Genomic DNA, 123810 nt, shown 5'->3' on the forward strand with positions numbered 1-123810 from the left:
AATGCATCTCTCCCCACACCTGCCCCCAGTCCTTGCTGAGCACCTTGGCTCTTATATCAGGATCTAGTCTGTTCTCCACCAGGAGAGTCTTAGAGGAAATAAGTATAAGTGAGGTCTGCGGGCTTCACTGCTGAGTTCCGAGGACCCCCTCGGCTCCTCCCTGTTTCAGGGCTGCCTGAGGGAACTCCTCAGGGTCCACCCCTCAGGCCTTTTTTGTCCACAGGGGAGGCTGGGTTCCCACTGGCTGGGAGCTACTACCCCCTGATATGAGCTGTATCACTTTGTTTTAGAGTTCAGTTTCCTCACTTGTAAAATCAGGGTGATAAAACCTGCCTTTCAGTTGCTGCTGGGGATTCAGGGCAATGTAGGTAAAGCTCCTGGCACCCAAGAGGCCCTCAATATGTAAGCTTTGTTATTGTTGCTTATTAATGTAATTATAGCAAACTTTTCCGTCAAGGGCTTCCTCTGTCTGGCCTAAATGTTTTCCAAGCATTCAAGCCCAAAGTAGATGCCATTTTTCAGGTGGAGTTCTGTGTTTCAGGGAAGTTATGACCTGCCTAAGGCCACAGCAATGAAGGGCAGGACCAGCGTTTGCAGGGTTCTGTACTCTCGTAGCACTTAGCCCAGGTGATGGCAACTGCTGGTGAAACAGGGAAAGTAAGGCACAGGGGTAGGGAGGATTGCTGAGGTCCCTGAAATGCCAGGCCCCCTGCCTGCCTCCCGGACAAGCTGGTACTCTCCTTGCCCAAGGTGGCAGGACAGGTTGTAAGAACCAGCCCTTTGCTCAGGCCAAGCTGCTCCTCCCAAGTCGGCCGGCTGCCCAAACCCTCTACCAGCCACTGTTCCCTGTCCGCCTGCCAAGCTGTGGAGCAGTCCAGGACATTGTGTCCAGAGAGAGGGCCAAGTGGGCCCCTCGCCCGTGGCTGATGACCTCCTACCCCGCCTTTCTGGGCCTCAGGCCAGCCTGGCCTGTCCCTGGCCCTGGCATAAGCGGGAGGCCAGAGCTGCCCTTTCAAAGGCCAGGACAGCACCTCAGCTCCTCTTGGCTCACTGCGACCCTTGCTTAAGAGGGGTGCTCACTGCTCCATACCAGGCCCTCTTTCCAAAAAACCCCAAGTCCCAACAGACAGGCTCCCTGGGGTGCCTTTCAGAGGAAGCCAGCTGGTTTCTTGAGAAGCCTGTTTTCCTGCCCTTGGCATTTTTGCTGTCCTCAAATCCAGCCAGGCCAAGGCGAGAGGACCCCGTGGGCAGAGAACTGACTGTATGTAGCCCTGTGCCCACGTGAGCTGGACACAACCTCATCTCCCCACTGTACGGCTAAGAAAGTGAGCGGCAGAGAGAGGCCAGGATTTGTGCAAAGCCGCACAGAGGCTGAGAGTCACCACTTGGAGCAGGAAGGGGGCTGTCTCAGGGGGCGGGGACGCTTGGAGACCAGAAGGACCTCTGTGGTCTTAGTTGTACTGCCACCTACTCAGAGGTGCGGTTCCCCACTCCCACCCACCGTGTTCTTACCATGTTGCCCTGTTTTGTTTCCCTGACAGTATTTTTCTGCGTGGCTTTTCTCTTTTGTTTCCGAGGTTTACTGTTTTTCTTACCCACTAGAACCTGAGCCTGGTGAGGGCAGGGACATCTTGTCCAACAGCCTTAGTGAGGAATAACTGATACACAATAAGCTGCACTTAAGGTTTATAATTTGATAAGTTTTGACATATTATATACAATGAAACTATCACCACAATCAAGATAATGAATATATCCATCACCCCCCAAAATTTCCTTGTTCCCCTTTTTAATCCCTCCCCCTCTCCAGTCCCCAAGCAACCACTAGTCTGCTTTCTGTTGCTACATGATTAGTTTGCACTTTCTAGAATTTTCTATAAATGGATTCAAACAGTATGTATTCTTTTTTTGTTCTGGATTTCATTCAGCATTAATACTTTGAAACTCATTCATATTGTTGCCTGTATCAGTAGTTCATTTTTTATTGCTACATAGTATTCCATAGTGTGGGTGTACTGGAGTTTGTTCAACCATTCACCTCTTGAAGAACATTTGTGTTGTTTACAGTTTGGGGCTAACAAATTAAGCTGCTATGAACATTTGTGTACAAGTCTTTGTATAGATATTTGTGTCATTTTCTTATGAGTGAACAGGAATGGAATGGCTGGATCATTGTAGATATATGTTTAACTTTTGGGGGGGTAATTAGGTTTGTTTGTTTGTTTGTTTGTTTGTTTGTTTATTTATTTATTTATTTATTTATTTATTTATTTATTTAAAGGGCGGTACTGGGGATTGAACCCAGGACCTCGTGCTTGCTAAGCAGGTGCTCTACCACTGAGCTATACCCTCCCCCACAATGTTTAACTTTTAAAGCTTCTAAATTATTTTCCAAAGTGGTGGTACCATTTTACATTCCCACCAGCAGTGTATGAAATTTACTAATTCCTCCACATCTTTGGTAACGCTTGGTATGGTCAATCTTTTTCTTTTAGCTTTTTAATAAGCGTGTTCATTGTGGCTTTAATTTGCATTTTCCTAATGACTTGTGGTGGTAAGTGTGTTTTCATGTGCTTACTTGCCATTCATATATCTTCTTTGAGAAGTGTCTATTGAAGTCTTGCCCAGTTTTGTATTGGGTTGTTTTTTCTTTAGAATTGAGTTTTTTTGAAGTGAGATATACCTAATGTATAACATTATATTAGTTTCAGGTGTTTGACATAATGATTTGATATTTATATATATCAGATATATTTCATACTGTGAAATGGTATAGTTGAGTTTTGAAAGTTCTTCATAGATCCTGTATATAAGCTCTTTTACCAGATACATAATTTGAAAATATTTTCTCCCAGTCTGGAACATCTTAACAGTGTCTAGGGAAAGTTTTTTTATTTTGATAAAGTCCAATTTATCAGTCTTTTATGGATCATTCTTTCAAAGTCATCTCTAAGAAATCTTTGCATAACTTAAGATCACAAAGATTTTCCCCCCTGTTTTCTTGTTAGACGTGTTGTAGTTTTAGTTCTACATGTCTGCCGTCTGGATGTCTCTGCGGCTTCTTGAAGGGGTCATTGACGCTTGCTGTGCCCATGGCTTCACCCCCTTGTTCCTCCGTTCCTGAGTCTTGCTCCTCCTTTCCTGAGTCTTGTTCGTCCCCCGCCCCTGCCACTTCCTGGAGCCCCTCCATGCTGAGTCCAGGTGTCACCGTACGAGCCCACACCAGAGTACTTTCATGTGTGCTGGGCCACAGCTCCTCACCCACTGGCTTCTATCCACCCTCATAAGAGCCTTCCTGGGCAGGGGAGGAGCCTCCTCTTGGTCCTTATGGCTCCCTTGTCTTCCTTCTGCTGTAGATCTGATCTGGGTGCCGAAGTCACGGTGACATGGGTCTCTCTTCTACCACTAGAAGTACCCTCCGTCCTCCAGCCGGCCTGTGCCCAGGGCCCAGCTCAGGACCTGGCACAAAGTAGGGACTCTGGGAAGGTTTGTTGATTGAATTTGTGAGTACATTCCTCACTTCGCTCTGCTCCTAGCCACAGATGCGGCGCCCTGGAGGTGAGAGACTTAACTCTCACATTGAAGATTGAATCCCAGCTCCTCAGCTATGCTAGAGGGCCCATGCTGTGGCCCTGAGGACTTCTTCCACCTCATCTTGTGCTGCTTGCCCCTTGTTTGCTGCTGGACTTTTCATTCCCTGAGCACACACACCATGCTTGTTCCTACCTTGCCCTGGAAGTGGCTGACCCCTCTGCTGCTCTCTCTGCTAATTCTCTTGTAATGCAGATTAAAAGCTCCCTCTTTGGGACGGTTCCCTTTCCCCTGACCGCCCAGTCTAAAGGGGCCACTTGGTTGCCAGTTTCAGTTGTCTTAGTGGAACAGCCTCACCATCTGACATATTCCTCACTTACTTGTTTGTGGTTAATAGACCATCATCTTCAGGAAGATGCCTGGAACAGTGTCCAGCTCTTATGGGGGCTCCATGTTGAACAGTAAATGTTGAATGTTGAGATGTTTAATGCAGTAAATCAGGGCAGAGCCAGGTGAAGGACCCAGATGTCCAGGTGGCTGGGCCAGGCCTCTTCTCCTGCCTGGATTTACCCAGCCCTGCCACAAGCCAGCATTATTCTGAGCAAGTCCTCATGCCTGCAGGGCTCTCAGCTGCTAGCCACGTGGTTCCACCCAGGGATCAGCCCATCACTCTTTTCTCCACTCCGTGGGAAACGTACCACAGCACAGGGTCCTTTAGGGCCCTCACCAGGGCTCGGGAGCCAGTGGAGCAGGAAGAGGTGCTGGCCTAGGGGCCAGCCCAAAGGGCCTAGCTGGGCTGGGGCCTGGTCTCACTGTCTCTTGTTGTACACATGGGATGGATGTCAGGAGGGGAAAGAGATATTTGACATTACACAGAGTTGGCAGCCGTGAGAACCCACTTCTCTTGCTGGCAGTGAAATTCCCCAAATTAAAACCCAGCAAATCAGCAGGTTTCTGTTGCCCAGGGGCTTGTAGACTTCCTGGCTGGTCCCAGCCTGTCCTTAGGCCCTGCCCACTCAGGACTTGGCTGAACTGGCTGGCCAGACCCAGGGAGAGGAGGGAGGGCAAGAGTGTGCCCCTCCACCCCATGACTCACTCAGGGGGAGGTGGCAGCGAGGAGACCAGACAGTGGCATCCCCTTGGCCTAAGGGTGGACACTGACTCAGGCAGGCAGTGACGAATGGAGCAGGGTTCTCCTGCCTCCATGACTCACCCCCACCCGCCCAACTGTTCTCTAGGGATAAACTCCCAGGAGGTTTCGGGACACACATCGAGAGTGATGAGTACAGTTTTCAGGACGCTGTTTTGCTGAGGGACAGGCAGCCTCCCATCTGGGCAGAGGGCAAACTGGGGGCCAGCTTAGTGTCTGCTCTGAGAATGGAGTTTCCTTTTCCGCCCCAGCCTGGTCCTGCTGCTGGTGGGGTTGGGTTTCGGCCTGTTTGCTGATGCAAGGCAGCATCCTGGACTGGGTTGGCTGGTGGTGTTTGAGGATGGATGATAATAGCTCTGATGAGGAAATGATCCTTGTCATTTACTCTGGGTTAGCCACCCTGCTCAGCATTTTCCACTCACTGTTTCATTTAGTTTTCACACATAGGTGTCATTTTTATGCCCATTTAAGAGGTAAGAGAACTGAAGTGCCTGAGTAGGCAGAGTGGTTGCTTGAGGTTACCCAGCTAGGGAGCCACAGGGGCAGGAATGGAATCCATGTCTTCTCAGGGAGCAGAGTCCAGACTCTTTCTGATGGGCACCTTCCTGACACGTTCCCTGGGGAGGGACCTTGGCCTTGCTTTTTTCCTTCCTGGTTTTTCTCTGCCTCCTGATCCCTGGGCTCCCAGGCTCCCTGTGTACACCTGTCCTGTAACTGCAGTCCCACCTGTGCTCCCAGGGTAGACAGTGGGTGCTCATGGGATGTTTGTGAATGAATGAGCACTTTTTCCCCAAAGAATTGAGTCTACCAGAATGTTCTTTCTTTCTTTACCTCCAGGTCTACCACTGCACTGCTTCAGAGCCAGTGTTCGGTGAATAAATGGAGGCATGAACGTATGAATGAATCACTTCTGTGCCTGAGTCCTGGAGAATTTGGAGGTTTGTTCAAATCTGGAGTCTCCATTCTTTCGGCTGGAGGGGCTGCCCAGGAAGGTAATCCCGGCACCTGAGCTGGGCCTCCCCGGGCCTGTCAGCTCTCTGGCATGTGCACAGGGAGTGGGAACAGGTGGCTATGGGCCCTCTCATAGCAGGAGCTTTGCTAGGCATTTTATTTATACTAAGAAATAGGAGTGACTATGTGAGGGGCCCTGGGGCCCACAGATGGGACACCGAGAGAGGCTGGGCTTCTCCTCAACAGGCTCTGTTGGGGGGAAGCAGCTCATGAAGGGGCCAGACATCAAAGGCTCCTGGGACCTTGTGCAGAGGTGGGATGTTTGGCCTGAAAGCTTCTAGGCCCAGTTTACACACTTGGATGGGGAGGGAATGGGTGTGGACCTGTCTGGGGGAGAGATGTGAGGAAATCCCCATCCCGCTGATGCCCCAGCCTGGATGGAGGTGGTGCGATCAGTCGTCTTACCCCTACCACCAGTGTCACTCTTCCATAGCAATGACCAGTTTTATACATGAAAAAGTCACACATGGGTTAAAATCTAAGTTTCCCCACTTATTGGCTTTATGAATTTAGCAGGTAATCTAACTTGGAGCCCTTCTCATTGTACCATGGAGATAACACCTGTATCACCAGGTTGCTGTGAGGGTGAAATAAGATTCAACAAATACCTGTCCGCCCCTTCCACCCAGGGGCCTTGCGGCGCTGATGTGCATCACTGCTTGGGAGGTGGCTGAACTCCTACGGAGATCAGGGCTGGCTTCTCCCCAGCCCGGGCTCAGGCAGGCTATCTCACCCCTGAAGCAGATTCAGAATTGCCCAGAGAAGGGCCGAGTCTCAGCATCAGGTTTTTGGAACCTGACCTAGGGGGTGGTCTTCTCATCCTTGCCCACTTCTAGGAGTCTAGTGGTCTGGGTGGGCAAATAGTAGATGGAGGACAGGCTGGAGGTTGAGCTCTTGCTTGGTCTGCCAGTCCCCAAGGAGGGGTGTCCTGATTTCACCACCTGTCAGCAGAGAGCTGGGGCCGTTCCTGGCCTCGTGGAACCTGTTTCCAATGTGGACAAGGACCCGTGGGAGTGGGCACCCTGAGGTGTCCTGTGTTGATGGGAGAGGTGGCAAAAAGGGGCCTGTGACACTGTGCCTACCCAGGGGTCGGGTGAGGATGACCAGTCATTTCTTGACGCCAACAGGGGCTGGGTCACTCCCACTCTCTCCATACTAAAAGGGACCCCAGAAACAAAACAAGCAGGGAGCATGCAGAAGGCTATTATGTATCATGCTTTTAATACAAACTTAAAAAAATCTGGAACAATATAAACTGTACAGATTTGATCAATCTTTTTGTTTTGTTTTTAAACTAAATCTCTAAACACACCAATGTCCCATTCCAAAATATTGCACAACATTCTGAATACAAAACGCTTGATTGTATTCCTCCTTCACTAAAGAAAACAAGTTCATTACCCTGCTCCCCCAAGCTCCTCTCCACGTTGCCTCAATGCCCCCCCCTCCCATCCCTAGGGGTCAAACTAGAGAATCTAAGCTTACTGCATTGAGAAAAATACATCATTCTGGACTAAAAGTTTACATTCTTTACAAGACAATCCACCTTTTGATTTGTTCCTGGGAAAGAGGGGTAGATAGAGGATGGGGAAAGGGGAGAAATAGGCTGTATTCTCCTTTTTTTTATTTTAAAGTTTGTTTTTCCTGAAAAAATATCTGTTTCTCTCCTCTTAAGAAAAAATCTTGAAAAGAAAAAAATTACATTTTTTACGTTAGAAATATACATATATTATATATACCTCTTACATCTTACAAATGTAGCAAATTATTCAATACAAACGGACACCAAAAAATGTAAAAAATAAAAAAAAAAGTTTTCCTACGAAACCAGGTAAATTAGTGCAGATTTTTGTTTTTTTCTTAAAAAAAATAAAATTGAAGCAAAAATGCCTAGGTTTGAGACAGACAGACTGAAGTGGGCCCAAGAGCCCAGCACAGGAGTCATGCTCCTGAACACATACTTTACCTCATATTTCAAAAGACACTAAAGGGGTTGGTCTCCCACTCTCCCTCCATGTGGTGAGAAACAAGCTGGCCAGGGTGTGGTGGGTGCCTGTGTGTATGTGAGAGGAGGAGTGGGAAGAGGGATAAGGCAGCATCCAACCTTTCCCAGAGAGCAGCCTGGGCCTGTCACCTGTGTGGGAGCTGAGGGCTAGGGAGAGGGTGGCCCAAACTGGGCTGGCCCCTGAGAAGTCTAGGGGGACAGATGGTGCTGGGCCAAGGAGCCAGAGCATAGCCTGGCTCGGGGAGGTAGAGCTGGCACCCACTGCAGGGAGAGGAGGCTGGCAGTGTCTGTCGGGGAAGGACACACTGCCACAGCAGTTGCCCACTTGGGGACTGGGGAGGAGGGAGTGGGGTTTCGAGGGCTTTGGTACTTTCTGGTGATGGGGGCTCTGATGCCGTGTGCGCCACTTGCCGAAGCGTCATAGCATGGAAGCTAGTCCACTGGGGTCTGGTCAAACAACTTCTCTCCAGCAGAGGTGGGGAGTGAGCCTCTTCAACAGTCCAAACATACCACCTGTGATGACCAAGCGCCTGTCTAGCTCAGCCTGCCCGGAACTCTCCTCACAGCATCAGGGCCCAGGGGGCTGGGCTGGGCAGTGAGGGGGGATGGCAAGAGGTACCAAGAGGTTCTCAAGCAGGCAGGGGAAGAAATGTACTAAAACAACATCTGTAACTGAAAGACCAAAGTCTCAATTCAAGGCTTAGGACTGCCCACTACAGGCACTGACCCAAACTCCCACCCTGGGCTAAGGTAACATAATAGGAGGGTCTCAGTCCAGGGACTTCTCTGAAGTTTCAGAGGCTGGGTACTCCCTCAGCCCCTCACAGCTAACCCCCCCCCCCCCTTTTTTGGTCAAAACAGAAGTGCAGATCCCTCCGCAGTCTGGAAACCAGTTCCTTCTGCAGTGCTTTCCCCTGGGAGTGTCTTAGGCTCTGCCAGTCTCGCCCCGCCACGTGAACCATCCTACAAAAGGACTGACAACCCACCCCCGCCCATTCCCCAACCTCATACGTAAATAAGCACTTGCTGCAACCCGGAATCATACCCAGAAGGGAAGTTTCACATGCCTCGGAATCCTTTAAAGCAGGACAGCAAGCCATGTGCACACACACACATACACACCTGCACCTGCCCCACCTCCCTCTCCACCTCAGGCCCAGGGGAGGGGATGCATGGGAGGCGTCACATGTGCCAACCACTGGGTCTTCAGGGCCTCAGTGACAGTCTGGGCCAGGTGGGGAAGGTGGTGTGGGGCCACAGGGCAGAAATGGAAGGAATTACACTAGACAGAGTGCTGACCTCCCTGGAGTCACGGACATCAGCTCCAGGGGGAGGGTGTCAAGTGGCCAGCAGCTGCCTAGGGCCCAGGCCTGAGAGGGGGTAGGGGCTGGAGTCAGACCTATTTGGGCGGCAGGGCCCGAGGCCTGCTGAGGTTGGATGGCTCTGAGTGAGAGGACAGCTGGATGACGGAGGCAGTGACATGGGGCAGCCTCTCCCTGTTCTGAGGAGGGCCAGACCTCGCTGTGGTTCTCCCTTCCCTATGAGCTTGGACACACCAACCCTAAACCAGGCTGTGGAGGGAGGGCGGACGGGAGGGAGCAGGGAAGGAAGGAGCAGGGAGCAGCAATTCACATCTGGACCATTCTTAGCACAGGAAGCCACTAATTAAAGATGTTATATAGAAAACTACATGTAAAAAAAAGAAAAAAGAAAAAAAAAAAAAAGAAATATAAAACCCAAACCAAATAAATCAGAGGCAGGCAGGAAAATAGCAGGGGGTTGAGTTAAACACGATTCGGTGCTTCGGGAGCCCCCTCCCTCTCCATGCCTGGGCTGGATCTTTTTTCTAGAAGTTAGAGTGAGAAGATTGGAAATCTTTTTGTATATTTTTCTTTTCCTCTTTTTTTGGCCTTTCCTTTCCTTTCTCTTTTCTGTGGTCTTGGGTGCTCCTGGCCCTGCGGGCAGGTGGGCGGTCAGTTGGCCAGCACGACCGGCTGGAACGGCTGGCTGGGGTACTGCATGGTGTTCAGGTTGTAGCTGAGGCCTTCCACGAAGGGTGTCTTCTCCAGGAAGAGGCTATTGGTGCCACCTCCAAATACCTGGGCCATGTCGAAGCTGCTGCTGTTGCAGGTGCCAGCCCCACTGCCCCCAAAGGGGGCCGGGGTGCCACTGCCCTGGCCATCGGCCCCATCAAAGAAGAGGCTGGGAGAGGCACCGCCGTTGTACACGAACTCCTTGGCATTGGGTGAGAGCTGGGACTGAGGGGCCGGGTTGGCGGTGATGAAGTTCAGTGAATGCAGAGACAGAGAGAGGTTCTTCTGTTTCAGCAGGTTGTTAGTGGGAGAGCGGGCCATGCGAGGCTGCTGCTGTGGGGGCTGCTGGCTGCTTGCCCCACTGCTGGCCACACCACCCCCACCCGCTGCCCCGCCACCCTTCTTCATCTTGGTGGAGCCAAACTTGGTGGCTGCGAAGGAGGCTGTGGTAAAAGTGATGGGCTGGGCAGAGCGGGGAATGAAGGTGGGGCTGGGCGACTGGCCAAAGGATGGTGATGGGGAGTTGGACAGGGAGCTGTCCTGGCTGCCGATGGGCACAAACACCTGGGCATCAGGGTTGAAGCTGCTCTTGATCTCCTTGTCCAGCTCTGGGGCAACACAGCCCTCGCTGTCATCCAGATACAGCACCTTCACAGCTCCCTTCTCGCCGATCTGGTAGGACACCTCGTAAGGGTCAATCCAGACGCTCAGCTCCTCAGGAACATTGGCCCGCACATCCTCCACCGCGAGGCCACTCCGCTTGGCGGCCAGCTCCACCACGGGGTCCACGATCTCCCCAATGTGGACACAGCGGAAGCCAGAGCCCTTCAGTGGCTTGTCAGGGTACCAGTGGCCTTCATATTTCTTTTTCAAGAGCCGCTCTAGCTCCTCACCAAACAGGTCTGCCCGGCGCCGGGGCAGCTTGTTGTACAGGTAGGAGATGATGAAGTTCAGGGCCACTTTGATCTCCAGCTGCATGGTCCTTTCCTAGGCAGAGAATCAGCACAGGCAGGTGCACAAACCACTGGCAGTGTCAGGAAATGTAAGGGGGGCAGCCTTGGGCTCCAGACGACTCTGGGAAATGAGAAGGAAAGGCTTCATGAGTAGATATACAGAAAGCCAGGGGGATCAGTAGCACATGACAGAGAGAGCAGCACCAGCTTTGAATCACATAGACTCAGGGTCCTATTTCTGCTCCGCTAGTGACAGGCTTATTTGTGTGACTGTGGGCAAGTCACTTTTTTTTGAGCCTTAGTTTCATCAGTAACATGAGGCTATCATGAAGATTAAATTAGTTCAAGAAAGTAAGGTGCCTCACGCTGTACCTGGTGTATTTTAGTAGGCATCTGATAAAATTAGCTATTATTTTAAAGTAATTCTAAAGAAACAGGTGTGCTGTGGTTTTCACTATTTTGAGAATTCAGGTCACTTAACGAGTGACACCAAAAAAAAAAAAACAACTGAGCTCCTAATTCAGCTGTAAGAGGGAAGGTTCTTGCTAACTTGTCTGTGCTATAGCTTGGTGAAGTCATGCTTCCAAACTGTCACAGGCTAACACAGAAGTTAAAAATGTTTAGTTTTCCTCATTAATGGAAAGGGATACAGGTCACTGAACAGGAAGTTGTGCTGCCCGCTTTTCATCGGGCTGGGATTCCAGTCATGTCCAATTTGTGACCCGAGGCTCCCCTGGTGTGTGTGCACTCTGGTTCAGAGTTTGCAGAACTGATTTTTTGCATAACAGTGTAACCAAGGCATGCATATCCATCCAGACAGCCTTCAAGAATCCAGACAGGAGCATGATCCCCAGGAAAAAGTCAAGACCTGTCATAGTCAGAGGTGTGGATCAATAAGGAACTGCTGACTGGGGGCTGCCCCAGGGAAGCAGAGGAAAGGAGATGGAAGCAGGGCCCTGTAGGCCAACAAAGCGTTAAGAGCAGTACTGGCGTGGCCTGAGGGAATTTCTGTAGTTTCTGGCTAGAGTGTAGGTGATGAGGGGTTAGAGAAAAGAAATTTTCCATCACCCTACAGGTTCCAGCTGGGGACCATCATCACTCAGTCTCCCAGGGACTGTCTGACCACCTGTCCTAGGCACCGGACCAGATTTATCAAGTGTTTGGAGATCCCTGGAGAGAGCTAAACACTCAGATTGTTATTTTGGGATTCTCTCACAGCCAGATCCCACAGAGGTCAAAAAGGTTTATTCCTGAGGTCTGGGCCAGCTTCATGTCTCAGGAAGATGATCTGTGAGGTCCTGAGAGCCAGTGATCCTAATCTCCTCACTTTCTCCAAAAGGGCAGCTCTAGGCTCATGCTGTGGGAGATCTGAACTGAAAAGAGCCATCTTTGAGGGCTGACAGAGACTCTGGGTGAGACTATGCTGCTAAGCCAGCACAGACACAAGACTGATCCATGGTCCGTCAAGGGCATCTTCTGTCTTGTGATAGATCTGGGGCTGGATTTTAATTAAAATCCCTCTGGGTCCAGCACAGAGTATCCAGTGCTAATTCTAGACTTGAGGATCTTGAGCTTTCTGAACATTTGCTCCAACTCCCTATAATTCTCAGGCCTGGGGCCATGGATCCTAGGGGCATTTGAAGGACTGACTCCTCAGGCAAAGCTCTCTGGGGTATCAGAAAAAATGCACTGGGTCAATACGGAGTATCTGATGACAGTGGCTAGCTCTAGTCCCACCCTCATTTCAGGTCTGAGTAGACAGAGAGTCACGTAGGGCATCAACAAAAGTGCCACAAGGCATGTCCTCTCCCAAGCCCTCCACAGGGAGGCATAGGATTCAGGAGACCCTAGCCTTCCCTCCATCTCAGCCTCCAAGACTTAATCTCCATGTGTCTTCAAAAGTCTATTCATGGTCACTACACATCAATTCCAGGGTCCTTCTAGGTTTAAAGAGAACAGTAAAGATAATGGGCTTTCTGTTTCTGAGAATTGGGTCCACACAGTCCTACACCTTTCAAGGCCTTTAAAACTTTGCTGCATATCTGCCTTCCAAGTTCACCTCCCCTGAACAGCTGAGCCTCAAAATGGGAACATTTTAAATGCAGGCCAAAGTCATTGGGAAATAAGCCTCCCACCCCAAAATACAATAGAATCACTGTCATCAGCCCTGCCTAGCTAATCATTTTCTGCAGCATAAGCAACTAAAGCTGCACACCAATTTATACCTCAGTGATGCTGCTACACATAATAAGGAAGTATATAATGCCATCTTTGCTTCTTTAATTGGAGAACAGGCCAGGCCAGATGGCTGTGGGGTGGAACCTTACAAAAATGCCGGACAACCAGAATGAGATTTTCTGCTCTATCAGCTCAGGCTCTAATTTTGACTTCAAGAAGCTTATGGAACAGAGGATTAAAGCATTGGTGCTGCCTTGTCTTTACTAAGGATACTCAGATCAGTTTGTTCATTTTTTTTTTAAGGGTATGGACAATTCTAGGGCTTATATATTAAATATTCATAGAATGTGGTGAAATTAGAAAGCTTAGAAATAACCACCTTTCAACTTAAAGGAACAAAAGAGGACTCTTAAGGTCTTTCGCAACCCTGACTCAGGTGCAAAAGGCCAGAAAGGTAGCAAAAAAGGGGGGGGGGGCGGGGAGGTTAAGTGTTTAACAACAGCAAAATCTACGTTTTGTCAATATATTTAAAAAGTTGCAAATATAAGAGTAAAATTCTGTCCGCTTTTATTTAAAATCTTATCCTTCTTCACTTGTTTACTTCAAGAAACAAAGTTAAACCTGGATTCAGATCCCGTGTTGACTTGTGTTTTAAAGAGTAAGTGCTTAAAAGAACGTCTTGGGGGAGAAAGAAGCTGGAAGCCGGCTGCAAGTCAATGATATTGTAATAGTGATTCCAAAGAATTTCTGACAAAAATACAAAGGAAGGTTTCTGAAGAAGAAAAAACTTAGGTACCTGTAAGATATTCAGACACCTCAAGCCTTAACATCCAAATCGTCTTACAATCAAGAACTACTAGATTCAAAAGAGTTTTGGAAAGAGGAGTCAGGGTCCTAAATTTTGACGAGGCCAGTAGGTGTCACAAACCGGGTGCTGGGATGTGAGAGCCGGTCTCAGATGGGACAGGGGATTAGCCCCACCCGACTCGTCCCGGAGGCAGAGGCCCAGACAGGCGGGTGTGGTTGAAAGGCTTCCAGGACTTGTGCCAACTGACCGAACCACTTCGCTCAGTGTCTCACATCGTCTCCCCCAAACATAGACTGTGCAAGCCCAAGTGTGACTACAAGGTCCCTTCCAAGTAAAAAAACGGCCCTTACTAAATCACTCCAGGTTTCTCCGAGGGCAAGAAGACTAAACTGAGCCCCAACGTTGATACGGAGGCCAGCGGCAAAGCTGCACTCTGCATTCTGGGAATCGTAGTCTTCAGAAACCTCACGCTCAGGTTGGAGGCAGTGACCTACTTTCTCCGCACACTACACTTCCCAGCGTACTTCGCGAAGACTCAGCCGGCGAACTACGCATGCCTGGTAAAGGGAGCTGGCCGAGGGTCGGAGAACGAAGGAAAAGTTTCCGATGCACATGCGCGCTGTGGCCGACGGGCGCCCCCCGCCCCCCAGCCTAATACATTTTATATAAATTCTACCCATAAGGCCTACTCCCCTTATTGTATCGCCCCACTGTATCTGTGTCTCGGCTTCTCGAGAAACTGAACTTTTTTCCCCCTCCCTTTTCACCGCCTCCCATGACTGCTGAATTAAGGATCAGCTTCTAATAGTTTTTTCTGGGTGAAGTCGGTAGGCTGGGATAGATAGGGTCACATCACGCCCCCGCCCCCGCCCCCTGCCACTTAATCTGTATTCCTTGGGCTGGGTGGTTTCCCTCTGGAGTTGCTGTAGGGACGGTGGATTCAAAGAGAAAAGAGCGTTTTCACTTAATGCCCAGTGGGCTCGTCTCCCTCACAGCCAGGAAAGAAAAGGCAGGAATTAAACCGAGTTCTCCCGTTCTCTCCCCTAAGGAAATTCCGAGTTTTAAGCTGCGGGGAGGCGCCGAGCGCGGACAATCAGAAGGCCCGACGCCAGCAGGGCCCTAGCCTCACCCCTCTTCTAATCCAAGTCCAAGTAACCAGACCCAGCTAAGGAAATGGAAAAGGTTCCTGGGCAGAGAAGGAAAAACTACATCTGACACCTGAACAACATCTTCTAATACTTAAAATTGTTTGTGAGTCTCCTCCCACTGCAAGGCCTGCTCTACGACCAGACTTACCAGATCCTCAGCAAAGCTCCCCTGCAGGGTGTTAAACCTCCCTAATCCTTCCTCCCACACAAGCTTATTTTCCCCTCCGCTTAAGAGGAGGGATGGGGGCAGGCACCCAAGAAAGCAATAGGGGTGTTTTTCTCCTGGAAAATCAAAGATGAGGGACCCATTTCCAGGGTGCAGTAGGTAGGAAAGAAGAAAGGTTAGATACTGAGCAGACAACTGGGACCCCTCGGCTAGGCCCCAAGTTTAAGCCTGCTGTGTGGGGTTCTAGTTCCTCTAGGGGTGGGAAAGGGCAGCCAACTGCCCCTCCTCTCTGCTCCCTCCTTCCCCTCCCTTTATAGTCAAGGGCACAGTCTATCCTTTGGAGGGGAAGGAGCTAGGAGTAGGGTGTTTCCTAGGCACCTCACCGGGATGAACCAGAATCCATTGATACTGCTGTAAGGGTACATTTTTCCGTCCAGTTTTCCCTTAAAACACTAAAGAGGATAAAAAGCTGAAGCCAAAATGGTGAATTCTGGCTCAGCGGCCAGAGGAGAGTCACCACTGACCGGTCCAAAAGAGGGGTGTCCATCCCTCAGGCTCCAGAAGGCCAGAAATAAACCCTATTAATTATTATCACCCCCTTCCCCAGACACGGAAAAAGAGGCAGAAAAACAAGGCCTGGATCCCTTTCCTTCCTCTGATTTATTTAATGGTTGTGGGAATTATGTTTTCGGGGAGAACAAGGAAAATCTAGCGACTCTCTAGAATATGAAGAACTGAGGAAGGCGGAGAAAGGAGGAAATGCACCCCACCCAGGAGGAGGCCACACTTGGAACAGGGAGAGTAGGGAGCTCCGGGATACCCCAGGATGAGAGCGAACGTGAAGGAAAGTGGGGCACAGGGGAAAAGAGGGGTTCCAGTGGGGAAGTGGAAAGGGAAATGTTGGCCAGGTGTAAGGGAGGAGGGTGCGACACCAACGTGGAGCGTCCAGTAAAGCGAAGAGCGGGAGTGGGGCAGGGGTGGAGGGAGGCGTCCGGCCTATCGGGTCTCGGGGGCCCCCGCCCGCACTCCCCCCACTCACTCACTCGGGTCTCTGCCGCGGCGGGGCGATGTGCGGGCTGCGGGGCGGCTTCTCCCTCCAGGGTGGTCCTGCGCGCGGGGCCGAGGTCGCTCTCCCTTCCTGGGCGCCGCCGGGCCGGGGGCCGATGTGTTCTTTTCTTCTTTGAGGGTTGGGAAGCGAGTGAGGGGACTATAGTCTGTGACTCTCAATAACAATTCTTTCAGCTTTCTGGAGGTCGGCCTCGGCCTTGGGGCGGAAGGCGGGCGGGCAAGCGGGCCGGCCGGCCGGCCGGCGGGCGGCGACGGCGCGGGGATGGCGAACCGGAGGGTGGCTCGTATCGCAGGGCGGAGGACGGTCCGGGCTGTGGCCGGCGGAAGGTCTTGCCCTTCTGGCGCCGCGTCGCCCGAGCCACTCGCTTCTTTCCGCCGACGACCTGCACCTTCCCGTGCCCCGGCCCGAAGTGAGCAAAGTCAATGAAAAGTTTCACCCTTAGCAACCCTGCGCACGGATCCAGCTTCCCCACCCCTGCGTGATGCGTCCCTCCGCCCTGCAGGGGCGGGGCCGGGCGCCGGGCCGGGACTACTTCCCAGCTGGCAGGCGGCTTAACCCCTCGAGGCGTGTGGACCGCTGCTCCGACTGGAACCCTGGGGCGTCCGGCGACCCCCTCGCCCCACCCTCCGATGCGTGGCCCTTTTCTTCATTCATATCTCGACTCAAACGTCAGCAAGGCTGCCTTCGGCCTGTGTAACGCGGTTTGCCTCCCCTCCCCATCATGACGCCGCACTGTAGTTATTTTCTTCATGCCTCAAACCACTCAAATCGTGCTTGTCGTGTGAGGTGTTTCCCTAGCTAGACAGCAAGCTCGGGAGGGCAGGGGGCCGGCCTGGAACCAGGTTGCTCACTTTAGATGTGTTGAATGAATGGGGGTCGCGGGGAAGGGATCTTCCCCGCTGTATCTTCGGCCCTGCACCAGCCCGGGCGCCGACGGTTCGTACGTTCGCCTGAACCGTCCCCTCAGGCCACCACGGCGAGTCCCTCCAGCTCTGGGCGGCTGCCCGTCTGACCTTCCCCGCGGCGCTCGCACCACCCCAGTTAAGGTCTCTTTGCGGTTTGGGGAGCTGAAGGGGACGGCTGGAGCTCTAGAAAGATTTCGGGTTGGCCCGAATCTTCTGAGCGCCTCGTGCCTCGACGGGGGACGCTTAACGGTGAAGGGAAGGCGAGTGGGAAACCAGGGCCTGGGCATGCAGAGCAGGAGGAAGAGGGGGCGAAGGGAGGCAAGACGGCCAGGAAAAGGAGCTGAGTGGCACATTAACCTTCCACTTGCCGCCTCTGGCGCCCGTTGACCTTAGCAGGGAGAAGGGCTAGCGCCGGCTCTGCGCAGGCGCGCGAGAGCGTTCCGCCCCCCGCTGCCGGGCGGGGCTCACCGCCTCAGCCCTTCAGCAACGTTCTCCCCAGTGGGCGACCCCCGTCAGGGGGCCTGGAGAGCCACAATTCTTCTAGTGTAATAGCCCCCACCAGCGGTGGTGGCGCCTGCCCGTGCCAGAGGCGCCGGGCTCGCCCATCCGAAGGTCCCTGGGGCGTCGGACTCAGTTTCGCCGAACCCAGGACTCAGCGGGCCAGACCCGCGTGCTCGGGCCCCCTGCCTGGGCTCTGGCTACGCGGGCTACTCGGCCACTTTGTGACCGTGCGGGGCGCGGAGTTGGGAGCAGGGAGGCCTGTGGGCAGTGAGGTAGTGAAGCCCGAGGCCGCTGGGAGCTGGCACCTGACGTGTTCTTCCCATCCCTCCTTTAATCGCTCATTCCCCAGCTCTCTCCCAGCCCCCGACCTTTATTCTCATTCCAGACACTTCCAGCCCAACGGCAGGCGACGAACCCACGTGGGGTGGCGAGATCCGAAAGTTTCCAGCTATGAACGGTTTGCAGTTTTTTTTTTTTCCTTGATTACTTTTTTTGGCAAGGACGGAAAGCATTGGTAGCGTGGGGGTGCGCTTTCCTTGACTGCAGCCGAGAAACGCTGGACTGGAGGGCAAACTCCAAGGGGACAGGAAAGGGGAGGGAGCCTGAGCCCGGGAGCTCCCACCCCCCACACTGAGCGCTTCAGCCCCTGGGGCACCTCCAAGGACTACTTGCTTGTGCGTCAGCGAGTGGCACAGCGTCACATACACGCCCCTCCGCCTTGCCCACTCCACCCCTCCCCTTCTTTTTCTACTTCTCTACCTCCCTCCCTTCCCCTCCCCGCTCCTCCCCTCCTGGCGCGACTCTCTGGGTTCCAGAGCATTGAAGGGCTAAAAATATAACTGGCATGTTAGCAACAGCCTTCCCATTGGTCGGGTACGGGGAGGAGAGGCACCTGATTGGGTGTTCGATCCTACCGCTAGAAGACTGGGAAAGGGGGCTGAGAACCAAGAAGCTGGGAGAGTGCGTTTGCGCAGTGGGGCATTGCAAGGGATGCTGGTATTTATAGTCATTTATTAGAGGCAGCCATGGAAAAACGAGTTTGAATCCCAGTTCCGCCACCAACCGTTATCTTGACTTAATGGCAACAAACCTCTCTACATCATCGAACGTATTTTCTCATCCTTAAAATGGAGATCGCATGGGAATTAAGTATGATACTGTACGTAAAGCGTGGCTCAAATAGTTGCTATTTTTAATTTAAAGGTAACTGTTTTGGCCAAATTGCACCCTACATGTACTGTGCTCAGTTAAGTTTGTATTCCCCAGTAGGAATCCTTCCAAGACAGAATGAGAAAGATGAGGATTAGATGAAACGAATTCTTCTAGGGTATCACAGGAAGGAGGGATGGAGCCCATGTAAGCAGATAAAGGGTAGACGTCTCCTACCATTCATTGCAGGCTGAGAGAGGGCAGACTGAATCCCTAGAAGGAAGCATTGAATTCTACGTGCTCCTGCATTTATTCGAATTTCTGCAGTGCTGGGAACACACCAGCCTTGAGCAGTATCATTGAAACGAAACTGAGAAATCCAGCCTCCTTGGCAAATGAGAGCCTTGGGTAAAGGGTTAGTGTATAAATTGGGAGACAAATAGAGGGAAAAACGGTAATCACCATTCTTAACTGCTGATGTCTCCATTTATCATGCGGTAAGGTGAACGTTCTCTCTTCCCTAACGCGTGATTTCACCTTGCTAGGGCTTAATTGTGAGCTGAATTCCTACTTAAGCATTCGAGTCCCCTCCCATTTTAAATAATCACACCTTGAAAGGCACATACTGTTTTCAAAGTGGTGAGCTCTAGAAGTAAGCATGTGCACAGCCGGGAGGGTGGAGGCAGGGAGGTGTCTGAGAGTAAGCTTGTTGTGCCGGATGTTTTGTTGTGACAAGTCAGGCTGGTCATAATTAGCCCTAATTTACTCTTGGGGGGTGAGTCACTCTCTCATACACACGTTAGGGTGAAAATTTTTGTAGTTTCTTTTAAGTTACCCAAGAAAATATTTCCTCAATTTGATTCTTCAGATCCACTGCTCCAACTAGGCAGGAGCAAAGACAGCCACAACAGAAATTGGCTTTGGAGAGGAGTGATTGGATGCTGAGGGCAAATGATTTGCTACTTATTGACCTCGACTGCTGTGAGTGAATTCTAGTAAACAAGGTGAGTGAACAAACCTGTCTTTTGAAGAGACGCTAAAACTGCAGTGTTCAAAGAAAGTGACATTTTAGTCTTGGTGGCAGGGAGGCCACTTTGGGATAAAGTTGATAAGGAACTGAATGACTGGGAAAAGATGGAAACTGGAGTCTTTTTTTTTTTTTTTTTTTTTTCAAGAAGGAAAATTCCAACCGAGGCAAAGAGTCTGTCACCTTTATGTCCTAGCTTAAAATTGTTAAAGAGCTTTTCAGGTCAGAATATACAATCTCTCTGAAATTTAGTCAGTTCAGTTTGATTTCCTGGGAAGTTAATTTTCTTAATTTAGAAGCTGCTAATTGGCAGGCCAAGGTCCACATTTGGTGGATGTATTGCTTTAGCATATTAACATTTTAAAAATGAGTTGAACACTTAAAAATCGGGAGATTGCAGAAAAATATTTTAATTTACCGCTTGTCCTAAATTCAGATCTGGTAACACTGGGCATTCAAGCTGGCAATTGTCTGGAGTTGAATAGCAACTGTATCCTTTAGACAGAGCCTGTGCACTCTGGTTCCAGGGTCTCTACCACTCCCTGTTGTTCCCCAGACACTGAGGCTGAAGGCCACATACCATTTATTATCATGTTTGGGCTGTTCTTCTTACATGCCTCCCTTTCAGTCACTTATATTACTCACCCAGACTCCTGAATTTGTGACCCTCTTTTCAGTTCAATGTAGTTGAGTGGCTATTGTGTGCCCTGCAGTGGAGGGTAAGGTAAAAGGAGCTCAAGAGTCTTATAATTTAGTTCATTGTTTTTAAACTTGGAGTCATGATCCATTAATGTGGTCATAAAATCACCTGGTTTAATGGATTACAGCCAGAAACTTTTAGAACAGAAAATATTGAAAATACTGGAAAATACTGTACACACAGTAAATTTTAGTTTCTGTTACACATATGTATCAAGCATGAAAGTAGTCCAAGTGAGATTGTTGTGGGGTACGGTGCATCCGGAAGCATTCATGACATGTCAGGAGCTTAGAAGGAAAAGGTACAGAGTTGGCTGTCTGATGTGAAGGTGGAATGGTATTTCAAACAAAGGAAACATAGGGCCAAGAAGATGGGGTGTGTGTACTTTGAACTGCGTGGTGAAGAGCACGGAGAGAAGTGAGTACAGGGAAACCTGAGGGGCAGGGAAAAGAGGAAACCATATGGAGACCTTCAATGCTAGGACTTAAATGTTTGTTTATGAAGTAGGGACCCACTGTAAAAGAACTATCATTTGTGATGTAAAGCCTTCCCAGGGAGGGCCAGGCACTTACAAGGTCAAATTTAATTCTTACAACCCAAAGAAGTAGACATAAATAAATATCCTTATTTAATAGATTAGAAAAAAGAAGCACCAAGAGCCTCACTAAAGATCAATAGCAGAGCAGAATTCAAATACAGGACTAACTATGAAGCCCACACATTTCTCATTAAACTTTTTTTTTTGAGCAAGAGCCCATGTAATAAATACAATGTTTAAAGGAGATTAAATTTCTGTATGTTATTCAAAGAGTACTCGAGAAGCTGGAAGCAAGACACCCAACCTTTTTAGATCCTAGAAGGAATGTATCAAACACTGAATACTTAATAAATATTAATAATCATAAACCCGGGAAAGGGAACCACCTTCTTAGCCTATGATGAGTTCAATTATTTCAGCTAGGCCTGTATGATAAGTAGTGCTTATTTCAACAGTAGAGAAAAACAGTAATTTTTAAGACCATTCTGATTTTTTTTTGTGGCCATATGCAGATGGTGAGATCATTATCTTAATTCTTTTCACAGAACTATATACTATTAGAGGCTAAAATTCAGCTTATAAGTGATGTTTTCCCAACAGAATTTGGTACTATCATTATTCTAATTTTTAAAACTGAAAAGGACTTATTCTAAAGTCCAAGGTAGACAATACTAAAGATTTGAACTGGAAATCCATTTGCTTTATCTAAGGTGTTCTTAACTCATTCATTGTATTATATCATTCTCTTTGCCTCTGAAAGCATACAAACCAAGAATGGAATCATGAAACTAGGTGTCAGAGGAAAGTTCAGCAGAATTCACTGGGCTGAGGTTGAACTTGCCCCTTGGCTGATCTGTCTGGAAGTCCTGTTAGGCATTAATTTTAAGCTCCCTTGGATGACCTTTTAGAGGCATATACACTGAGGCTCACAGAACACAGTTAAGGTGGTGGTTTGCTGAAACTAAGGAGTTCACTTTTGAAACACTTGTAGACATAAGATGTTATGTGGACCAGGGTGGTTAATAAGCAAATCTTAAAAATTGATTTGCGCAGCAAAGCATTTTGACTTATATTACACATTAAAACTAAAGTTACTATTAAGTCAATGACAGATTCTGATTACAACCTGAAAATTATCTGGTCGCTGCCAACTTTTATGATATACCATAACCCCTACCTGATACTTTAGAACTGCTCAGAGGTCCCTAAACACATCACCCCATTCAAACTGTTTCCCCAACACAAATTTCCTTTTCTGCCTACCCTATCCCCTTTGCCTGTAGGTTCCAGTATATTCTTTAAAGCTCAGTTTATTGTCTGGTTTCTAAGACTTCAATTATTCATTCAGTACTGAGCACCTGTTATCTGCTGGGCAGAACAGACTTGTTTCCTGCCATCATGGAACACAGCCTAGCAGATGACAAGTCAATAATTACCAAATGCTATAAAAGAAATGCTCATGGTGCTATGTGGGAGTATAACAAGAGGAATGTAGATTGGGGGTCAGGAGAGGCATCTTTAAAGAAATACTTAGCTAAGGTCTGAAGGATGAGCAGGGGTTATCTAAGCAAAAGGGGAGCAGAGCTTTAGAGGTTAAAAAAAGTTAAAAAACTCCCCTTGCCTTAATATGAGTATGCACTTTATGTAATAAATCAACCAAGTTCAGTTCTCATTTGAATACATTTTGCATCATTTTCCTTCACCATTATTGGAAGCCACCTCTTCAGTTCAAAATTAAAGTTGGACAGGAAGGAAAAAACATCAAGTTTCTAAAAAGGACTTTGGTTTACCTAGCATAAAAGGCACATGTGGATTTGAATTCCTTCCAGCAGTAATAAGAGAACAGCATGGTTAATAAATCCCAATACCTCTGGTGGGAAAGAGTATGGCCCAGTGGTAGAGCACATGCCTAACATGCACGTGGTCCTGGGTTCAATCCCCAGTACCTCCATTAAAAACTAAACCTACCTACCTCCCCCGCCAAAACGAATCCCAATACCTCTACTTTGAATCACAAATTCCTGGGTGACTAAAATAAACTCCTAGAGTTAAACTTACATTGGGACAGGACCAACTACCGGAAAACAAACACTTTATTGATACAATAGCAACAGAAAAGGTTTTCAATTACATAGAAGAAAAAACATGAACCAGCACCACCCGGCGTTACAAGAAGAAATGCCCATGTTTATTGCTCTGAGACCCCCACCATTCTGCGGATGTTTCATCAAGGACCGCTGCCATCAGGGCGCTGCAGGGACATGCTTCTCGCTGCAGACAGCTTCACAGCTTCTCACACAGAAGACTGCAGTGGTATTAGTCCTGTTTGGAAGCTTCTCCATGTGGATTAACACGGCCTTGCTTCTTGAATTTAAGAAATACCATGAACTAATCTATCAATTTTTCTGATTCAGTCTGCCACAGTGCTCTGTGAAGAATCTTTTCCCCACTCCTACCACATCTGGGTGAGGGGAGAGGGAAGGGTGGTAAGGTGCCAGAGTACTAATAGGCAATTCAGGTGATGCTCGGTGCTCCACTCCCCTTCTGCTGGCAGTAGTAGGCATCTTTTCTGGCAGCTGCAGCAGCTTGACACGGGGAGGAAGAGGCAGCCCACCAATCACCTCTTCTTGAAGCCGTATTTTTTGCGTTCATAGAAGAGATCTGTCTTAGAGCTCCCCAAATTGACAATCTTTGGGCAACCATCTCTCTGGAAAACAGAATAGTGAAGCTATTAAAAGTCTCTGAGCCTGAATTGAGAGGGATTTAAGAGTTGTTTTAAAAAAACAACTTCTGGATTAACAGTTTAGCCATTCATCTTAGCCGTTCAGTTACTGTATTCAATCAATCAAGAACTTGACTAAGTACCTAGAATGTGCCCAGGGCCTGTCCAGAGGTCTACACTGAGAATGCTGGATTCTTAGCTCACTTCTGTTGCTAATATGATACAGCTGAGGTAGAATCTAAAACTCTTTTAAGATGTCCCAAGGGTTTTCTCCAAAGAAGAGGTAAGAAGTGGTAATAATCACCTACAGGTTAAGCTTTCTAGCTCTTTCACTATCCCAAGACAGAAAACACTAAAGACTTTAGGAAATAGTACCTTACATTTTAAATACCATAGGAGAATACTGGGTTTGAGTGTCTTAGTAACTCACTTAATTTGACATGTGGTCTTGGGAGAAGAGTGCTCCCGTGCTGGAGGTTGCTGTTGACAGTCCTCACTCTGATCTGTAGTGACATGTTCCCCTGGCCATTTTGTGAGCATGAGTGGTTTCAGTGAAGCCCCAGGGAAGCTGTGTGCTGCAGGAATGATGACTCCATCGGTTGATCTGGTATGATGGGAAGAAAACTAGGGGAACTACTACTGGGAGAAACCTTGCCAGATCTGATTTTATTAAACACCATGTCAAAGGTATTTGCTTCCCGTGATATTGGGCTATAGAATGAATGAATGAATGAAGTCCTTAGACAGCTTATTTTTTAATTCAGCTGATTTCTCTCTCTGGGGACTGATATCAACACTACAAAAATCTCTGAAAACACACAAAAGCCAACAATATTTCATTATTTTCTAGAAAACATGTACCATGTACTACACCACCTGTGGAATTTGGTGTGCCAAGGGAGCCAGGCTGTGGTCCAGCCCCACCAATGGCTTGGTAGGTGAACTCAAGTAAGCCATGCAATCTGTACTGAATATCCTGGTACAATCTGGGAACAGTTGTGTCTCCTGGCCCAAGGTAGCCTGCTATTAAACAAGACAGTGCTCTATGCCCTTTTAGGGATGCTATGAAATTTTACAGTATGATGACAGCCTGTTTAGGCTTATTATGCCTTACTGACTTGTGCAACTGTTGGCAACCCACTTCTCTCTGGATTCGTATCCTCCAACTGTAAAATAAGGGGACTGGATCAGGTCAGTGTTTACAAACTGTATTTGTAGAGCCCAAGAGAGTCCAGAGAGGTGGCAGGTGACGTGATAGGATTCACCCCTCAATCTGTGCACGCTCTGGAGGTAGGCCGTCTGGATTCTGAGAAATTATTAACCTCCTTGTATCTTTTTCTAGTCACATATAAAATTACTACAATGGTAGAACCTACCTTACAGAATTAGGAGTCAATAAATAAATATACTTAGAGCAATGCCTGGCATATAGCCAGCCCTTAACAAATTATAATTGCCAAAAATTAGTATCAGCAATTTCATAATGATTCAACCTAACACACAGACACACAAAGAGCTTCTGTGTAAGATACTTTTTAATTTTTTTTAAATAATGGAGGTACTGGGATTGAAACTGGGACCTTGTACATGCTAAGTGTGCACTCTTAACACTGAGCTACATCCTCCCCCCGTGTAAGATACTTTTTGAAGACACAACTCTACATATTAAAAAAAAAAAAGTTGAAAGAAAAAATTGGAAAACCAAAGTAGTGGATTATTAGCTCTAAGGCTTTTGTCGCATTTTCTCTCACTGACTTTTAAATTTCCTGTTTTCTTGCCTAAACTCCCATTTTTTATTTTCTACATATCTCCCATGGGTCTCGTGGTTGTTCCCAAATTCTACCAATGCTGTGGGAAGTGAGTATCTGTGCACTGGGACTGGTTGGCTTTTGTTGAATATGCCTGTAAATGGAGAGCATGAAAGGAAGATGGAAGGATTGTTAAGAAAACTTGAAGGCTGGTACTGGAGAATATTTGTGAGTTAAGAGTACGTATAAAAACACCTGCAGATGTCTGCCTGATGGTAGTAGCTCTTTTAGCAACTGTATGCCTAAATACTAAAAATTTCATCCTTTTCCAGTCCTCCCAGAGAACCACAGATTTCCCCTTTCCTAGCACAGGGAGCTTTTATTTTAGACAACTATGGCTTGAATTGAATGTCCATGTTTTATAGCCACTTAATTTCTAAAATTTCAGGAAATAGTAGACATTAGAATGCCAAGTGCTTGTTTTTAATACACTAAACATGTCCATGAAAACACTCTCAGGAGAAGCCTAAGCTGGGCTCCTGTAGCAACCACCAAGAACTCATTGAGTACGGGTTTTCTTCCTGACTGAGGAGGGCTGTATGTCAAGTCCATTTCTATGGCACAAAAAAAGCAGGCTACAAAAATTAACCCTGGATGAGTGAAGAAAATCCAGGATTTTCAAGTAATACTTTAAAACCAACACTAATCATGTGTCAAAATATAACATACCAAAAGGAAATCTGTACAGAGCCAGAATGCAAGAAAAAGCAATTTAAAAATCTTGGTATCAGAAAAACACTTATTACCAAAAATGGGCCCACATCTCCATTTCTTGCATATGGTAGCAAAGAATTATGAACAGGTGCCAGTGGCAAGACCTGCTTTATTAACAGAAACTAGGTAAAACATTGTTCATTCTTTCAGCAGCTGTTTAATGAATACCTACAATGTAAAAATCTGACTGTACACTGGTTTGGGGCCTTACAAGAGTATCACATTTTCTACCTGAAACCTTATTTTTAAAGACCTTCAAGCTCTCAGTAAATGCATCCATGAGGTAACAGGGATTATTACTTCCTTTTTGTGGAAATTTCCCCAAAGCCACACATAGCATGTTAGTAGCAAAGCCAAGACCCGAACTTGGGCTTTCTGCCTCTCAGTCTGCTGTTTTTTCTAACAGGACTCCCCAGAGGCGAGAATGAAAACTTTTCCATGGCTTAGGAAGTTATAGAGAATGGTAAATTTGTAAATTAACTTTGAAAAGTACAGAATATCTTTTGCATGTTTACCTAACTGCTCTGCTGTTCACTTAAATGGGGAGAAGAGAATGGTAGAAGTAGCAAGAGAGAGAGGCATATCTTTAAGCACTCTGAGCAAAGCAACACAGTAAAGAGGCTGGAGTAAGTGCTTTGAGTGAGACCCTGCATTCTCAAAAGGGATGCAAACATCTTGAATATTACAGTGGTTTGTGATCTGAAGCTCATCCTTAACCAACAAAATTTTATTCCTTAGTATTTAATTCCTCTTATTAAGAAAATAGATTTTAATTTTTCTCCTTAGGGGGGACAAAAATGAAATAGGAAAAAAAGAAGAGAAAAGAAAAGGTTGAGAAATAGTGAGTTAGGCAGACCTGGGTTCTAGTCCCGTATCTGCCACTTATTACCGTGTGACCTTGGGCTAAATTGCATAACACCTTTAAGCCTTCGTTTCCTCATCTGTTTCATATAGAACTTTCAGAAAAGAATGTTCTGCACAGTACATGACACATAGCAAGAGTTCTAAAAATATTAGCGGCTATTTTTCTCTTTGGGAGAGTTGACAGAAATGGTTAAGTAAATGGAGTCAAGGGTTAAGGGGGATCAATGATGCCACTTTGTAAGATAACTACAAACTGGTACTCTGGCAGCAACACCCACAGATATTATCTCTGACTCCTGAATATTCTCGAGGCTTTGAAAAACTATAGAGAATACTCTGCTTAGTTGACTGGCCTAATTCCCTTATAAATTATGGAAGTTGCAGGAACAGAACAGAAACGGGGGCTGCTTTGGTTGCAGGAAGACTTCTGCATAGGAAAGTCTTAGGTACTTAATCTACATGATGATCTGTAACGCTGAGAGGCTGGATCATGTCGCTGGACTGTTTTATGTTCCTTGGAAACCACTGCTGAGTAAATGTGAGCTAGATGCCATCTCAAATATCCTCATAACATTCCTGTACAATGTGAAGTAGGGGAAGTGATATTGAGAATAATTCTCAGGGACAGAATGAGGTACAAGGATCCAAAGGTATCAGGTCACACACTGCATGCAGACAAGTCAGACAGCAATTAACATTTATTAGGCATTCTCTGGTTGCAAGCTTATGCCAGATAAGAACTCTAGCTACAACCATGTAAAAGTTCAAGAAAATGTCCTTAATGAACTCTTCAGCTAGTTTAAGAATTATTGGTACTTTCTCTTCACTGCTGTTGTCTCACCATGGCATGTAGACTATAAATAATTACCAAACACATACCATGTACCAGACATTCTGTAGGGGGAACTCCTATGGATGACTTACAGGGGTAGCAGAAAAATGTGGACCATACTTACAATACATGCCAGGCACTGTACCAAGAACTGGGGAAAAGGAGAGAGAAATATACAAACCAAGGTCCTCTCTCTAGAGGGAACGTAACCTAGCTGGTGGATCAGATCAAGCAGGATATGATTTGACAGTCAAAGATAAATACAGGGGAAGAGGGTATAGCTTAAGAGGTAGAGCACATGCTTAGCATGCATGAGGTCCTGGGTTCAATCTCTACTACCTCCTCCAAGAATAAATAAATACTAAATAAACCTAATTACCTCTCCCCACCGAAAAATAACAAGATAAATATAAATCAGAGCTTAGGACAAGAGAATGTTCCAGTCACCAACTAAAATGATGTTCCTTGGCACTTTATGACCTTTCTCATCTCCTTAAATAAGAGAACACTTATGGTGTAAGAAACAGTTTTCTCTCGTCTAGTATGTCCCTCTTCTTAGAGGTAGACAGGATCCAAGGGCAGAGATGGCTGAGTTGTTTCTCCTCAACACGGAAACATCCTACCAAAAGGACTTGTGAAAGGACAACACGGTGTAATGGAGACATCACTAGGTTTAGTCAGACCTCCTAGGCTTGCCACTGATTGCTGGCTGAGGGACTATAAAATGGGGGTAATGATAACCCCTACTTGACAAAGTTATTGTGAAGAATAAGGGAGATAATATCTAATTAAACTACCTACTCTTTGCACAAGGGAGTATTAAAGTTATTTATCTTTTGCCTTTTCCTAGATTAGGTAACCAGATACCTTTCATTAGTGCATTGGTACTATATCACACTTCCTTTTATTGTGTCATAAGAAGTATAAAAGCTGATTCCTGGGTTTTTTCCCCTCAAGAAGCCTGCTTTTGGTATAGATCTAGAAGCCCTCTATCCTGGCATCTGGCTCAAGGAGTTGAATAACTAGCCACTGCCATCACACAATGTAAAGGGGGAAAAATGTCATGAGCAGAATCACAATCAATTTTGCAAAAGTCAAATCAAAGGCATTCTCTAGCCACTTAGAGCTGAAGTCAACTTGAATTGTCTCATATTGAAGTCACCACATCCACCCAAACAGTTCCTTATGATAGTAAGGAGAATTACTGAGTGGCTATTACACAGTATGCACTGTCCTAGAACTTAAAAACGCAGGATATTGTTTCTGAATAAAAGTAACGAGCGAGACATCAAAGGAAGAGAGGGCTTTCCAAACTGCCGGTGTTGACAAAAATTTCCTTCTCTTGCATTTTTGTCCTTGATGCAAAATAACTATCTTTTGTTGGACTACACCCAGTTTGGCTCACAGAACTTCAAGAAATTATAACCTACGTGAGGAGCTGAACATACTCATCTTCACAGACCACAGGCATTTGCTGTGGATGGCAAAGTATTACTAAATAAAAGGAAAGATGAGATAAAAAGCTTAGTATACACTCACATCCTTCTCCTGGATGGTGCACTCCTTACAATAATAGGCATCCGAAACTCCGGGGCCTCCACAGATCACACAGCGCCCCTGGTAAGAGCCATAATTACACTCATCACATATGCGCACCAGCGTGCAGGGACGCACGTAGGAGTCACAGATCACACACTTGCCATCACCTGTGAGGAAAAGAGAACGGAATTATGCCCACTTGCAGGTACCTCAGATCCTTTGCCCTCCTCCTGCTATGTGGAAATACACTAGTTTCCTTTTGACAGTGACTTTGGGGCCCTTTACATTGGCTTCACAAAACTTGGCTTACCAAGTCCATCTCAATCTCCCGAACACATAGGAAACGTTAATCAACTAATAGGGAAAGAGCTTAGACTAGCACCTCGTACTTAAGCCTATATAATTGGCAGAACATTGTGTGTGCTGGGAACGGGGTCATGCTACTTCTGGTCCAAAGCTAGAGATTTTCTCAAAACCTAAAGACAGTGTCTGAAATGTGGAAGTTGGCATGGGGAGGTGGCCTTTAGTTGCAGCTTGGCATTCAGTGTTCACATGCTTCCAGTCACATCTACTCAAAGCCGTCTGAGTGGCACCGCTGGAAATGCCTGTTTGCTGGCTCCACATAAACTGTGAGTGGGAGGGGTGGGCTGTTTGGGGAGGCGTGTTCCACTCACATTTTTCACACAGTCTTCCAATGGCTGCAAGGTCAAAAACGGTAAAGAGAAACAATTAGAATTAAGAAAGGGAAACATCCTCGAGCCTGAGGTAGGGACAGGAGCACCGAGAGCCTGCAGTGAGCCGCGAGGAGGTCTTATCCATCTTACCCTCATAAACTTCGATCCGAACCAAATCCACACCCTCCTGAAGCCCCTCCCAGGTCCCGGGCAAACCGAATTTCTACGCATTCCGTCCCGGCAGCCCGCCTCCAGCTCCCAGCACGCGCACCCCCGCCCTCTTTTCACCAGAGACCACAAACCCGCGCGCTCCTACACTACCGACTGTGAGGCGGGAAATATGGCGCCTCCGAGGCAAGACCCTAAGGAAGTGATGGGAACCTCGGACTCCTCAGGTCCTAATAGCATCCCGACCCAGACAACCGGGGGCAGGAAGCTGTCTCACCAACACCAGCCTGCTTGCGGCAAAAGATCAAGTCCGGATGATGTTTAGCCATAGCTCCATTCAAGCCAACGGAAGCCTAGGAAACTTCCGTCCGACCTTTAACCGCTATTGTTCCTGCCTCCTGGTCGCCGTGATTGGTCTTCTAGGCTTCCATCAACGATTATAATCTTTGCATGAAGCGTCCCCCCCCCTCCCGTTCTCGCGAGATCAAAACCCTTAAATTCCGAATATGCGTTTCCGTCGAAACTGGGGAGCCAGGTCCTGGCAGGTGAGTAAGAGTAATTAAAAAAAAAACCCAAACAAGCTTTCCTAGATTTGGGTGGAAGAGACAAGTTGCAAAGAGCAAATGTGAAATTTGCACTTATATAAGCCATTTTTGTGCCCGATATTTACTTTCCGAAAGTGTTTTTATGCAGCTCTCCCCCATACGGGTTCCTAACACGGGAGCTCCGCCCACTGCGTTCGCAGGGTTCCGGCGCCTCTGCGGAGGGCCGCATTCACGGTGACGCATTTCTCTCCAGGCCACGCCCCCTTCCAGAAGGCTTTAAATATGCCGTTTGTAACGTCACTTTCAAGCGACTTCATCTTTGTCAGTGCACAAAATGGCGCCTTACAGCCTACTGGTGACCCGACTGCAGGTGAGCAAACTAAAGGCTCTCTAGGTTCACGGGGGCGGGGTGCCTCCTCCGGTGCTTGCGGCTATGGGCGAGGCAAGGTGAGGCGGGCCCGACCTCCGGCCGACTTTTCGTGTACCTGTTCCTGCCGCAGGCCCAGCGCCCGTGCCCGCTCCTCCGGCGCCCGAGGTCAAGGCGTCCCCGGCTCGGTCAACTCTCCCAGCCCTGTTCCCGCCCCGCTGGACTCGTGGGTCTAAGAAGCGGCGGCCGGGTGAAGAGTGCAGGCGTCTCTTTCTTATTTTTGAGGGCTGCCCTTTCCTCCCCCCGTAGGGTTTTTTTTTTTTTTTTCTGTTCCTCAAGGTGAGGACAAGGTGACTGGGGGGCGCGGTGGTTGTTGAGCCCGCTAGGCCCAGAACCTGAAGGCCTCACTTCTCATCTCTCCAGCAGCAGAGCAAGCCAAGTGCATATATGGTTGCCAAACTTGGAGAAAAAACTATTACCTATTTCATCTTGTGGGGATTCTGCGGAACATACAGCCAAGAATTCGAGGGCGTCTTCTGTGCCCAGACGTAGTAAATAGTAACGATATCAGTAGTCTCTCACTTCTGCACAAGATTGCAAAACTTAATTCCTCCCCATATCATTTAATTTATACAATCATTTGGTGAGACGATTATTCTCATTTGATAGGTGATGAAACTGCTAGAAAGCAGATAAAAGTTCCTGCTCTCTGACTTACCAAAGCCTGTGGCCTGAGTATCTTACTGCCGCGCTGTTCTCCTTGTTCAAGTCACCTTGCCCTCAAAGAACTTTCTGAGCCAGAGTGTGATCCTGGAGCTGACATTCGTATTTGTGAGAGTATGAGAATGGGGTATTTTGAGCTCATAATTAGTTGCCTTTCGTTTACTAGATGGGAGGGTAAAAGACTCAACAGTTTGACCTTGACTGTCCTATTATGAACTACCTAGAAAATTGACTGACTGTCAAATGTTTTTTTCACTCCTAACTTGACAACCCTAGGAAGATGTTATACTCAAAAGGTTCAATATCAAGCATGCATTTCATTAGTAAAAGTAAAGCACGTAGGCATTTGTAGACATTCTCTCACAACCTTTTTCATTTAACTTTGTGAATCTACTCTGGATCAAGGAGCACAACTTTGATTATAGATTTAAAAAAGAAGTTATGTACTGTGCTCTCAGAAAGTGTTAGCAGAAGTCTTTTTTTTTTAAATTCCTTTGCTTAAATTTAAACCTTGTGATTTAAAGTGAAATCATCATTTATCTTAAAATACTTAGGATCTCTCAGTTCTGGGCAAAGACAAGGGATTCACCCTAATTATCTCTTCAGATCTTCCGATTCTCCAGGTTAACAATGTGGAAATCGTTTCTTCCTGATCTTGCTGTCCTATGATGTAGTGAAGTGAGGCAAATTTATTTGCTAAATTATTGCAGATACATTGAGCTTGGGATGAGAGGACTAAAACCGCAGTATTTTTGAACTGAAAAAGAGTCTTGAAAAACATGAGCCTTAGACCTGTATGGGAAGAGATCTGGACCATAGTTCATATTCTACCCTGACCAAGTGACCTTGAACTTGGGAACTGAATCCCAGTTTCCACATCTGTCAGTTAAGGATGATCTTCATTGATAAACATTTATTGAGTATTTGGTGATCAGCTTTGATTCAGATGATTATGATGATTGTTCTAAAGTGATGAGAAAGAATATATTTGTTTATGATCATCATGTCATCCAACTTCCTCTTCTACACACAGACAATCCAAGACCTTGAGAACTTGGATCTCCTTGTTGTTCATTTAGCTGAGATGAATGAACAGCATTATACCCCAGTGTCTCCTAATAGCCATGCTGTCTTCAGTAATGGCCAGTTACCACTGTCCTCTGGAAACCTTGTAAATTTACCTCTTTTGTGTTTAGCTACATTTGAGAAATGATGCTACTGCCTTATTTGCCATGTCTGCAGAACCCTGTCCATGCATTCAGTTGATTACTACCTCATTCACCACATATTTACTGAGTACCCATCATTTGCTCTGGGTACAATGAGAAGCAAAGCAGACAATTCCTGTTCTCATGGAACTTCAGCTATGTCCTAATGTATTCTACTTCAGAGGACCTTGGAGATCTTTCTCAGCTAAAATATTCTTCTTTTGCTCTTGGCAGAAAACCAAAGGTCTTCCTGGCTGTACCATGACTGGACCAAAGGTGAAGATGATAGAATGATGGCAGTTACTACTACCGCTAAGAGTAGCTAACATTTACCTTACTGTGTGCCAGTAGTCTCACATGACCCCATGAGATAAGGCAGATTTACTAGCCCTGTCTTATAGATGAAGAAACAGAATTAGAGCAGAAGCATAGTGTCATGGCTAAGAGCATGGATTCTGGCATCACACTACTTATTTGAATGTGACTCTGATACTCGTTAGCTGTGACTTTGGGCAAGTTACTGTACCTCTCTGTGCCTGTTTCCTCACCTGTAAGAAATGGATAACAGGACATCTGACTTATCTAATAATCATATTATAGTTGCAAAGTATTTGGAGCTGCTGGCAACTAGTAAGTGCTATATAATTGTTAATAAAAATAAACCTATCTGGGGCCTTATTGCTAGTTGTTAGCAGATGTGATTTGAATCTGCACCTTTCTGATTCCCAAGCCTAGGGTCCTAGCACCTGTATTGTAGTACTGCTTCCCTTTGGCATCAAGGCTTAGCCTGCCAACCAGGCTACCATTAATGGTCCATAACCAGAGAACAGTGCTCTTCAAGTGGAAAGTGTTCTGTTGTTGGACAGTACTTGCTACCAGATAGGAAGATTAGAAACAGAGTGAAGAAAATGGAGGTGACATTTTGGAAAGCTGAGATGAATGAACTCTCTCTTTTTTTAAAATTAGTTTTAGGGTAAGTGACTATGGATGGTAAATAAGGGGTTGGGCACTTGCAGATACATTTGTTAAGTCTTTGATTTTGCTTTGAGGAACTGGGACTCTGAGTTCTTATCATATGACCTTGGAGAAGTCATGTATCCTTTTGCATGTAAATCTGAAATGGCAGTTAACTACAAAGAAGTTTGACATATTTGGCAGAAGTTAAAAATGCTTCCGTAAAAGTGCTGTGTTAAAAAAATCTTGCTTTGAATTGTGAAATAGGTCATTCTGGTTGCATGTTCATTATGGTACCTTCTCATGTCCTATAGTCAGCTATTGATTTGAATTGAGTGAGTAAATGAATGATTAATGGATGGGTAAATAAACTTCCAATCTCAAATTTGGGCAAAGGGAGTAGAATCACCATCTTGAGGACTAGGGCAGTACACCATTGCCTTTTGAACCAACTGTTCCTAAAATGTTTATTGAAAACTTGTTATATGCCTAGCACTGTTGTAGACACGAGGAGTGTAATAATGAACAAATAGTGGAGCTTATGTTGTAGTTCTGGGGAGACAAACAAGAAATTGTGGCTATGAAGTGATACATGGAAGATAAAACAAGATAGTGTTGTAGAGAGGAGGGGGGAGGGTGTGGCATGGCTTTAACTGGGGTAATTGGGGAAGGCCTCTCAGAAGAGGTGACATTTGAGGTGATACTTAAGAAGGCAGCCCCTTCAGCATTTTGGGAGGGGAAACTTCAAGTAGAAGGAGCAGCATGTGCAGAGCACCTGAGATAGGTCTGAGTTAGTGTGTTGAGGATAAGAAATAAGGCCAGCATGGCCAAGGTGATGAGAGGAAGGTCTGAGCAAGAGGTGGGAGCCAGGATTATGTCTGCTTTGGTAAGGAAATTGCGTTTTACTCCAAGTGTAATGAAAATCCACTGGAAGGTTTTAAGCTGTGAAGTGACAGGATCTGATTTATGGCTGAGGAGAATCATTCGGGCAGCTGCGTGGATGATGGACCCAGAGGGACAAAAGAGGAGGCAGGGAGAATTATCCAAGGAGCGGTGAAGGTATCTGGGACTAGGGTTCTGGAGGTGGCGATCTTTTGGAGGCAGTTGGATTGGATGTGGAATGTGAGTGACAGGGAGTAATTAAGGATGGCTCCCGGGTTTGGGGTCTGAGCAACTGAAGGATGCGTGAACTTGAATTCAGTAGTCATGTATTTGCATAGTACTTGTTAAACTTAGTCGAGGGCTGAAGCTCCTTTATAAATTCTTGACCCTTTTATCAGCTCTCAACAAGTACCTGTACTTCACAGGTGAGGAAGCTGGATGGACTCAAGTGTCTTGCCCCAGGGTTTCTCATTTGAGTGTGAGCATCATGTCTGAAGTGAGCGCTGGTCATCTCAGGCCTTACTGTGGTACCTAGTGTCTTCAAGAGGGTCATCTGGGAAGTATTTTAAATGAGTGTTGGGAGAGGAGGGTAGAGCTCAGTGGTAGAGCACGTGCTTAGCATGCACAAGGTCCTGGATTCAATTCCCAGTGCCTCCACTGAATAAAATAAAATAAAATGAGTGTTGGTGCTTGAGTGGTCTGCCTTCACTGGCTCCAGCTTTCTTCCCAGCACGTGATTTAGAAGGCGGTGGTGGGCTCTGGTCCCCGTAGCATAAAGGAGGGGAGGGACTGCACGGAAGCCACTTGCAGAGATGGGGTGGTGGAGTTGGGGGGGTATTGAATGAAGTTTGTTAAGAGGTACACTTCCAGTCATAAGATAAATAAGTACTAAGGATGTAATGGTCAACATGATAAATATAATTCATACTGCTGTGTGTTATATATATGAAAGTTGCTGAGAGAGTAAATCCTAAGCGTTCTTTGTCACAAGGAAAAAATATATTTTTTCTATTTTTAAAATTTTGTATCTATATGAGATCATGGATGTTCACCAAACATGTGGTAATTATTTCATGATGTAAGTCAACTCATTATGCTGTATACCTTAAAATTTAAGTAGCCGTATGTCGATTATATCTAAATAAAACTGGAAGAAAAAAATTTAAAAATTAAAAAAGGATTTAAAAATAAACCAAAAAAGAAAAAGCAGAAACCAGAGGGAGACTTCCTCTACCACCGACTTATCATGTAGCTTCAAGCAAGGTCTCCACCCTCTGTGGCTCTCAGGTTACACATCTGCAGAATGGGACGATTCATAGCTCCCCTCCCATTAAGAAGATCCTGAAGGCCTAATAGTGTTTGGAAAGTTCTTTAAACTTTATAATGCACTATAAAAATTTGTGAATCATTTCCAGTGTTATTTTAGGAACAGGCCTTTGCTAACATTGAGACAAAGGACAGACTTTTTCCTTAGATTGTTCCAGAAGGAACTGTAGAAGCTCCTTATTTAGGGGATCCTAAAAGGCATGGAGAATGATTTTTGTGGGTTCATTCTGCAAAGCTTGGGCCAAAGGAAAAGGCACCAGTTTTGCTGTGTGGCCCTGGGCAAAATAGTTGAGTCCCAGAGTCTCGGTTTCATCATCTGTAAAATGGGCACAGTATCTTCTGCCTCTCTGGGTGGTTGTGAGTATTAATGGGACTGTGTGTATAAAGCACTTGGGGCAAATCTGGCGCAGGGTATAGGCACCTGGTGAAAGTTAGTCTGTCTCCAGCCCTGGAGGTGGCCTTCAGTCTCTGTTGCTCCAGCATTTATCCTCAGCTTATAAAAAGACCAGCTCTAGGAAAATTGCTTGCTCCTCCCATAATCTGCATGGATATGGGTATGGAGTAGTTGTGCAGGAACACCTTTTGGGTACTCCTGAGAGAGTTGGGAGAAGGGATAGACATGGGTCCACTGACTTCCTGTCTTCATTCTGGAAGGTGAAGAGCTACATTGAGAGGATGAGCTCTAGAATTACATTTGCAGAATTTTCATCATTAAATGTGAAATTCCTTGGGGAATTATGCCCAGTTTGGAGTATTTCTGCTCTCACCCTGTAGAGACCGAGACAGTTTCTGAGTGAGAGGTACCTGAGCTGTCTCAGGAGTCCCTTTAACCCCTGCACTCCAGTGCTGTGTAGCTGGGCGCCTCCACCTCCTGCTGGACATTTGTGTTGTTTTGTTGTTGTCATTTTTCGCTGAGAATGCTACGGAACTGATTTAAGACAAGGGCCCAGCCTGGGGAAGATTTCTGTGCTGGTGCGGAAGAAATCACGTCTTAATAACTATAATGCACAAGGAGGGGAGGGGGCGTCCTGGGTGGAGCTAAATCCAGACCGGGCCATCCTGAAACTTGCATGTGGGTGGCATGTTTAGTCTGCCTCACGGCACTGTTGGCACTAGAGACACTGATATAGAGAGCCCCGCTGTGCCAGTCACTGAACCCAGGGCTTGTTGGATAAACACTGCCTCACTTGTCCTTCACAACAGCCCTAAGATGTAGGTGTCATTAGCCTGTTTTCACAGTGATGAAACAGACCCTGATTGGTTAAATGGCTTGTCCGAGGTCACAGCCAGCATGCAGCTGAGCCAGGTTTTGAATGTAGGTTTGTTTGACTGCAGAACTCAGGCTTTTTACCATTCAGTCAAACTCTTTCCCCAGAGTACTCCCCTGGGGGATAGAGTAGAAACCAGGTCTCTGTGGCGTAGGCTAGATATAAGGGACACAGTTCGATTGGCTCCATGCCCTGTTTGGATGTGTATCTGTTTGGGGCTGTGATTGCCTCCTGGCACAAATACCAGCACAGCTTGAGAGGGAGAGGCTGGAGCTGTGGGGCTGCCTCACAGGCTGCCTATTGAGCTTGCAGAGGATGCCCTTCCTAAGTGTGGGGGCCAGAGCAGAGCTTGGGATTTGTATGCAGTTCATGGTGTACCTGGAGTCTCTGCCCCAGACAACAGCAAAGGAGAATTAGACAGATGAGTAAATCTATCAACTGATTCCTTAAAGGAACACCCTACTGCCTTGGAGTCCATTTAAAGGCTATGACTTGGGAGAGACCGGCCTCCCTGACCCTTTCCAAGCCTCTGAAAAGGACTGCATCACTTTTGTGCCTGCCAGTTTCATTGCAGCCAAGCTAGCTGATGGCCTGGTGGCGGAGGGAATTGTTTAGCCTTGGATTCTTGGGAGGGGCGCCAAGCATTTGCTTACCAGGAGTTGGAGAAAACTACTAGAAGCAGCAGAGGTGTGGGAAGATGGTGCTTCTTATGGAGGGTATTGACTGCATTCCTGTGTTGCTCACCTAGACAGAATCTCGCCTGAGGCTTCCCTGCCAGGAAGGGCTGGCAGCTGGCTGCTAAGAGCTGTGAGGCTGGCTGAAGGCACTTGAGGGTCTTAACCCCTCCTGAGACCTTGAAGTCGTCTTGCTGGTAAAATGGGTGGGTAGCCCCATGAGGTAGAGCACCCCCCTGCTGGCAGGGTCTGTCAGGCATTCAGGGATGGAATGAGTGGATAGGTGAGACCTTTTCAGTCTGAGATGTGCTGTCCTGGTGCTTGTGTCCTGCTCTGAGGCTCCTGGTCTTTGGTGACTGGGAAGGGAGTGGAGGGGATGGGGGAAAGAGCAGCCTGTGGTTCTTTCTCCAAAGCATAGCATCTCCTCCCAGGAGAGCTGAGTAATAGCAGCTGAGTAATTTATTGAATGCCTGCCAGGAGCCCAGCTACTGAGCTCTGCTTTTCATGTGTTTTTTCCTTACAGAATGCAATATGTTCATAAAAGCTCTCTTTCCTTCTCTCTGTTCCAGTCCCCAAAGGCAACCACCGATGGCGATTTGGTATATTTGTCATTCTTCACTTTTTTCCTCTGCATTTACAAGCAGTTCGTTGTTTCTAATCCTCACAAAATCTTTACTGTTTTACCCTCATTTTACAGAAGGGGAAACTGAGGCTCAGAGAGGCGACAAATCTTGTCTGAGATCCCACAGCAAGGGGAGCTGAAATTCTAAGCTGTGATGCCCTTTCTGTGACTTGGCACTGGGGTTGGAGTGTGAATGCCACAGGTCAGAATGGGGCTGGTGGCTTCTCTGTCTTTTGCTGAAGCAGCTGCCTCAAGAGACCAGGCCTCTTCCAGGAGCCCAGCCTATTTGGACAGCTCGGCCACCTCCTAGGCTTGCTCTGAGCGCTGGCGCCTACCGACACATGGTTCCCTAAGGCAGCACTGAGTATGCCATACTTAGTAGGATGAACAGAGGTCAGACTGGCCCAGCCAGGCTGGCAGGTTGGTCCCTTTCGTATACTTTGGCTCTGTGAACAGGCACTAATGGCTCGGCACAGCCTTTTCCAGAGATACTTACAACTTGAATTTGAAAGCACAGTGAAGAGACTTGTGTTCTATTCATGGCTCTGCCTTCATCCATTTCATCACCAAGTATTGAACTTATTCTGTGTCACACGCCATCCTAGATTCTGTACATAGTGGTGACCAGCATAGACAAGTTTTCTGCCCTCACAGAGCTTACATTTTAGTGGAATTTACCTTCTCACCTGTCTGAGTCTCCATTTTCTCACCTACACAGAAGACAAAATGACCTGCAACAATCTCACTTGGCACAGTTGTAGGGAAGATGACACAAGGTAACCTTTGTGATCTTGTTTGGCACAGTTTTGTTCATTTCTTTTCATTTCGTTTCTTACGTGACTCCCTGGTGGGTCCCCTTTGGTTATGTTGCTTCCTTCTGAGTTTGTTCTGTGTCAGTAAGTGCAAGATCAGTTGAGCCTCCCTTACTCTCTGGGAGCCCTACAGATTTGTATTCCAGCCAGCAAGGGAGGGGGTACCATAAGACCAAGAAGCCAGACTCCATGAGAGGTACTCCGGTTCAGCGGTGGGGACTGAGCCCCCATGGAGGACCGAGCCCACCTGGTTGCCAGGCCTGGACAGAGGTTGGGAGACACTGTCCGTAGCACAGTGAGAAGGGCTTGGGCTCAGCAGGTTCCACGCTGTGCGACGTTGGGCGGGCCACTTCCTGTCCCTGAGCCTCTGTATCCTCAGGGCAATTAGGGAGACTGCTCTGTCCAGCAAGGTTTTTCAGAGTAACTGGCATGGAGCACTATGTTAGCTACTGCTGTTTATTCCAAAACAGATCTGAGGGCTTCTGGTTACTGGTCACCGTGATGGGAGACTCCCACCCAAGTGGAAGGAGTGTTTTGTAACAGAGGAAGTGCTATAGGAGTGCTTAGAATGCAGCCTATGAAGGTGTTATCCCCACTCGCGGAGGAAAAAAGCCATGATAGAAGGGTTAAATAAAACCACACAACGTTCTACATCTGGGATTTGAGCCCAGGTCTCCATCTCCAGGCTCTGTGCCTGATATGATGGTGGCATGTTTCTGTTCAGTATAAGAAGCATTTGTTGTTCCTGGACCAATCCCGTTGAATCAGGGGCTTGTAGAGGTTCCTGAAGAGTTTTCTGCCTTGATGCTGCCCATGGTCCCCAAGTCACTGAGAAAATGGAGAGTGAGGGCTTAGTAGACATACCTGTCATACATAAGGGCCTGGTATTTACTCATGAGAATTTCAGAAGGCCTGACTGAGACTTGGGCTCCAAGTATGGGGAAGAAATTACCCATTTCCTAGTTGTTGTGATGTCCAGGTTGGCTGGCCTATGGGTGATCTCTGGAATGTTTCCTGGCCCTGGGGCCAGGTTAAACCGAGCATTGAGTATGTTTTACTTTTGGACTTAGGAAGTAAAAACAAAACCCCAATAAGCTATTTTTTAAAAAATGCCCAAGTTGTCCTCCTTCTTTAAATAATACTGATCTGGACTACTCACAACCCAGCCACAGTAGTCAGGTATTGTAAGACTCAGTAATATCTGTTTTTAAGGTAGAATTAAATTCTTACCTTTTTTCTTGTTCATATAGTTACCCATCGTAGGAAACTTGGGAAATACAGAAGTATAAAGAATACCATAAAAATTATCTATAATTATTTGTAATACCCAGAGATAACCCACCCCCACCCAGAGACAGCTACTATTAACATTTTGATGTATCTCTTTCTAATGTTTTTAAAAATTTATAATCCAATTTAAAATGTGTTTAGTAGTACACATATTTATAATTTATATTTCTTTAAATTTTTTTATTCTAAAACTCATGTATGTACAATATTGAAGGTTCAAATTACATAAATATAAAAAGTAAAAATATTCTCCGTAATTTCGCCCTCCAAGGATAGCTACTGTTAACAGTTTGGCATCTATTCCATTTTGATTTTATTTGGTTTCTTTAATTCATTCCTGTCCAAACCAATACTTAGAATTTCCAGGAGACACTTGGAGGGTTCAGTGTTTGGGCTTAGAGCCAGTCTGCCTTTGAATGCTGGTGTAACTGTGAGACATTATTGGGCGAATTACTACCCTTCTCCAGCCCTCAATTTCCTCATCTTTTAAATGGGGCTCATATACAATAGGGCTGTTCATAAAGTGCTTATAACTTGGCACTCAATAGAAAGTATTAAATACTACTACTACTAGTAGTAATTATTATTGTTATTATTATCATTATCTTTGCTTAGAAACCTCAGCCCTAACAGGGTACTGTGGGTACCCTGGTGTCAGGGACTCTGGGGAGGGGTGGATGCAGGATGGGCTGGTGTTTGGTGCCTCTCTTTGTGCCACTGAGTATTAAACACCACTGGGTACCTGGCATCAGGCCAGGGAGTCTGGTGGAGGGGTGGTGGTGCTGGGTATTCCTGGACAGGCTTCAGGGAGTCGTAAAATTGTGTTTTGTGTTCTCTAAATTTTCTCCGTGAAATACATCTTCCGTTTTTAAATGAGAGGAAAAACCCTAGTAAATGTTACTTAAAAAACAAACCAATGACAACCTGCTTGTAGCATTTTACATACTAATTGCTACTTTTTGGGAACCTATTCATGTCATATCAGACCTCACATGGTACTGTAGATATTTATTCCTTTTTCCCAAATGAAGAAACTGGGTTCAGAGGTGAAACCTGCTTGATAGCACACAACTGAACGGTAGAGCTGGGCCTTTGAGCTAGATCTCAGTTCTTTTTACTGTGCTGCTTGCCTCTTGTAAACCACAGGTTCACCCTCCTTCCCCTGCTGGACCTTCCACCATTTCCTGCTTTGTCTTTTACTTCCCACCATTTTGAGTGGTTTATAGCTCCTGCACGCTTCACGTGTTGATTTTGGGTCTTCTATCGTACTGTCCGTCCTCTGAGAGCCTTGAAACCCCTCTTATCCGCCACAGCGCTGGTCAGTGAAGTCTTGTCCGGGCATCCCAGGCAGGGTTAACTGTTCCCTCTGTGCACTCCTGCCCCTTCTGTGTGTTTACTTTTTCATGTAGGAGTTGCATTTATGTGCTGATCATGGCCACACTAAGGTATATAAATGTGGGGACTGTCTTCTTGGTATCTGTGTCCTATTGCTTGGCACAGAATAGGTGCTCAAGTAGTAAAATACAAATGGTATTTATAGAAAAGAGGTCATATGATAAGCCACCATCAACCTGTTCACTTCTGTCCCTGTTGAATGCACTGTCTACATGGCAGTCACGGTGGTGGTGGTTTTTTTTTTTTTTTTTTTTGAAAATGCAGATATGATCCTGCTTAATTTCAGTGGCTTCCCATTGCTTTTAGGATCAAGTTAAACTTTTAACATGTCCTACGGTAAAGTTTATACATATTTACAAAAGAAGGTCAAGGCCTGACTGACTGGTGAAGGTACAGTGAACCACTTTCATGTTCAGACAGTTCATTACTTAGATACAGAATGAGAAGAAGAAGCTGAAGGTGCCAGCTCCCTGCGTCCTAGACACACACACCGGAAGGGGCGGCACCAGAACAGAAGGAGCTGATGGCTGCGCTGCAGGTTGTGGCTGCTCTGTTACCACTAAGCGGGGGTTATATTCTGAGATAAGGAGATGAGTGGGAGATGGCCTCATACCTCCTTTAGAGGCCTCCTATCCTCTGGCGTTCCGAGGTATTCTGCCAAGACTCGGGTGAGCTGTAGTTCAAGGTTGCTAGGGTGCTTTTCTCATACACCTGCAAGACCCGTCATGATACCTGGCTGCATTTTTACCTTTTAGCCTTATTTTCTGCCATTTCCACTGTCCTTTGCTCCCTTTGCTTCAGCCAAGCTGGCTTTCTCTTTCTTTCAATTTATGAGTCCTTTCCTCCCTGGGGCCTTTGCACACGCTGTTCTCTCTGCCTGCCAGGTTCTCTGGATTCCTTCCCCTTTACCCCATTGTATTTGCCTGGCTAACTTCTAGTAATGTTTCACTTCTCAGATTAAATATTACTTTCTTGGAGAAGCCCTGCCCCCAGCCTGGATTAGGTTCTCCAGCTTTATACTGTTACAGCGTTACAGCCACTTAACTTTTCTTTCATAGCACTTCTCTTACATAGTTGCTTCCATAGCTTCTGGAGTGATTACTTGGTATCTGTCTTCACCAGACTCTAAGCTCAGCAAGGGCAGGGCCTGTGTCTGTCTTGCCAACCTCATTAATTCACGCACCACCGCACAAAGTCCGGGGCTGGCTGGCTAAATAATGTGTTTAATGAATCAGTAACACATTCGTTTTAATTAGGGAAGTAGTGTGGTGGCAAAAGCATTGACTTGAGAATTGAGTGACTTGAGCTCTGCTCCAGACTGCTGTTAACTAGGTTTGTGTGACCTGGGGCACTCATTTTTTCATCTGTTAAGTGAAAAAAGATTATTTGGTGAGCTGGGGTCACCCTGAGTTCAGACAATATGTGATTCAAGATGAACCATGTAATTAGCAGAGTTCTAGGGGGATGAGACCTTGGATGAGGATCCAGCTGCCTTCTTGACACCTCTGCTTGGGTGTCAGACAGGCAACCTCCCCATCTCACCCCCAAACCTGCTTTTCCTGTTGTCTTCCCTGTTTCAGTTCAGAGCAACTCCATTCTTTCAGTTACTGAGGCCCAGAGCTCAGTGATGTTCTTGACTTTTCTCTCATGCTCCTTGGCCACTCTGTCAGCAAATCCTATTGTCAGTACTTTCTGAATATATCCAGACCCCAGCCCACTCTCACCACCTCCACCACAGTGACTGTAGTCCAAATCACCATCATCTTTCACTAGGCTGGCCTCCTACTGGTTTTCTTGCTTCCTTCTGTTCTCCATACAGCAGCCACAATGATCCTTGTAAATAAGTCAGATCATGTAATTCCTGTTCAGAATTCTCCATTAGCTTCTCATTGTGCTCAGAGGAAAGTCCACAGTCTTTACCATATTCTGCAAGGTCCTGTACAGTCACGTCCCCTGCTGCCTCTTGGTCTTTTACTGCCCTCCTCCTTGTTCATTCTGCTCTGGCCATGCTGGCTTCCTTACTGTTCTCTTTTCCCTATATATTTTAATTAAAAGTTTTTAACCATTTTAAGTGTACAGTTCAGTAGCATCAAGTACATTCACACTGTTCACATTCACATTATGGCACAACCATCACCACTATTTATCTCCAAAACTTTTTCATCTTCCCAAGCTGAGGCTGTACCCATCAGACTCTGACTCCCCATTTCCCTCTCCCCCTAGCTCCTGGCACCCACCGTTCTACTTTTTGTCTTTGAACTGAATTACTCCAGGTACCTCATATAACTGTAATCATTCAGTATTTGTACTTTTATGACTGGCTTATTTCACTTAGCATAATGTCTTCAAGGTCCATTCATATTGTAGCGTGTGTCAGAATTTTCTAGACTTTTAAAAATCCCTTTTTAAGGCTGACTTGTATTCAACTGTATGTACCACATCCTGTTTATTCATCATCAGTGGACACTTGGGTTGCTTCTGCTTTTCGGCTGTTGAGAATAATGCGGCTGTTGAGAATAATGCGGCTGTCAGTGTGGGTTTACAGATTTCTTTCCTTGCTGTTCTTTGAACATAGCAGGTACTACCTCACTTTGGAGGACTCTTACAGTTTCTGTCTAGAATACTCTTCCTTTAGATACTTGTAGGTTGGCTTGCACCTTCAGTGTCACCTTCCCACTGAAGCCTTTCTCAACTATCCTATTTTAAATTGCACCTCCCCGCACTTCCCTGGCTCCCTCACCTGTTGCTCCTGCTTCGCTCTCTCTCAAGACACCAGCTGACTGAGGTTTTACTTGTTTCTCTATCTCTACTTGTATGTCTCCCCATCAGTTCCCCCCTTAACCTCCCCAAATGTCAGTCCCAAGAGGGCAGAGAATATTGGATCATTTTGTTCGTTGCTGTAGCCCCAGTGCCTAGAACAATGCCTGGCACCCATAGTCACTCAATAGCTATTTGGTGGATGGACAGTTGAATGAATAAACAAATGAGTAAGGGTTGGTGGGAGGAAGGAGGGGAGGCAGAGAATGACACTGAAGGTAGATGCTTTTCACCAGGGTCAACCCTGCTTATCATTTCTTCATTTCTGGCTGCTGCTGAGATTATAAGGGTCAAAGTAAAATCCTAGCTTTCCTTCCTCCATCTGTCTTGTCCAGTCAGTTGTCCAGTGACTGCCCCTGTCCCTCAAAGACCATTTTGTTCTGGGAAAGTTGCATGATAGAGGACACCAAAATGCATGCACAGAAGTGAGGGGTCAACATGAGGTTGCAGGTTTTAAATTTTTCTAAGTAGGGACAGCAAAGCAACAAGCAAAACCAAATTCAAACAAAAAACCCACCAAATCTTCATCTCCTATCACCATCATTTCTTAAAAGAAAGGGCCTTTTTCTGTTTTGCTGTCTGTGACATGAGACAGTTGCTGTGGGTGTCATCAAGGCAGTAGACAAGAAGGCACCTGGAGCTGGCAAGGTCACCAAGTCTGCCCAGAAAGCTCAGAAGGCTAAATGAGTATTATCCCCAATACCTGCCACCTCAGTCTTAATCAGTGGTAGAAGAACGGTCTCAGATCCCTTTGTCTCAATTGGCCATTTAAGTTTAATAGTAAAAGACTGGTTAATGATAACAATGCATCATAAACCTTTCAGAAGGAAAGGAGAATGTTTTGTGGACCATTTGTTTTTTGTGTGTGTGGCAGTTATAAGTTATTGGTTTTTAAAATTGGTACTTTTTAATGGAAACAACTTGACCAAAAATCTGTCACAGAATTTTGAGACCCATTAAAACAAAGTTTAATGAGAAAAAAAAGGGGGGGGCCTTTTAATACCAAAGGTATAGGGAGGAAAGATTCAGAACAGAGAACATGTTTTAAATGTAATAAATTTGACTTAAAAAAAAACAACTTGCTACATGGTCTTTATTTTTCCCATTTTCCTCGTGGATAGTTGTGTGCAGACAGGCACCAAGTGCATGGGCTGAGGTTTGGGGGCGTCTAGTGCAGTCGGCGGAACGCTGCAAATGCCCAGGATAATTGTCATTCGTTGTCTGTTTGGCTTTGATGTTTGTAAGTAATTACTTTAAATTGAGGTATAATTCACATACAACATTGTATTCGTTTCAGGTGTATTACATAATATATTGCAAAATGATCACCACAGTAAATCTAGTTAACATACATAGTTATGTAACTAATATTTTTAATTGGAGGTTCTCTAAGGTAATGTTTTCAAGCTGCATACATTGACTTATTATTGGATCATGAAATTAATGAGGTCCAACTTCAAAAAAAGATAACATAGAATGCTAAGTGAAAAAAGCCAGACACAAAAGGCCACCTATTGTATGACTTCATTTATACGAAGTACCTAGAATGGACAAATCCATAGAAACAGCAGATTAGTGATTGCCAGTGGCTGGGGCAGGGAGAGTGAAAGGAAAAGGAGCAACTGCCTAGTGTGTCCAGGGCTTGCTTTGGGTGATGAAAAGGTTCTGGAACAAGCTAGTGGTGATGGTTGCACAACATTGTGAATGTACTGAATTGTACTTTTAATAGCTACTGTGGTAAATTTTGTGTGATATGTATTTTACCACAATGAAAATAATAACAAATTATCAGTGTACGTTGCACGTGTCAAGTACTGTTTTTTTAAATATATTTTATTGAAGTATAGTCAGTTTACAATGTTGTGTCAGTTTCTGGTGTACAGCAAGTACTTCAGTCATACATGAATATACATACATTCGTTTTCATATTCGTTTTCACCATAAGCTACTACAAGATACCGAATATAGTTTCCTGTGCTATACAGTATAAACTTGTTTATCTATTTTATGTACATCAGTCTGTATCTGCAAATCTCGAACTCCCAGTTTATCCCTTCCCACCCCCTTCCCCCTCAAGTACTATTTACTGAAACTTTTGTTTCAGTTACACCCACCACTCTTTCGGTAACTGCTGGATCACAACATAAAATGTATTTTGTGCGTATGTGTTTTTAAGTCAGAATTTGAAAGCCCTCAAAGGCTCCTTTTAGCTTGGAACACCCTGTGGCCAATATTTGGATGTTGCCAGAGCTATTTCTCTGACATGGTTTCACTGGGATGCAACTTGAATGACTTCCTCCTACCCTGATGACTCTCCACAGATGCCATGTGATTTTCAGCAAATCACTTATTCTCTGGCTTTTGCAACTGTAAGCCAGTGTTTTTATTTGAGCCCAAATGTGATCTTGTTTGAGCCCCCAGAAGATCTTAGCCTCTTTTTCACTTACCCACTCACATTTCCCTGCCTTCTGTGACCCCTGTGCATACAGCAGCCACTACAACACACTCCCACACTTCTTGTTTTCATGCCCATCTTATCCCACCCTTTTGTGGTCTTGAGGGCAGGGAGAGCAGTGGTGTTGTAGAGTCGGGTGTGGTACAGCTGAGCTTTCCCCAGGTGTGCTTAGCAAATAGGATACAGTTGTGCAGGAGCAGTGACACTGACCCCACCCCCACCCCCCAGCAATTGAGCCTGTCAGTTGCTTCCCAGCAGCAGCCTGGTTTATTTACCAAGATGAATTATTTTGTTCATGGACCTTAATTTGAAAAAGTTTGGAAGCCATGTGGAAATAGTTTTTGGCACCTAAGAAGGTGTTCATTGTTCGTTAAACGACAGGGATTAGTCTCCCGATTTTATATGCCATTTTAAAATAGGAAGAGTAAACAGTTTGACCAGTCAGGGGGCTAATAATAACTGAACTAGCGTTCTGTATCTGGCGTGCATCTCCTGACACCGCGCTGGGTTGCATTTTGTATGCACATATGCTCACCGTCTTTGCATGTGTGTAAATAATGGTGAAGGCTGTGGCTACTCTAGAGAGGCCTAAGCTCTGGGGGCTCTCCTCCTCGGTGTAGATAAATCTGTTCTGACATTGCTACACTTTACACTGGGCCTTTGGGGAATAAGTGGTTTCAACTGAGAGCCTGCTTGCTGGGGAGGAATATTTATAGAATCTTTTGAGTTGGGAAGAACTTCGGAGAACATTTAGTCCAGTGTTTCTGAGACATGGCTGTGTCAGTTACTTGGTCATCTTTACTGATGCTTAGGCTCCACCTCAGGTGATTCTGATTGAGAGGTCTGGGAGCAGTAGGGCCTTGAAGCTGTTTTTATGAAACCTCCCAGGTTATTTTGATGCAGCCAGAACAATCCACTTCTCCCATTTTATAGAAATAGAAAAAAAGGCACAGAAAGGCTAGATTACTTGTACAAGGGTGCATCGTGACCCAGCTTGGAGGCCAGATCTCTGGACTCCCATGTCCTGAATGTTCCTTCTTGGCCTCCACTGCCTCCTGTCACATGGGGACTCTCCCTGTCCACCAAAACGCACACAGGGAAGTGACCCAAGGGGCAGGCACAGAGGCCTTCCAAGCTTGATACTTTCACCCAAAATCGGGATTCAAGGACAAAATGTAGTGATACTAGGAAACTTTGGCTTTCTCTACACCAGCTGAAGTCAGCTTGCTGTCAATCTCTTTTCATTCACACAGTATCACCTTAATAACAAATTTAAGGAATTATAGAAGAAAATAATTTTCCATCTTAACCCAAACCTTTTGTTACAATGTTAGTGCATTTCCTTTACATATCTAGAATTATTTCTTGAGGATAGATTCTCAGATATGGAGTTACTGGGTCAAAGGTATGGATGTTCCTCTGGGCTTCTTATTGACAAGCTGCTTTTTGAAAAGATTGAATTACTTGCTTTTAATCTGCAGCAAGCAGTCTGTAAGAATCTCTTTGGTTCTGAGCATTTAATGTTTAATTAAAAATTAATATTAGTTACATTCTTTCTAATTATAAGAAGTGTTACAATGAGTCATTTGTAGAAAACTTGGAAAATATAGAAAAGTCAAGAAGGAAATTTTAAAAAAAGAAGGAAATTTAAGCCATCACTTGAGCACATGGATTTATTGACACCGTAAAAGATTTTTTGTTACGATTTTTACACATCAGGAAAAATGGAAAATAGTGCAAAAAATAGCCGTATGTTACCATGTAGAGTCAACAGTTGTCAACATTTTGCCTGATTTGCTTCATCTATTTTTAATTTTTTTATTTTTCTGGATCATTTCAGAACAGATTAAAGGCATTGTGACACCTCATTCCTAAAAACTTCGACATTCACCTCTTAGAATAAGTCAGTTAGTTATAGGCTATAATGTCATTATCTTATCTGAGAAAAATAACAGGGCTTTGCTTATTTCCCAGATCACATTCTTAATTTCCCCACTTTTCCCAAAAATGTCGTTGGTAGCTATCTCTTTACAAATCAGGATCTCATAAAAAAGGTTACACACTGCATTGATTTTACTTTTTTAGTTTCTCTAAATCTAAAACAGCCCCTCCCCACCCCACTCCCCACACCATTTTCCCCTGTGACATTGACTTTTTGAAGAGATCAGGCCCGTTTCTTGAGGAATGTCCGCATTCTGAATGTAACTGATTATTCTTTTATTTCCTGAATTCCCCCTAAACTGGAAGTAAGGTCTCAGCTTTCTCAGATTCAGATTAAACGTTTTTTGACGAGAATTCTTCATAGGTGATGCTGTCCCATCAGGAGGCACGAGTGGTGGGCTCGCTGTTGTTGATGCCAGGTTTGGTCTCTGGGTTAAGGTGGTGGTAAACACATCCCTGTAGTGTAAATGTACATTGTTTTTCCTTTCCTTTGTGGTGATAAATCCCTGTAAGTTAACCTGCTGAAATAAAGGGTTTGTACATCTATAAAAACCAGAACACTTTTGGTCATGTTGTCAAAATGCCACTAAGTGATCCTGCTACATCTGCTACACTGCATCAGCCTGCTTTTCTGCACTGATTTGCCTTGTTCATTCTTTTTTTTTCTGATTACAAAAGAAACTCACATGTATCATGCAAATTTAAAAGTTGCAGAAATACTTAGCCTAGAAAGTAAAAGTGCCCACGATTCTAATTTCTAGAGATAATTGCTGTTAACAGTTTAGGCATATCATTTTGATTTTTTTCTAAACATATTTACATTTGTTAAATTCTGTTATACAGAAATGGGCCCACGCTATAGTACTGTTTTGCTGCTACTTATTTTCACTGAATGTATCGTGAAATTTTTTTCCCCTGCCAATAAAGTTTACTTCTTTTTTAAATTATGGTAAAAAATATATAACAAAGAATTTGACATTTTAGCCGTGTTTGACTGTTCAATTCAGTGGCATTAGTTACATTCACAGTCTTGTGGGACTACCACCATTATCTTATTCTTTTCAAACAGCTGTGGAATGGCATTCCTTCATGGATGAACCAGAATTTATTCAAATCAGTGCCCTATTTTTGGACAATTGGTTTGTTCTTTTAAAAACAGTGCTGTAAAGAGCGTCCTTGCCAGTCTCAGTGCTCATTTATGAGAGTATTTTTATAAGAGAGCTTCCTGGAAGAGGGAAAGCTGGTCAAGAGGTACAAACATTTTACATTTTGATAGGTATTGCCTAATTGTCTTTCAGAAATGTTCAACCTGTTTACATTCTAACCAAAAGCATCTGAGACTGGTTAATTACTGATTCATCTTGTTAACTCCTGTCACAGTTAACTGAACTTGCTGTGTATTTAATCTTGCTCAAGGTGGGTAGCTATGGCTCAGTGGTAGAGGGCATGCTCAGCATGCATGAGGTCCTGGGTTCAATCCCCAGTACTTCCATTAAAAAATAAATAAAAACCTAATTAATCTTGCTCAGTAAGGAAGAACTGGTTGTTAAAGTAAAAGCAATGTTCATTGGTTTAATTAACTGATGTTTATGTAGCACCTGTTGTGTATCAGACCTGCTCTTCGGCATGGGGAATTTTATCATGAATAAACAGACACAGTCCCTCCCTTAGTGGATCTTACAGACTAGTGGAGAGAGAGATCATCTCACAAAGGAATGTCAAGAAATAGTAAATGGGCATATATAATAGGAGGCTCTGCTTGGGCTAGGAGTCCAAGGAGTCCCTGAGAAAGTGAAATTAATTTGGAACTTGAAAGATGAATGGGAATTACCTAGACAAAAGGCACATCGTGGGTGGGGGTGGGCAGAGAACATTCTAAGCAGACAAAACAGTATGTGCAAATGCCCAGTGGAAGATCCCTTTAGCTTTTGTACTGGCTAAGGACTTTCAGCATGTTTGGTGCCTTGGAAGAAAGTAAATTCTGAATTATTCAGAAACCAAATAGATGAGATCCCACTGCCAGGACCCCATAAGCAGAAGGGGTTTCAGAGGGGTGGGAGGCTTTCCAAGGCAAATTCTAATAAATTGCAGGTAGTCTGAAGGAGAGACAGAAGAGATGCACCTGCAGACCTCAGCTTAGATTTTTAGAATGTCTTGGCCAAAGTTGGAAGGAGGGCAAGTAACTAAGGAGAAATACTACAGCAGCTGGAATACATCAGAAGGGGTCAGGAATGTCAAGGATCCAGATGAGCTAAGAGTTCTGAAAAATGCTAATCAACCAAGAGCTGTGTTTGCAGTAAGCAAAATAAGAAGAGGCATGCCCCTTCTGCCAGATTCTAGAAAAGGAACACAACTTCATTACATCTAATTTTGTGTGTTGGCTCCATGAAGGAAAATAAGATACTGAGTACATACTATATGAACAGGCTCTGTGCCAAGCGCTTAAAGTAGATTATTTCATTTGATATTAACATTATGAAGTTTATCTCCATTTTCTCTTTGGGGAAGTTGAGGCTTGGGGAGGCTAAGTAACTTGTCTAGGGCTACAGCAGGTTAGTTGTGTTACTGGGTTTGGGCAGTCTGGCTACAGGTCTTCGGGCTGAACCATCACATCATGCTGCCTTCAAATGGGAAAGGATGTAAGAGGGTCACAGAATCCAGGGGAATTGGCTCATCTGAGAAAGAGACAGACCTGCACTTGTGTCCTGGATTCGGTCTTTACCACGTGGAAGACTTCTGCTTACTTAACCTCTCTGATCTTCAGTTCCCACGTCTGTTGGGAGTAATGATTACCTTGCACCGTTACGGGAATTCAAAATTAGGCACAGAGCAAGTGCATAATAAGTAATGGCTGTTTTAATTTTTATTCCAAGAGGGTGACACCCATAGCCTGGTCTTCATTTTACATGTGAGATATATGTGGTCTATGAATGAGTGATACATGGTGTCCTCGCCCTAGAATTCAGTTTTTGGGGTAAGCATGTTAGTGTGGTCAGCCTCTTCAGAGTTATTTATATGTGACATTTCGTGCACTTTAAACCTCTCATGGTTCTGCTCTGAAGCAGGCAGCAGGCTGAGATTTCACTCTTTGCAAGTGTGAAGAACTGAAGGCTGGAGGAACAGAGTGAATTGTTGAAGGTCTCACGGCCAAGCTAACATCTTTTTACATCTTTGTTGGGATTAGTGGATGAGTGAAACGGGGAGTGAGCATTGATTTCTGTGGGGTGTTTGACAGGTCAGTCAGGCCATCCCTGACAATGAAACAGAAGTGGTGTCTTAGTGACATTTCAGTCTGGTGGTTATTGTTGTGGCTTAAAGACCTGGACCCGGAGAGTGTTGCTAAATAGGTCACTTTTGGCCTGACCAAATGTCCACCCTGGGGAGCCTGTCCTGGGAAGGCTCACATTTATACTGAGACTTGGATGAATAGCCCGAGAATCGTGCTTACTGTGTGTGTGGCTGACACACACTGGAAGGGCCAGCCTGTCAGGGCCTGGGGTGACTGACCAGGACCCCTATAGACCATAGGCGGCTGGAGGTGGACAGAAACTGACACTGAAATTAAATCAAGATTAAGGTAGTGCTCTGCACAGAAAACCAAGTCCACAAGTACAGTGTGGCTTGAGAGCAGTCGATGAGGAATTTGGCTGTTAAGGTGTGAGGATGTCTGGAGGTGGTGTGTGTGTCAGCAGTGAGGTGGGCTGTCGTGGCTTAGCAAAGGAGGTGGCAGTCCCTTTGCTCTCTGGGCTATCGCAGAGTTTAGGAAGATGCCATGTGAAGGATAGTTGAAAAACTCGGGGCTGCCCTTGGCCTAGAGAAGAAATTTAGAGAGGGCTGTCTTCAAATAGTTGAGGGACCCCTACCCTCAACTGAGTCATTGACCTGGATAGGGTTTAGGATTATGTATTTTTAACAGACTCAGGAGACTGTTGCATCTGAGGGCTGGGAACCAGTGTCCTGAGCAAGAGAGATTGGGCAGACCCCTGACTGAAAAGCCGACTGTGCAAGGAAACAGTTTAGCTGAATGTGAGAAAGAATAGCTTGAAATTTTTCAGAAGTGGGCACATGGAATGATGAACTCCTGGTGTAGAGAGGGGTCCAAATTTTGAAATATATAAATTTTTTTTTAGAAAAAGTGATTTCATGAACATTCAGGTTGTTCAGGCTTCCCAAAAATTCTCTTTCCATCTTTATTAATGTATAAATCTGAGCCGTCCCATGTGGAAACTTAACTATAAATTAATTAAAATTGAATAGCATTAAATATTCCACTCCTCAGTCACACTCAGCACACTTCGAGTGCTCCGTAGCCACATGTGGCTGGTGGCTGCTGTATTGGACAGTGAGGATCGAGAATATGTCCGTCGTTGCAGGAAGTCCTCCTGACGGTGCTGGCTGTTGTGAACAGATGTTTTCACAGAGTTGGGAAGCAGAGCAGTATCATGATTAGGGACTGAGCGTGTAGACGGTTCATTTGTTAACACTGGAGCTTATCTCCGTTTGGAGGGGAGGCTAAGGGGGAGGGCCTGGGACAATAGCAGAAAGTGGGTGAGTCAGGCTGGATTTTGGTCACTCTACGTGAGCCTCAGTTTCCTCCCTTGGAAAATAGGCTAATCATAGGAGCCACCCCACTGGGTGTCTGTGGGGATTGAACGGATGTGACGCACGCAGAGTGCTTAGCACAGTGCTCGCTTCATACTAGGCACTAATAAGTATTCTTCTCTTATCCGAAAGTTGTATTCTATATGAGCATTATTTTGTCCTTTTTTTTTTTTCCCCAGTCAGCATTATACTTAAATCTGTTTTTAAGAGTTGATATGTGCCTGTAGATTGCTTAATTGTCCCCTTGCCGTTGGGAATTCGGTGCTTCGCCTTTTGTCTGCACTGTAATTATGATCGCGGTCATTTATGTTGCCTGCTGGGCCAAACACTAGGTGTTGTTAGACTCATTTTTATTTCTAAGGAAACTGAGGCTTAGGGCAGTTAATTTACATAAAGTGAAGATCTATGTATAGATATCGGAAGGATGTCAAAGATATTTGATAAATGAAAAAAGCAAGTTGCAGAACAACTTGTATAGCTTCTTATTTGTGTGAAAAATACAGAGGGGGCTGAGTATGTGCACAGGGGTAATAACAGAAGCTGTGCCAGTGCTTCATGTCGTCTGCTAATCCTCACAGCAGCTCTGTGCGGAAATGAGTACTTAGGGTAAATTGTCCTGGATGACTCAGGTAGTAAGTGGGTGGCCTGCCAGATTCAAGCCCGGGTCTCCCCACTCCACCGCAGTGCCCCACGTTCCTCTCCACGCAGGCCGTTGCAGGACCTGTGGTTGGTGGGTTGTTCACCCCTGCCCAGCAAGGCAGATAGTGAGGATCCCTTGGTGGATTTTGAGGTGGAGGGCAGGTGGATCTGAAGTCTGCATTGGGAGGTCACTCCTGCTGTGGTGAGTGGTGGTTGAGGGTGCTAGTTTCTAATAGGGTCTGTTCTCCTGACTGTGTGACCTGGATAGGGAGTGGCAGCTGTGCACTGGTATTGGTTCAGATGCCGAGGTTGGCAGGATTTAGATTTAAATGTCCAGGTGACATATATATAGAAGGGAGCCTGGGGCAGTGGCTTTGCCTTTTCCCTTGCCCAAGGGTAAGACCTCCTAGCAGAGAACACCACTGTTCTTTCCCTCTGTCACTTCTTTGGGTTCATTTATTCTTCCCCTGGTCACAGTGTACCTGGTGAAGGTTGTCACCCATAGTTTAAAATTAACAGACCCCATCATAACAATCATTTATCTGTTGCTGTATAACAGGTTGTTGCTGCCAAACTTAGAGGCTAAAACAATCAACATTTCTCGCTCATGGTTCCTGACGGCCAGGAATATGGGGATGTGTTTGTGGAGTGGTTCTGGCTCAGAGTCACTCAGGAAACTGCAGTCCAGATTGTCGGCCAGGGCTTGGACTATGGCTGAAGCACTTGCTTGTAAGACGGTGTGCTTACACACCTAGCAAGGTTGTACTGGTTTGGGGCAAGAGGCCTTAGGTCTCTGTAGGTGGGCCTCTCTCAGGACTGTTTAAATGTTTTAACAGCAGTAGTGGCTGTCTTCCCCCAGAGCAATTAAAGGAAGAGAGAGCCAGGCATAAGCTGTCCTTTTTATGACCTAGTCTCAGGGGTCCCCTAGCATCACTGAGCCATGTTCTGTCCACTAGAAGTAAGTCAGTAAGTCCGCTCCACATTCAAGGAGAGCAGGATTAGGCACCACCTTTTGAAGGGATGAAGAACCATCCAGAGCACATGTACCAGGTTTTCCTCATTAATTTTTTTACCTATTCAGCTGATATTTATTAAATCTCTAATATGTGCCAAGTAGTCCAGATACAGATAAATAAGACAAATAAAACTTAATTCCAAGGCTCGAGGAACTTGCCGTACAGGTAGAGTAGCAGCTGCCGTGTGGGTAGTGCTTTATAGCTTAGCGAGGACGTCTGCACGTGTTCTCACTTAACCTTCCCAGTAACTGTGATCCCTGTAGCTGGTTGTATCCCCATTACCCATCTTTTCTTTATGGGGTATTTTCTTAAGTGGACAGAACTTGGCTTTGATCCCAGCAAATCTGACTGTAAATCCCTTGAACTTTCTACAGGCTGTGTTCTTTGTGGCTACTGTATCATTCCTGGGCCTCAGGTGAGGAAACTGAGGCTGCAGTCACTGAATGGCTGTTAACATTTTAATTCCTTGCTTTTTTCACCACACTGTGACATCCCTCAGGGGTGGACCACCCTAAATTGTCCACTGACAGTTGCTGTTGTCTTTCTTCTTACAGAAAGCCCTGGGTGTGCGGCAGTACCATGTGGCCTCAGTCCTGTGCCAACGGGCCAAAGTGGCCATGAGCCACTTTGAGCCCAATGAATACATTCGCTATGACTTGCTAGAGAAGAACATTAACATTGTCCGCAAACGGTAAGGCTGCAGGATGAGCTGTGGAGACTGGGAAAATGGTGCTACCGGTGCTACCGGTGCTGCCGGTGCTGCCTGCCCCTTTTGGGCATTGTAGGCTGCGCTTGGCAAAGGATGTTTGGTGGTGGTGGTGGTGGAATCAAGGCATTTAGGGTATAGTGATCCCTGCAGAGGAAGGGTGTTCCAGATCAGTGGTGGACCTTCTGCCCTCTCTGGCAGGGAGAAATCTGTTATCAAGAAGCCTGGAGATGTGGGACATAGGAAATATCTCAGGCACTCTTTGGTTCTGTGGCCTGAACCTTTTCCAGGAAGATGACTAACCCTAGGCAAGTCCTCTGGCATCTGCCAGGCCCAGTGGCTTCAGAAATATTTTCCTCTTTGGTGCATAAGCCCAGGGGAGAGCTCAGGTTGAGACCCAGAAGGAAATCTCAGGTGGAATCTTGAGCATATCTTTTTTCTGGGCCATTCTTTGCTCATTTGGTAAAACATCCGCCACCCTTGCACTGCTGTCCTGTGTGCCAGGTTCTGGGCTAGGTGCTGGCACAGGTGGGATGAATAAGACACCACAGGAGGATGAGGAGTGGGGGCTGGTAGTTCATACCAACCAGCCCTGCTCCTGGAACTTGAACGACTGCAGACAGAGCTCTGTGCCTGCCCATCTGATCACGTGACCCTGGGAGCTCTAGAACAAGTGTGAATTCACAGTAGACCCATTTACAGCTGGGAACAGGCTCAGGTGTACAGCAGCTTGCCCAGGGCCACAGTGAGTGAGTGATGGGACCTTGTCTCTGGGCCCTCGTCCAGTGCTCTGGCCACTGGCCCACACTTCTCTCTGTTGCCACTTTGCGTCCTCTTTACTGGTGTCTTGTCTTCACTTCAGTTGTAAGGGTAGGGGACTATCTCAGTCTTCACCTCTAGCAGTCTCCAGCATGGCATCACCTAGTTACAGTGAGGACCTCTTAATGTGCATTGAGGATGTTCATCTGATGCAGGTGGTCTAGGCCTTACTACTCAAAATGTGGCCTGTGGGTCAGCATCACTGTCATCAACAAGCAACATGGGGAGCTTGTTAGAAATGCAGAGCCTCAGGCCCCACCAAGGCCCACGGAGTCAGAATCTGCAGTGTAACAGGAGCCCCAGGTGGCTGAAGTGCCCACCAGAACGTGAGAAGCACTGGCCAGTTTCCCAGCTGGTCCTAATATGTAGTGAGGGTTGAGACCACTGTCCCCATCACTGTAGGACCTTGTACAAATACTTTTCCCCCATAAAACACTGTTTTATTTATTCTTAGAATTCTCGGATCATAGCTCAGTGGAAAAATGATGGATTTTTTTTAGTCTACAAAACACTCCCACCTGGCTCTTCATGCTTGGAAGGAGAATTGACATACAAGCTTACTTTGAGATAACTTGACATATGAGTATTAGTCACCATTTTGTCTTTGCTATAAAAAATTAATAAAAAAAAAACTTCCCTTTAACGTAATTCTTTTTGGTTTTAATTTTTACCAGTAAAATTAATCTTCCCCTAAAAGTTTTCCTTTGCCTTTTTATACCAACCTTGCATTAACTAGAAAAGTCCAATCGATAACTTTTCAGCATTTTCCAAATTAGTACAGACTAGGGATGTTCCATTTTCATTATTGTCATAGAGGAGTGGTTCTCATTGGGGGTGGACTGAGGGGTTGATTTTGGTCCCCCAGGGGAATTTAGCAATGTCTGGAGACATTGTTGGTTGTTGTAACCTGGGGTTGGGTGGTAGTTTACTGTTGTCTATTGGGTAGAGGCCAAGAATACTGTCAGACATCCTGCAGTGCAGAATACAGCCCCCTCAGTAGGGAATCATCTGGCCCAAACCGTCAGTGGTGCCACGGTTGAGAAATCCTTCTGTAGAAAAAGAAAGCAGAAGTGAGGCTATACTAAAAATATACTAGTGGATTAAAATAGATGTACCAGTGTTTTAGAAGAGCGGGGGACATGTATCCTTCACCCTGTAACTGTGACGGAAGGGGCCTGATTCTGTTCCTGGGAACTGGGTCTTTTGTCATCCAGTGAAGTGGGGGGATGGATGGGACATGGAGGGCCCATTTTGCTGTTTTCCTCAGTTAATCCTCAAGGAAACGTGATGATGAACTTGTCCTGAGGCGTTTGTCATTGTCAGGCTTTTTAATGCAAATTCAGACATTTGCTGTCTAGGTCTTTGGTTTTAAAGCCTTGCTATTTTTCGGCTCCCCTGGGACCCAGGAGGAGGGCCTATGCTCCGTGCAGTGAGTCACCGTCTATACACCAACCAGCCTGGAGACGCTGCTGCAAAAGGGGGCCAGGCTTGCGCTGTTTTTATTCAAGGTTCTCATGACAGCAGAACTGTAGAGATTTTCAGACTTGCCATTTGCTCTGCTGTTGCGCACAGAGCCAGCACCCTAGGGAACACTTGCTCTCAAGGGGTCAGGTAAACTTGGAAGTGAGGGGCTAGAACCCAGGCTGGCGGAAGGAAGTGTCTCTGCTTTCCCCGCAGAGTCATATTGGTAATAGCAATAACAGTAATGATAATAATTGAACACTTACTGCAGGCTGGGCCATCTGAGTTTCCAGATGATGCTGAGAGACATACAGGGCAGGGAAAGAGCCTGAGCAGTGGAGCCACACTGCCTTCTCCTTGCATCCTAGCTCTGCCACTTGCTAGCCCGTGACCAGGGTCGGGTTGCTTCACCTAACTGTACTTCAGTTGGCTCATCTGTGTTGTGAGGGTAAAATAAGTTATATACATGAGTGCTCGGAGAAATGCTGAACTAAAAGTCAGTGCTGTGATAAACCTGTAGTACAGAAAGCGGATCAGTGGATGCGTGGGGGTGGGGACAGGAGGGAGGGGTTAAAAAGGGGAACGAGGAGACTGTTGGGGGCGATGGATGTGTTCATTATCCATCTATGGTGATGATTTGACCAGTGTATACATACGTCAAAACTTACCAAATTGTTGACTAAATATGTGCAGTTATTACACACGAATTATACCTCAGTAAAGCTGTTTAAAAGCAATTAAGTGCTGTATAAGTGTTGTCTGTTCTCTATTCCAGTCCCAGCCCTACACTTTAGAGATGGATTGGTGAGGGCTCTGAGAAGGGCAGTGTTTTATCTGGTTACAGCGGGTTTAGTAATAAGGTCAGGTCTAAACCCAGAACCTCTGACTCCTAGTCTGATACTTTTCCATTGGCTTGTTGGGTGTGAATGGATCTCCGCCTCTTCCCTGGAGGCCTCAGGTTTGGCCTAAGCTTTGAGAATGGTGGAAGACAGAGTGTGGGGTCTGGATAGAATGCATGCTGAGTGAGGGGGCGGCAGCAGAGAGTCAGAAGGGAGAGCCTTAAGGTTGAGGGGTTGAGAGTTGGCCTGCACGAAGCTCAGTCTGCAACGGGGAGCTGTGACGAGGAGGCAGTTGAGTCCTGGCAGGGCCTGCATCCCCCCAGGGGTCTGGCTTGGACTGCCATCTTGGCCCTGATGAGGACAGGAAGGGAGGGAAACGGTCTAGGAACAGGGTCTTATGAGAGGCCAGAGGCAGTTTCTGTTCTTGAGAGCTGACAGCCACACTCATCTTAATGGGATGAGAGCAAGTGGGACAAACTGGTAAGGCTTGAGCGTATTAAGGTAAGGAGGCCTCCAACACCTGAGGTGGAGGGTTGTGAGTGGAGGGCGGGGAAGACTGGGCGAGGGGGATGCTGGTGCGGATTCTCTGTGTCTTAGTGGGGCTGACTGCTCGGGGACATGGCCGTGGACAGAGAGAAGTAGCGGATCCAAGATGAGACTCTGGCTGTTAGAGACTCTGAGTCTCCATTACCTCTTGTCATTTTATTAAATGACAGGGATACAGTAAGGATTAACTAACGAGATATACATGTAATAAGTGCTTATCAGATGATAGCAATTAATATTCTGGAAAAGCAAATATCCTTAAAAAAAAAAAAAGGCCTGTCACTTCTGTGGTGTTGCCATTCATCAAGTGATTTTGGACCTAGTGAGTGCCAGGCGCTGCGCCGTGTATGGGCGGTGCCGCAGTGAGCAGGACCAGGCCGTCTCCCCTCCCTGTCCAACAACAGGGTTGCCATGTGTAGAGAGGGAATGGCCGTGGGTGGACGGAGGATTGTGCAGCCAGTACCAGGCAACCCCTGCCTTCTCCCACCAGATTGAACCGGCCTCTGACCCTCTCAGAGAAGATTGTGTATGGACACCTGGATGACCCGGCCAACCAGGAGATCGAGCGGGGCAAGACGTACCTGCGGCTGCGGCCAGACCGCGTAGCCATGCAGGATGCCACGGCCCAGATGGCCATGCTGCAGTTCATCAGCAGCGGACTGCCCAAGGTGGCCGTGCCGTCCACCATCCACTGTGACCATCTGATCGAGGCCCAGCTCGGGGGTGAGAAAGACCTGCGTCGGGCCAAGGTGAGCTGAAGTGGGGTGGGGGATGGAGGAGGCCAGTGGGACATGAGATGAGAGGTGCAGCCCTTGAATTAGGACATTGCCCCAAATTCTAATGGGCTCTTTGGTTTAGTCTTTTTTTTCCGCCTCTCTCTTTTCTTTCCCCCCCTTTTCTCCCTCTCTTCTAACTCTGAAAATACCATTTGTTCACTGTGAACATGTTAGAAAATACTGAGAAAGCCTAAAGAAAACAAAAATCATCCTTAATTTTACCACACTAAAGATATCTTCTCTGGTCCTTTGTCTGTCATGTAACACTGTTTTGTTAGAGAAATGATGCAGATATCAGGCTCCGATACATATTGCCAGTTGCTCTGGAGAGGGGACTGTAAAGTTCCCTTTCTGCCAGCATCACATGTGCACTCACTTGTGTGCTCTCCTGACCCCTGAGGACCCTGTCAGCAGGTAGGTGGGTGGTGTCGCTGTTGGTAAATTTGAAGCGTCTGAGGCATGTGCAGTCAAGTCCCACACCTGCGCGGGGCGAGGTTAGGGCCAGACCCCTATCCCCGCTCCCACTCAGTGCCCTCTCTGACTGCTTAACCTCCTTTGTGGGTTTTCCTCTTCTGTGGGTTTTGCTTAATGAGGTAGAAGGGGCCGGATGCCACACTGAAGTTGTTTCCTTTAATTCTCTTCACCCTTTCTTATGAAGCTGAATTCCTTCTCCTGCCTCCAGGCCCTGTTTGTGGTACCTTTGTGTGTGCCTACTCCTGGCAGCAGCAGGCCTCTCCCAGCTCTGGGCCTCCACCCTCTCCACCCCCCGCAGTGGAAGCAGGCACCGCTCTTGTGGGGCCTTTGGCAGGGGCTGAATGCTGGCAGGGCTGTGGCCCGGCCGGGCACAGAGCAGGGCATGCAATTGAAAGCGCTTTGGCTCCCGGGGTCAGCCCAGCTCAGAGAGCCTCTCAGACCCATGGGAAATGCTCAGGGCAGCTTTCCCATTCAAGTCCCTACTTCCCACCCTAGCCTGCTCGTTTGTGTCCTGGTGACACAGTGGCTCCACTCAGCTGAAGGAGCCCAGCCTGCTGGCCGGTGGTCTCCACGCTGGCAGCAGCGGTGCTGGGAGCTGGTAACATTACACGGCTCCTGTGGTGCTGGAAACTGGGTCCTCTTGAGCCCTAAGGCTGAATGACTGTCCACACGAGGGCCACTGCCTTCTCTGTCTAGTCCTCCCCTTTATGGATTTAAAGTCTACCTTCTGGAGATGAGATTCACAGAATCATAGGATTTTAGAGCTCATTCCCTCATTTATTTAACAAATGTTTATTGAGCGTTATTTGTTTGCCAGACACTGTGCTAGTTGCCTGGGATTCAGTGTGAACACGACAGATGGGGGCTCTGCCTCCATGGGTCTCATCTAGTAGGGAGATAGAAGCTAAACGATCACACAGATTGGTAACTGCCAACTTGTAAATATATATATTATGAAGGGAGAGTATAGGACGCTGGAAGTATAAGAAAGGTGTCTAATTTAGACTTTGGAGGGGAAGGACAGACTCTGTGAGGATGTGACATGTAAGCTGAGACCTGAGAGATGAGTTAATGTTAACTGGAGGAAGGACATCCTAGACAGATCAGAGTACACAAAGGCCTTGGTGCCTTTGTGGAGTTGGAAGGCTTGTGAGGCTGCAGCTGTGAGGTGGGTGGGGCAGGCACAGGCAGGGCCTTGAGGACTGTGGGTGCTATCCTAGGAGTCGCTGAAGGGTGTGACAGGAGAGGGATGTGGCCAGATTACATTTATTTGTAAAGGATCCCTCTGGTTGGAGCTCAGAGAGGCAGAGTGACCTGTCCAGGGTCACACACACAACCAGAGAGGTATCTAGGCTGAGCTCAGGTCGAGGCTCTGCTACGTCGCTCTGTGGCTGCCCTGCTGCCTCTTCCCCCCACACGCATAGACACACAGCCACCTCCCTCCTGCCCTCGGTATCAGTTTTATAAGTGACTGATTTGTCCATGAGAAAACCAATATATTATTCATTAGACAGACTGCCCTGGGGACCCAGGTTCTTTGTCTGCCATTCCTTCACTTGGGGGAACCACTTGGGCTCTCAGAAGGATGCATGGTTGGTCTGGAGTTTAAATGAAGAGGGTTGCATGGTTTTAAGGGTATTTTATTAAGGACCCAGTGGAGCCCACAGTGAGTCCCTCCTCTGCCTTGGAGCGCGGCTCTCCTGTGCCCAGAGGCTGGCAGGTCTCATGTCCTAGTGCCTCCTCTGGGACTCTGCAGTCCGCTGTGGTCCCAGCCCTTTTGCCCCTGAGGTCTCACCTGTCCGGGGACATGCCATGTCTTCCAGATAAACTCTGGCTTCATGTCCATGTGCTGAGAAGCCTTCCCTTCCCCCTGAGGATGCTGCCCTTGAATTATAATCAGAATGGGTACCACCCTGTTGTGTTGTTTTATTGAATAGTATGTTTCAGAATATGATTATTTGGAACAGTCCCATTTGGGGCCCATCAAACGTATTACTAAGTGTTGAGCACCTACAACATGCCAGACAGTGGTCGAGATGTTCTGAGATACAGTCTCCATAAGGGAGGTAGCTCTGTTTTTATTAGAATTTGGCTCTCTGCTCTGTGGTTGGACAGACCTAGTTTCAAACACTGACTCCTCTGTTTGACCCTGGAGTCTCCAGTAGGTTATTTCACCTCTAAGGTTCTGTTTTTGTGCCTGTAAAATGGGCTTGATGACAGTATCTCCCTCCCTCGTGGGATGGGCTGTGAGGGTGTTTACATGGTGCCGTTTTTGTAGCGCACCCTCAGTAAATGTCAGCCAGGATTACAGATGAGGCTCCGATGGAGAAGCAGCACCCAGCATGAGGCATTGTGGGACTGGCTTGTTCCCTCACCACCACCATGTCCCAGTTAGTCCCCTGGTGGCATGCCCCTCACTGCTGGCCTTGGCTGAGGACTTGAGTGCCAGAGGGACCCTTGGAGATGATGTAGCCCAGGTCCTTCTACAAATAAGGAAACTGAGACCCAGAACAGGGAAGGGATTTGTTCTGGATCCACTCCCTGGCCAGGTGTCACAGAACTGGGCTCTGTCTCTGCTCCCTGTCTTTCTCTTGGGCCCGCCAGCTAAGGCTGTGGGCCACCATCCAAGCCTTTTGGAATGATTTGTAGAAGGCCTCCAGGAGAGGCCTGTCTTCAGAGCGCCAGCATTTCAGAGTCACAGGGGAGGAGGGGCTGTGGAGGGAGGAGGGCATGAGCGGACTGTGTTACTAATGCTGGTTATTGATTTGTCTCAATAGGACATAAACCAGGAAGTTTATAATTTCCTGGCAACGGCAGGTGCGAAGTATGGCGTGGGCTTCTGGAGGCCTGGCTCTGGAATCATTCACCAGGTAAAGCAGGGCCTGGCCTGCCTTTGGGGGTAGGCAGCGGGCTGGCTGCCCTCAGGGAACCGGAGACCTCTTCCAGGCCTGCAGGAGCAGGGGGCTCGGGCGGGCGGGGGAATTGGATGACATCTCCGTCAGCCCTTCGGCTCCTCCTCCTTCGTTTTAAAATTAATTTTCATTGTGTCAAATTATACATTCTCAGTCTCTGTGTGAGAAATTAAAACAGTCCCTACTGACCATCTCAGTAACCAGCATTTTAAGATTGACATGTTTCATCCTACACCTTCTTCTAAGCATTATGGTATTGCTTTTTGTTTTGCCTTTTTCCACAAGCATTATACCTTGTTGCACGGATAGCTGACATTTGATGGGCACATACCATGTGCCAGGCACCAGACTTGGCACTTTGCAGATACTACCTTACTCCTTGCTCACCACGACCTTGTGAGGTTGGGGGTTTTATTGTCCACACCTGACAGATGAGGACGCTGAGGCGCAGAGAAGTTAATCTCCTTGCCCAGGGGCACCCAACCGGCCAAGTGTGGAGCCAGGATTTGCATCCAGCATCCTGGCCCCAGAGCCAGCCCTCCGCACCACTGTGCTGCTTTGCGGCTTCTTGTTATACCAAGAGCTCTTCCCCACTCAGTGCACAGAGTGCTTCTCAGAGTCTTTGGCCCCATGATGGTATTCTGTAGGATGGAGGTACCAAAGGTGACTGCTTTGGTTTGTGGAGTATGCACTGGTTTGTGTCCACATGCCATCCATCCTGTGTGTGAAACCTGTCTCTGTACCTTTCCAAGGTGACCTTTCTCCCCACCTCCATCCCAAGTCTCACTTCCAGGCCTTCCTTCAAGATGAGCTGAGTCAGGCTGTAATCCGACCCTGCATGGGCTCCCTGCACTACCGCACTCTGAAACCAAAGCCCACAGATCACTGCTCTGCCCTTTTCAAACCATCGCCCTTGCCAGGAAGAGGACCCCTGGGAATGGCAGGTCACATCGGCCTGTAGGAGCTAGAAAGCCTCTGAGTGGTGGGGCTAGGTTGTAGGTGGACCCAACCTTGGCCTCTTGTCATCAAGGGGACCACAATCCAAGTGTCCCCTATTCCACCTCCGTACAAATGCCCGGGCCTCTCTGGCAGCTTCTGGGCCAGAGTTTAGGGCAGTGAGTGATGGCAGTTCACATCTGCCACTGGCTAAGTGTACGTGCAGTCTGATGTATTTGTTCCTTTAAAAAGAAAGTTCCCAGGGAGCGTGTGATCTCTGCAGCTCTCCTCTCCTCTCCCCCTCAGTGTTAGGCAGCTTTAATCCGCCATGTCCAAATCAGACTTTAGTCCCTTTCCCTCCTCCTCAAATGCCCTGGTAGATCTTCCCCCTCCACAGCTCTGCTTTCTGGTTGCCTCTGTGAAGCCCCTGGCCCTCCCCGGTGCCCAGCATTGGGGGTCTCCTGTGTGGTCCTCTGTGAGACCCTTCACATTGTGACCACAGTGTGTGCCGAGTGCTTTCCTCACCGGACCATGTGCTCTCTGGGGACAGGGACTGTGGCCTCTTTATTCCTCTCCAGCTCTGGGCCCAGGGCCAGTTCAGCACAGAATAGGTCCTTAGTTTATGCATGTTGTGCAGATTGATGGCTGAATTTCCAGTTTTACGTTCTAGATGTTAGTCCAGGCTAAAATACACTTCTCCCCTGCCAACCACTGAGGTCACTGTCACAACTAGCTTCATTGTGACGCTTTCTGCAGTCCTCGGGTCTCCACTGACTGCTGCCTTTTGGACGTGGACCACACTCATGGTCTACACCGTGTGGCTACACTGAATTCTCTGTCTGGTCTTTGTGGATCAGACGTTTACAGTCTTGGGGAGCTTTAGAGATTTTTTTTTTTTTTGAGAGTTACGTTTTATTTGGCAGGAGGACTCAAGCCGGGATGACAGCCTCTCAGATCACGCTGAGGGACTGCTCCCTAGAGATTATTTCAAATTGTTTTATATGGCTGAGGCGAGAAGGGCCAGAGAAATGAAACAGTTAAACAGTGTTCTCTTTTGTTAAGCATTTTCTCTGTGTTGGCCTGTTCTCGCCAGCTGCCTCGCTCCTGGGAAAGGAGCAGGTCTTCTAACCTTGTGTATTCCCTCGATGTGAGACTCCTCAAGCCTTGCTGAGTCTGCTGGCTGCCCAGCCGAAGGCAGAATCCCTGGGGGTTCTGTGACAATCCAGGGAGCCTGCGCACTCTTCATGCAGTCCTGCCAGTTTGTAGAGCCTTTCACGTCTCTGATCCCATTTGTCCTTCCCAACATCCATGTGTGTGTGTTGGGGCATAATTCCATCTGACAATGAGCAACCAAAGCTCAGATGAAGGATCTTGCTGCAAAATAGTAAATAAAAATAATTCCTCTGCCAGGCATTACTGTTACAGCTTGATGTACATGTACCCATTGAGTCCTCCAGTGAGGGGAGCAGTATTGTCGGCTACTTTTATAAATGGGAAGACAGGCTTGGAGAGTGAAGTGACTTGCCTGGGGGCCCACAGCTTAGTAGGTGGTGGGGCCAGAGCTCAGACCTAGGCACGGTTACTGTCGGCCAGGGCTTCCTAGAGCAGTCCTGCAGCCTCAGAGTGTCTGGCACCTCGGGTGCCAGGTTGGTAGACAGGCCGGTGCTGGGATAGCTGCTCCTGTAGCCCCATCAGATTTTGGGGGGAAATGCTCCTTCCCAGCTAGGAGGAGAGCCTCAAGAAAGGGAACGCTGTGAACTAGGAGTGGTGACGAGGCCAGTCAGCATCTTCCTTAAACAGATCACTTCTCTTCTCAGAGACACCAGCACCGTCTGTGCTTTTTAGTGCAGCAGGGGAAAAACTCATGGCCTGTGCCCTCATTGGGTCTCAGTGCTTCCTTGCAGGTGCTGGAGCCAGGCTGTGAAAAATGTCTGCCCTGTTAAGAAAACAGATAAGCACACTCCACGCGTCCACCAACCACATGAGGTAGGGAGTGTTGTCAGGAGCACCTTTTAGTGGTCAGCGCTTGTCCCCGGGCCTGTCATAGGACACATTGTTGTTTCATCTGGTTCTCGCCACGATCCTGGGGACAAAATGGTGTGGCCATTCCTATTACTGAGCTAACAGACGAGGAAACCAAGGTTCAGGGAGGCACTTACAGCCCAAGTCACACAGTCAGGGACTGCCAGAGCTGTTCGTGAGCCCAGGCCACCTGTCTCCACTCCGCACTGGAGGTGCCCCCACCTGGAGGAGTGCCTAGGCGTGGCCCAGTGGCCTAGTGTCAGCAGGGCAGTTTTGCAAACCTCTTCGGGGCCCTACCTTCATTCTCTGTGAGGACTTTAAAGCTTAAGCTCTTGGGTTCTTTTTCAGATCATTCTGGAAAACTACTCATACCCTGGAGTTCTTCTGATTGGCACTGATTCCCACACCCCCAATGGTGGTGGCCTGGGGGGCATCTGCATTGGAGTCGGGGGTGCTGATGCAGTGGATGTCATGGCTGGGATCCCCTGGGAGCTGAAATGCCCCAAGGTGAGGGGTGGGGAACGGTGCCTTTCAGGTGGCAGCAGAGGGGCGGTTGGTGGTGTTGAATTGGGAGATGAGAGACCCAACAGGGCTGGGAAAACAGGTCAGGCTCAGACCTCTTTGGGAGGGAGGCAGGGATAAGTAAGCTGAAATGGGAACTCCAGCCAGTAGATTCCGGGTTGGAACATGACACACGGCACACAGGGCCAGTAACTGCTTTCTTGCCACATCTGTTCAGGTGATTGGTGTGAAGCTGACGGGCTCGCTCTCTGGCTGGACCTCACCAAAAGATGTGATCCTAAAGGTGGCGGGTATCCTCACAGTGAAAGGCGGCACAGGCGCTATTGTGGAGTACCACGGGCCTGGTGTAGACTCCATCTCCTGCACCGGTGAGGAAGGTGGCCACCTCACATGGCTCTCAGCCTGTACTGGGCCTGATGGAGCCTGTCGTTGAGCCATAGTGAATGGCTTTCCCCTGAGAATCTGTCCAGTCAATTTGGAGATTGGGGATGGATACTTAGAGGTTGAGGTTTGGTTGTCTGGTCCAGGTCCCTCGTTAAACAGGAGATCAAGGCCCCTCAAGGATGGCAGATAACGTCCCTGTGGCCACAGAGTTAGGGGCTGAGCCAGCTTGGCCGCAGCCTTGGGCTGCTGTGGGTGGTCCAGTAGAGGATCTCACAGAGTGCCGAGGTGGTGGTGGGAGTGGAACCAGCCAGGGCTTGAATCACAGAGCAGCCCCATCCTCACATCTTCCCTGGGCTGGACATGGGGCCTCCCTCTTCCTTTGGATTAGAAACCATCACCTGTTAGTCCCCAAGACCAGATAGGAACCAGGTAGGACTATGCATCACTCCTGGTGATCTGACCTCAATGCCTGGGCCCTCAGAAATCCAGGTAGACTTGGAACGAGCCTTAGAGTTGGTTCAGTCCAGACTTCCCCTGCCTCAGCTCCACAGCAGCCCCACAGAGCTGCTGGTCAGCCAGCCCTTGTCTCCCTCCAGTGATGTGGGGCTTGGCCTCATAGGTGGCCCTGCTGCCATTGCACAGCTCAGTAGGAATTTGGTAACACAAACCCAGACCCGTGTCCCACCAACCTCATGAGGCTGATCTCAGTCAGGACATCTGTAATCTCTCCAGTTCTTTGGGTGGCTCCATGGTCCAGGCAGTGGATGTCATTCCAGTCTTAGTGCTGGAAAACTCAGAAACATTTCCACATAGCACCGTGGTGTGGCTGACAGAGTGCACACCAGGCAGATGGGCCTAGACCCAAAGGCCTCGCCTGCGCTTGCTTTACGGCATGACCTTGGACCTCTCTGAACCAGTTCCCTCGCCTGCACAATGGACACAGTAACAGCCAGATAGTCAGTCTGGCCTGGTCAGCTGTCACTACATATGGTGGCTGTCTAGTTGCCGAGCAGGACAGCCAGGCCCAGCACTGGAACCTGCTGGTAGGGGCTGACCCTTGAGTTCCCTTCATTCTATCCAAAGGCTACTCTTAAGAGCTCTGGCCCTGTGGCCTCTCTTCACTGGCCCTCATTTTAACCCTGGGCCACGAGGGCAGTGAGAGCAAGGGAAGAAGTGATGCCAGCTCCCTGGTGTGAAGACGTGTGCACGTCCAGCAGGTGTGTGGGACCCTCACCCAGCTGCTGTTCCTCCACAGGCATGGCGACAATCTGCAACATGGGCGCAGAAATTGGGGCCACTACATCAGTGTTCCCTTACAACCACCGGATGAAGAAATACCTGAACAAGACAGGCCGGGCAGGTAAGCTGGTGTCTAAGGACAGGCTTCAGAGGCCCTGAGAAGCCCCTAATGGTCTACGAGGAGTGATGTGTGTTACTGCTCCTGTGTAGGATGTCTGTAGCTCTCATCAGCTTCTTGAAGGGTCTGGCATCTAAGTGTGAGATATCTCTGCCTCAGGCTTGAAATTTAGTTTCACCTGAAAGGGTGTCTGAATACTGATTCTTGGCCTGGTCCCTGGTGCCCTCTGCGGGACACTCTGGAAATGGCATGGATCTGCTTCTGTTTATAATTCCTGCCCTAGCAGTGGGAGGAGGAAGAATATTCAGAGCAAGAACCGCTTTCTTAGCCTCCCCCAGCTACTTCCCTGAGGTTCTAGCTTGGTTTCTTTGAAACCGAGACTTGGAGGGGAGGGGGATGCTCAGTGGTAGAGTGCCTGCCTAGCACGCACAGGGTCCTGGGTTCAATCCCCAGTCCCTCCACTTATTTAAGTACCTTACTTATTTTTTGTAAGTATTAAGTATTTAAGTACCTTACTTATTTTTTTAAGTAAGTAAACAAATACATCTAATTATCTCCTCCCTACCCCCTCAAAAAAAAGAAAAGAATGAAACCTAGAGTTGGAAATGGGGCCTGCAGGAGGGATCCTGGGAGCCTCTGAAGGGAGGTGAGCACGGGCGATTGGTGGAGCCAGAGGCCAGGGGACCCTGGGGAGAGCCTGTCAGTTTGTTTCCAAGGTCTGCACACATGGAGTCCTACCTGGAAGGCCCTCCACTTGCTTCTTATCAAGTAACTTCTCCTTTAAACCTCGGCACTTCTCATCTCCAGGAAGCCTTCCCTGACTCTGAACCTCAGTCAGTGCTTCTCCTGTGCTCCTGTGTTTTTCTGTGCCTTTGTTATATCATGTTGTAACTTCCAGCTTACTGATGGCTCTTCAAGGGCAGGGATGGTGGCTTGTGCTGTTTGTTTTGTTCCTCTGTTGGCCCAGCCAGTGCCCAGGGCCCAGTGTCTGGCAGGTGCCAGGTAACCGTGGCCCATGTGGGTGGATGAAGTCTCGTGACCAGTTTCCCTTTTACGTGCTGGTCTCCCTCCCTTGTTGACTTCAGACATTGCCAACCTCGCTGATGAATTCAAGGATCACTTGGTGCCTGACCCTGGCTGCCATTATGACCAACTAATTGAAATTAACCTCAACGAGGTGAGTAAGGGAATTGAGTCCAGAAAGTTTCTGAGGGTCGGGGTTGGGGGAGGGGTTCAAGCCCCATCTGGGGACTTCCGGTGCGCCCTGGGGAGAGGCATGGCAGGTCCCTGCCTGCACACCCAGCGGGGCTCTTGGGCTTTTTGTTCCTGGGCATCCCTGTAAACTGCTGCCTGAATCAGGCCTCAGTGGGGTGGGCGGGGCAGCGGGAAGGATGTATGGCTGAGGGGAGAGTGGAGGTGGCTGTGGCTGGTGATTCAGGAACGTTCACTTTGTCCCTGCCTCAGCTTTAGCAAAAGCCAAGATTTCGCCCCGGAGTTTGCTTTGTTGTGAGAGTTTAGCCGGCAAGGCCCAAGATTCCCAGGCCTGAGCCTGGCACCCTGAGACCTGTAGACCAGGGCAGTGTTTGGAAGGCCAGAGGAAGGGCAGTCTGGAGGAGGCAGCATAGGGTGGCTGACGGTTTAGGCCCTGAAGCCAGTCTGCTTGAGTTCAAATCCTGACTCTGCCACTTAAGGCCTGTGACCTTGGGAAAGTGACCTAGCCTCTGTGGGCCTCACTTCATCGTGTGTAAAGCCCAAGGTGGTCCTGGGAATTGAATGAGCTAATTCATGTAATAGCAGTTGCTAACATTTATTGAGCACCTGCTGTGTGCCAGGCACTTCACTAAGTGCTTCACATTGATTGAAAAGTATTAGCACATGTAAAGCATCTGGCCTTAAGTCTGTTTTTTTGTAAGATTCCAAAAGCACCATGGTATGGGAGATAAGGGACTTAGGAAGCTGGCAACCTTGATTCATCCCATGCCTCTGGGTCTCTTAGCTGTGTGACCTTGAGCAAGGCACGGCAGCTCCGTCATCTGCAGGCTGGAGATAACGAGCTGTGGGTGTTGGGAGGGATCCCAGCAGCTGGTGCACGTACGGTGCCCATTGCTCCAGTCCCTGGCATGAGGTCTGAGCCATGAGAATAGTAATTGGTTGGCCTCCCAGGCCCCCCATGACTTGGTGAGCAGGAGCCAGGCAGCCTCTGAAGAAGAGAGGCTGTCCACATGCCAAGATGTGTTCTCTCCTCCTGCCTTTCTTCAGCTGAAGCCGCACATCAATGGGCCCTTCACCCCGGACCTGGCTCACCCGGTGGCAGAGGTGGGCAGCGTGGCAGAGAAGGAAGGGTGGCCCCTGGACATCCGAGTAGGTGAGCATCCTCCACCCACGCGGGGCCAGTGGTCTGCCCGGGGCAGTGGACGGTCGCCGTGCTTACCTGAGTGTACCAGGCACTTTCTGAAATAGTTGGGTTTTTCTTTATGGCTTTTTAGAGAAATTCCTTTTTCTTGGTATAAAAAATATCTATCAGCCTAGAGAATATTGACAAACAAGAAGTTTAAGACACCTCTGTTCCCAGCCTTCAGCCAGAATCAGCTCTAGGAGCGGACAGGTGTCCTTGGTTTCTGTGACATGCGCATACTGAGGTCTGTTTTTCTGTTTTACAAACACTTCCTCATACCAACCGTGATGCCTGATTTTACGTTACTTGATTTACATGTACGGACTCACTGGCACGTTGGTATCACTGGCACCGACCACTATCACAGTACAGTGTGGCTGTGAAGCACGTGAACCGGGTGGCCTGCGTTTGAGTCTGACTCTGCCACTTCACAGCTGGGTGACCATGAGCAGGTTACTTGCCTTCCTGTGCCTCGGTTCCCCATCTGTAGAACAGGGGTGATACCATACTCTCCCATTAAAATTGCTGGGAGGAGGGACGAGTCAAGACATGGAGAGCTTGTACAGTGCCTGGTATGAAATGCTGTATGATGTATTCGCCCTCAGTAGTTGAAGTAAATAAAAAGAAATCTTCGGTAGTTTAATAAGTAGAAAATAAATCACTGAATTGATGGACTGTGTGATGTCACCCAGTCTTCATTGATTCTTTGAGTAACTATGATAGACTTTTTAAAAAGAACTCCAGTTAAAAAGCCAGGGAATACTACAAAGTATAAAAGAAGAACATTGGCATCTCCTGTAGGCCCTCCGCCAGCCATGGTTGTGTTTAAATATTTCAGTGCGGGCCCTCTGAGGTGTGCACATGCAGATTGTGTCAGTGTAAGAGTGGCTTATTCCACTACCACATGTGTTCAGTGTCATGGTCAGTGTCTGCATCGTCTTCCCTTAAATAGCTGGGTCAAGAGCAGCCTCTTCTTTACTCTTAGACAGTTAGGTTGCTTTCAGCTTATCTCTTAAGAACAGCCCCTGGCCCAGCACAGTTGGTGAACTCTTGACCAGATCTGGATAGTTTGAGGTCAGGCGGGGAGCTCTGGTCACTCTCCTCCTGACCCCTGGCCCCACCACCCACCCACAATCACCAGGGCTGATCGGCAGCTGTACCAACTCCAGCTATGAGGACATGGGGCGCTCAGCCGCTGTGGCCAAGCAGGCGCTGGCTCATGGACTCAAGTGCAAGTCCCAGTTCACCATCACACCGGGCTCTGAGCAGATCCGAGCCACCATAGAGCGGGACGGCTACGTGAGTGCCCACACACCCCACCCCTGGCTCTCCCACCCCACTGCTGAGTAATGTGGCTTCAGGGTGGGACAGGCCACAGCCTGGTAGGCAAGTGCTGGTTCAGTTCCCAGGAGCCGCCCCAGGGTTCTGATACAGCTCTTCCTCCTTCAGGCTGAACCACCCTTTTCCATCAGCCACCTGCCCACCCTGACAGTTCCCTGTCCTCTCCCCACTGCAGGCACAGATCCTCAGGGATGTGGGCGGCATCGTCCTGGCCAATGCCTGTGGCCCCTGCATTGGGCAGTGGGACAGGTGAGAAGTGCACATTCGATAGGACAACCCCATCTTTGATAAGAGGGCCCCGATGTCCTGGGGTACAGAGCCCCACATTGTTGAGGGGAGATGTTGTTGGTGGGAGGAGAAGACTCAGCCCAAGGCCTCTAGCTTCAGAGGCTGTTGCACTAGAAGACTTCTCCAGGCAGGACTGAAAGTTGGGCAGGAAGGAAAGAGCAGCAGCACTGAAGGCCACCGGGCTGCAGCTGGGGGTGCAGGAAGAAGCCAGGGACCCTCACCCTCATGGCACCGTGGAGGGCTCTGATGGAGTCTTGGAAGGAGGCAGTGGCCCCGGATCAAGAAACTCTGGCCTCGGTCTGTTTCTGTCTTCTGTGTGGTGTCAAGCAGACCTCGGTGATGCCTCAGCTCCCCTCCTGCTCTGTACGTGTGCGCCCTGGGAGGTGGTGACTATTTCAGGGCCTCTGCATTCTCCCCTCTTCTGCCGTGAGCTAGGCAGGGCAGGCCAGGTGACAAGGCCAGACATCCCTAACTCTGTCCCCTCTGACCTGGCAGAAAGGACATCAAGAAGGGGGAGAAGAACACAATCGTCACCTCCTACAATAGGAACTTCACGGGCCGCAACGATGCTAACCCCGAGACCCACGCCTTCGTCACATCCCCGGAGGTGAGACTGCCAGGCCTGGTCCTAGCCTGGGGGGGCTCTGGGCGCCCTGCCCTGGCTGGTCGAGGGAGTTGGGGGCTTGGGGCCAGGGCATCTGACCTCAAAGGGCTGCTGAGGGAGGGTTGGCATCACAGGGCAAGGGGTTGTCGGAGCAGAAACCAAAAGCCACAGGCCTTGCCAGCCCCAAGCATCGTGCTCCCTTGGTGCCCCCTGTCTGGCTCCCCTCGGTCCCAGGAGTCTGAGGTGCTTGTTTAAACAGCTGTGGTCACTAACGGGAGCTTCAGAATCACCCCCCTGCACAGACGGCAGCCCTGCCTCTACCCCACCATACCGGGCGGGCGCAGTCACTCCCTTCCTCTGTGCCAGGTCCTGTCAGGGCTCCGAGAGCAAGTCCAGGAAGCGCTCGCACCGTCCCTGAGCAGGAGGGAGCCCCGTGCTCTGGGCATTTAGTGGTTGTCAGCACATGGCCAGTCTTTTTTGATTTGGTTTTGGGTTTTTTTTGTTTGTTTTGGGGGGGAGAATTAGGTTTATTTATTATTATTTTTAATGGAGGTACCAGGGATTGAACCCAGGACTTCGTGCATGCCAAGCACTGCACTCTTCCACTGGGCTATACCCTCCTGCCTGACTTGGTTTTTTAAATGAGTGTTCCAGAATTACTCTTGTGGAAAACGGCCCCTTCCGTGTTTTCGGTGTGCTACCCGGTTAGGAACGTTCATCGCAGCAGCATTTCTGTGCCAGGGCCTCTCCGGGGCCAGGGTGCGCCTGTGATGGGGAGACGAGCACGCCGTGGGCCGTGCCGGTCCTGCCTCAGGGGGCTGAGGGCCAGGCCCAGCGCCGTGTGGTGGAGGCCAGACTGCCACATGGTCCTGGGCCCAGAGATTCCTGTGGCTCCCGCCTCTGAGAGGAAGACTGGTCTGTGGAGAATTTAGAAATTTCCTGGGCTCAATCTCAGTTTTGGCTTAGGCTTCTGCTGAGGTGGAGGGATGGGAGTAGTGTGTGGTGCTGACCAGCACACCGGCCACCTCCATTTCAGATCGTCACAGCCCTGGCCATTGCTGGCACCCTCAAGTTCAACCCAGAGACTGACTTCCTGACGGGCAAGGATGGCAAGAAGTTTAAGCTGGAAGCTCCAGATGCAGACGAGCTTCCCCACGCGGTGAGCAGGCACCGCCACCTCTGCCGTTAGCCACCTGGGGGCCTCAGGCAGCTCCCGCCACTGTGTGGCTGAGACCCTTCCCAGCATCTCAGCCAGGGGCGCTCTGGTAGTGAGAGTGAAGCAGCTGTATTCACTGGAGGGAGAGGCTTGGAGCACAGGGGAGCCTGCCTTCTGTGAGAGCCTGTCCATGTGGGGACTAAAGGCTTGGCATCCAATGTGTCCCCTGCTGCAGGAGTTCGACCCTGGACAGGACACCTACCAGCATCCGCCCAAGGACAGCAGTGGGCAGCGGGTGGACGTGAGTCCCACCAGCCAGCGCCTGCAGCTCCTGGAGCCCTTTGACAAGTGGGATGGCAAAGACCTGGAGGACCTGCAAATCCTCATCAAGGTCAGCGGCACAGGGGCGGGGAGCACAGCCCCAAGCGCCAGGGCACCCTCCCCTGACTAGCAGGAAGCATGTTCTCCCAAGCCCCGCTGCAGGAGAGGGTCAAGATTAGGGTAGGGGCAGGAAGGGAGGTGTGGCCGCAGAGGAACAAGGGCTTCTGTGGTCCAGTGTCCCCTCTTCCCCTGCCCCGGACAGAACTGGATCTGGCCGGCTGCTGTCTGGGGCTCCCAGCAGTCTGGCTGCAGCGGGGGAGGGCTACGTCCAGTGGGTGTGGGCGGTGAATGTGGGAGGTCTCCGGCCGTCTGGCCTGACCAGCTGTGTTCCCATGGTGGGGCATCAGTGGGTATGGCTTGTGTTTAGGAGCCAAGCAGATACAAGCCTTTGTGGTGTGGCCAGAGGCCTCAGACCCATGACAGACATGGATTTATGGTGTTTACCAAGGGGTTTCCAGGCAGTGACACCCAGTATTAAGCCCATGTGGTAGATGAAACTGGTAAGTCACCAGCCAGGACCCAGACAAACCCCTCATCTGGCGCGAGGGCTGTAGCTGATCTTCCAGCCTGCGCATCTCTAACCTGGGGGCCCAGCCATGCTCTGACCTCTGCTGTCTCTGGTCACCCACCCAAGGTCAAAGGAAAGTGTACCACTGACCACATCTCAGCTGCCGGCCCCTGGCTCAAGTTCCGTGGGCACCTGGACAACATCTCTAATAACCTGCTCATTGGTGCCATCAACGTTGAAAATGGAAAGGCCAACTCTGTACGCAATGCCGTCACCCAGGAGTTTGGTCCTGTCCCTGACACTGCCCGTTACTACAAGGTGGGTCAGAGATGATGGGGACAGGGATGGGGTCCTCTGGCACCTCCTGGTGGCGGGGTTGGACACAGTGGGTGGTCTCCACCCAGGAGCCCACACCAGTAATAGCGATGAAGTTGAAGATGTTGTCATGGTGGAAGTCCCGTGTCTGTCACCCCAACTGCGCCCTCCACCCACACCTGCCTCCAGGTTAAGCACTGACGGGCAGGTCACACCTGGGTCCCAGGACCACTGCAGATAGCCAGGGCCAGTGTCTGATCACCTTTCTTCCCAGGGGCTGGTTTGGGCCTGATTCACCTCTGAGTTCACCTGCCCTTGGGGAGGAGGTGAGGAGAGGACTCTCTACCCCCTTGTCCTGTGAGCCTTGGGAAGCCCAGAGGCTAATGAGCAGGGCCAGTGCCCTCCCCTCCCTCATAAAGTCCCTCCTTACTTGTGTGACAGGAACACGGCATACGGTGGGTGGTGATCGGAGATGAGAACTACGGCGAGGGCTCCAGCCGGGAGCACGCAGCACTGGAGCCTCGCCACCTCGGGGGCCGGGCCATCATCACCAAGAGCTTCGCCAGGATCCACGGTGAGCTGGAGCCCGGCCCCGGCCCCGGCCCCAGCCCCAGCCACCTCCCCTCACTGGCAGCCCAAGGCCACCCAACCTCAGCCAGTGGCTGACTTGGGCCTGGAGCCACGCGCCTGGTCTCTAGGCTGTGTCCACAACTCCTGTTTGCCACCACAGCCCACTAGCCTCCAGCCTCTGCCCCTTCTGATCTGTGTTGAGTCTGACACCCACAACTTCCCATCTCAGGCTTGTACTGGTCTTGCTTCCAAACTTGTAGACCTAAACAGTTGAAATCCAGGGCACGTGGTCAAAGGGTCTTCTCCGAATGTCAGAGTCTATCGGGAAGGCCTTAGAGAAACACAATCACCAGAGCACACGTGCACAGGACCTAGCAAAGGGTCCCCGGTCACTGGGAGCACAGCCAGTCTGGTCCTCGTAGTCACTGCCCCAGGTTTTTCCCCATGTGGCAGGTCTAGGGGTGTCTCTCCCAGAGCCCTGACTGGGCTTGGCTGGTGAGGTTCCACACAGAAGGGAGGGACGGGACCTGCCCCCAAGGACTCCATGTGCCCTCTGCCTTCCAGAAACCAACCTGAAGAAGCAGGGCCTGCTGCCCCTCACCTTCACTGACCCAGCCGACTACAACAAGATTCACCCTGTGGACAAGCTGACCATCCAGGGCCTGAAGGACTTTGCTCCTGGCAAGGTCAGGGGGCCAGGGAAGGAGGGTGGACTAGCCAGCCCATTTCCCCCAGGGCCCTCCTAAGGGGTTGGGGGCAGCCACCTTGGTCCTCTACTTTCTATACCTGGCCCACCTGCACCTCCTCCCATGAACCTTTGTTCCAGCCAGAAGGGCCCTTAAGTTCTCCAGGCAGCCCCCCAGAGAGGGCAGGAAGTGCCTTCCCAGAGACGAGGGTGGCATGGGCTTAGGCCCTCATGCCCTCCATTAGCCCAGGTGTGGCACTCAGAGGCCAACAGCCCAGGCCCAGCAGGACCCTTTTGACCCCAGGAGTTAAACCATCCAGGTGGCCACCCAGGCCCAGACCTGGCCCAGGACTTGGTTCGCCTCACTGGCCTGAAGGCCCCAGGGCAGTGTCCTGCCTTCCTGACCCTCTGGAAGAACCGAGGGCCGTGTTCCTGAAACCCCGTCCACCCACACTTGCCTCCCTCCTCACAGCCGCTGAAATGCATCATCAAGCACCCCAATGGGACCCAGGAGACCATCCTCCTAAACCACACCTTCAACGAGACCCAGATCGAGTGGTTCCGTGCCGGCAGTGCCCTGAACAGAATGAAGGAGCTGCAGAAGTAAGGTTGTGCTCTGCCACCACCGTCCTCCCGCCCTGCTCCTCAGACCCAGCTCTGGTGTCACAAGTGCAGTTCTGCGTCATCAGAACCAGATCTGATCCTATCCAGCCACGACTTCCCGCTCCAAGATGGTGTGGCCAAGGCCTCCTGCCCTCCCTCCCTCGGCCCACGGAGCGACCCAGAGTTGGGGGCAGGGGGTTCTTCATATGTTTCAGACCCCCCCACTTCTTGTTTTTAGTTTGGTTCAGATCTCAAGCAGCTTCATGCAACTATTTATTTTTGATGACAAGACTCCCATCCAGTTTTCCTCTTGTCTGATCATTTCACTTGTGGCTGAAGGATTTTAAAGAAACTTTTGCTCTTGTAAGGAAATAAGAATCCAGATTCAGTGACTGTTTCCTGTGTGAGTGGTGGTGTCTGTTATGAACTCCAGGGTTGGGGGGGGTGGTCCTTACAGCCAGTCAGGGGAGGCCCCCAGTGGCCATGCTGCATCTGGGCCCATCACTGCATTGTTCCACTTTTCAGCCCCACTTCCCTGCCCTAATTCACCTCTGCCTGTGAGGCAGCCTCCCTCTTTCCCTGGGCGCTGAGCTGCCCTCCAAACACCCTGCGAAGGTCTGTTTTACAGATAGGCCACCACGTCCAAGGCCACAGCTGGTCCCTGTGTGCACTGTCCCTTGCCCCTCACCCCCTGCTCCGCAGCTGCTCCTCTCCCCTGGAGCAGTGTCCAGTAGCCCTGCCCACACCTCCATGCTCCTGTGTCTGCCTGAGCCTAAAGACCAGAGCGGGAGGCAGGCTCCAGAGACCCCTTCAGCACCTGACAGAGACATGGCATCCAGTAGGTGCTACAAAACAAGTGTCCTGGTCCCAGCAGAAGAGAATGAACAGGCAGGAGTCCGGCAAAGCCATTCTTCTTGCCCTTGGGCCAGGATCTCACATCACCAGCAGGCAGACCCACAGGGTGCTGCCAGCGTGGCCGAGGTTGGAAGTGACAGCTGGCCCAAGATTTCCTGCAGTACTGCTGGCAGGAGAGTAACAGCAGGTCACTGCTCTCACCCCCTTTGGCCAGCAAAGCCCACAGCCTCCACTTTCCTGACGGAGCTGCTTGGCTGAGGCCAGGCCACCTCACTTTCCATATGCTGGTGGGAAGCAAGGTGGTTGTCCCTTAAAGGGCAGACTGTGATCAGCAATTGGCAGATGCCCCAGGCCAGCCTCTCGCTCACTCTGTTACTTTATGGAGCCGCCAAGCTCAGCCTGGATCTCTCAACCCCCAAGTTCTGCCATCGGGGGTTGTGGGGAAGTCATCTCCAGAAGTGATCTGGGGTGAGGAACATGCCATCCCAGCTGTGGGAACTCAGTGACCTTAGATCATTGAAACAGGGTGGCTCTCCCCAACTGAGGCTACCATTGTTTATTAACTGTCTTTGCTGTCACTGAGAGAAGGCCATGAGGACCTCTGGACTTCGGGGGTGGCTCCGGGAGGAGCAGGGAAGGGGACAACCTGGTGGGGCAGAGACTCAGCTCCTCGGTATCTGCAGAAGCTGCTGCTGTCTTCAGGGCCAGCGGCACCACACAGCCTTCCCAAGGTGGGACGGGGTCTGCAGGACTGGGCGGGGTCCATGGTCAAGTCCCAGGGTTAGCTGCTCGTCCACCAGGAGAGAAGACCCAGGCCGGGCTCACTAATGGATCCCTGCCAGGGGTAGAGAGAGCAGGCACATTTCATCAACTGCTAGGGCTGAGCCAACTCGGACAGGAGGCAAAGGGGGCCCTTCCATCTAGGCACCAGCAAGCCCAGCATAGGCGGAAAGGAGGCACACAGCACTCCCAGCAGGTCCAGACTCCCCTCTCCTGAGGCCCCCTGAGAAAAGCACTGGTTCCCTGAGGGCACGGCACCTGGCCCCAGAGCCTCAGGGAGGTCAGGTACCTTCCTCGCCCCAGGCCTGCCCACACAGGCACCAGCAGGCCACTCCTGGGCCTGCCCTCCAGAGCCCCCTATGGTCCAGTCCTGCCAGAAAGGCCTAGTGACCCGGAGCACCAGCCTTCAAGTCCATGCAGAGGGGATGCCCTGGGCGACCTGCGTTCCTGACCAGGACACAGCTGCCCTAAAAGCAAACAACCCGGGGCCCGTGTTACACCAGAAAAGCCTACTAGCAGTCCCTGGAATTCTCTTCCATTGTGCCACTGGTTGAGCTTCATAAAGGTAAAAGACAAAAGGGACCCAAGTCAGATCTGGCTGGTTGCAGCTTCCCTGTCATCTCAGGCCACACAGGTCTGTAGTGGGAGCAGCCCCAAGGCTCACCCTTCCCAGAAGCCCCTTGTGGTTTCTCCCTCCCTCAGCCCGTTGATCAGCAGCCTGCGTCGTCCCTCTCTTGTGGGCACGGGCCTGACCCACCCACCCTCCCCTATAGCCATGGCAGCTCAATGATCTCGCTGCGCTGGCCTGGCCTGAAAAAACAAGGCTCCCCAGGCAGAGGTGACCCCAGGACCACATGACAGGGACCTGCAGCCTGACCTGCTGGGACAGGGGGTTCTAGGAGTGGTTCCCCGCGGTTTCGGCAGCGGCAGCAAGGCAGCTCACCACAAGTGTGTACGGAGCCTCCTTCTTGGGCAGCTCCTCACTGGAAGAGGCGGCCTCGGCCGAGCTGGGTCCGGTGGGGGATGTGTCCACGAAGCTCTCGTCCACCACCCGGAAGCGGATCTCCTCGCCGGTGTCCATGTACAGGTCGTGCGCCCCTTCCTCCGTCTCATACTCCCACACCCACACTTGCTCCGCCTCATCGCTGGATGGGCCCAGGGTCAAGGCAACAACCTGGCCGTGGGAGAGCCCTGAAGGTCGGGAGTTCCTCCACCGGAATCCGACCCCAGGAAAACCCAACCCCGGGTTGAGATTACTTTCTCTGGGAAGTCACAGGAAAAGCAGGCCCAGTCCCAGGTGCAAGAGACGAGGTCAGGCCCAGCCCACAGGGAGCGGCGGGAGCTCCCAGGTACCAGGACCCAGGCTGGGAACACAGGCCCCCGCCAGGCACCAGGGACATCAGAGCAGGAAGGTGACTCCACAGCAGAACGCAACTTCTACCTCTCAACACGGGAATGACCACAGCCCCTTGGCACCCGGGGTCAGGCTCAGCTGGTGTGTCCTCTCAGAGGCTGGCTGCCAAGTTCAGACGCACCAGGAACCAGGCCCAACCTCTCAGTGCCTTGGGGTCCCCATCTGTAAAGCAGCGATTACAGCAAGGCCTAGCCTCCAGGGCGGCGGTGGGGAGGTAATAAAACAGCACACATGGGAAGTACTTTCCACAAAACCCTCAGTCGACCGGCATGCTAGTTGAAGCTGGCCTGCTTTCTCGGTGCAATCCCACATCCCTCTCCGCGCCTCCGGACACTCCGACCAGCAGGCAGCACAAGGACTTCCCCAGTTTTCAAGAGGACATGGCTGGATGGGAGGTCACCAACCAGAGGGACCAGCCAGGCTAGGCAAGTTTTTCTGATAATATCCAGAGTCACACACAGACCCTGCCCAGGCCCAGCCAGAACTGTCTGCCTAAACAATGAGACACATACACATACATTCAGCTCCCTACAGGGCCTGGGGCCCCTCCACCAGCACAGCCCACACTGAGGAGCATACTGCCAGCTGGGACAAGATGGGGTCCCTCCCAGTAAGCACTTTCGGTGAGGACCCACAGAGCCAAGCCCTCAAATGTCAGCTGAGGAGGGGAGGTGGCCAATCAGGCAGGCCTCTCGAGGGAGGTGAACTTCGAGATGATTCCCGCGGCGACAACCGGAAAGTGAGCTGGAACCAGGCCTGACAGCCCAGATGGAGGCACAGGCGTGGAGACATCATGGTCAGAGCTTCTAGAGCAAAATGCAGGCTGGAGGAGCCGGGCAGAGGCCAGCAGCACCAGGTCACAGAACCCAGCACCACTCCAAGGAGTGGGGAGCTTCCTTTGAGAGGCTCGAGCTCCTCTGTGACCCACTCTAGGCTTGGAAGGATACAACTTGGCTGGCTGCTGCAGTGACTCTGGAGGGATGAGAATGTCATCGAAGAACCCTAGAGAGACTGGACGACAGGCAAGTGACAGCATGGGACAGGGCTCAGTGGACAGGCAGGCCCCTCCCTAGGGGCAGGTGCCACCATGGAAACCCGGGCCCCTCCCCCAGCCACTCACATAACCTGAGCGGCCACCAAAACCTGAGATGGACCCAGCACACGGCAGGCTCCAGTGGGTACCATGGGCTCCGAGTCACCACTGACCGCTCAGTGCCCGCCCTGAGGTCCCGGCCTGTGGCATCCTGGTGGCCAAGGTCCTCACTGTTACATGAACTGGGGAGGGGGGCTGAGCATTCCCCTCACTCACAAGAGGACGGCCGGGAAGGTTCTGCTTCTCTATCTGACCCTCCCCTGACCACGTGGCCCCACACACATGCTGATGGAGGGGGGCTGGCCTGGCCAGCTGCCCGCAATGTGCTCCCAGGTCTCGTCTGAGAACTCAGGGCCAGCATTACCGTGCACTCCCTCCGGGCTGCAGCCTTTGATCTTTCCAATCAGAATCTCATCCAGGAACGGATGGAACACCACGTAGCGGAAGTGAACTGGAAATGAAGAAAGCATGTCAGTGACGAGCAGGCCCTGAGGAGCAGTCTGGGCTGTCCAGTGCCCGCTCTCGCTCACTGGCACACCAACCCCGGGGCGGCTCCAGTCCACCCAGCAGCCCATGCCAGGGGTCCCTGTGGGCCCAGACCGGTTAGCCGAGCCGGGGGGACCCTCACCCCATCCCCTGCAAGGCCACAGCTCAGCCCCCATAAGAAGCCAGCAGCACTGGCCCTGGAACTGAGGCCTGGCTCCCGAGTCCATCAGATAGGTCACAACTGAGCCCAGATTTTAGGCCATCAATGACTCCGAAGTCAATTCCAACCTTCCTCCAGGCTCTCTCCTTTAAACTCTAACAAGGGCAGAAGCAACTGGCAAAGAGAACCAGGTTTGGGAACAAGTTCCCTGTCTCCCGCTGATTGGCAGTTTGCCCCAGGCATAGCTCTGACCTGGAACAGGATGCTAAAAATGCCCTTAAATTTGGAGGTAGGGCCGGGCAGGGGGAGCAAAGCCAATAAATAACCAAAAATGCCTCTGTGGGTTCTCAGGCCCTGCCCCAGGTGGTCCCTAATCACCTGACCCCAAGGAAAATATCAGATAAGGTCTGTAGTCCACATCAGAATGACTCCACGGCCTGGCAGAAGCCATCACCTCATCACTCCCGCCACCTGCTGGGGTGTCTGCCACTGGCCTGAACACCGCCACGGCTAGAATATTACAGTGAGGATGCCCCCTGCCAGTCACCCAGTGCCCAACACAGTCCACCTGTGCCCAATGTCATGCTTCCCCACTGCGAGCCTGAGGTTGTGGCTCAGAGAGGCTGGGTCACCTGCTCACAGCCACACAGCTGTTCTGCCAGGGGGAGACTCCAAGTCTTTTCTGGACCACCAGACAGGGCCACGGGGTTGAATATGCCTTCCTCAGGAGGTTTAACCCCCAAACACAGGCTTCTGCCACCAGCACCCTCGCTTCCTGGTGTGCCAACTTCACCCCAAGGACAGCAGGGCCCACCTGGCCCCCAGCTCCCCTGCCAGGCTGCTTCCCCATGGCTCCACTGGGCAGGAAAGCGTGTGGAAAGGAGAGGGGGCAGCTGGTACCCCCCAATCCCTGTGAGGAGACAAACACAAGACACCTGAGCCATCATCAAGAGGGCCGGGCCTCACGCTGACCTCGGGAGAGCAGATGAGGGCTGACATCACTTACAGTTTGGAAAAACCCTGTCCCCCACGTGCTCCAGCAGCACTTCAGGTAAATGAGTCTCCACGGAGCTTGTACCAGGTGCGCCAGGCCCAGTTTGGGCACTGGGCTTATGGGGGCAGAACAACACATGGTCCTGTGCCCCGGGGGCTCCAGTCTGGAACAAGCACATCCAAAAGCAAATGGTGAGCAACCCACGTGTCCTTCAACAGACGAATGGACAAACCAAATGGGATGTATCCGCACAACGGAAGATTATTTGCCTCAAAAAGGAACAAAGTACCGATACAAGCAACAACATGGATGAACCTGGAGGACGCTGTGCTACACGAAATAAGTCAATCACAAGAGGCCACATGTGTGATTCAGCTCATATGAAATGTGCAAAATAGGCAAATCCGGAAGCAGAAAGCAGTGGTTGCCGGGGACTGGTGGAGGAAGGAGAGGGAAGTGACTGCTAATGGGCATGGGGTTTCTTTTTGGGATGATGAAGGAAGATGTTCTGGAATTAAGACAGTGGTGATTGTCACACAGCTCTGTGACTACACCAAAAGTCACTGAATTGCATGTTTTAAGAGGGTGAATTTCATATGTCAATTATATCTCAATTTTAAAAAAAGGTGTTGGGGAGGGTATAGTTCAAGTAGTAGAGCACATGCTTAGCATGCATGAGGTCATGGGTTCAATCCCCAGTACCTCGTCTAAGAATAAATAAATACTAAATAAACCTAATTACCTTCCCCCACCAAAATAAAAACAAACAAACAAAAAACAAAAAGGAGGCTGCAGACCAGATGGAGGGCCAGCTAGGATGGTGCTGTGTGGGCCACCTAGGGACGTCTGGCCTGCAGATGGGAAGGCTGGAAAGTCAAGAAGGAACTCTAAGTGAGAAGGGATAAGGCTGGACAATCAGGACCAATGTCACAAACCGCAAAGGCTGCCCTCTCCTGAGCACTAAGTGCCAGGCACCGACCAAGGCTTCCATGGTTTTCTCATCTACTCCCACAATCTCTGTGTGACAGAGGTACTACCGTTATACTGTCGTCCCAGATGTGACAGTCGTATGTGAAGTAATCTGGCCCGGGTAGAAGTAGAAAGAAGTCAAAGGCAAGGGGCAAATGAATAATCCTCTAAGCAAAAGCAGAGGCCTGGGCTGAGCCGCCTGGTACACTTTCAGCCACGGCCCCGGGGAGGCAGAGACAGGAAGGGGGCCTGGGCCCGGGATCAGCCTCCAAGCCTGGAGACTGATGCCCACCATAAACTAACAACTCACCCTGCTCATTGTTGAATGGGCTATGAGGAGCCTTATGAAGAAAACTTAGCATAAAAGCTGTGGATGTGCCTACACGCGGGACATTTCACAGAAGTGGTCAGACTTGTCTGCAAACAGAAATTCCTGCCAAGTGACTCTGCCCGTTCCCAGGGGAAACATTGCTTGCAAACAAGAATGTTTATTAGTTCCTCAAAAGGAACAGGCCTGGAAACAAAAGAGTCTGAGTGTAATTAAGATAAGGAGGCCTTAGATGTAGTGCGCATGCGTCAACCTAAAAAATGTTTACTCTCTGTGCTTGGCAAGAGTTACTCCTTTGTGTAAATGGTATAAAAAATAAAGGAACCCGAATCTCGAGACATTTTGCACCACAACAGCTCTGTGATTCATTTCATCGGCAACACCTTACAGCTGCAAGTGTTAACCCATTTTACAGATGAGGACACCAAGGCTGAGGAAGGTAGTTACCTGCCCAATGTGCTCATGCAGGGAGGCCAGAGCCAGAATTTAAATCTGGGTCCGTGTGATGGGCCCCTGCCAGGTGCCCTACTCCTGGCACCTTGTTCCCAAGAACACAGGTGACCCAGGGTGAATAGGGGTGGAAGACAAGAAAACCAGCAGTGAAGTCTTACGCCAAGTAGCAGAAACAGCCAAATGAATGGACAGAATTTCCTCAAATTTAACTTTTTTCTCCCAGTTTTTCTTGAAGTTCTGGGCTCCTTACCACTTGTCTCCGGGACAACAGCAGAGACGAGGCTCAGCTCCACGGCATCCTCTGGAAACAGAGGCCCTCGCGGTCTTGTTTCCACATCACTGTCTCATCTTTCTGCTAATGAAACGGTCCTACTCCACACACACAGCCTGTTCCTGAGGGCTCTGCGCAGAGCTCGCCGGCATCCATGTGCACTAATTAAGTCCCTGGATTCCTGGACACAAACCAGGCACCCTCATGGCATGTTCTGGAATGCCTGGGCATCACTGGGCTCTTCAAAAAGCCTTGTGTGAGAATCACCGAGCTTCTGGTTAGAACCGTCTGCGGGACCCAACCCAGAGAGTCTGACTCAGAGCCTGGGGCAGGTGAGTGAGTGCACAGCTGGCGCCGCCGCGCCTACACCCTGACCAGCTCCAAACCTCCAATGGCCCCCTTGCCCTCTGCTCCTCATGTGGTTTGGTCCAAGCAGGAGGGAGAATAATGCCCCACTTTCTCCCTGAGAGCCCTTCTCAAGGTGATCCCCCCTCCACTCCCCGCTCCTTCCAGGTGTAGTAACCACCCTCCCATCCGGGGTGCATGCCCCCTTGCAATGTGATCGCATCTCCTCTCATCAGGAGAGAGTCTATTTCCCCATCCTTTGACTCTGACCTCAGCCACGTGGCCTGCTTTGACTGACGGGACATGAGCAGAGGCTTGAATGGTGCTGTGCACTGGGGCTCCAGTTGTGCTCTGGTGCCCAGTCTGCCTAGTGAAAGATGAGGCCACCCGGAGCAGAGATGAGCATCCCAGCTGAGGCCCCCACCCAACCAGTCTGCCAACCCCGGACACATGAGGCCACCCTACACCATCCAACCCTGCCAAGCCAGCCCAGACGACCACCCAAGCTGACCCTCAGAATCAGGAGAAACAATTCAAATCGATGAGCAATCAAGCAAGCACTCACTATGGGCCAAGGTCCTATCCTAAAAGCTTTGTGCGTATTAACTTAGTGATCCTCACAACAGTCCCGTAACATAAAGTCTACTGTTGACTGCATTTTACTGATGAGGAAAGAGAGGCACAGAGAGGTTACATATTCTGCTCAGGACACACAGCGAACAGGTAGCAGAACTGGGATTTAAACCCAGAGGCCACACTTTTAACCGTATGTCCTGGTGTCCTTCAAAGTCTCCTACCCTCAACCCGCCCCCTCCCCAGGAGGGGCAGCTGTGCTCCCCTCTGCTCTCCCCACTTTTAACCCAGCGATGATTACTCCAAGCATCTTTCACTATCTAGCCATCCGCCTTTCTGAGCAGCCTGAGAGCCAGGCAGAGCAGGGCTCCCTAACACGTAAGACCAACAAGGACAGAGCCACAGAGCCATAATCTCAGAGCTGGAGAGGCCTTGAAAATCACCTTGTCTGCCTCTCCTTTTTTACACATAGGAAACCAAGGTCCAGAGAGGGGAAGAATCTGCCCAAGATCACCCAGTAAATTCCTGGCAGTCAGACTAGGCCCCAGGTCTCCCAACACCCAGACTAGGACTCCCCCCACCAAAAACTGAGCCCCAAGAAACCCAAATGCCCAGAAGGAGAAGGCACCCACCTTTGGTGTGTGATGCACCGTCCCCGGGGAACACGTAGGCATCCTCCAGCTTGGTGATGTCAAACAGACAGATGCAGAGTCCCACGTTGTACACGACCTGTGTGCACCCGTGTACACACCCAGTGACCCCGAGGCCCAGCTCCCTGGTCAGTCCCTCTTGAGATCCGCACACACCCCTGGGCATGATCACCCCCATTTTACAGCTAGAAATGAGTTCGGGCACTGCCTGAGGTGAGCAACCCTGGTGGGAAGCTGAGCTCTGGAAAGAACAGGGCCTTTGGTGACAAGGCAGATGCAGGTTACAATGTCAACTTCACCACTCCCTATGTGACCTCCGAGGTCACTTCTCTGAGCCTCAGTTTCCCCATCTGCAAAAGTGGACACACCAGGCTGTGGGGCTGTCAAATCACGAGAGGGAACAGATGTTGATGCCCCTATCCCAGTACCCTGCTCACCTGCTAGAAATAACAGTCATCAATCAAGGATCATTATTACTTCCAGTAAGGATCAGTGGGTAGGGAACCCCTGGTTAAACCTACACTTTCTGGGGTGGGCTGGATATAGCTCAGTGGTAGAGCACATGCTTAGCATGCACGAGGTCCTGGGTTTAATCTCCAGTACCTCCATTAAAAAAACAAACAAACAAAAAAACCCCACCAACTTACACTTTCAGAGGTCCCAAGTCCATGCTAGAGCTCACAGATCAGAGTGTCAGAAACATAGCTAATCACTGTTCTGCTCACAAAGTCTCAGACACACAGATGTGGCCACAGGGATTGAGGCTGGCAGAGTGACACACAGGAGGCCCTGAGACTGGGTAGAGAACAGGCAGAGGACATTCCTACCCCGTGATGCTCCAAAGGACTGGCCACTTGCTGTCTGCTTATCTGACACCAGCGTCATCACCTTCCAATTAGAGACCTTGCAGAACTGTTCAAGGATTAGCAAGAAGTTCAGAGAACTCAGAGTATCGGCCATATCTCACCACAATGAGGCATTGTCCGGCTGGTTTGGAAGCACAGGGAGTCGTGTGCCCTTGGCCAGACCTTGGACCTCTTCTGCACGGCCTCCTCTCAAATTGCTCAATGATTCAAACACAGAAATATTCATCTGAACAGGTCACTGAAGGACCTGTGCTACAAAGGGACTACATTCCCCTCTTGGACTTTTCACACCTTTTCTCTTTGTCCTCTTATGGGACCCCCCCCCCTTCTAATTCACAATGTAACAAGAAGGCATCCACTAAGGATTCCAAGAGTTCTCTCCACCAATTCCCCAGATCTATACACCCCACATTCTGTGACTTCAGCCTCTACGGAAGGGACTTGCCTCCTGTCTGATGCCAGCCAATCTTCCTCCTGCTGGCTCCTCCTCAGCCTGTCACTTCCAGCTGTTCTACAAGTGAAGACCATTTCCCTGAGTAAGTCCTGCAGGCCCTGGATAGCTTGGCTCCCATCACTTTCCAGACTGCCCTCCCCTCTCTCCCTCTGCCCAGGCCACACCAGCCTCCTCCATGCCATGATAGGTGTGATATTCCCTCCTGATATTCCCTGCCACAGGGCCTTTGCACATGCTATTTCCGCTGCCCACACAGCTCTTCTCTCTGCCCAGATCCCTCCCGTCAAAAAGGAATCCCCTAATTAGTTCTTCCTCATTATTAGATCACAGTTCCAGTGCCACCTCCCTAACAAAGCCTCTTGCCTCCCTTACCGCAGGTGAAGTTCCTTCGTTCCACAGGCTTTGTAAACACCTGTTCTCAGAGCATTTACCTCAGCTTGTCATCACACAATCAACTGTGGGAGTTTCTTGTTCATATCTGCCTTTCCCACCACACTACGGAGCAGAAGCTTATCTGCTTTATTCATTCAATGAACAATTGTGAAATATCTATTCTGTGCCAGGCCCTGGCTAAATATGGGGGATACTGCAGGGATGAAAGGTCCCTGCCCTCATGGAGAGGGAAAGAGGAAAACAGTAACCCAGTAAACAAAAGAGTGTGGGTAAGTCCTAAGACCCAATAACTGAGGAGGGACACGGGGAGCCCAAGGACAAGCTGGCACTAAGGCATGCAGGCTTCGTGCATAAAAGGTGCACTTTTTTTTTTTTTTTCTGCAGGAATGAACGGATAAACCTCCTGACAGCCAACTCTAAACTATTATCTATCTTCACAGAAACAATGCATGGTTGGACAGCAATTATTATTTCTAGTTTACAAATAGAAATTGAGGCCCAGAGGAGTTAAATGACTTGCTCAAGATTGCAAAGTAATTTGGAAGTAAAGAATCTAGCGTTTCCCAGTTACAATGGCCTTTTTCAAACTCAATTTTTCTTTTGAGTCCCTCCGACATCCTTGTGGAGTAAGGATTACCCCCATCCCATGCACAGGTGAAGAAACCGAGTTCTGTCGTTAGGCTGCTTGCCCAGGACAAGGCTTGGTATGGCCAGGCCGGAGAGGGGTGGGCAGTGCTGAGGCCCTCCCGTGCCAAGACCTGCCCGGCGACCCCGTGGACCCAATACCTTGTTGGCCAACTTCTTATTCAACTCCTCGGCAATGGAGTCGTTGAGCTTCCTCTCAAACTGCCAGGGGGGAATCCGCACGGTGTCCACCATTTCCACCAGGACGAACATCCTGGCCTGTGCTGGGGGGCTCTGGCACCGGGAGGGTCAGTCACGCACCCAGACCCGGGGCAGTGGGGATCCCCGAGCCGCCTCCGTCCAGTCCCAGTTGCTGAGATACACGCTCCGGGCCGGCAATGGGGCTGCACGGTAGGGTCTGGGGTGCCCCGTGCGGGGCATGCTCCGCTACTGCAAAGAGAGGAAACTGAGGCTCAGCGGGAAGGTCTCCCAGTCCAGCGGGAAAGGTGCGCGGCCTTGCCGCGCGGGCGCCCGCCCCGCCAAGCCAAGCCAAGCGCCTCGCGCCACCACCATGCACCGCGCGCCACCACCATGCACCGCGCGCCAACAAGCAGCCAGCGGCCGCACGACTTTGGGCGAGACTCCGAATCCGGTAGCTTCCGGAGGACCGGCCAATAAAAAGCTTTGGTCCGCCCCTCGACGAGGAGCGAGGCTGCCTACTGGCTCGTGCGAGGAGCGGGGCGGGACGGGGAGGGGGCGGGGCCTGGATGGGGTGGGGCGGGGCCTGGATGGGGTGGGACAGGGCCTCTCCCTCCGCTTTCGCCCAGACGTCCACGCTCCGCGTCGAAGCTTTCAGGTTGCTAGGCGACCTCGCAATCTAGACATCTCTTGCCTGGCCTGTGCTGTACTCTCCTTGCTGGCCTCAGGCTGTCCTCTGTGCTGCAGCCAGAGAGATCCTTTCAAAACACAAACACAATATGCTTAGACCCTACAATAACGCTGGAAAAGGGGAGAACTGACTGGAACAGGGCAGGTGGGAGCTTTCTGGGATGATAGTAATCTTCTTTTGGTGGGTGGTTACACAGATGTATACAATTGTCAGAACTCATCCAGCTCAACATTTAAGATTTTTGCATTTAATTGTAGGCAGATTACATCTCACCTGAAAAGTGGTAATAAATTGGGACGAAAAAAAAAATTCCAGTGGCTTCTCATTGCACTAATAATAAAGTCTAAAACCTTTATGGTAGCTCACAAGTCCCTGCAGGGTCTTGCCTCCACCCATACCTCCAGCCCTATTTTGTTCTCTCTCCCGACATTCCAGCTCATTCATCTTCCTTTAATTGCTAACAGAGTCTTGGGCTAAGAGAATTTAGTAACTTGTCTAAGATCACGGGGCTGCTAAGTGGTAAAAGTGGGCCCCATCTAAATCTCTACACTACACAGCCTTTAAAAGTTGGTGGGTCATGGAAATACACTGCAGTGTGTTTTAACCAAATAAAATTTTAAACAAATAAAAAGAGCCTTGGGATACATGACAGAGGCACTCAGAAATGCATGGTGCTTCAATTTGCCAATTTTACACATATAGAGATCTCCCTCTGAGACTGGCTGCAGTGATACCGAATTTGTCCTTCCCTGCATCTATATTTTTATTTATAGATCTGTCTGCCTCTCCTAGGATTTGAGCTACTTGAAGACAGGGGAAAATGCTATTTCGGCTCCTTATTCCCACAGTCCCCTAACATCATTCCTAGGACACATTCAGTAAATGTATTTAGGAGATCGTATTAATTCCTGCTCTCAAATCTCTCTCAAATTCTTCTTCATTCCATTCCCACTGCTACTGCCCTGAAGGCCTTTTCAATGCTACAGTGAGCAGGAAGGTATAGCTAAGTGGTAGAGCACTTGCTTAGTGTTCACAAGGTCCTGGGTTCAATCCCCAATACCTCCACTAAAATAAATGAATAAATTAACCTAATTACCTCCCTCCCCTCAAAAAAAAAAAAGAAAGAAAGAAAAGAAATTCAGTGTTGCCCTGGAGCTAAACCACCATACATCCCAGCTCCTGACCTCAGTTTTTCCTGCAAGCGACCCCCACATTGTCACAAAAGCCTTCCCTTCATGGGTATCTTTTGTCCATACAACAGAACAGAAAGTTCTGAACTAAATCCAACGTTCCTCTCCAGTCTCACCTCCCTTCTGTCCTCCAGGCACTGGGAGCTTCCAGCCCCAAGGACAGAGCAAGACCTTTTATAGTCCAGCCTTACACACTTCTTTACCTGGAAAACTCCTACTCATCCATCAGAACTCAAATGCAATACCTTTCTCATTCATTCATTCATTCAAAACACTGTGTTCCAGCTGTTGGAGATCCAATGGGGAAGAAGAAATGGCACCCAGGCCCAGCTTTGGCTCAGAGAGTCTGGGGCATGGAGAGGGCAGGGGATTTGATGCTCTTTCAGAGAACCAAAAGTACTTTATTGGGTTTATAGGGGAGATGAAAACTGGTGAGATTGGAGACCTAGGCAGGGTCCGTACACAAGGGCCTTATTATAACATTCATTAACTTTCAATCCTCACAGCAGGTGTATCAGGCATGGAGTATTCTCATCACTATCTAATTTATCTCATTATCATTTACTATTCTTGTTTATCTCAACTCAGTTTGCCTGACCTAAGGCAAAGAGAGGTTAAGTAGGTCATTTAAGGTAAATGGCAGAGCTGGATTCAGGCTTCAGAGCCCATGACCCTCACCACGGGGCTCTGCCACCACATTAGCCGAAGGGCAGCAAAGGGAAGCCTTGGAAGGTTAAACCCGGAAATGACACAGTGACACATCAGCTGGATGGATGGTGCAGGGGAAGGGGCAGATGCAGAGACAAGAACAGCAGAGAGGAAATGACTGAATGCCCCTGTAGAGAAGGCCTGAGGAAGGCCGGTAGCCATGGAAAGCGAAGTTGGGCCAAGTCCAGAGGTCTTCGGTGGGGTGGTCTCAAAGATAGGGAGCAGGACCTGGGGACAGACGTGGGAGGAGCCAATGCCCAAGGCCTTTCACTGAGATGGGAAACTGGAGGAGGGCCAGGCTGGGGCCGGGGGATGAGGCCAGCATTGCAGAGTTCAATGTTTTGGGTTCCCAGGCTTCTTTTATGGTATTCAGCTTAACAGGATTGCAACAGTGATTTGTTGGCACGATTGGTTTCCTCATTAGTAAAAACAGGGACCAGGCTTCTTTATTAATTCTCTGCGCCGTTCCCTGGAAACTTTGAGGTGGCTTACAAAAAACACACAAAGACTCAGTCTGCAAGCTCCCCGACGGCAGAGGACTTCTCTGCCCTGTCCCTCCGCATCCTTGGGGCCTAGCCCTGTGCCTGGTGCAAGGTCAGGGCTTGTAAATATGTATTATTTGAATGAACAAAAGGATAGCAAAATAATTGCTACGAGTGTAGGAGTGAGGAAGAAATCAGGTTGGAAACTAATCCAGGAAGAGGCGAGTCCAGTGGGTGGTTAAGGGCATGGAGTTCCCACGCCGCAGCTACCGTGGCGCAGCCCGTGAACTTCTCAGCATCTTGTTGCCTCTCTGTAAAATGCAGATAATAATAGAACCGAGCTTCAGTGATTGTCCATCAGGGGAGGACTGGATAGAAAAATACACATGGTGTATTGTAGAGTAAAATAATAGGAAACCAGAAAAAAAGAATGAGAATGCTCTCTGCGTATTGATAAAGAATGATATTCAGAATATATTGTTAAGTATAAAAATGGCAAGGCCCAGAGCAGTGTGTGTGGGATGTTACTATTCATGTAAAAAGGAGGAAAATGTATGTGTGTGTGTGTGTGTGTGTGTGTGTGTGTGTGTGTGTGTGTGTGTGTTCACGTGCCCTCTGGGAGGGTACTCCAGGGACTAATTACATTGGCTGTCTCCAGGGCAAGGAACTGAATGCCTGAGGGCTGTGGGAGAGAGACAGGGGTAAAGGAAATTTTTTTTCCAAATGTCCTTCAGAATCTTTGATGCTTGGGATCATGGGAACATAGCACCTATTCAAATTCAAAACTGACTAAAATTTAAATTAAAAAAGCAATTAAGATTTTTTCACATCTTATTAAAAAAAAAACTTTCTCGGCCCCCTTTGCCTCCAGCTACTGCCCCATTTTCTGCTCTCTTTACCAGCAAAACCTCTAGAAGGAGTCGTCTGCACTCACTGTTTCCAAATCCTCCCTTCTTGTCCTCTTCTTCCTGCTCCGGGCAGGTTTTGGGCCCTACCTCTCAACCCCAGCTGCTCCCTGAAGGTCACCAATGGCATCCGCATTGCTAATGGTAATTCTCAGTCCTTAAGAGCAGCATTTATCCCAGCTGGTCACTCCCTCCTCCTTCACACACTCTATGTGGCTTCCAGGAGCCCAGGCTTACCCAGGTTCTCCTCCCACCTCCCAGGCTCCTCTCCCCACCTCTAAATGTTGGCAGGCCTCAGGGCTCAGCTGCTCAGTCTACACTCCGCCTGGGGACCTCTGTGGCCGCAGGGCTCAAAGCATCATTCACAGTTGACGGCTCCCACGTGTCCCTCTCCCCTAGTCCACCTGCCTGCTCCACATCTCCATTTGGCAACTCAAGCTTAACCTGGACCAAAATGGAACTCCTGGTCGTCCCTCCCCCTCAAAGCTGCTCCTATTACAGTCTTCCCGTCTTGGAAAAGGACTTCATTCTTCCAATTGCTCAGGCTACAACCTGAGAATTATACTTGACCCTCTTTGTGTCTTACACCCTCCATGGACCCCGGACAAATCTTGTTTTTTTCTACCTCCAAATGCATCCAGAATCCAAACCTCTCCCATCACCTCCACTGCAACTCTGGCATCCCAGCCACCCTTACCCCTCTCCTGGGCCTTTGCTGCAGCCTCTACCCTGGTTTCCACATTCCTGCCCTCACGCTCCACTGTCTATACTCAACACAGAAGCCAGAGAGACACTGTTAAAGTGTGACTCAGGAATTCTCAATCTCCTCTCTTGACTCAGCAATGCTCCATCTTACCCGGGGGAAGAGCCAGTCCTCAGGACGCCTTCGGAGCCCTGGGGGAGCAGAGCATCCCATTACCCCTTGGACCACACGCCCCAGTCCTCTGCCTGGTGACTGATTCTGACACCCTGGGCATACTCCCCACTCACGGCCTCGGCCTGGTGCTCTCTCCTCTCCCTGGAACATTCTTCCTCTCACCACCCTCATGTCTTCATCCCTCACCTCCTCCAGGCTCTTGCTCTAATGTCACCTCGGTGACGCTTTCCCTGACTCCACTCCCCTCCCTTTATTTATTATTTATTTATTTATTTACTTTAATATTTTTTGATTTTTTGGTTTACAATGTTGTATTAGTTTCTGGTGTACAGCATAATGATTCAGTTATACATACACATATATTCTTTTTCATATTCTTTTTCATTACAGGTGACTACAAGCCACTGAATATAGTTCCCTGTGCTACACAGTGGGACCTTTTTGTTTATCTATTCTGTACATAGTAGTTTGTATCAGCCAATCCCAAACTCCCAATTTGTCCCTCCCTCCCACCTCCTCCACCACTCCCCGGTAACCGTCCGTATGTTTTCTATGTCTGTGAGTCTGTTTCTGTTTTGTAAATAAGTTCACTTGTATCATTTTTTAGATTCCACATATAAGTGATATCACATGATGTTTGTCTTTCTCTGAGTGACTTACTTCACTTGGTATGATAATATCTAGGTGTAGCCATGTTGCTGCAAATGATATTATTTCATTCCTTTTATGGCTAAGTAGTGTTCCACTGTATATTTATACATTTTATTTATCCATTCATCTGTTGTTGGACAGCGCCCCCCATTTTAAACTGCAAACCACCCAACACCACCGCCCACCCTCTACCTCACCTCTCTGCTTAACGATCTTCTACAGCATTTATCGTCTCCCAACATATGACACGGTTATTTATTAGGTTGTCTGCTGCCTCTCTGCCTCTTGACTGTAAGTGCCATGAAGACAGGGATTTTGTCTGTTTTGTTCACTGTTGATTCCCCGGTACCTAGAAAAGCACCAGGCACACAATAAGCCCAGGACAAATATTTGTTGGACGATTAAATTAAAGGATGAAAAGAGAAGATTAGAAGATTAGCCCTAAAATACGAATGGTCCTATAAACTCGCTGTTGGTTGAGGAAGAATTTGGCTCCAAGCTTTCTAGCAGGCAAAGCAAACAGAAAAACATTTCAGTTACAATATGGAAACGAACCAGGTGTCCAGATTTTCTGGATTCTGAGCCCTCAGTGGACTTTCTCCAGATTCTTAAGGTATGGAGGCTCTGAGGAGCAGAGTGATGCCCTTGACAGTGCCCGGAAAGGCCCAGAACAACTCTCACTTGTGTACTTTTAAAACACCCTCCGTGGAGGCAAAGGCACAGCTGAAGTCCACTGGGAACGGTGATTCCAGAAGAGACCTAAACAAAACATCCCAGGACGTTGCTCTCTGTTCTAGTTTGAGCTAAAAGCAAAGTATGGAAAGTCAACAGCTATTTGTTAGGGCTACCGTGCATGAGGGAGGCCCTGCTCTTGGGGGCTTGTGCTCCAGGGAGAGGGACCAACCGGAAACGGGAAACACACAGATGCAGGAGATCATTTCAGGCACTGCTGTTGTGAAAGGGTCCATGTGTAATGTGACAGTGAGTGAGTGGGGTGGCCCCTCCGGCCAGGGCGGTCGGAGACAGCCTTGCTCAGGGATGGAGGGGAGCACTCAGTGTTGAGAACGCTGGAGGCCCAAGGCCCAGGGTGTTCAGGAGTGTGTGTCTGTGAACAGATGGCTGATGGAGGCCTGGCTCCTCCTAAACCTAAACTAATCCTAATCCTAGACGTAGGCCCAAGGGAAGGGTTCAGGGGAGGCTGGCTGTGGGCCAAGGACCCCCTCACCTCATCACAGAGAGCTCCTCCCGGTGACTTGAGGAGATCCAGGCAGCTACTTCATGAGGCCCTCACCCACAGGCCCCAGGACAGGCCCCAGGACAGGCCCCAGGCCCAGGGCAAGGTCAGGAGAGCCCCCCCCGCCATCCTCCCATCCACCTGCCTGCCCTGACCATTGCCCTGGACAAGGCTACGAGGCTGCCAGCGACAGACACCATCTCATTTCAGATAAGGGGCCAGCCTCTTGCCAGGCCCCCCAAACCCTACATGATGTGGCCTCTGCCCTTTGGTTCTCTGCCAGCCACATCAGTGACCTCAAGCTTCTTTCCTGCCTCTGGGAGTTCACCCACGCTGTTCTCTCTTTGGAAAACACTCTTCCCTGCTTTTTACAAGGCTGGCTCCTTCTCACCCCTTGGAGTCAGCTTACAGGGCCCCGTTTCAGAGCCTCTGTCTCAGAAGGTGGACTTGGCCCTCCCAGTCTTCATCTTACTCTGCTTGTTTGTTGTCTTCTGAGTCTGTGATTACACATCGATGTGTTTGTGCACTTTGTACTACGTCTCTTCCTAGCCAAGACATGAGCTTCGTAAACTCGAGGCATGTACCTGCCTTGTCCACTGCAGTCTTCCAGCCTGGGCCACCTGGCACGTAGAAAGGAGTCGGTAAATATTTGTCGAATGTATGAGTGAATGAACAAATGATGTGGTCGGAGCTGCAGAAAAAATCTTCTCTGGCAGAGGAACAGTCATCGAATTAGAGAAAATGACTGGGAGAGAGCCAGAGAGGAGGGAAGGACCACTCTGATTTCCCGGGAAAAGTCATTAGTATAGGCTGGAGATGAGTCCCACAGCGGAGGAGACAGGCATTCTGGGAACTGAAGACACCTCAGAGGCAACGTGGTGTAGCAGAAAGAACAGGAGTGTAATGAAGCCAGAACGCCCGCGTTTTAATCCAGCTCCACCAGCTGTGTGATGCTGGGTAAATTTCTTAACCTCTCGGTGCCTAAATTTCAGCATCTGTCAAGTGGCACCAACAATTTAGGGATGTATACACCTTAAAGGATTATGTGGCTTCAAGGCTGCATTAACCCAGGACTGGCCCCCACTGGTGGGCTGACCGTCAGTAACAAAGCGGGAATTATAATTTGGTTGGAATTAATAAGACTAAGGGGCTCCTCGGCCCTGACTCACCTTGTCAGCTTCTCCAAGGCGAGGGAGGCTTAAGAGGAGATGAGTTTTGAATTCTCAGTTTTCACAAAAATAGCCTCCACGGCGGAGCCCCTAGTTTCCAGCAGATGATTTCTTTGTTACTCAGCTGCTGGTGGGTGGGTGGGTGGTGCCACAGGCTGCTCATTTCCTGAATGAACAGCTGTGCCCTCTCATCTTTGTGGAGAATAATCATAACACTCCTTCAAACCTCAGCCCAGCCTCCTTCATTCAGGGCTCCCTGGCTGCCTGGCAGCCCCGGCACATGTTCGCCAGCCGGTGGGGAGGGGCCTCGGAGAAGGGGGCTGGATGCGAAGGGAGGGGTCAGGACCTAGGACCTTGGCCCTTGCCTTGGCCTCGTCCACAGTGGACCACGTCCCCAGCCTCCTCAGAACTGGCCTTTGAGGCCCTGCCTCCCCGCCTCCATTCTCATATCCTACCTCACCCTCTCCAGCCACACCAGCCTCCTTCGCATTCCTCTGGTGCCCCTCAAGCTCATACCCACCTGAGGGCCTTCTGACAAACTGTACCCTCTTCCCACAACGTCTTCATTCTAGATTCTGGTAAAGCTGGCTCCTTCTTGTCACTTCTCGTCCTTCTCATCATCATCACCTGAGAGAGGTCCTCCCTGGCCACGCCCCCCTGCGGCCCTATCTGTTTGTAATCCACTGCCCAGGCACCCGCAGCCCAAGGCCAAAGCCCTACCAACTCAGAAGCCTTGGAACTTCAGCCCCAGTCCCAACTCTGGTTCTGACTGGCCGGGCCTGGGCCAGGGGTCCTGTGGACAAAGAGATGGGAGAGGGGACTCCCCAGGGGAAAGCAGGCAGGCAGTTCCCCACAGAAGGCACAGTGGTGGTGCGCAGGGGAAATTGCAGGTGTCTACCCTGGCCGCAGGCCTCCTCCAGAAGGACAAGTGGGTGAGTGTGAAAACCATGGGTCCAGAGCCCGGGGCTCAGGCCACTGGCGCATCTTTCTGTCTCTTCTGAGCCAAGTGACTGGGGGACACCCACCATCCCTCAAGCCTGGTTCTTCATCCAGGTAAACCTCACCGAGTTGTTATAAGAAGCAGGTGGGATAATGCCTGTCAGAGCACTTTGAAAACTATTATTATCTTTGGAAGAGATGAAGGTGAAAACAAAGAGGCAGATGTAAAGAGGAGTGCAGGGGGTCCTCTGGGCAGGGACCTCAGACCAAGCGGAATAGAATCAGAACTGCGGGCCTCAGGTAGCAACAGCTAACAGTATAACCGCCTCCCTTGTAGAATCAGAAACCTGGACTGTCTGAGCCTGTTTGTTCTGCGAGGTTCTGCAAGGGCAGGGACTTGTGGCGTTGGAGAGCCCAGTTCAACTGCCCCTCTAACCAGGTAAGTCACTCCTTCTGTCCGAGCCTCTCTTTGCTCACCAGCAATGTCAGGATATTGATGATAGACTATTGGATTGTCGTGAGCTTGAAATGAGGGCAAAGCAGATTGCCTGACAGGTGGGACGCCCTCAATGCCTCTTACTAGCTATTTTTATTAGTTATTTGTATTTTTCTTGATTCATTCCCTTAAAACTCCCCCCTTCTTTTTATTTTAATAAGGCTTCTTTCAAAAATGCCAGCCTGCCTCAGTAGTACTAAAGATACTAAAGATACATCAGGGACAGACTTTCTTCTTTCCAAGCTGAGGCTGAGAAAAAGGGACAGAAGAGGGAAGAGGAACCCATTTGTGGGGGCCTCCTCCAGCCAGGCCGGGGCTTCTATACAGGAGCCTGTGACAGCCCTCTCAGAAACGGCCTCCTTCCCTACTTTAGGGAAGGTTGTGGAGGACCGGAATCATTAAGAGACTTGTCCAAGTTCACACAGCTTGGAAGGGCCAGGGCTGAGATTCACACCCAGGACTTCTCTGATGTGGAAAGCAGGGCTCTCCCCAGGAGGGGCAGCCCTCCAGCCTGGAGAGCCTCCCAGGCTGTGGTGTGTATGTGTGTGAAGCAACATTTCGCTCCCTTAGGGTCCTCTTCGATTCTGTAGAAATATCTCAAGCGCCTACTGCGGGCCAGACAGAGAAAGAGAAGAGTTTCTGTGACTTGCCCACATTCGTCCACTCGCAAGGATCTCAGAGCCAAGTGAGGGACAGACTGATGAAGGACAGGGGACACTCTGAGCATACAGAGGGGAGAGGAAGGTCTGAGAGTCCCTGGGACCCTGCTGTGGCCTCCCTTCCCCCAGACTCACCCCCCACCCCGCAGGCCCCCAGCACGCATGCGTGGCTAAACACACACACACACACACACACACACACACACACACGCGCGCGCGCACACACGCACACACGCACACACGCACACACTCACCACCACTTGCTCTCTAATTGCCAGGAATGCAGGCCGTCCCCAGCGCTTCCTCCCCTGCATTCCTCAGGAGCTACTCCCACCTGGCAGGCAAATTACACCCTGGCCTGGCAATAAAAGCCACTTTTCAGAAAAAGAAGCTTTAGGGCCCCGAGAGACGCAGCTAACTCTCTCACACTGCTTGTGCCTGACTCAGAAGGTGGTGTCTGGGCCAGAGGAGCCAGGGCCCTGTGTCCCTTTAAGTAGGGAGTACAAATTCCCATCCCAGTCCCTCCCTCCTGCTTTTCCTGACGTCAGGAGGAAGGCGTGTGTGAGTGAGTGAGGGGCCTGAGGTGCCTGCCGCATGCTCTCTCTCTCACACACACACACACACCACACAGAGTCACACACACAGCCCATCCCCTGCTTATCGCTCCGAGTGCCAGTGAGAAGCAGAGTGCTGAACCAGCTGCGAGGCAGCGCCGGACCTCAACCGCCAGGGAGAGGTAAGGGGCTAGGTAATGGGGGCCAAGGGCACAGCGGCTCTGGAAACTGGCTTTGGAGGGGGCGAAGGAGGGAAGTGCAACGTGGGGGCACTGGGAAGGTGGGCACCTCCCCTAGGGCTGGCCCAGCCCAGTTCAGCTTACAGGAGAGGCAGGGGGATATTTAGATGCACCCACCTGGCCATCCCACCCTCCTTGCCCCCCTCTCCTGGCCCCCAAGGGAAGCGGAGGCTCTGCGACTCCTTGTGCGAGAGTGTCTGTGTGTGTGTCTGAGTGTGTGTGTCTGGGACTTGTGTCTGGCTTAAGAGGCAGCAGACACCTGCCAAGCCGCAGCCTCCTGTCTGGGAACCAAGGGGAGAGAAATGACTGGAGAAATAATTGTGCTCCTACCAGACGCTGAAAGGCGAGTGTAGCAGGGAGCAAAAGAAGTCTTTCCGCCTGGCATTCAGGGCTGGTGCTGGGGCTGGGGAGGGACCATCTAGGGCAGGCAGACAGTTGGACCCGAAGCAGCTGTCTCATCCTGACTATTTCTTCCCCGGTGTGATGGGGATAATTGTGGTAATTGGCTTGGAGGGGTGGCTCCATGTTATTTTCCCCTTCGCCTTGGAGCCACCCAGACCCTGAGCTCTTGCTTCTCCCGAGGCCACTCCTCTCCCTTGCCTGCTGGTCTGGCTATGACCTCCACCCGGGCCAGGGTGCAGCCCCTGGAGGGCAGGGGTGATAAGACAGGGGCTGTTGGGCCCCCTGCCATGGGGTGCGGGACTGGGGCAGCTTTGGCTAGGGCCAAGTCCCTGAGGGCCTGACCCTCAAGGAGACCAGGGGGAGATGAGGGGAGATGCTGGCACCCACAAGGGAGACAGCAGGTTCCTGCCAAGCTGCCAGCCTGCAGGCTCTTCCCAGGGAGAGGGGAGAGGGACACAGAGCGAGAACAATAATAAATACAGTGTGAACTGCTGCATCCGCTGGGGCTGGGGGAGGGGAGGAGGACATGTACCCTGGTGGGGGGTGGGCAATCTCTCTGAGAACCTGGCACCATGCCCGCCTGGATGTGCTCCAGTGGAGGCCTCAGCCTGGGAAGGGCCTGTCTCTAGCCCCCTGGTGATGGGGAGCCAGTTTCCCAAAACTGACTCCATCCAGGGGCCTCTGGGTCCTTCAAATTCTGAATGTTTCCTCCTCCCAACCTCCCCCCACCACCCCATCTCCCCCCGCCATTCCCTTGAAATCTTTTCCAGAAACACCTTTTTCCCATATCTACCCCGCCCCTCTGGATCTGTCTGACCCTTCTTCAAAAAAAAAGACAGGTGTGAGCAGGAACCAGCACACAGGGGCCTTGAAGAGGCCAGAGGACAATCTTGGCCATAGAGGTTTCTCCCAGGCTTGGAGATAGATGGGCGGGTAGTGTTCACAGAAGCCCACTGGCCATGGAGGGCACTGGGGGGCACTGGGGGGTCCCACACAGCTGGCTGGGAGGGGACACCCACAGGCTTGTCTGGAGGCAAGTCCCCCAAGAGTGGCACCAGCAGAGGGCGCTCAGGGCTTGGCTGAGCTGGTCACAACCAGCAGGGCCAGGACCCAGAGCCTGGTGGGAAGAGGGCTTGGGGCAATTTGGATTTTTGTCCTTGAAGAGTGTTAAGATGGGAGGCAAAAAGCAGTCGGGATGCAGAAAGCTGTGCCCCAAAGCCAGTGAAATGATGGTCACCAGGATGAGTGGTGTATCACATGGAAAGCTCAGGGGCTATGGGGTCACACTGATCTGAGTTCAAGCTCAGCCACTCTAAACGTGACTTTGGCTGGTCCATTCCCCTTTCTAGGGGGACTCAGAGTGGGAAGCAACTTGCTTAGGGTCACATAAGTGCTCTCATGGTGCCCATCTGGGCATCCCTACCCCCACTTCCCAAAGAAGCCCCCAGAGGATCTTGGGCACATGACATGGAGGAGAGTTAAAGGGTCTCAGTTAAGCTCAAGTATTGGCTTGGGCAGCCCCCACTCTCACACACAACACACACACACACACACACACACACACACACGCAAACACACACACACGCTGTGGGAAGGGAAAGAACCAGGTTTAATTAGGTCACCTCCAGCTGCTGGATCAGCTTCTGCACTGATGTATTTTAAGGAATGTCTGGGAGGCTGGGGGAGGGGGAAGGTCCTGGGAAGTGCCAGCTTCTGTCTGGTGGTCCTGGGAGCCCTTTCCCTCCTCGGGCCCTCATGGACGAGACCCCAAAGTTCAGAAAGCCCTTCCACCGTCATCCTGTCCTCCCCCTTTCTGAGTCACCATGCCCATTCCTCCCTCTCTCCGCTCCCCCACAATGGGGGCTTGGGCTGGCATGTTTTTATTGAGGGAGTTGTTTTTGAACTTGCCTTAGTTGGCAAGTGACTCACCCAAGGTCATGGTCTGAGTCAGCACAAAGCCAGAAATAGAAATCCAAGCCCTGCTCTTCCTTCTCCAGGGGAGGCGAGAGATTTCAGGGACCTGCTAGTCCTCTCTCCCCACCTCCTGCCCCAGGCCTTTCTGTAACCCACCAAAAACATCTCCAGGGTATAGAAGAGATGCCCCTGACCCACTGCATGATCCCAGCAAGCCTCTTTACTTCTCTGGGCCTCAGTTTTCTCTTCTGAAGAATGGGGGTAATAACAGTGATTATCATGCGGGGTTGTTGTGAGGACTAAATGAGGAAATGGGGCAAAGGGCTTGGCACACCACTTAGCACGTGGTTCATGATCAATAGATGGTGGCCATGCTCTTGCCGTATCCAGACAAACTGCCCTGTGTTCTACTCGTCTGTCTGTTTCTCCCACTGGACCGGGGCCCTCTAAGGGCAGGACTCTCTCCTCTTTTATTTTTTGTCCCAGTGCCTGGAAATCACATTCAGGGGTGTGTGTGTGTTTGACGACCTCAGAGGAGAGTTGGAGTGACCCTCACTGGTCATCTGGACCAGTGATGATTTGCATAGCTGAGGAGAAGAGTGAGGACCAGAGAGGTCACATAGCACTGGGTGGTTGGTCCAACTTGCTTTCCCTGATCTGCCCAGAAGGAGGGAGATTTGCATGGTCAAGAGAAGACTCTGACGGCCATCTCCTGCCCAGTTCTTTCTGGAGGAGCCGATAGTTGGAGGGGCCCCAATGCCAGGTCATCTGCTGACAGGGCTGAATCACTATCCATAGCCCCATGATGCTGTATCACCGAACAGCCCTGTTGTCTTGTTTTTACTGCCCCACCCCTCATCAGGTCCTTTTGTCTGAAGAATTGCTGGGGTTTGATGTCCACACAGGGAATTAATGATAAGCTTGACTGGGAGAGTCAGAACCAAAACACTCACAGGTGGACCATTGACCCAAACTCCATGTCTCCTCCCATAACCTAGACAGGGTGCTACAGCCTTATTTGACAGATGGGGAAACTGGGGCTCAGAAAGGGAGGGTCTCTCAGCCAGGACACTGTAGAGCCAGGATTCAACCTGAGCCACATGGGTGCCGCGCTGTACTCTTACCCTCCAACTGCTAGTTTGGAAGGGTGTTATTCCAGGCCGCAGATGTCTCTAGATGGGCACACTGAATCCCTTGGGGGCTGGGCTTTAGCTCTGTTTGAGTTGAAACAAATGTTCTACAAACACATCTGTTTCTCTGCTCTTGGAGGAGTTAATTTTCCCCTTTAGTTTCTCAGGGAAAGTTCTTTCAGGAAAACTCCAGCCTCATCTTGGCTGAACCAGGAACAGAATTTATCCTTATAAGCACTGGTTGCCTTCAGAAGAATCTGACCTCTGTCATTTACCTGCTGTGTGACCTTGGGCAAATCACTTAACGTCTCTGAACTTCAACTTCCTATTTTGTAAAATGTAAACAATTGTAATTTCACCCTTTCAGGGAGATTTAAAAATGGAAAGTAATTTCTGTAAAGACTTTGCAATGTAGATAACATTCAAACAATGAAAGCTCTGTCTTCACGTGCCCCTTTCTGCAGCAATACTCTGGAGAAAGGGTCTAAAGCAGAGGCTTCCTCTGCATCCCCTTGTTCCTTTCTCCCTGGTCTCCCAGGCTGTCCCACATTGTGCAGCTCCTTCAAATCCAGGTCTCTGGCAGGGCCCAGAGAGGGAAAGACTGTCCAAGGTCACACAGCAAGTCAGGAGCAATGCAGAGCCTGAACCCAGGACTCCTGACTTCCCACTCCAAGGCTCCAGAGTCAGACTGCCCTGGTACAAGTCCTGGCTCAGATGTTAATTGCTGTGTGGCCTTGAGTGAGTGACAGCCTTTCTGAGCCTCAGTTTCCTCATCTGCAAAATGGGGTACTAATAGCACCAGCCTTAAAGGGCTGTTGCAGGAATTTGATGAAAGGAGAGGCTATGAGGGGCAGGGTAGGGAGCTAGTGGGCAGGACAGTCCTTGGGGAAGCAAGGAAGATGAGAGGAAAGGGTGGGTTTGGCTCTCGGGTCTCTCCTTCCATCCACGCCCTCTTTCCCCATGCCCAACTTAGCAGCCCCGTCTGTCCAGGAGGAGCAACTTCTCACCCAGCACCTACCCAGTGCTTCCCACTTTCCATCCCATTCCATCCTCACTGAAGCGCTCATCCCCATTTTCCAGAAGAGGAGGGAGATGAGGGGAGATACCAGAGCAGCACTCAGGGCACCGTGGGGGCTGCAGGCTGGGGGTGGGTGTAGACAGGGCGCTGGAGGGGAGAAGGCCAGTTCTTGCTGTTATCCTGTCCCCTTCCTCTTCCTCTCTGCCACCTGGTCCATTTGGGAGAGGGGAAGAGAGGAGCTGCCCTCAATCCTAACCCTAGGTAATCAGTGCCTCTCTCCCCTTCCCCACCGCTTGCTTGCTTTGCATGAGGCCTGGGATCCACGCTCAGCCTTGGGTCTGGAGGCCTGGCCGGGGAGCAGGGCTGCTCAGCTGCATCTCCCTGGTAACCACTGTGGGCTGCCTCTGCCCCTCCTCCATCTTCCTCCCTCCCCTTCCCCCACGACCTCCCAGCACTGGCTGTCACCACCAAGCACAATAACAGGCCTGGGAAAACTGTACAGTGGGCAGGCCAGGACTGCCCTGCTTCCTGGAGGAAGGAAGGCCGGCCGAGCTTCTGTCCCCACCACCTGCCGCCCACACCCAGGTGGGGCAGGGGGCACCCAGGAGTGCGCTGCAGGGCCTGCATCTCCCCGCCGTCCTGGCTGTGTCATCTTGGGGAGCTCTGCTGCCGGTCTTCCTTTTTCGTAACAGCTTTATTGAAATATAATTCCCTCGCCAGGTAATTCTCCTGCTTAAGTTTAAGTTATTGGTTGTTAGTATATTCACAAAGTCATGCAATATCACTGTCGTCAATTTTGGGATATTTTCACCACCCTGAAAAGAAACCCTGAACTCATTAGAAGTCACTCCTCATTTTCCCTCCCCCTCCGCAACCCCTGGAACCACTCATCTACCTTCCATCTCTGTGGCTTTGCCTCTTCTGGACATTTCACATGAATGGAATCATGTAATATGTGGTCTTTTGTGACTGGCCTCTTTCACTCAGCATTATGATTCAAGGTTCAGCTGTGCTGTAGCAGGTTTCAGTGTTCATTTCTTTTTACGACTGAATAATATTCACATTTTGTTCATCCATTTATCTGTTGATAGACCTTTGGCTTGTTTCCATTTGGGGGCTATTATAAATAATGCTGCTGTGGACATTTATGTGCAAGTTTTTGTGTGACTGCTTTTCCTCTTGAAGCTTCAGTTTTCTTTCCTCTAAAATGGGGATAAAAATGCTAAACCTGCCAGCCCCTACCTCGAGTGGGCTCAGAGGGAAAAACTCCACATCAGGGTAAGGGGCTGTCAGGGGCCGTGAGGGGCAGTTCTCACCCCCTGCAGTGCTCCTGGCTGGAGGAGGGCATGTTGGGGGCCAGCGGAGGAGAGAGGCTTCATCTCCACCTCTAGGGTTAGCAGAGCCAGTTCATCACCCTGACCCAGAAAAGTTCTTGCTGTGTGACCTTGAGCCGGGGCCAGGGGACCTGCTCCAATGATGGAGGGTTGCACCCCTCGGCTCTTCCAGCCCTGCTGTGCAGTGTTTTGGGGCCCCCTGGGCTCTGGAGTCCTAAGGAGCGAATCCTTCCCTGGAAACTACAGGCTGGGGGTGGGGAGAGGGCAAGACGGAGGCCAGAAATAGACTTGGCTTGGGGATTCACCTGTGGCCCCAGGGCGTCTGGGTGAGGGGTGGGGGAGTGAAGGAACGGCGGTGAGGAGGTGGAGAACTGCCAACCCCCCCACCACTCCTATATGAGCACAGACCACGGGCGCTGCTTATATTCTCCCCTTAGCCAAGCATCACACAGCCTGTGAGGGAGTGAGGCAGGGCTTATCAGCTCCATTATTACAGACGAGGAAGCTGAGGCTGGTGGACATGCTACCCAAGTCAGCAGCTAATAAGCAGTGGAACTGGAGCTCTCCTGGTCCAGGCATCCTGCGTGGCCCCCACTGTGGCAGACTGCCCACCCCAGGCTCAGTCAACAGCTTGGCATCTTTTGGGGTTTAAGACTTCCCAAACCCTGGGAGGGGAGGTGGGTGAGTGCATGGGGTGGGGAACTACATTCGCTTTTCTCTGCAGGGAAAAATATAGGATCAGCTTTTTTCAAGGTCATCCAGGCACTGAGCTGCAGATGTGAGAATTTCTATTGATTTGTATTGATAATAGCAATTTATTGGGTATCTATGAGATGCCAGAATCTGTCAGACACACTAAACCATTGAATCCTCGGTAACCTTGCATGGTAAGCACTTTCAGCCTCATTTTAGAAAGGAGGAGACTGGGGTTAGGGAAAAATTGCCAACGTTCCCAAGAGCTCACCATGCTCTGGTCCTGTTCTAAGCATGTGGAAAATCACTGAACCCTCACAGCAACCTCTCTGTGAAATAAGAACCAACACTGTCCTCATTTTACAGAGCAGGAAACTCAGTCAAAGGTTATAAGTGTTGACCAAGGCCACATAGCTGGTAGGTAGAGGAGCCAGGATTCAAACCCAGGCCATGTGGGTCCGGAGCCCACACTCTCACCACCACGTTGGAACTGTTGAGTGGCTTGCTTGAGGTCACCAAACTACAGGTGACAAAGCTGAGATTCGAACCCAGGTCTGTGGATTTGAAACTGCTAGCAGTTGTGCCAAACTGTCTTCCAGACCATCACTGGCCACTTAATCCATCCCACCTCCTAGGCCTCCAAGTTAAAGAACTGAACCTCAGGCTGGAAGGACTTTGAAGTTAGCCTTAGTCAGCTTGGACCACCATAACAAAATACCACAGATGGGGGTTTAAACAAGACAGACATTTACTTCTTACAGTTCTGAGGCTAGATATCCAAGATCAACGAGCCAGCATAGTCTGGTTCAGTTGTAGGCAGCCCCTTCTGGCTGTGCCCTCACAGGGCAGGGAGAGAGGCGGCAAGCTCTCCAGGGTCTCCCCTTCTAAGGGCACCAATCCCATCATGGGGGCCCCACCCTCCTGACCTCATCTAAACCTAGTTACCTCCCAAGGGTCCCATCTCCAAATACCATCACACTGAGCGTTAGAACTTCAACATATGATTTTTAGGGGAACACAATTCAGCCCACAGAAAGGTTGTGTGGCTTTTTTGTCTTTTTGGTGAGGACATTGAGTCAAGCAAGGGCTGTGAGTGATCTGAAGTCACCCTGTAAGGAGTAGCAGGCAGCCCCAGCCCTTCAGCCTCGTGTCCAGAAGCTGCCCACCCTGGACCACACTCAGCTATACCTCTCTTTCCTCCTTGCAGACGGAGCCTGTAGCTGGTGAGGCCGCCGAGCGGGGCCAGGCCGGGCCCTGCCCGCAAGGACGCCTTTCACCGGCTTCTGTGCCCAGGAGCCCATCAAGCTCTCCTGCTGGCCCTGCCATGACTTCGGAGTCCACACCGTCCCCGGTCGTGCCACCGCTCCACTCCCCCAAGTCCCCTGTCTGGCCCACCTTCCCCTTCCACCGGGAGGGCAGCAGGGTCTGGGAGCGGGGCGGTGTCTCATCTAGGGACCTGCCCAGTCCCCTGCCCACCAAACGGACCAGGACATATTCAGCGTGAGTACCTGCCCTCGCCCAGGCTCTGGTGATCTTTCCCCGGGACCGGGCTCCAACTGGGGCTGCCCAGGTGCTCCGGGTGGATGAAACAGCCTGGGCAAAAACAGAGACATGGGGTCGACCTCTGGAGAGGGGTGGGCAGGCTGGACAGAGACCAGCCCTGGGCCTTTGGGGTAGGTCGCTGGGTGGACTCAAACTGGGGAGGGGGTATGTGGGAGCCACAGGGAGACTGACCTGGCTTGGGCAAAGAGGAGTTTTTAATGCAAGTGCTGTTTGTGCCCTGTGTCCAACCCAAGGCCAGGCACAGAGCAGAGGCTTAATAAAAGATGAATGATGGGTGAATGACAAGTGAGTGAACAGGATGGATACTGCTACTTCAGGAGTTAGTGAGCTCCCCATCGTGGGAGGTATTCAAGCCTAGGCTGGACATTCTTCACTCAGAGACCTTACATCAGGAATCCGTGTAAGCCCAAACCACCTCAGAAGGGGAGTGTGCTGTGCAGAGAGAGGGGCACTGTTTGGGTGTCAGGAGACCCACCTGCTGTGCACCTCGGGAGAGCCAGTTCCCCTCTCTGGGCCTTAGTCTCTTTATTGTCCAATGGGATGAGGAGAGGACTGAGCTGGTCTAACAATGGGCAGTTTCTGGTCTGCGGAGGGTTTTCCACAGTCCTGAAGCAGGCTCTGCAGGCAGGGCCCAGGAGGGCCACGGGGGTCCAGGGAGGGGTTCCTCAGGCCACAGTTTCATTCCCCCTACCTTATCTTCAGGACAGCCCGTGCCTCAGCTGGCCCCGTGTTCAAAGGTGTCTGTAAGCAGTTCTCACGCTCACAGGGCCACGGCTTCATCACCCCCGAGAACGGGTCCGAGGACATCTTCGTGCATGTATCTGAGTGAGTCCCCCCAGCCCCCTGTTCTTGGCTGGGCCCCTGCTGCAGTGACCCAGCAGGGCCTCAAGAAAGGCCTCCCTAGGCTTCTCCCCTCACTGGCTAAAGTCTGTTCCTGGCATATTTCTCCTGTCATAGAGCCTACGGGCGCATGGGTGGAGGAGGGCTGGGCCAGGTGGAAAGGGAGTGCTCAGACCCCAGAAGCCCTGGGCACCAGGGGCTGAGTCCTGGGACCCTGTTTCTGTATCATAGGGGCTGAGAGGGCTGGGCCAGTCCCTGGATCTTTCAGCCTGGAGGGTAGGCCAGAAGGTAGGAGAGGTGGTCTAGGCCTGGCCCCCAGCCCTAATGCCAGGTGTGACCTCGCGAGGTCATTGGGCTTTAAGCCTCGGAGACCTCCCTGAGCCCTTTCACATCTCACTTTATAGCACAGGACTGTTTATGATTCCCATTTTACAGATCAGAGAACTGGGGCTCTGAGACGGGAAGCTGGCTCAGGCTCCCTGGCCTAGCTAAGCCCAGCGCAAGGCCTCCTTCAGGTCAGACCACAGGGGTCGTCCTGGGAGTGGGGCCTGTGGGGCTGACACCCCTCTCCCGCTCACCAGCATCGAGGGGGAGTACGTGCCAGTGGAAGGCGACGAGGTGACCTACAAGATGTGCCCTATCCCGCCCAAGAACCAGAAGTTCCAAGCCGTGGAGGTGGTGCTCACCCAGCTGGCCCCACACACTCCCCACGAGACGTGGTCCGGCCAGGTTGTGGGCTCCTAGGCTGGGCGGCTCACGTGCCAGCTGCTGGGCGGGTGGGGAGCGACTCTGGGTAGATGGGCAGCAGCGGGTTCCATGCCCCACTGCACTGGCTGACCAAGTCCCTGGGGCAGTCTCGGTGTGCACATCTGTCTGTCTGTGCTTGTGGCCGTGAATATGTGCCTCCATCCACCCCCGTGACTGTTGTGAGCTGTACCGAGGCCACCAGTCCTGCCTTCTCTGCTCATCACTCCTTCCTTCTCTCCCCGCCACACAGCACAGGACCCTCTTGCCCTCCTAACACCCGTCCATGTGGCCACAGGGCCTCCAGGGCCTGTGTCAGGCCTGGGACTGGGAGTCTGGGCAGCAGCGGGGCCCCATATAAGCCTGCTCCCCTAGCCTGTGTCCCATGCCTGGCCCCGGGGCCAGACTCTGCTTCTGCTACTCACACCTCCCACCCTGGGCTGGGGTCTCCCACTGTGGCCTGGACCCCTCCCCTCAGAAGCCAGGCCAGTGAGTGCTGTGTGGGAGCCTCCCGGCCTCTCGCAGGGGAAGAAGGCAAAACCTGGAGGCAGAAAGCCCCCTCCCCACTGCCAAGGCCCAGCCTGCTTTCCTTCCTTCTCTTCCTCAGCACACTGGAGAAGCAGGAAAGGCAGTTTGGGGGCTCCTGTTTTGCCAGCCAGTCCCTCCCCCTCAGCCTGGCAAAAGCTCTGTGAACCCCTAACTGAGGCCATGTCCCCTACCCTGGGCCACGCTGAGCCTCACTGCCTCCACTCTGCCTGAGGAGGCGCCAGTCTGCAGAGGGGTGGGGATATGTCTCCCCTAGTTTGGTTGGAGCCACACTCTTTGTCCTGCCTCACAAACCCCACGGATGCTCTGCTCGTGCTGCTGAGGACCCAGCAAAGGACAGACCAACATCCCCACAGACAGGGCCAGGCAGGGGCACCCACCAGAACAGCCCTCAGGCTGGGAGACCACCAGCCTTGCAGCCCCCTTGCTGGGCCCTCTTCCGAAAACTGTGGGACAGTGTCTCCTGCTGGTCCCCAGTAGGCCAGAGGCTGAGGTGTGGTCCCTGTCTTGTCCATCCCTTAAGACGTGTGGTGTTCCTCTCACCTGGAGTCCTGTGGGCCAGGACGTGTGTTTGTGTGCATTCAGTCTTGGGCAGGGGGTTGGCCTGGCCTGGGAGGACAAGAAGGAGGGGCTCTGCCTCCCCCTACCTTCCACCCGACTTCCTTCCAGAGAACACATCACCTGATGGGGGCAGAAATGGGGTTCAAGAGAGGGCCTGCCAGGGAGTGACCCTTTTGAGACCCAGTCTGAGTGAAATGGGGACTCAAATGCCCAGGAAGGGGGGGGGGTGTCAGTGACTGTCTAGGAGGGTCCTTGGCCCTGTATGTAGGTGCCCCAAGGCCCCAGGGTGGAGACCAGCTTGGGTATGTGCAGCTCTTCCCTGTCCCCACCACAGAGGTGGGAAACTAGAGCTGCTAAGATGTGCTGGCCCGCCCCCTAAACTCAGAATGGCCCAGCCTAGCTGACATCCCACCCTGAGCTTGGGCTACTCCAGCAAGGCCTGACGCCTTTGCTCTGAGAAACGTAGCTCCCTGGCTTCCTTGGCTGGTTTATTGGTGCCAGTTAACTCCTAGAAGCCCCCAAGACACCCACCCCAAGAGTAGGCCCCCTTCTTAGGCACTAGCCAGGGAGCACCAGCCCTGGGGCTGCCCCACTCATGGCCCCACGGTGTCCTGTCAGATCTTGTCCAGGACCCCCCAGCCACCTGGACTCCCCCAACCTTCCTAACACTGGCAATAAACCCTCAACTGTGACTCAGCCTAGCCAGAGATGCCTCTGTCTGTCTGGGTCCGAGGGGAAGGGGCTTGGGAGGACACCCCAAACAGCCCTTGTTTGGGGCTTCAATGGCCCACCCTCCTCGGCTGTATCAAAGACTCCCTGTGTGACCGGGGTAAGGCCCTGCCATCTGTGCCTGCTTCCTCATCTGCAAAGCGGGGGCAGGAATAGCACTTGTGACGAGGGCCAGTTAGCCACCCAGACAGAAGTGACCCCGTACCTTGTCATGGGAACTTTAATATCTGAGAGATAAAGTTCTTGAAAATATGCACCTTCCCAGTGCTCTGCCCCCATCCAGGGCAGGCAGGGTGGGCTCTGTCTCGTACCAACGCTCGTACACGCCTCCTGCATAGACAGAAACCTGTTCTGTTCAGAAGAACGAGCAGCAGCTGTATCCAGGGCCAGGGGTGGAGGGTGGGAGCCAGTCCCATCAGTGCTGACCGGCGGGGGACAGCTGTCCACAGACCCTGGGCCCACTGAGGTGGGCCTTCAGCAGGTAACATGAGGCAGGCATCCTGGGCCAGAGGAGAGGCCTACCACCCTACTCAACACCAGGGCCGGGGCTCTCTTCAGGCCTGGGCGGAGCTTTCTGGAAGTCCCAAGGGGCAGGTGTGGTCCCTGGTCATGCCTCGTGGGCTGTCTCTGGAAAAAAGATCTCACGGCATCGCTGCACTGTGTCCTGTGGGGACACCACACTGTGGCCAACGGTCCGGGGGTCGGTGTAGATCTCAAAGTCGTTCCCACCCTGCATACAGAGGAAGGGCAGAGAAGCCATATAGACATATGTGGTGCCTGGTGGAGGCTCCCATGGTTATGCCCCAACACCCACCCTGGCATGGAGTCCCTTCCCCACACTGGCTCCTACAGGGCTGACCCTCCTCCTGCCCCCTCAGAACTGCCAGGAAGCCCATCTTCTGGGCCTTCACCAGATCTGCCCTGACTTGCTGTGTTACATGGGGCAAGTGTCCAGCCAGCTCTGGGCCCCAGCCTTCCAATCTTTGTAATGGGGCTGGTGAGTACTGGTTGTTCTCTAGGAGTTTCCCAGGAGGTCTGTTCTGTCACCCTGTGTCCTGGCCTTGATCTGGGGGTGATTTGGGATGAGGGGGACTCGGACTGAGCCTGAGCCACACTCACGGGGCTGGTCTCGTTCCCAAAGAAGTGGATGGTGTCGAAGCTGTCCTGGTCCAGGCTGTCCAGGCAGTAGCGCTTGTCCCAGCCCTCAGGGAAGATGTCAAAGCTGATCATGCCACCTGCGGGGTGGAAGTTGGGGTGGTAGATGAGGCTAGCACAGGGGCAGCTCACAGGGAGCTGAAGGCACCCTCTGTTTGTTCATTCATTCAGCAACCCCTGAGTGTCTACTGAGCACCAGGCAGAGGGCGTGGATAGACTCAGGATCCCCATGGGGTTTCAATCCAGGTGGGAGAAAGGGTGGTAAGGACCAGACCACCTCAGAGCATGGAAGTCAACGGGGCAAGGAAACTCCCCAGCCAGTGTGTTCGGGGAGACCTCTCCGAGGTGACACTGAGCTGAGACCTGAGCCAGAGCAGCAATTGCTGGGGAGCAAGCACAGTCTCCAAGGCTGGGAAGGGTATGGAGTGTCCCAGTGACAGAGAAAGCTGGGAAAGGGCTGGGGCAAGGGCACACGGAACCTGGGGTGCAGGGAGAGGGTTTCATTAAGGGTGAGGAGGTGCTTCTGAAGGGCTCAAAGCAGGGGTATGACAGGGTCTGTTTTTCCATAAGGATCCCTCTGGCCACTGTGGGGAATGGACCGTAGGGTCATGTGGCAGTGGGAAAGGCTTTGGTTTTTGACCTGAGTCACTGGGTGGGGAAGCCTAGGGGGCCAGGAGGGGTTTCTAAAGACTTAGGAGTGAGGCCCTAGGTGTGCTCCTGTGCCAGACCTCAGGCCCTGCGCAGGGTATACATACCTCGGGAGAACCTTAGACCTTTGCCAGCAAACTCTGTTTTCAAGGCTTCCACAAACTTCTCCCGGATCTTCTCCTTCTGTAGGAGGGGAGGGAGCAAACTGGGGTTCAGAGGGCTGTGTACCAGGCCCTGGGCTGGGCACAAAATTCATGTGAGCTCCCTGAGAATTCCAGGTGGATTATCATGACCCCCCAACTTTACAGATGAGGAAATTGAGGCCTGGAGAGGGGTTATGCCTTGTTCAAGGTCACCCAGCCTCAGTGGCAGAGCCAGAGCCTGAATCCAGAAGGTTTGTAACTGAATACAGTGCCAGATCCTGCCAGTGTGGTATGGGCGGGGTACTCTGAAGGGAGCCTTGGAGTGGAGGAGGGTTGAATGTATCTACAAACACAGAATAAAGGGACACTCACTCACTGACCTGAGGATCTCCAGCCTGGCCCTGCTGGGACCACAGAGGGGAACAGCCATGCCAAGCCTGGAGGGGCAGCCCTCTTGGCTGCTGCAATGATGGGGGCCAGTGCCCCAGAAGTGGACCAATTGCCTAGCCCTGTGCTTTAATCGGTCAGTGATGGGAAGGACTAGAATAGGAGGAGAGGCAGGCAGTGGCCAGCAGTTTGGAGCCTGGAAAAGTGGTCCAGGGAGTGCATGAGAGATAAAGGCAGGCTGCCTGGGTTCCAGGCTTGACTGCTGTGCTTCCTGGCTGTGTGACTAGGCAATTCGCCTGACTTCTCCGAGCCTCTCTCCTGGGCTAAAGGATGGAAAAGTGATGAATAAACTCTGCTTGACATTCATGAAAAGCAAGGATGAGGGATGTGACCCTTCCTGGCAGCCTGGGCCTTGTCTTCCCAGCAGGAAGGTGGGCTCCCAGGGAGGCCAGAGTCCCTACCAGAGGCCAATCTGTGGGCCCAGGGTTAGAGCTAAGGGTGTCCTGAGCTCTGAATAAATGTTCCCACGTGGCCCGAGATGGCTGCACCTCTTGTCTCCATAGAACCAGGCTGGTCACTGGAGAGTCCCACATGCCATGTCCAGCCTCAGCAGAGACCAGCACTGTGACCTCGAGCTGGCCACTTACCCTTTGGCCTCAGTGTCCTCATCTGGAAAAGGGGACTACTTGTCCTCAGGGCCTGAGGGGCTGAAGGAGAATAAAGCATTTATATGGAATCTGGGCTGATGCAGGGAACACAGGAGGTCAGGACACTCCTGAGCTTCTCCAATATCAGAAGGGAGCAAATGAGAGCCAAAAAGACAAGACAAGACCCTGGCTGCTGTGAGTACAGCCAGCATGTGCCAGACCTCCAACTCGCCCCGCCCTCATTGCAGCCCATGAGATAGAACTGTGATTACCCCCACTTTACAGATGAGAAAACAGAGGCACACAGTAGTGAAACCACTTTTCCAGGTTACTGGGCATGTAGGAGGTGGAGCTGGGACTGGAAACCTAGGTGGCCTGGGAAAGGGCGCCCTCTCAATATGTGTGTGGAAGGGGGTCTTGGCCAATGGTCAATCTTAAACACTCCAACGAGGAAAGTCTCCAGGTTTGTGTGCATTGCCTACCCTACACCTCAGGCACAGGGTGAGAATGGGAACAGATCATCACAGCAAGTCCCACCTAACCCTTGGGACAAGGCAGCAGGGGGAGACCCAAGTTCAAATCTGCAATTACTCCCTATGTGACCTAGGGCAAGTCACTTCCCCTCTCTGAGCCTCAGTTTCCTCATTCATCAAATGGGGATAACACCATCTATTTCACTCATTCCATAAGTATTTCTTGTGTCAGGGGATCAGCACAGGGGATCAGCAGTGAGCAGCTGCAGAAAACTCAGCCCTTAAGAAGCTTACAGCTCTGGTGGGGGAGACAGGAACTAGCCAAGATTTTACAAGTAGGTGACACAGTGTATTAGAGGATGGTGACAGCTGCTTGCGAAGAAATAAAACAGAGGAGAGCAGGAGGCATAAGGGGGTGCAGTGTTATGTGTAACATTCAGACCGGATGGCGTGAAAAGGCTCGACGGACTGACTCCATCCCTGAAAGGGAGGGGGTGCGTGCTGGGGATGACAAGCCACATGCATGTCAAGGTTTAGCAGGGGCAGCACAGCCAAAGGCGACAGGGACCCTGGTGTGTTCCAAGAACAGATGCACAGGGAGAAGGCTGGAGAGGTGAGCCTGAGCCAGGCAGAGCCCTCAGGGCATCACGGGAGGGGGCCGGGACACTGTCCAGTTGGCAAGGAGACCCATGGAAAGATTGTAAGCAGGGAGTGGATGGGGGCAGATGTGCTTCACAAGATTTTCAGTGGCCTTGCTGGAGAACAGGCTGGCGGGGTTTTATGGAGGGGGTGGGGGTGAAGAGGTTTGAGACCAACTCTGGAGGCTGAAGCACTGGGAATTACTGTTGGACCTGATGGGGTGGGAAGGAAGAAATGATGCCCTAGGTGTTGGCCTAGGTAAGTAGGTGGCTGGTGGTGCTGGTCACCAAGGGAGGGAAAACCAGCTGTGCTGGAAAGATGCAGAAGTGCCTACAACCATGGCAAATGGGAGGTGTCCAAAAGAGTACAGGTTGAATTAGAACACCACCCACAACCAATCCATTTCACTGATGAGAAAATAGAGGCTCAGGGAGGGTGAGTGACTGAGGCCCTAGAGCCCAAGGCCGCACAACTGGTGGCACCTTGTCCAGTTCGGAGAACTCAATTCTTTCCTCCAGTGTACAGCTCCGGCCGATAGGGGAGATGTTCAGCATGCCATTCCGGAACTCGATGAAGGTTCCACTGGTGGTGAAGAGGGTGGGTGGGAGGGTGGGGAGCCAGAGAGAAGGAGAAGGGCCCTGAATTCAAATCCAGCCTCACCACCCACCAGTAAGTCAGGGCCCATCTGAGAGACCCATCCCCTTCCCCCCTCAGGCCCAGGATTGGGAGGAGGGGTGGGACACAGGCTGGGTGGGATCTCACCGCTTCTTGGGGAGTCTGAGCAGGGCCATGTAGCGGAGGCAGAAGTTGATCAAGTCCTGCAGGAGTTCCTCCCCCAAGTGGTTCTGGATGGTCTAAGCAAGGAACACAGGGCTCAGAGTGTGGCTGGCACAACTCTCTGCTCCCCCCCGACCCAGGACAGAAGGTACCCAAGGACTGTCCCACTGTGGAAAAGTATCCTAAGGCCCAGGTTGGGGGGCACTGACCTGCTTGGAGAGTAGTCTTCCGTGCTTGTACTGCACTGTGCCATTCTCAGCAAACACATAATCAAACTTTTCGATGACTTCAAAGCCACATAGAGGCCAGGGGAGAAAGAAAGAATGTGAGACCAGGTACCCAGAGCCAAGCAGGGAAGCCCACACTCCTTGGTCTGGCATTCAAATCCCACTTGTTCTATCCTGAACCTGCTTTTCCAGCCACCTTGTCTTCTGCAGCTTATTTTTTTCCAAACAAGCACACAAGCCAGTAACACTTCTGGGACTTTGCTCATGCAGCTCCTTCTACCTGGGATGCCCTCCCTCTTTACTTTTCCTCCAGGACCCAGCTCCTTCCTCTGGAAACCCTCCAGGACTTCCCAGGAGAGGACATCATTTCTGCTCTGTGCTCCCGCAGCTTCTCTGTACAAGGGCTTCCCATTTATTTTACAACTTCCATCACTGTGTTCTCAAGACTGGCTGCAAGGGGGATTTCTGGACTCTGCCACAGGAAGTGGCTGGACTGGGCGGTAGTGGGGAGGTGCAGGCAGCCAGCCAGGAGGCTGTTGCAGGGTCAGGTGCGAGGTGATCACCTGGACCACGGCAGGGCAGTGGAGACAGAGACATGGACACATAGTGGGGAAATTTTGGACTTGCTAATGGAATAAATAAAGGGATGAGGAAAAGGGAAAAGTCAAGGAAGTTTCTGGTTTGAGGAACTGGAGGCATTTGCCTAGGCTGAGCTGAAAGTGGGAACATAGCTGAGAAAAGGGCTCTGGGTCCAAAAACCTTCTGGGTGACTTCAGAATCCTGTTAAATGGGATAACCACGCCCACCCTAAAGCATGGTTGGGAGGAGTAAATGAAAGGAAATTAACACATAGTCATTTTCAACAAATGGTTATTGATTATGCCCATTTTAAAGATGAGGAAATCAAGACTCAGCAGGGAGGACTGAGAATATAAAGGCAGGATTCTGTCTGCTTTATAAACTGCTGTTTCTCCAAAGCCTGGCACAGTGCCTGGCACATAGTAGATGCTCATCAGATGTTTGTTGAGTTATTGAGGGAAATATCAGGCTGTTCACTCTACTTCCTTTGCCCCACTAAAGCAGGACTGAGTCTTTGAAAGTTCATTGCTCCAAGGATCTCCCAAACTCCCCACTCCCTCCACCCCATCCTAACTGGACTGTGGAACTGGCTCTGGCCCGCTCCTCTTACCTTCATCCCCCTCTCCCAGCTGCTCAGCAATCTTAGAGTAGTCAGAGCCACCTACCACACCGATCTGCACCCTACTTCGCAACTTCTGCAGGAAGGCAGCCACCTCAGGGTCGATTTTCTGCAGTGGGGCAGGAAAGCACAAAATTCTGGCTGTCAGCAAGTCTGGGACCTCCACTTAAGACCTCAGTCAGTGCTCAGAACCCTGGGAGCCATGTTCTACCTAGATCTAAGGCAGTTCAAGGTTTAGAACCCAGACCTCAAAATTAGATGCACTTGGATTCAAACTCTGGCTCAAGTCCCTCAAAAGCAGGATAACCTGAGCAAATGGCTTTGCCTTTCTTTGCCTTCGTTGTCCCATCTATAAAATGGGGATCATAGTAGCAACCACCTGGAGGGGGTCACTGTTAAGGATTAAGGAGATAGGAAATGAGTAAGAGATTAACTACTGACTAATCACTTGAAAAGATCCCCCACTGAGGAAATGTAAACCAATGAGTTACAATCCATGTTTTCAAACATTCAGATATGCAAAGATGACAAAATCTAGAGTGGATGCAGGGAAAATAGGCACTCTCAAATGTTGCTGGTCAGAGTGTAAATTGGTACAGCCACTTTGGAGGATAATTTGGCAAGATCTATTAAAACTGAAAATGCAAGTACCCCGTTATCCAGCATTGCCCAGGTGTATATAGATGTTCATTGGGTATGCTTTATAACAGTGAAAAAACTGCAAACAAATACGAAGCTAGTCAGTTGGAGAATGGCACACACCTGCTCTGAAATGCTATATTGTGGTTACACAGAATAAGGCAGGACTGTGCTTCCAACATAGGAGAGCCCCAGACACGGTGGTAATTGTCAAAAGCAAGTTGCAGAAAGGCATACAGATTATGATACCACTTATTAAAAACAAACAAACAAACAAACAAAAAGCCTCACAACTTTGGGGATGGTGCCAGGCCTGGGATCCTGACTAGTCAGAGAGGACTTTAGCCTTTCCTGTTATGTTTTCATACTTTACAAGAGAGAATGTGTTTATGAATACCTGTGTAATTAAAAATTAACTTTTAAAAAGTGCTAAGGACAGGAAAAAAAAGTCCTAAGGACAGATCCAGGTGGGTGGATAGCACTGACAACCTGTTCTTGTTTAGGCTGTTGGGTTAGTGGAGCTAAGGATCAGAGGGAGGGGTCGGGGCTGGTCCTAGACCCTGCTACCCTCCCACCACTGTCTTCTTCCTCCCATTCCTGAGGACCACGGAAGCTGCTGGAAGGCATGGTGGCCTGATTCCTGTCCAGGGCCCTCACATAGAGGAGGGGAGCCTAAGGACTGGGTTCCCATCAGCCTCTGCCCTGCAACCCAGCCCTGTTCTAGGAGATCCCTTAGTAGGTCCTTCTGAATCCAGACTGGAGAGCAAGACAGAGGCCTGCTTATCCATGCACCCAACTGGTGAGGGTGGATCTGAGGGCTCATTCTGAATGAGATCCAAAGGGAGAAAAACTGTGGAGCAGAGGTTGGAGCCATCAGTACGGTGAGGTGCTTTTAGAAGGAAAACTGCACTCCCACTCTCCCTGTACCACAATATACTCACGGTGACCAGAGGCCTGGGGCCTCCCACCTCCAGGTAGGCGGAGCCCCAAAACTCAGCCAAAAATGTACATAAGCCCTCCTTCCCTCCAGGAAGAGAGCCAGTGAGAGGGAGGTAAACTGGAGGAGAGGCTTGAGAAATTAGACACAAGCCTAGACCTACAAAGGTCAGGTGGGATGGCTCTGAAACCTCTTGCCCCTCACCCTCACCTGATGGTGACTTCAACGCTTGGGTGCACTGAGCCCAGTATGGAACCCTGGGTTCAGATGCCAGCTTCGGGCTACTGGTGCGTCCTCCTAGGGCTGAACAGGGGTGGGAGCCACGGCTGGGGAGGCCGGGGTGTCCCGGAGCCAGGCCTGGAGGGAGAGGAGCTAGGCCCCTGCCGGCAGCCTCCTCCCCACAACAATCAGACCCAGCCCTGTTGCTCCCGGGCAGAACGTTGGCGCGGACGCTCAGGGGCCGTGACGTGGGAATCCAGGTTTTCATCACTCCCAGCAGGCGGCCCCGGGGTGTCAGAGGCCGGGTATTGCGGCAGTCCACACTCGGTCCCGGGGGATTACGAGTCACGCCGCTGCAGGAACTACATTCGGTCTCCGGGTGTCCGCGTGACACTCCTGACGGGAGCTTCTGAACGTCGGAGCCCTACCTGGCGAGCTGGAGTGAGGGTCCCGTCCACGTCAAACAGGCAGAGGACGCGCTCCTTCCTGCGGGCGCCCTCAGCGGTGACCGCCATGGCTGCAGCTCCGCGCGCTCAGCTGAGTTGAAGGATGCAGCCTCTTGGAGCGGCGTCTGGAGGAAGCTAGACGGGGCGGGGCCTGAGAAGGGCGGGGTCCGCAAGCCGGCCTGATAGCGCCAAAGGAAGAAGGGGCGTGGTCAGGGCGTGATCTCGGCGGAAGGGGGCGGGCCCGGATGGGACAAGGGCGGAGCCCGAGCCTACTAGGGAGGAGAATTCTGATTGCACCAGGCTGAGAAGGGACGAGGCATAGGGCGGGGCAGAGTCCAACAGGATCGGTCGGATTGTTCCAAAGGAGACGGAGGCGGGGCCTAAGTGAGGGAATAGAACCAGGAAGGGAGGGGCGGGGCCAGAGTTGGCTGGAGGCGGGACGACTCTGATTGCATCTGACCGAGGAGGGGCTGGACTAGGGCGGGGCCTCGAGCCCGCAGTGCAGCGTCCCCAGGACCTGGGCGGAACTCAGCTTCTAACCATAACTCTCCCCGTGGCCGCCTTCACCCTAGGATTCACTTCTTTCCTGCTAATCCCTTTGACCTACAAATCTCGAGCTTTAAGAAATCTCTTGATGGCCTTTACTCAGGCTCTGGACTTTGCCAGACGGCCTTCCCTGACCTTTACTCCTGCTGTCATTCTGTCCACCCCATAAGGCGCAGCTCACGGTTTACTTCCTTCAAGAAACGTACCTAGACCCTTCCGTAGTCACAACTTTTTTTTTTTTTATAGTGAGAAACTTTATATTTAGAATTAGCCAGCTGGACTCAGTGTAGATGATTCCAGTTTTGTTGGCAACATCCAAAGCATGACAGTCAGGATCTAGTCGTACATATGCCTTCTCTCCATCAGGCCTGATCAGGGTGTTGACCTTAGCCACGTCAGAGTCATAGAGCTTTTTCACAGACTGTTTGTTCTCGTGTTTGTTGGCCTTGACATCCACAATGAATACAAATGTGTTGTCTTCTATCTTCATGTCAGACTCCGTGGTCAGGGGGAACTTGATGGCATAGTGATCATGCTTATTTCTCCTACGGGAGCTCTTCTGAGGATATTTGAGCTGCCTTCTGAGCCGCAGTGTTTTGGGCTGTTGGAATGTGGGTGACTTCCGGATTTTCTTTTCTTTCTTTCTTTCTTTTTTTTTTTTTTTTTTTTTTTTTGTGGCTGTGTAAGCCTTTCAGTACTGCTATCTTGGCCTTCAAAGCCTTTGCTTTGGCTTCAGCTTTGGGAGGGGCGGGGGCTTTCTTCACTTTCCACTCCATATTCATGAAAATTATTTACAACTATTTCACCATCTCGTTGACTTTGGTTGTTTTCCCAGCTTCGCCAACCATGTGACTTTGGACAAGTCACTTCACCTCTCTGAGGCTTTGTGTCTCCATCTATAAAATGGGAGGAGCACCACCTACTTTGTACAGTTGCTTTGCACATGAAAAGAAATAATAAATATAAAAGAGCTCATACAGCAGGCCCTCTCCGAAGGAGAATTTGTATGCATGTGCTTCATACTGATTAAACAGCTATTATGTGTCAGCCGTCTTAGAAATGTACAGAAGATTTGAGCCAGCAATTCAACTTTTAGAAATTAATAAAAATATTGGGGATCAGTTAGATTAATTATTATCCATCAATAAGATGAATTGCCGTGAAGCCTTGAAAATATGTGTTGTGGAATATTTAACATGGAAAAATCATACTCCCATTCTTCTAGTACAAAAGTAGCAGGCTGTCTCTGAGTGTGGTATTATGGCAAATTTCAAAGTTCTTTCTCCCCTTGGAAATGCATTGGCCACAACTTCCTCTTCTCCAAGATTCTCTATTTCTTCCTCCAGAAATCAGAGTCAAAAACCCACCTCCACTTCCCTCTGTACTCTGAGGGATTGCCCTTCAGCGTGAGTGGATGCCTGGTTAGGCAGGTGTTTTTGCTACGTCCACTATCCTTGCCCTGATGCCTGTGATCCAGTTTTGGTCATACAGAGACATGCACCTGAGTGGCAGTGCTGTGCCCAATGCTTTTGATAGGCCTGTTTATTTCTCTGTTTTGTTAGCCGTGGTACTCTGGGGAGATCACTGGAAGCAGAGTCAGGAGAACCTCAGTTAGGTCTCTGATAACCACAGGGACTTGAACAAGTCACCTTCCCTTGCTGGGCCTCAGTTTCTTCATCTATATAAATGGGGACGTAACCCCTACCTGAGAGGACTATGAGATAGTTGTGGACAGTGAATGTTGCCTGATATTCCAGTAAACAAAGAATGTTCCCCAACATTCCAGTTCTAAAAGGATAAAGCCTTCAGCTACTGCAGACCCCTGCCCCCACTCCTCTCACCACAGGGGACCCTGAGGGGAATTCAGGATGGAGAAAAACAGGAAGCATCCTGTGGTTTGGATACTGGCCCTAGATTGTTAAAATGCATATTTTAAGGAATAATTTCAACGAGCTCCCCCCTCCAAGCTTGCATCTTTCTATACATAGGAGAGCACTAAAATCATTAACTTGAGATGTCTGTTTTTTGTGATTAGCAATAATCTTTAAAGGTTTTTTTTTTTTCACCAAAAATCTATATCTTCTGGCTCCTCCCCTTATCTCTTCAGAGCAGTTCCTTAGAGCCATCTATCTGAGAGGCTGTCTCCTTGGCTAGAGTCTCAGTGAGATCCCCAAATAAAACACAACTCGCAATTTTTAGGATGTGCGTTTTTCTTCAGTCGACATA

The 123810-nt window shown here is 50.1% G+C and overlaps 6 protein-coding genes and 1 long non-coding RNA gene across 8 annotated transcripts; 3 read left to right on the forward strand and 4 right to left on the reverse strand.

Moving 5' to 3' along the window:
• Positions 1-6892: 6892 nt before the first annotated feature.
• Positions 6893-16538, reverse strand: TOB2 (transducer of ERBB2, 2). The gene is made up of 2 exons (XM_006174704.3): positions 16027-16538; positions 6893-10804 (listed from the first exon to the last, which is right to left on the reverse strand). Exon 2 carries the CDS (start codon positions 10706-10708, stop codon positions 9671-9673), a length of 1038 nt encoding a protein of 345 aa, XP_006174766.1. The 5' UTR covers positions 10709-10804; positions 16027-16538; the 3' UTR covers positions 6893-9670.
• A 132-nt stretch (positions 16539-16670) lies between these two features.
• On the forward strand, positions 16671-24763 carry LOC116667532. The gene is made up of 4 exons (XR_004324351.1): positions 16671-17098; positions 17844-17915; positions 19476-19611; positions 24445-24763. It is a non-coding gene; the product is annotated as an uncharacterized LOC116667532 (long non-coding RNA).
• Positions 22948-30606, reverse strand: PHF5A (PHD finger protein 5A). Its single transcript, XM_006174703.3, has 4 exons — positions 30471-30606; positions 30026-30049; positions 29352-29518; positions 22948-23579 (listed from the first exon to the last, which is right to left on the reverse strand). Exons 1-4 carry the CDS (start codon positions 30520-30522, stop codon positions 23490-23492), a joined length of 333 nt encoding a protein of 110 aa, XP_006174765.1. The 5' UTR covers positions 30523-30606; the 3' UTR covers positions 22948-23489.
• A 385-nt stretch (positions 30607-30991) lies between these two features.
• On the forward strand, positions 30992-78726 carry ACO2 (aconitase 2). 2 transcript variants are annotated; one of them, XM_032492323.1, is made up of 19 exons: positions 31058-31108; positions 33271-33312; positions 56284-56420; positions 60591-60849; positions 64128-64220; positions 67569-67727; positions 67960-68110; positions 69382-69486; positions 70569-70660; positions 71743-71848; positions 73020-73177; positions 73395-73468; positions 74003-74114; positions 75148-75270; positions 75503-75658; positions 76283-76474; positions 76913-77045; positions 77606-77727; positions 78199-78726. In XM_032492323.1, exons 1-19 carry the CDS (start codon positions 31073-31075, stop codon positions 78331-78333), a joined length of 2385 nt encoding a protein of 794 aa, XP_032348214.1. In that variant the 5' UTR covers positions 31058-31072; the 3' UTR covers positions 78334-78726. The 2 variants fall into 2 exon arrangements, with proteins under 2 accessions (XP_032348216.1, XP_032348214.1); XM_032492325.1 differs by lacking the exon at positions 33271-33312 and having other exon boundaries at positions 30992-31108.
• A 999-nt stretch (positions 78727-79725) lies between these two features.
• On the reverse strand, positions 79726-90676 carry POLR3H (RNA polymerase III subunit H). The gene is made up of 6 exons (XM_032492326.1): positions 90200-90676; positions 87683-87779; positions 82836-82922; positions 82326-82389; positions 80908-81109; positions 79726-80019 (listed from the first exon to the last, which is right to left on the reverse strand). The coding sequence occupies exons 1-6, from the start codon at positions 90308-90310 to the stop codon at positions 79966-79968; spliced, it is 615 nt and encodes a 204-aa protein (XP_032348217.1). The 5' UTR covers positions 90311-90676; the 3' UTR covers positions 79726-79965.
• A 9792-nt stretch (positions 90677-100468) lies between these two features.
• Positions 100469-112475, forward strand: CSDC2 (cold shock domain containing C2). The gene is made up of 4 exons (XM_006174701.3): positions 100469-100972; positions 108728-109020; positions 109786-109908; positions 110505-112475. The coding sequence occupies exons 2-4, from the start codon at positions 108845-108847 to the stop codon at positions 110665-110667; spliced, it is 462 nt and encodes a 153-aa protein (XP_006174763.1). The 5' UTR covers positions 100469-100972; positions 108728-108844; the 3' UTR covers positions 110668-112475.
• Positions 112476-112705: 230 nt separating this feature from the next.
• Positions 112706-121185, reverse strand: PMM1 (phosphomannomutase 1). The gene is made up of 8 exons (XM_006174700.3): positions 121021-121185; positions 118789-118906; positions 117582-117658; positions 117358-117449; positions 117078-117177; positions 114414-114489; positions 113623-113738; positions 112706-113233 (listed from the first exon to the last, which is right to left on the reverse strand). The coding sequence occupies exons 1-8, from the start codon at positions 121105-121107 to the stop codon at positions 113111-113113; spliced, it is 789 nt and encodes a 262-aa protein (XP_006174762.1). The 5' UTR covers positions 121108-121185; the 3' UTR covers positions 112706-113110.
• Positions 121186-123810: the final 2625 nt, after the last annotated feature.

Source organism: Camelus ferus, chromosome 12, assembly GCF_009834535.1.
Source record: "Camelus ferus isolate YT-003-E chromosome 12, BCGSAC_Cfer_1.0, whole genome shotgun sequence".
Lineage (NCBI taxonomy): Eukaryota > Metazoa > Chordata > Mammalia > Artiodactyla > Camelidae > Camelus > Camelus ferus.

Excerpts from the sequence above, each read along its gene's own strand:
- TOB2 (XM_006174704.3), bottom strand. The coding sequence starts at position 10,708 with ATGCAGCTGGAGATCAAAGTGGCCCTGAACTTCATCATCTCCTACCTG.
- POLR3H (XM_032492326.1), bottom strand. The coding sequence starts at position 90,310 with ATGTTCGTCCTGGTGGAAATGGTGGACACCGTGCGGATTCCCCCCTGG. Across the intron at positions 82,923-87,682 it reads CGGTGCATCACACACCAAAG|TTCACTTCCGCTACGTGGTG; the intron begins GTGGGTGCCTTC and ends CTTCATTTCCAG. Across the intron at positions 81,110-82,325 it reads CTGCAGCAGCCAGCCAAGTT|CGATGAGGCGGAGCAAGTGT; the intron begins GTATCCTTCCAA and ends GGGCCCATCCAG.
- PHF5A (XM_006174703.3), bottom strand. The coding sequence starts at position 30,522 with ATGGCTAAACATCATCCGGACTTGATCTTTTGCCGCAAGCAGGCTGGT. Across the intron at positions 30,050-30,470 it reads CCGCAAGCAGGCTGGTGTTG|CCATTGGAAGACTGTGTGAA; the intron begins GTGAGACAGCTT and ends TTGACCTTGCAG. Across the intron at positions 23,580-29,351 it reads GCACCATCCAGGAGAAGGAT|AGAGATGGTTGCCCAAAGAT; the intron begins GTGAGTGTATAC and ends TCTGTTTTCCAG.
- ACO2 (XM_032492323.1), top strand. The coding sequence starts at position 31,073 with ATGGCGCCTTACAGCCTACTGGTGACCCGACTGCAG. Across the intron at positions 33,313-56,283 it reads GTACCATGACTGGACCAAAG|AAAGCCCTGGGTGTGCGGCA; the intron begins GTGAAGATGATA and ends TTCTTCTTACAG. Across the intron at positions 67,728-67,959 it reads GGGAGCTGAAATGCCCCAAG|GTGATTGGTGTGAAGCTGAC; the intron begins GTGAGGGGTGGG and ends ACATCTGTTCAG.
- CSDC2 (XM_006174701.3), top strand. The coding sequence starts at position 108,845 with ATGACTTCGGAGTCCACACCGTCCCCGGTCGTGCCACCGCTCCACTCC. Across the intron at positions 109,021-109,785 it reads CGGACCAGGACATATTCAGC|GACAGCCCGTGCCTCAGCTG; the intron begins GTGAGTACCTGC and ends CCTTATCTTCAG. Across the intron at positions 109,909-110,504 it reads ATCTTCGTGCATGTATCTGA|CATCGAGGGGGAGTACGTGC; the intron begins GTGAGTCCCCCC and ends CCCGCTCACCAG.
- PMM1 (XM_006174700.3), bottom strand. The coding sequence starts at position 121,107 with ATGGCGGTCACCGCTGAGGGCGCCCGCAGGAAGGAGCGCGTCCTCTGC. Across the intron at positions 118,907-121,020 it reads CCCTCACTCCAGCTCGCCAG|AAAATCGACCCTGAGGTGGC; the intron begins GTAGGGCTCCGA and ends GCCCCACTGCAG. Across the intron at positions 113,234-113,622 it reads TTGGGAACGAGACCAGCCCC|GGTGGGAACGACTTTGAGAT; the intron begins GTGAGTGTGGCT and ends CTCTGTATGCAG.